Source organism: Diplotaxodon limnothrissa, linkage group LG4 (genome assembly GCF_057381915.1).
Source record: "Diplotaxodon limnothrissa isolate DT_005_m linkage group LG4, D_limnothrissa_male_GT1.1, whole genome shotgun sequence".
In the NCBI taxonomy this organism is placed as follows: Eukaryota; Metazoa; Chordata; class Actinopteri; order Cichliformes; family Cichlidae; genus Diplotaxodon; species Diplotaxodon limnothrissa.
Window position 1 is genome coordinate 14,706,357 of NC_140599.1, and position 121,896 is coordinate 14,828,252.

Below are 121,896 nucleotides of genomic sequence, written 5' to 3' on the forward strand. Positions count from 1 at the left end.
GTAGCAGTAGCTGAAGCCGCTAATCTCAGTTTGATCAATGAATCACACCTTCATTTAAAAATGCAGTAGGTGTTGGTGAGTGGGTGTGCTTGACATCGAACGGGTCTTTATCAAAGCTGATAAGCTGAAAACCAATGGCAGCCTTTGCAGTCCTTGAAAAACGCAGGTTAAGCGGTGAGGTCCTCTCAAATGCTGGTTCAGTTCTGTCTCTTATTCTTTGAGGACATTCACAAGGCTGCCTACCTATTCAGAAATGGAAAGCCCACATGGATTAAAACATCAAAGCGTACTCGGTGTTCTGTTGAACTGCACAAAGTTGCTGTGTTTCCTCGCTGTCGATACGTGTCTGGAATGCATTATGAGAGAGGGCGAGCTGGATTGTGGAAATAAAAATGAAATAAAAACACCAGAGCCGTTTTCATTCTGTGTTCTTTGTAAATCTTGGGGTGGTAAGAATCAGATAAATTAATAATGCCATAAGGTTTGGCTTGCTTTCTCCTCCTCTACTTCACCACCTCTTTCCTCGGGCTGCTTCTGCCCCTTGTGTGTACTTTTGACCGCTTCAATAATTCACATGAAAGTTTTAAAGCACAGTAGATGATCTCGAGAACATTAAGTCTGAGCAAAAGTGAAAAATAAATAAATAAATGATTGAAAGTTTCCCATATTTTCTTCTTTCATGTCTCCTCGTTTTGCACTACTGCGGGAAAGTCTTATGCTGAGTGGAAAAAGACAAACAGCCACAGTGTGAACACATTAGGCAAAAAAAATCATTATTTTGGCTGTGAAAATGTGAAATTAAAGAAAATAATGTGGCATTGTGGTTTGTGGCTTCTATCACATAACTGGAAAATTATTTATAGTATGGTTTTGTTACACTTTAGCTTTGAGGACAAGTGAAAATTCATATATTCACCCCCAAAAACTGATTGTTGTCATTAGAAAAAAAAACCCCACCCAGATTCTTCGTGTAAAGCTTATTGGAAGTTTTCTGAGAGCATAACCTCTGTAAAATACTTTAATCAGAAAGAACTTTTTTAAATGTACCTTTCATTCATCAACTCTGGACACAGTTTGGTGCAATAAAGACAGTTTTTTTTTATTGTGCAAGAGTGCTGCATAAATGAATATGTCAGTGTAGACAAGGACAGGAGTTTGTTCTTTGGCATTCAAACTTCAACTGCTGTACAAGATTAAAAAGAAAAGAAGGGAAAAAAGTTTAAAACATGTATGCACTTCATTTAGATATTATAAAGTTCATCTGAAGATTATGGTCAAATATAAGGATTTTTAAAAATATATATTTTTTAAAAAATAACTAAATATTAGTATATACTACCAGCGGGGATGTGGTTCTGCTCACCTGAATTGAAGGATTTTAAGGGTCCCCTCAGTTCCACTGAGACGTCTTCAATAGAGTCAGAGAATGAAGAGGATGAATCATCCACTATTGAGGGTGGGGTCACGGGGTGTTAAATAGCTCCTTGGTGTCTGGGTCCCTGTGGTGGATGATATTCACTATGAGTTTCTCATGTCTCTGGCTCTGTTTTGGGGAATCTTAGTTGATATGCTTCTGGAAGTTGGGGACAGTGACCCTAAATTAACAGACTGGGGTGGTGGTTCCCCTCTCCAAGAAGGTGGACCAAAGAGTGTTTCCTAATTATAGGTGTATCAAACTTCTCAGCTTCCCTGGGAAGGTCTATGCTAGAGTGCTAAAAAGGAAGAGTCAGCTGGACCAGTTCTTTATCCTCTTGAGGATATTAGTGGAAGAGTGGGAGTTTTGCCCAAACAGTCTACATGTGTTTTGTGGATTTGTACATTCAACTGCATCCCTCAAAGGGTACTTTGGGAGTGCCTTGGGAGCATGAGGTATCAAGCCCCTTGTTCCCTTGTGAGACATTGGTCCGAAATGTCAGCAACAAGTCAGACTCTTGCTCAATTGGTATTGGATTGTCCTTTCTCACTGGCTGGGTTCCTAATTATTATGGCCAGAATTTCTAGGCAAAGGTGAGGGGTTGAGGGTTCAATGGTTTCAGGATCTCGTTTCTGTTTTTAGTGAACGAGGTGGTTTTGTTGGTTTCATCAAGCCTTGAACTCCAGCTTGCACTGTGGTAGTTTGTGGCTGAGTGTGACGCAGATGAGAATTATCATCTCAAAGTCAGAGGCCATGTTTCCCATTTAGAAAAAGGTGGAGTCCAGGTTGTGAAATAGTATCTCAGGGTCTTGTTCACGAGTGAGGGGAGATTGAAGTGAGAGATTGACACAGACATTGGTGCGGCATCAGTAGTGATTCAGATGCTGTACCGATATGTTGTGGTGAGAGCAGAGCTGGGCATGAAACCAACGCTGTCCAATCTACATTCACTCTCACCTCTGTCCATAAGATCACAGATACATGAAGTGGCAGAAATGAGCTTGGAGCTTGGAAGGGTTGCTGGGCTAGACCTAGAAAGGAGAAGTAGAGCTACCCCATCACAGTTGAGATGGTTCCTGGGCGCCTCCAAATGAGGCATATGCCACCAGGAGGATGCCTCAGGGCGACTCCAGGACACTCTGGAAAGATTGCATCTCTCGGTTGGCTTGGAACACCGGGTTTCCCATCGTCATGGGATCTGGGAAAAGCTGGAGGTGGCCGAGGGGAGAGATGTCTGGTTGTCTCTGCTTAGACTGCTTCGCATGCTATCCAGCCCCGGATAAGAGGCAGAAGATAAGTGGATGAATGGATTCACATTTAGCATTTTCAGAAGTGTGATTATTTCTAATTAGCTTAGCACAAATACTGTTAACAGGAGAAAGCTGTCATGGTTAAAGTCATGAGATATAACTCACTGGGCCATAATGAAAATGCCTTTTCTGATTTACACTAAAAGATCTGGACAACTGTTGTTAGTCGTTACAGGAAAGATCATATTTCACTGTCAACAGGATACAGCATAAACTCCTGGGAACAAGAATGTTTGGATCTAATTTCATGGCACTCTAATAAGGGAAATTCAAAGTAGCCAACAAATCAACCTTGTCATGCCTCATTGTGTAACATACTGGTCTTATCAGTTATAACAACAGGCTATACACTTATTTTTAACTAGAGAAAATAATATAAATTGCCGGTGCTTTCATACAGTCCTGCCACTTCTTTTATCATCCACACAGATAAGGATTAATAAAACGCAGTATTAGCATGGCAACCTAAGTAACAGAATGTGCTTTTCAGCCAAACCCTTGCTGTGAAGAGTCAGAGCATCAATAACTGCCGAGAAGGAGCAGGGCACCAAAGTTTTTCTCAGCATTTTAGGTGCACCAGACGTTTAGCTTCTCATTTCTTTTGAGTGCGATATTCCTCTATCACTCATACATGTGGAAATAAATGGACCTGGATTGCAGTCTATCTTCGTGGATGAAATTGCTCCTACATTTGGTCCGTGTGTGCTGCGTGTCAGGATAATACTTCTCATATATTCCTACTGTGTACCAACTCTGCCTGCTGTCAAATTGACAAAAAGTGCCTCTGCTCACACTGCTGCTGATGGTGCAGATGAGAGCCTCGGGTTTTATTTCCTGGAGAGAGAAGGAGGGGAGGAGAGGGATGGAGAAATGGAAATTGGCATAAACATGAAAATATAAATAAACTGCAACCTCTGGGGTTCCACCATCCACCATCTCCTCCCCTCTGCATCTGCTTACACCTCCAGTGAACTTTGTTATTTATACTGTTACTATTATTATCAGGTTGTACCTCTGGCCTTACCCTGTTCCTTCAGTCCCTCTAAATGTACCTGGCAGCTGTTAAGGTCAGGGATGTTGGTCCGTTTGTTAAATCAGCTGCCTTTGCTGCTCTACCCCCCCTGCCTTTATCTCGACATCCTTGCTGCCTAAGGGATACTGTAATTAACAATCACTCTCTCTGCATGTCAAACATGAAGGAGAATGCCATTAGGGAGAATAACGTGTAATTGTCTTTGTAATGAGCTACAAGACTGCTGGACTATAAACAACTTGATAGGTTTCTTTTCATTTTACTGTTAAGTGTTTGATACTGTAAAGCATCACAGTAGCATCCTTGGTGCCAAGGAACAAGTCCTCTCCTTCACAGAGCTGTCTCTTAATATATGCCTTCACTTGACTCTGCACTGTGCAGAGCTGCACAATCAAATTTGCATGCACTTGTTTAGCCAGTCAGAACAAGCAGCCTCATTTTTCCCCTGGTGCCCATATGCCTACAAGCCTATGGAGTCAGTTGGAAGATCCATCTGTGCTGGGAGGTTAGTTAAAATGCACGCCTTTCAGTATTTGGTGTAATGGGTATCTGTGCACGAAGGACCGCTGCTCTGTACATTCTAGAAGTGTATTGCTGCCCTCCCTTAACAGCAGGAGGTTGCCATGAAAGCCTCAGGTTTCCTCCATTTGTGGACGTGACATGCAAAACTTCATGCATCACAGACTGCACTAGGTGGTGTAAAAATTTCTGCAGAAATATGGATATCGTGCAGCAAAGAAGGAAAAGGGTTATATATAAGATATTACCCCTTTTCCTTCATAGCTTCCAGCCATAGCTGCCAATAAGCACTGTCATGTCGTTTTTCAGGATATGTTATGCTTGTAATAAAAATCAAGTGCAGTAAAAACTTTGCAAAAACAATGTATTTTTTGAGTATATCCTGTAATGTTAATCACTGCTGTCATTAATGTCCTCAGAAAAAGTCCAGTCCATGTCTTGAAAGGAAAAATATGTTTTTGTTTAAGGTTATGATTTAAGGTAGTATTGTGCATTTCTGTATGTTCATTATTGCTATTATGTAGATGATACATCTTAGAGGTCAAATGCACTGCAACTTACAAAAACACCAGCAAATATAAAAATGTTGCAAAAACACACAAGACACAGCAGAAGTGTTTTTGAGGAGACAATAATGGAACGTAACACCTGTGGAAGTAACAAGTAAAATGCTAATAGCAAACAGGTATCTACAGTATTATAAGAATGATGCGAACAAAAACACACGTTACCTTGCACCCTTTTCTCCCACACTGAAGAATCCCGATCTTCTTCTCAGTGTGTCTCAGTCCTTCACATGTTTTGGTTTTTGTCACTTCCGCACCTGTTACATTAAATTACTGTTTCCCCAAAAACACTTCAGTTGTCTTTTGTAAGATTTTGTTTGGATTTTTTTTGTACTTCCATTGTGTTTTATTCAACTTCTACTATGTTTTTTTTTTCTATTTCTGTTTTCTTAAGCTGAAGTGCATTTGACCTCTCAAGGCCACCATACAAACACCTGTAAACTGAGTCGGCTGTGCAGTGATGTACATATATGATGCTACACTGACGTAATTTTAGACTGAATTAAAGTTTGCAAAATACAAAACTGGTTGAGCAGAATTTTTCACAGATATATCTCTTGCATATGCAGATTTCCATCTCGGAGGCAAGAAGTTTAGACCATCTTATAATGAGAGTGTCACTGATCAAACTGAATGTTAGAATATGGGATGACTGATACTGTCCCAAAGTGGTTTGGTGAAACTAAGTGGTCATAAATTTTGGATCCCAAGCATTAAACGCTTCAAATAATTGTTTTTTTACAGCATACACTTTCTCAAAACTTTTTGAGTTGCTAAGAAAACTCCAGAAAAGTTTAAATTTTATCCATGAACAGAATTAAAACAACCAACTTGTCACTCCATCTTTTAGGGGCCCTCTGAGGGTGCCAGAGGCCAATTAAACAGATGCCAAATCTCCTTTGCTCCAGGCCAGCTCTGTCCCGAGTACTCGCACATGCAGCTGTGACATAAATCCACTGCTGTTAACTCTGTGGTGACTTATTCAAACACATTTAAAATAGTTTTTACTGAAATATTGTTCAGTTCTCCTCTGCATTCATTTCGAATTTACATTTTCAATTCAGCATAAGATGAGATTAAATGTTTTGTTTGATGTAGATTTGGCTGTTTGTCCAAATTTAAATTTTTTCCACACCTCACAGCAGAAAAACGTATTACTTTGACAGCTTCCTTTACGACTATAATGGAATTTGTTTTCTTTCTATTCTTGATACTTTAACTGAAGGAAAAGTGTCTTTTTTGAGGGCCTTTTCTTTCTTTTCTACAAAACGAGGGCACTGCCAGTGCAGTAATTATGATCCAACTGATATTAAAGATATTACTGAGCTGATTCTACATTTCTTCCCCTTCTTATTTTCTGTTTTATCTGTTTTGCTTAATCTAGCAAATCAAATATAGCAAATGACTCTGAAGCAGAGACACCTCTGTTATAAATCATGTGAACACTCTTCATTAAAACATAATTAGTTTTCCTCAAGAAAGGCTTGTATAGTACACGCTAGTAAAAAAGAAAAGGAGAAATGTCTAGTATACTCGGGTTGTAATCAAAGAAAGTTAAAAAACCTCAAGTTTAATTATTGTTTTGAATCCTGCCCACTAAGGCCATAAAAGCTGCAGGATAAGAGAACCTTATACTGTCTTTGCACACGATAAGCAGTAAAGTCTCCTTAATGAATTCTGCTGCTGTATTTCCACTTGATAGGGTGTTGCATTCAAGGTCACTGAATGCACCGTGAAAAGAAGGCACTCTGATTTCTAATTTTTCTTTATTCTTCTTCTTCTTTTTCTCTTTCTGGGGTCCCCTATTTACAAGTTCATTCCTGACGTAAAGGAGAAAATTCATTTAGACTTGCTACGTGACACATTTTCAGCATTTTGTTCTACTGCCTTAATAACAGGTATAAAATCATGATTAAATTTTTAAAAAGTCACACACAAGAAACACACATGCAGTAAATGAGGTGGCTTTTCCCAATACGGAAGCTGTAAAATGTACAATTGTGCCCATGTGTTTGTGCTACAGCAAAGGCAATTGTCCAGTGAATATACAGCTAAGCGGGTATCGTGAGCCTCCCTCCTGTGTGCTCTACTTCCTTACTTTACCCAAATGGATTATTTCCAGTAGTGTATCTGCAGCAGACTCTTTCTGTCTGCTACATGTAAGAAAGCTCAATATCCCAATCTGAGTCTCCCAGCGGTGTCCAGAATTAATGTGTGAATGCAGCTCAGCTCTGTAAAACCCAGTGATGGAAAAACAAACTATAAAAGGCACCAATTGATCAAAGAATTAGAAGCTTGAAAAAACAAATATCTTATATTGCTTGATAAAATAGTAAGCTACTTATCCTACAGTACTCCACTGTAAAGCTTGGTGATGACCACAGGACTACCACAGGCTACTAAAATAGGGTATGTGGAAATATAAAAGCTTGTCATAATGGGAGAGCGCTGAAAATCCATTATCCTTCCACAATAAGCAGGAATAATTTATGATAACAGTTTCTGCTATATGTGAATTTTTACTGATGGGGTTCAGTGCAGGGTCAGCAGTGGTCCAGCTGCCCTGGATTTGGAGTGAGCCAAGGACAAACTTTAAAAGTTAGATGTTATTATATTATATTATTATTATTATTATATTACATTATTATAGTATTTAGATGTTAACATTTCCCACCAAATTCTGACCCAACTATCTGAAGGATCCAACAGAAATTGATACTGATCGGACCAAAGTTGCTTCAGTTTCCTGTTCTTAGCTAACAGCAGTGGCACCCAGTGTGGTCTTCTGCTGCTGTAACCGGTCTGCTCCAAGGTTTGATGTCCTCTGTGTCAGAGATGCTCTTCTGCATACCTTGATTACAACAAGTTATCGTTGCGTTCTTCTTCTTCTTCCACAGAGTATTTTTTGTCCTGCCTTCCTCCCTCACCCCCACCCGGTTTTGGCAGATGGCCGCCCCTCCCTGAGCTTGGTTCTGCTGGAGATTTCCTTCTATTAAAAGGGAGTTTTTTATTCCCACTGTCGCCAGGTGCTCGTTCATAGAGGGTCGTCTGATTGTTGGGGTTTTCTCTGTATTATTGTAGGGTCTTTACCTTACAATATAAAGTGCCTTGAAGCGACTGTTGTTATGATTTGGCAAATTGAACTGAATTGAATAGAACTGAACTGAACTCAATACTCATGATATGAAAGCAGTCTGGCCATTCTCTGACAGTAACAAGTTGTTTTCATGCAAAGAACTGCTGCTCACTGGATATTATCTCTTTTTCAATGTAAAAACTAGAGACTGTTTTGTGGGAAAATCCCAGTAGCCACATTCAAAGTCACTTAATAATAATAATGATGTATACTTTATTAATCCCCATGGGAAAATTCCTCTCTGTATTTAACCCATTCACTCAGTGAAGCAGTGGGCAGCCACTGGGCACCCGGGGAGCAGCATGTATGGACGGTACCTTGCTCAGGGGTATCTCAGGGTAGCTATACAGTGGATTCGAACTGCCGGCTTTCCGATTATGGGGCCACCACTCTACCTACTAAACTATCCATGCCCTCACCTTTAAATCACCTTTGTTCCCTGTTCTTATGCTCAGCTCGAATTTTGGCAGGTCATTTTGACCATGTCTACATGTCTAAATGGGATTTTCCACCACTTGTTGATAACAAGCAGTTGAAAAGGTGCAACAAATGTAGCGGCTTGTGAGTGTAACTGCTTCATTATAAAGATTCTCATGTATACACAATAAAATACACAGCCAATAATTAGGTTCAGTTGAATTTCAATTCATCAAGATGCTTTGTAACATAACATAATAATAATGGATACTTTATTGATCCCCATGGGGAAATTACTTGTTTTTCTCTGCATTTGACCCATTCACTCAGTGAAGCAGTGGGCAGCCCACTAAGCAGGCGCCCGGGGAGCAGTGTGTAGGGACGGTACCTTGCTCAGGGGTACCTCAGGGTAGCCGTTAAGTGGATTCGAACCGCCGACCTTCCGATCATGGGGCGACCACTTTACCTACTGAGCTATCCCTGCCCCTGACAGGGATAACATAGAGATTCTTCAACACTGGATTGGATTGAATTGGTAAGAAGAATGTTCCACTCGCACGGGGGGAAGAGCAGGAAGAGGTGCCAGGGGAAATGAGCAGCAAAGGATGGATGGGTCAATTTTTTTTTACATTGGAAAAGTTGAGACATTAGGAAACGTTACAGCATCACTGACATAGATGTACAGTAGCTACTATCCCCTCTACCGCAGACCTGAAGGTGATCCAAACGCGCTCTAGATTAGAGCGAGTCGGCCTGCATGGAGATGCAGCACATTACGCTCACTTTGTCTGAGACTGACAGCTTTCAAATCTGCTCCCGTCTGCTGAACTCTGCTGTCGGGTCACATTCCAACATGCAACAGGGATAACCTATTTACAGATTAATCCTTTTCTCATAAAACACATTTTTGTGTCACCCACAATCCGAACCATTTGGGAGGTTTGGGCTGTCTGTGCCATCCGTGCATAGCCGAGTGATGATATTGCACTTAACATGGTTTTGCAGTGACGCTTCCCTCAGCTGACATCCCGCCTGAATTACTTCTAATGATTAAATTTTACCGCAGCCTATCTTCTCTCCTCACTTGACCTGCTAAATAAAACAGCTGAGAGCTCAGTCCATTAATGTCGCTCAGGTACAGAAATATCTTGTGACAGTTCCACAAAATAGGCTTTGAAAATGTAATTTTTATTGAGGCACACCATTACCGTATTTGCTTTTGGTTTACAGCCACAATTTGTCTGATTGACCAAATGAGAAAGCATTCTTGGTTTTTTTATTGAATTTGTTTTTCTTTATTTAAAGCCATAATTTATTCAGCCATTTCCCCCCCACTAAGAGCTGTTTACCCTCAAATAGTTTCATTAGTGTCAGTGGAGAGCTTCAGGGTGAAAATGGTGTTCATGTGGAGTTCACAAAATCACAGTTTGGGGGTAAAAATGCGATCGTTTGTAATTTTTGAGCCAAATTAAACTCCAGTAAATATTACTCATGGAGTAATGAGGATTCTCATTTGTTTTTCTGGGTTTAGAAACTAATTCAGCAGCAGCTAATCGTTCTTTGTCTCATACATCAGAGGGCCTCTGAGCAACCGTTTGCTTTTTTTTTTAATAACAAATAGATCTATAAGTGAAAATTGGAGGGAAGCAGCCTACCAGAATTCCAAGTGACGGATACGTTTTGACAGTGTTATTGAGGGATATATTGTTTTCTGTTTTCTGGGACATTGGAGAATTTCATCTGGCAAGTATTGTGAGAGAATGATTAAAGGGAAGATACCCCTGAGAATTGCAGCAGTACACAATTTATGAATGCACCCAGAGGAAGACTGAGGGCACGTCTAAGGAGATTAAGAGGTCATGTGATGCACTCTTAATTGTTTTTTTTCTTTTTCTGATTGAAGTCAAACTTCTCTTTATCCACTCCCTGCTTTGAAACTTGAATGTAAATAAATTCACTCACGTAAATTATTTAATGCTTAATAACCTTGTACCAGCTTTACGTAGGCAGCTGGCAGAAGCAGTTGACACGACTACAACATCAAACAAATCTGAATGTCATCCTTTTTCCCCAAAGTGCTCCCCTCACATGGGCATCCAGTGAAATGTAGGACAGTGGTTTCCTCTGCTCGGCTTAAAGTAGTAGCAGTGATTCAGAGACTCAAATGACCTGTTGCACCCAAATAACATTATACAGGTTGGTCTATAACCTTTTAAACAATTACACACAGTGGACTTTAAATCACACAGATAAGACCTGATCAATGTGCAGACTTTCTGCTTTAATTCAAATTACAAACTGAAACAAATCAATGTTAATTTTTTTTAAAAAATTGCATTAACTGTTTTAAAATTACAGACATTTTTATACATTATCCATTATTTTCAGCCTGAGAAGTAACTGGGCAACTGGCTGAAAAGCAGTTTTATGATCAAGTGAAGCCTGTTTACTCATTAGGTCTTTATAAATTAAGAAGATAAAAGATCTGGAGTTGAATCCAAGTGTTGAACTTCCATTTCGTAGCGTTTCACTGCAATTTAAAATGTGATGCCCAAAAAGAGAATCACACAAGAGAGGGAGACCATCATTAGACTGGAGAACCGAAATAAACCAATCAGAGAGGTAGAAAAAGCTTGACCTTCAGAAGTGGTCAGATCAAGAATCTCAGACATTTAAATTATTTCCTTGGTTAGTTGTTTTCACTTAAAAACATCTAAAAGAACCTACATCTAAAAACGTTCTCTGATAAATAAAAAATAAAACAAAAAGAACTGAAGAGAAACGTATGAGAAGGAAACAGCTCATCAGTGTTATTTGGCCTTGGCATGAATAGCCGCCACAGGATGGACGACTAGTGTTTGGTGATAATGCGACTGATGGCAAGAGCGGCAGCATGAACTGTGACGTGTACGGCGCTGATCAAAACTGATCAGCAGAGTTCACAATAACCCAAAGCAAACTGCAAAATTCTTCAACTGCCAAGTCAGCTATGGGATCTTTACCCAGCAGTGCATGCTTTGCAGGTATTAAATACAAAACGTCTTGTCAGAGACACAAAAACAAGCAGCAGCTGAAGGTTGTGGGAAAGCTACGTTTACCTGCTAACTTATTCACAGGGGTTCGCCACAGCAGGTAGCTCTGCGTGTTTGTTTTAGCAGATTTTCATGCTGGAGACCCTTCCTGTCACGTCCCCAATTAAGGTACTGAAGTTAACTACACACTGAGATTAATGCAAACTATTTTATTGGTATCTTTTGGTACAGCGTTGTCTACATTATAGCAGCTCCTCGACTATTTTCTTACTCTATCTCTCAGTCTTACTCTCAGTGGTGCTATTTGATATTTTGTTACTGATATTCTAAACATTACTGTTATGTAACATCAATAATGAGTCCAAAATATCCAAATTAGAGGCTGCTACAAACTAGTTCTGGTAATGAAAAGTGGAAGGATTTATTTCAAGTACACTGATGCTTGCAGTCCTTTTCTCTCTAGTCTCAGTTGGGCTCTTTAATGACAATAAAGGGAAATTCAATATGCAGGTGACAGCAACTCTGAAAAAGTTACAGCCTCACTTTGAATTGTTCATCCTTTTAGCACTTTTATCTCGTTATAATGATTCTTGTGTAGGTGTATCTTCCTTGTTTACTTGTAACAAATTCAACTTTTAACCTCGGGGTTATTAACAACACATTCTCAGCTGCAGCACCGTGTAATGTTAGTGTAGGCAGAGGCTCTTCACATGGTGTTATGTATGCTGTCTGTTGGATGAAACTTTCACAGGTCTAAGTGTAGTATTTCACACTTTCCTGACATTGAATATAACATCCAGGTACTTAATGGCCAGAGGGAGAATTCAAATGAGGAAATGAAAAATGATGTTTGCATTCAGCTCAGCTCTGATGAGCAGAACTTTATTTTTATCACAGTATGTTGATATTTCGTGTTTGCCTTAATATAATTCTAGATTATCACATGCAGTTATTTTCTAACAGGTCTATACTGTACAGGTTTTGCCCTGAAATAGATTTCTCACAGGGTTCCTCGAGATTGAATTGTATTTACATTAAAATATATAAAAACCCTTATACTCACATTTTTCACGAGTTCAACATAGGACATGATACAACCACAAGGCACATAGGAAAAACACACTGTGCCCAACATTAATGCTGCACTAATTCCAGTAGCTTTTGTTACTGATAGCAAAGGTTGTGGCTGAGCGCTGTAGCCAACACATTTCAAAAGGTGCAAATTTAGCTTTGAAGACGAATGATCTCCGTTTCCAGGTTATATCATGCTTTTCACAGCTTCACTACCCCTCAGAGAGTAGTGGCGTCTTCCATGCAAACTACAGGCAAGCACAACAATCTGCTAGAAAGAGGTTTTTGCCACCTCTCTAGGCCTGTTTGATTCAGGCCTTGCTCACCTGACTGTACACTGTCACAGGTCCAAAATGGGATTAAAGCCACCTCAGCAGTGTTTGTTTGCAGCCTATTATCTCAGTAAACATTTACTAAGGAGAAAGTGAATATTTTTTCCTCAGAGGTGATGTGTTAGAAACAGGAAAGATGGGCAGCGTGAGGATTTGAGCAGGTCTGAAAAACTGTGGCCAAATTTTGATGGGACTGGGTCAGAGCATCTCCAAAAGAGCAGCTTTTGTTGACTGTTCCTGGTCTGCAGTGGTCAGTATCTATCAAAAGTGGTGCAAAGAATGAACAGTGGTTAACCAGCAACAGTCTCATGGGCGGTTTGTGATCAGATTCAACGACAAGCTCTTGTAGCTCAAATTAACTAAAAAGATCAATGTGGTTCTGATAGAAAGGAGTCAGAATAAATAGTGGAACACTTTTTGTTGTCTATGAGGCTGAAGAGCTACAGACCAGTCAGGGTGCCCGTGCTGACCCTTGTCCACAGCTGAAAGCATGGACACGGGAGCATCAGAACTGGACCACAGAGCAATGGAAGAAGGTGGATTGGTCTGATGAATCACATGTTCTTTTACATGCCCTGGATGGCCAGGTACGTGTGTGTCACTTACCTGGGCAAGTCCTGGTACTAGGATGCACTGTGGAAGAAGGAAATTCATCAAAGGCAGCGTGATGCCTTGGACAATGTAAACCTCGGGTTCTGCCATCCATGTGGACGGCACCTCCTAAGCATTGTGCAGACCACGTACACCCTTTCACAAATACAGTATCTCCTAATGGCTGTGGCCTCTTTCAGCCAAGTAATGTGCTTTTTAAATAGTCAAGATGTAGGGGTCGCTATCAGTGCTATTTTTTTAGCTCAGTTTCCTGAATCTCTTTGCTTTTTTTACATAATAATCTTATTTCGCGATTGAGAAGCTGCACAGTGAGGGGGGGAAACAAGAGGCAAGTAAACATTATGTGTATGCATCTGTGTTGAATACAGTTGAGGAAAACAGTGGCGCTGTTGCCATCAGCTAATACTTCAGGGCAGCTTTGTCATATGAATATTAATTATTCATCTTCATTACTATTAGTTTTGTGCGTGTGTGTGTGTGTGTGTGTGTGTGTGTGTGTGTGTGTGTGTGTGTGTGTGTGTGTGTGTGTTTATGAATTGCAATCCTAAGCCCTTCTGCCTTCCTGTATCGCAAAGTGCAGCGTCATAAATAAAACAGCATGTCTTCCATCAGGAGAAGTCCTCTTTACATTTACAAAAGACTACAATGATACAATAGCCTAGAAATGTGTTGCATGGCAGTTTTTCTCATCTACGTCATTCATCTGTATTCTTTTCCAATCATTTTTTACCTACTTTGTTCAAATTGTTTTACAGTTAATTTTTTTTCAAATAGTTAAACTAAAAAGTTTTTGTTTTTTTTCATCCAGCTGAGGATAAGAGAAACAAATGTCTCCTTTTGACTCCTTTACCTGAGATGTGCTTGTGTTATTGAGACAATTTATCACTGTCATCTATAAGTTACAAAAGACATCATACCGCATACGCCATGCATTTCTTCTGCCAGCCTTCCCGTCTTACTTTCTCACCTTTCCCCCCTTGGCTTGCAGTGAGCCGTTTATGACTCTACCAGCTTGCATGCGTATTTATTTGCAGGCGTCACATATTGACTGCATCAATAATTAGTCACTGTGAAGGCATTTGGGTCCTAATTACCAGCGGGGTGATCCATCAGATAGTCACGTGTATATTGCACATGCAAATGCAAGCATCTATGTATCACCCACCATACATGTCCACAATGTAAATGTCTCTTTCATCCATTTATCTGGTTGTAAATCAACATTTTATTGTAGGGTAGAAAATAACAAAAAACTAAAGAAACTTTTTATCCATAAATTACACAATTTAGGTGAGGAAGAAAACCTTTGCCAAATTGATCAAAGTGAAGAATGCATTGGCAAATGTGCTAACTGTGCTTCTTATGGGCGAAGGAAAAGTTTTTAATAAATTCTCATAAAACTTTGTAGGGGTGTAGAGTGTTAATGATCCATTAAAATTACATCCACGAGGGTCTTCAAGGTCAACTTTATGATTTATTGATCCAAAATTGACAAAAAAAAAAATCCTCATAACATAGAGACTCTGATTCTTACACTGTGCACTGTATATTATCAACATATAGAAAGTACCACACAAATGTTTACATTTGGCCTCAGACCTGTCCTTGAAGGTCAACAGAAGGTCAAAGCGATAAAAATGCTATATAGAGCTACTTAAAATGACAAGAGAATAGAAAGGAATAGACTTGAATAGTCCAATAGGTATTCAGACTAATCAGAACATGTTGGCAGGGGATACTTTTTGAGAATAGCTGATTATACTGTAACTGTCATGTACAGTAGCAGGTTATAAACTCGTGATCTAAAACTTTCTCCACTTCATATTTATTACTAAACATTTAAACAAACTTACCGTGCAATGAAATGAATGCTGCACTAAAAACCTCTTAAACATTTAAAAAACAAAGGAAACAAAATGAACGTATACAAAGTACATTACTATTCCCTTTAAAGTGAATACTGCCCACAGAGTGAGCATCCTTGGTGGAGGTTTGCGTTCTCTGAGTGCTTCGTGTTTCCCTGTGAATATCACATTTCTGCCAAAGGTTTGGAAGAGATGGCGGCCGTTCTGCTTCCATGCCAACAATTCACTGTATGTTCAAACGCTGTAAATAATTTACACAAAGCATTAACAGTGTGGCCAAGTGTTTGTGTAGCGCGTATGTTGGTAGATACATTTCTTGTGAGAGTGCAAAGCCATGATGCACAGCCTGTCTGCTGCCATTGATCCATAAAATTTCCTGTAGTACTGTTGTGTGTGTGTGTGTGTGTGTGTGTGTGTGTGTGTGTGTGTGTGTGTGTGTGTGTGTGTGTGTGTGTGTGTGTGTGTGTGTGTGTGTGTGTGTCTGCTTGCATGTTATTTACCAGTATGATTTTGTGTTTATTAACACAGTGGAGCATTTATCATCTTAAAATCTGCAGCGTGCTAAAGGTGTAATTTGTTTATCTCTGCATTCTCCGAGCATGCCTGTGTGCACGTGTGTGTGTTTATGTGCTGCACATGATGGATCATAAAATAAGCCTGATAGGGCTCGGTGCATTGGTGAGCACATTATTATGAGCTAGCCCTGGACTTTTATTGCCTGCCACACCTTTCAGTCCTACCGCAGCTCACTGTTGGTGTTTTATGGGTGTTACTCCCACACACCGAGAAGCAGAAGCAGCGTTAGTAGAAGGGTGGGAGAGAGGTTTTCTGGGCTAAGATGTAAATTATAGACTGTTGGCTGCGGTGAAGGTAATGCAACAGTCATGAAATATGCAACTGAAGACATAGAAGGGATAATGAGATTGGCACATGGGTAACATAGGATGTTATGGGTTTGACATCAGCTGACATTTCAAAAACAGGCCATCCTACATTAAGCAGAACGATCGGCGCTTTATTTTCAGACACGAGAAGCTGGTGAGAGCAAATATAATGATCCAGCAGAAATTAGCTGCTGAGACTGAGCGTTAATCATATTGTGCAAACTGGGGGGGTTTAATGATTTACTGCCTTGTTTGGTTCACCAAATCTAAATGCCTCTCAAATTCCATTTATCTGGAATTTTACAGTTGAGCATTTTCTCTTGGCCCAGGATGCAGGTAGTCTGACCCAGATACTTTTGCAGCTTGATTAATTATTTTGTCTCTGATCTTGGTCTAATTCTAGCTCAAGCATGTGTAGCAGCAGCAGCTTAAATTATGAGGGTTTTTTTTTAATGAGTCTCTGTTTGGCCCTATCAGGACCCGATGCCTAATTCAGCTCCTGCACCAAAACGCAGCAAGTTCCCACAGTCAAGCTGGTGTGTGTGAGATTATGGGATCAGCAGAAATTAGGGCGCTGCGGCTGCAGTGACTTTCAGCTGAAATGCGCCACCAGTGCTCGCTCGCAGAGACCCTGCACAGACACACTTGCTGTCATAATGACTGTCACACCTTCAAAAAGACCCTTTTTCTGTGTCAAAAGTTTACATTTGTGACCCTGTGCTGATTAAAATTCAATGAACTGGTGAGGTTACAAAATTAGTGTAGAGGATGTGTAAAAGGACGGTGCACGTGAACCATTGTTTCTAAAGTACTTAGCAATCGTCTGCATTATTGATATGGTTCATTAGGGTGAAATTAATTGTCTATTGGCAAGTCCAATCGCCCTGAGTTACCAATGCTGAGTTGTAGTACTGCTGATGGTGCAAAGTGGATGGTAACAGAATCTGTGCTGTCACTGTGAATGATGCCACGCCTCCGGTGATCAGGCACCACCTCAGTAAAGTTGATTTGCACCTTTAGGTTACACCTCGACACCTTGCAATCCTGCACACGCGCCACTTGGAGCAGATGCTTCACTTGTGCAGAGAAATAAATCATCAAGAATTAAATATGGACATTTGCTGTTTTTCCAAAGTCTAAAAAAGAAAAAGAAAAGACATTGATTTTGGACTCGCCACTATCAGTCTGCTTGTAAAGACTTTCTAAAAGAAAACACAGCGACAGTGCTGAGTCCTCACTCTAATCAGCAATGCCATCCATCTATCTCTATTTTTCTGTGTGCGCTCAACATCTGAGCGTGATTCCTGTGAGTAGGAAAAGATCAGAAATCAGTCACCAGAAAGGCATCCTGATGGGGAAAGGACTTACTGTAAGTAAATCTCGGCGCATAAAAGCCTCTGCTCACGCTGTCCACATTCTTGCACCATCTGAGTGTCGAATTGAGTGTCATTGAGTCTATAAAGAAAACAAAGTCCACACATAGTGAACTGCCGCGAGGTCCGAAGAAATCGTGTCAGCAGAATGTTGTATTAAATCAAAGTGAACAAAAAAAATGAACATTTTTATTTTTTCCGGTCTATGACTGATACAAATCTATATGAAGTGACTGTGCATCAGTGTGAGTGCACCGATGCAGTCTTTTTCAAAGTCAGTAATGCAGAACTGAATCAAATTTAGAAGCAAACAAATATTTTATTTAACTTCACTCTGATTTCGCTTTATTTTGCCTTGCTAAATTTTAAATAAAAAATATTATTGCACATAACTGTGATGTGTTTCTGGCAAATATGATGCAAAGCATCCCCTTCATATCACGCTGACATTCTAGCCTGTTATTGCAAAATCTAACCACTTGTCGTCCCATGTCAGCAGGAGTCACGGCAATCTCATTTTTAGCTGAAAGCTTTATCCAATTGACCGCTGTGTTCTCTCATGACCGGCTCATAAATCACACGTGACGCCTGTCACACGGTGCAGAGGTGCTGCTCGTGTTTGGTGATAGGTCCCACTTTCATCAAATATCATTGAAGGAGATAATCCCAGCTGTGGTGGAAGCGTATCTGCACTCTGTAATATGGGAAAGTTGCCATTTATGTCATCTCATCTTCCTTATGTGTGTTTGTCTTTGTGTTTGACTATCTCTCTGCCACCCTGTGTCAGTATCTGCGATGTCTGCCCACAACACTGTGACCTTCAACAGCAGAGTTTAATTTAACTTCTATTTGTCAAAATCATAAAAACTTTATTTAAAGAAAACATATTTGTAGTGTATTTCACAGTTAATGCCATAAATGGTTATTGATTTTTTTATTTATAGTATATTATTTTTGTTATTATATTATTAACTAGCCCACACTAAAAGATTTTTAGGGTTATGATTGTATTAAACGCTAATTGATATGCACTGGCATGAATGTTGTTCCTCTGAACTTATGCATGTACACTAAGATCCTAAAGAATACTCTTCTTTCCCAAATATTCTAACATCCAAAATTATGTGTGTCTTTTAAAAAAGGAGTAACTGTTAAACAGCAGCAAAAAATAAAAAGTTTTGAAAAATAGTTTTTCATTCAGACCTTTTAACTTAGTGTACGGATGGCCTTAAAGTTAACTTATCAACCATGAAATGCAATATGTGATTAGTTTGTGTCACTCCAAGAATCTCCCTCTGTCTCTCTTTTAGTTTCTTCTAATATCGGTCCTTTCCACTTTTCAGTTAATGCAAAAACCTGGCCAAACTAAATACACTGATAAAAACATTTTGCAAATAATATGTCCTTGTGTATTTGACCCCAATTGACAGCCTATAATGACATATGTACTTTATAATATCCCACTCAACCTTGACAGACAGGAAATTAAATTAATACTTGACTATTCTCGGGGACTTTTACTGTCATTGCCGTGATTATCTGCTCATACGCTGACTAAATCAACAGGAGAGGAGCTCTGACGATGAGTCCATTCAGAAACCGAATAAAAGCCCCGAAGGATTAAGACCTTGTAAGAGCTGCACGTGAGCACGAGGTAGATGGTCTATAATCCATTGAGAGAAAGAGAAAGGGATTGAAAAAGAACAAATTGGGGAGGAGGGGGAGGGGCATTTACGTCATGCGGCTGTGACTTTCCAACATGACATCTGGACTGGAGGATGGGAGACAGTGGTAAACTGAGCCATTCTTTCTACCTCAGCTTTCCAGCTCGGTGTGAATGACTGAACCTGAAGACAGAGTGTAGCCATGTGTAAAACACTGAGAACAGTAAATAAGAATTAGCATGTTCTGTGTAGCACAGATTGGATGTCAGCACAAAAGGAAAATTGTTATTGGTCCTTACATGGGAGTGAAATGAGCTTTAAAAACAGAAAGCCAAAACTTTCTTGATAAGGCTTGATTTTAATAAAGCAAACTTTTCGAAAGATGGACATTAGATGAGATTAGATTAGATGCAAAATGTTGTGAATCTAGTAAAACAAGCTATTAAATCCTTCATTCACTCACTAACAAGTCATGCTGGCTTTGTGAGGCTTAAGCACAGCTCTACTTTGAATTATCTGCATGAACATCAGCACGTGAACACTCTCAACATGCTGGAGGATAGTGAGATGAATGGTCTCTGTATACTTTTTTAAGCCTTTATTGGATAGATTGGCAGGAAACCAGGCAGAGAGAGAGAGGCAGACATGCAGCAGAGGGCTGCAGGTTGGACTCAAACCCAGGCCTACGACTCTCCGACCATACAGCATATGGTTGTCTGCTCACCCAATGAGCTGAACCAGCCTCTGTATAAGTTTAAAATGTTGGTATGTGCTGGAAAAAGTAAAAAAAAGTAAAGTAATTCTTAAAGTAATAACATTTTAAATGCCTAAATTTAGCTAAACAACAACAAAAAGATGAAAAGTGTTAATTAATTTAGTTGTTTTAATAGGGCAACACAATCCATTGACCAGTGTAAAAAGTTATAAATAGTCACAAAAAAAAGAGATAAATTTAAGAAATGGTCAAAATCACACTTTTGGTCTACCTAGTAGGAATACATAGACATCCAAACTTCACTCAAAAAAATATTTATGCCCAAAATGCTGACTTTAAGTATTTTGATTACATTTTTGAAATTTCCATGTAATTTTGTTACATAATTACACTGTAAAACATTAAGTGTATATAACTCTGGTCAATGAAATTTACTTTGACAGTACCAGTTTATACCCAGTAGATTATCCTTAATAATTAATTATTTAAATAAGTACACTTTGACTTTATATGGTTCATTTGATGTATATCAGTTGCCTTTGTCCAGTCAATATGGCAGTTACACCTGAAATCAGTGTGCAAACCTTGACACTTTTTATCGATACAAGAGCATTAAAACAGTCAGGTAAAACAAATAATGTAATTATTCTTAATTAGTGATCCTTTTCACATGCAAACAGTGTAAACTGCTTGACAGCAGAAAATAGGGAAATAAATAAGAAAATTAAATGCAGTAATAGCCAATATAAAAAAATAACACAAGACACAATAAAATAAAGTGGAATTCTTTTTTTTAAGACAATAAAGTGCAGTCAATACATTTCTCAGGCCTGTTTGTTTAAACAAGAACTCCATTTTAAAAGAGTCCACAGAGTCAGTTAAACATAGTTGTAGTGGCAAACTGTTAATAGACAATATATTGTATATAAGAGATGAATGCCAGTCAATGCTCCAGTGGCTGCGGTGACACTGCAAAATATTTAACTGACACATATCCATTTTTTTTATTCCCAACTCTTTGCTGAGTGCTGATATTATTCACATATGTACAGACAGACTGTCCAACAGCAATTGTTGTGCAAAGGCCACCCGCTGCCTTTACTGTCTAACAGAGAATAGCCACTCACAGGGTACAGAGGTTTAATTTGACTGGTCTCACTTACAAGGTAATCTCTTTATGAAAATCTGCACTGCTTCCAGCACAGCTGCCTGGAAGTCCTTTTTTCTGACCACCAGAAAAGGACTTCCACATTTAGAGAGGTCGCCTTACTATACTTCGTGACTCAGATTAAAAAATTTATTATTTTGTCAGTCTGTAAGAACAATTCCATCTGTAATCAAGGACAGTGTGGTAAGGCTTTTTGGAAGCATCCTCTTTTGGGAAAAACATCATAAGGTCAGTTTGACCACAAGGCCTCAGTGCTTCAAAGTGGGACTTGCTGCTTTTTAATATAGGAAATTTTCTTTTTGAAATGGGATACACGATGTTTAAAAACACATCACGTCGTCTGAGTTTTGCTGGCATAAATGTGAATCTCACTGTTGAATATTATTGAAGTCGATCTGCCTTGAGCCTCTTACTTATGAATAGCATCATTTCACAGGATGTCATCATCCTCTGACGGAATATAAGAAGTCGACATCAGGTAACATTTTCCCTAAAATTGTATCCAGCATTAACTAAATAGAATCTGTGATAGTTATGAATACAACATGCAGTATTTATGGAATGTCCATAGGTGAAAAGGTAGAGATTCTCCCCTGAGGAATTATTCTGAAATTGTCATTTTTCCCATGTGCATCTATTAAACCTTTAATCCCCACTCCGCTCAGCACCATCTGTCTTGTAGTCTCAGCCACTACTAGTGGCCTGCCCTCATTTTCTCAGCTTCTGTCTGTATCTTTCTGTGTTAGTGTCACATTCCAGATTATTGGCTAAAGAAGTCTGGGACAAGTTCAGTATTTTTAGTCTGTGTGTGTGTCCAAGTCTCCTGAGCTCAGGTCATGTTTTGAACCTGCTGAGCCCACAGCAGAAGAGTGCATACTTATCTCGCCATATAGGAGGTTCAGTAAATGTCAAACCTTCGGAGAGAAGTGCTGATAGGACACTCAAACAGGTAGCTCATTATTTCCTGCATAGGGTCTAATTAAAGAGCTATAGTATTTATCATATCATGGTCCACACTGTGGCTGGACAAAAAGGCCACATCGGGAACTAGTGGATGATCATTAAAAAGCAAAGCGTTGAAAAAAAAGGACAAAGAGTCACCCTCCCATTTATTGTTAATTCAATTCAATTTTATTTATATAGCACTAATCACAACATCAGTTTTGATGAGGTGCTTTATATTGTAAGGTAAAGACCCAACAATATTGCAAAGAAAACCTTGATAATCAAACGGCCCACTATGAGCAAGCATCTGGCAACAGTGGGAAGGGAAAACTCCCCCTTAACAGGAAGTGAGTTTTTCACTGATTCTTTGTCACCTATTCTATATCTAACCAAACATCTGAACAGTGGGAGCACATTATATAGGCTGATGTTTTGATGCTTTGTTCCTTTGTCTAAACCAAAGAGCAATGGTTGTCTTTGTATTTTTTTTTTTTGTTTGTTTGGGCACTTCAAGCATAAAAAGGCACCTAATTCAAGGGAACAGAACCACTTAGCAAAGAACCTATTTAAGATTGTGTATTTAAGCTCTTTGTTGCGAGCAGCCTGTTGCAAAAGAACATCATTTGTTCCCATTTCTGTAGTTGAATCTACTAAAAATGCCAAATATAACACAGTTTTACAGGCATAAATTGGTACTTTTGCTGTGTGCTGAATTACTTGAGAAATGGACTAAAATTTTCAGTTCCACTTGCTGTTTAATTAGTTTAAGGCACAAAAATATTGAGTTAATGGTAAAGTTAGCGAAAGATAATGGTTTGGGTAAAAACTGCCATTTCATTAAACTTATTAAGTGGACTGAAAAATTACTCTAAAAAGAATATAGCATGTTACAATGTGACGTGATGCCCAGTGTGACAGTTTGGGAATGAATCTGAGCTCTCCACATTGTATTCAAATGTCTCTTCAAACAAGCAAAAGTGACTATTTTTATGAATACAGCCTGAGGCCATGAGGTCTGCAAAGCAATAACACACAGTCAAACTCAGAAGAGTCTCTTTTGTCAGCAGGCTTTTAAATGCACATCAATCATCTCCCCAAAGAGTGTCAAATTAGCAGTTAGCGAAACAGGTGGCCTGCCAGCATATGCCAAGAAAATAGCAGGAGAGAGATTGAGGTCATGTTTGTTTAAAGCCTCAGGGGTTAAGTACCAGATGGATTTGATTTCTTTTTCCTGTGATTTAGTAGAGATGAGGGTTGCAATGTAATTAGAGCTGCTTGGAAGGTTTAAAAAAGGGCGATATTAAAATTGATATATTTTTTTTCTCCATTGACATTCATGCTCCCACCTTTAGGTGTCAGGAAATGTAATGAGTGAGAAACAGTGCTGTTGACTTCCTCCTGTAGTGTGAACATTATTAGCATAGCTCTGGATTATTATTACGAGCAAATGTCTGATGCTTTATGTGATTCAAAGAAAGCTGAATTATTCAGTAAATGTTCAGTAAAGAAGATGATTTTAGGAAAATGCAAATATTTAATTGATAGTTTTCAAGCATGTGCAAAGAAAATTTAAAAATAAATAATCTGATTGCAGAAGTTTGGCAGACAGCCTCTAAAGATTAATGGCAGCCTGACCATCATAGATGGATTGCTTTAAATTTGTACAGACATGCATGTTTTCTTTTTTTTCTTTTTTTCTTTTTTTTTTCTTTTTTGTGTCCCGTTTGGATCTTTAGCCATCAGAATTGTTGTCTTAAGGCCAAGAAAGATGCCAAGCGGATTTATTTTACCAAGTGGATCATCATGGCCTTGCCATATTGGTCCATTTGATTGACCTTTATTATAATTATGAATTTATTTTATTTTCAGTTGCTACAAACGGGACAGACATGACTGGGGGATAGGACAGGGAGAAAGAATGAAAGAAAGAGAGGGAGAGAAAGAAAACCAAAGGGGAGAAGAGACAGTAAGGGGGGAAGAAAGAAAAAAAAAACAAACAAAAAAAACACCTGGGTCACCTGTATGGAGAAAAAAAACAGAAGAGAAAGCAAACAACAAAGAGCAACATAATAAAAAAAACAGCACCATCACAATAAACTAGCTAGCAGTAGATATCAGTAGATACTAAATAATAAACGATATTGTGCAGCACGCAAGATAGACAGCGCACAATGTGCTTTGAGGCAGCAGCCAAGAAAGCTGTAGTCCGCGTCTGTGAATACCCGTGTGTACACCTGTGTGGATCAGCATGTTTGCATTCCAAAGGTTTCTCCATGTAATGATCTGCTAGAGGGTGTGGGGGGGCCACATCCCCGTCCTCCAGGGTATGAAGCAGGTATGGAGGAGATCAAAACTCCAGACATCCAGAGGCCCCCAGAACACAAGAGACCAAGGAAGACCAACAGAGGGGCAGCCGCGCCACTGTCCCAGTAAGAGCTGAGGAGAGTCCCAGATGAGGGCTCACTCAGCAGCCGCGGAGCAGAAGCCAGGGGGGGGTTGCAGTGACGCGCCCGTGAGCTCCGCCGGCAGCCAGCCGTGCCTGAGTGACCAAGCCCCAGGCCGAGAGGCCGGGGGCACCCCACCTCCGAAGTGGCCCGAGCGAGCCCCAGGCTCCAGGCCCCGATAAGCGGCCGCCAGGGAGTGAGCCGGTGTGTACTTGGACGCCCATCCCCAGACACAAAGAACCACCAACGCACCGACACCTGAGGGAGTCCGCCACTGGCAGGGGAAGTGGTGGTGGAAGACATGCATGTTTTCAACAGGTGTTTTCAGTCTGCCTTTACAGACATCTCCTTTTAAAGAGCTCACTGAATCCAAGCGTGGTGCTATAATAGGATGTTTCCATTGCAATAAATCAGTCTGTGAAATTCCCTCCTTTCTAAATATTTCAGAATCAGCTGTAAGTGATATTATGGCAAACTGGAAGTGTTTAGAAACCACAGCAACTCTATCACATAAAGTTACAAAGTTGCCTCACCAAATATTGTGATGTAAACATCACCAACTGTCTGCTGACTCAATAACTGCAGAGCTCCAAAACTCCACTGGCATTAACATCAGCACAAAAACTGTGTACCGAGAGCTTCATGACATGGGTTTCATGGCCCAGTACTTTTGTTTACCTGCAAAACTAAATAAATTTCTGAGCCCCTCCCGGATGGCCAAACTTCTCACCCTATCTCTAAGGCAGAGGCCAGCCACCCTTCGGAGGAAGCTCATTTCCGCCGCTTGTATCCGCGATCTCGTTCTTTCGGTCACTACTCACAGCTCATGGCCATAGGTGAGGGTAGGGACGTAGATCGACCGGTAAATTGAGAGCTTCGCTTTTACACTCAGCTCCCTCTTCACCACGACGGACCGGTGCAGCGTCCGCATCACTGCAGCCTCAGCATCAATCCGTCTGTCGATCTCCGGCTCCCTTCTCCCATCACTCGCGAACAAGACCCCGAGATACTTGAACTCCTCCACTTGGGGCAGGAACTCATCCCCGACCCGGAGTGGGCACTCCACCCTTTTCCGGCTGAGAACCATGGCCTCAGATTTGGAGGTGCTGATCCTCATTCCCGCTGCTTCACACTTGGCTGCGAACCGTTCCAGTGCGAGCTGGAGGCCCTCACCCGATGAAGCCAACAGAACCACATCATCCGTGAAAAGCAGAGATGAGATTCTGAGGCCACCGAAGTGAAAGCCCTCCACCACTTGCCTGCGCCTAGAAATCCTGTCCATAAAAATTATGAACAGAATCGGTGACAAAGGGCAGCCCTGGCGGAGCCCATCACCCACCGGGAAAGAGTCCAACTTATTGCCGGCAATGCGAACCAAGCTCTTGCAACGGTTGTACAGTGCTCGAATGGCCCGTAGCAATGGGCCAGACACCCCATACTCCTGCAGCACCTCCCACAGGACACCCCGAGGGACACGGTCGAATGCCTTCTCCAAGTCCACAAAACACATGTAGACTGGTTGGGCAAACTCCCATGCACCCTCAAATATCCTTGAGAGGATAAAGACACACTTACTGCTAATAAGTACATTAAGGATGTTGCTGTGTTGATGAACCTGTTCCAAAGCCGGAAAGAAAAGCATGAAAAACAGAGCTTTAAGATTTCCCTCACAGAACTGAAAATAATTATCAGCATAACGTATAGGCACCAGTGGTACTGGTACTACTTTTAAGTACTGGCACACTAATTGAAAAAGGGAATAGCCTACTGTAATAGACCAATTTTTAGTGTTTTGACATAAAGATGTGATGACACACTTTGCATACTGTAATATTTAATGTGCTGGATGCAAAGATAATGTCTGGAGGACACAGTATAATGGCATTCTGGCAGCCGAAAATCTCGTCTTCCTCTTTTTTCCAGTGTGTAAATTGGATTCAGTAATCGCCTCAGGCAGCAAATGAGATGATTTAGATAGTAATTTGTGGAAGACAACTTTGAGGTCAGCTGAGTCCACCAATTCATTTGCATTTAGTTCTGTTTTTCTCTCATCTTTTCAGTTGCACCAACCAAGAGTTTTCTCAGTCAGAATTCTCCTACCATCTGTCAGACTGTAATACCTACACTAAGATCCCGTTACAGAGTGTTCTCTTTGCCTCGCACCATTCAGTAGTGATTGCACTTCTAATTGTACTAATATGCAACCATTGCTTAGCCTCATTCAGCTACAGAATAAACTAAGCATCGAAGCCACATAATTTTGAGCCTTGAATACATTTTAATTTTGGAGGACACACATTTGTTCTCCGTTATAGTTAAGGGAGACAATAATGTACCGAGACAGCTCCAGAAGTGAGTAGCAAACATACCAAACATGTATTACATGAATCATGCAATTAGTACCTTGCATCTTTTTCTCAATCACAACATCGAGGACTCCTCTGCTTCTTTACCGCTCGATCTACGTCCCTACCCTCACCTAAGCCCAAAGACGATATAAGAGTGGCGGCTCACAACAGTTTGGTTTTTTTTTGTTTTTTTTGCTACATGGATCATTTTAGTTCAGCTGGGTGTCTTTCCTTTTGTTATATTTCTTTAAGAGTTCAAAATGTGTTAATTACATAAATAAAATGTATTTTTCTCTGTAGCACTTCATGGATTTCATAAGCAACACACTTAGTTGCTCTGTGGATTCTTTTTAACATTTCTGTTCAAATAAGCCTTTTTTGATCTACGTATTTTATATTCTTTACATTATTTACATTTGATCTTTCACATTGTGTATAATGTCTATTGATTGTATTTTTTATTTTAATATTTGTGTACAGCGCTTTGTGACTGCCTGTCTGTGAAAAGTGCTTGATAAATAAACTTTACTTACTTACTTACTTTAGTTGTTCACACAAAGCATAAAGAAAACACAGTGTTATCTTCATTTTAATATCAAAAAGTATTAACGGCTCCCAGTGTTTTCTTTTACGTGGAAACCGGGTCCAAGTGGCTCTTTGGGTGTTAAAGGTTGCTGACCCCTGGTCTATGTATTAGTATTATTCATATTATTCTTATCATTATTAGTTTTTTGTTTTGTTTTGTTTTGTTTTTTGCTTTTTTGTGGGGTTTGAGGGAATTAGAAAAAGGTGACTTTTGGAGGGTAGGAGTCAACTGCATTGCAGAGAGCGAAAAATATCCCAGCTACATCCTTCCTTGCTTTTACGGCAAAGGATCATTACCATTATGAGGCTGGATTTTTATTTGTCATTCTGTTTTGTTATTAAATTTAGCTATTGCATTATGCATGTGGGGGATATTACTGCAATTTGTATTAAATTGTTGAAGAGGGTGCCCTTGCTACAAAAGTGTTTCTGCCTTCAGTCATTCAGCCAGTGAACTATATCATCTCATGGTAGCTCGAGCCTTTGGCCTTAACATCACAGGACGTGTTCCCAGCATATGACTCCCTGCAGCGCTTTGTTCACAATTACCTTTAATGACTTTCAAGCCACCAGGCAGTTTCTCACAAACTCACATCCATTGTTGTAGTATCAGGCTAGTTTTCAGCTGAGCCAAAGCACCTGTGCTGCTGCTGTTGGTTCTTTATGATACAGAAGTTACACAGAATAATCGTGTTGGGCAGTCAGTTCTTCCACCACTTTAGCCCAGACTAAAATATCTTAACAATGGATGGAAATACATAACATTTTCTTCACTGTTCCAATAAGCTCAATCCTAACAGCGGCATCAATACACATGCCTTTGATTGTATTCATTGTTCTTGGTTAAAACCAATATACACTGATAATAACTTCTATTTTTTATTAAAATCATGTTACAGACAGTCACTGTATTTATGATAATACTGTAAAAAAAATATATAAAATATACAGCAACTCTGTGGTTGACAGTGGGTTTAATATAAGAGACACTGTCTTCATTTAATTATTTATAAAACACACTAAATATCTGTAATAATGCTGTGTGCTTGCTTTTATTTCCTTTGGTAGTTTGTGAATACCACTGCAGCATTGCAGGGATCTAGTGTGATCATTTGGTGTGATCAGTGGTGTAATCTGGCAAGAAGAAGAAGAAGAAGAATGTGTGATGATTATGTTTTGAGATCCATAACAAATAAAAACAATCATAAAAATAAAAATCTTTGAACTCCAGAGCCTTTTCAGTGACTTTGGTAAAAGAAATCTGTAAAGTTAAATCCTAATTGAAGGTTTTCTGTTATTATTTAGCTAATTTTCTTTGTGTGCAGTTGCTTTTGTTGCTGTTGGGATTGTTGTTACTAACCCCATGACGCCGGGGCTGAGTCTCCCAACCAACGAGCTATATTTATGATTCAACTGAACATGCATGTAGCTACACTAATCTCAAATTAACTGAACTGAGGAATAACATCAGATTTAACCACTTTCTCAATTTCTCATGTTTCAGCAGTTCCCAAATGAGAAAAAATTAAACACTTAAAATGGTATGTCATCATAAAAAAATAGCTTTTGCAGCTGTTTTTTTTTAATAGATATTAGTGGTATTCAATGACTTTTACAGAAAGGCAAGGAAAGGCCATTATTAGCTAAAAATGACACGTGGTGAAGGAAAATAAGAAAAAAACACCTGAGTAAAATCAAAAGTAAAAGTAATTAATCTGCAGAAATGTGTTCCCCATCAGTGTTAAATGCTTAATTATCATTGCTGCAGAAAAACTGACTTTATTTTTAACACTTTACATGCTGTTTAATGTCCAGCATCAGATTCTATATGGCGTATAGATAGATAGATAGATAGATAGATAGATAGATAGATAGATAGATAGATAGATAGATAGATAGATAGATAGATAGATAGATAGATAGATAGATAGACTTTTTTTCCTGTATTTTCACCAGTCTCTCCTGGATGTAATGTGCAACTAACCGTTACAAAACCCAAACTGGATAAGGTCAGACTGGTGAAATATGTGTGGCGCTATGGGAGTAGGCAGTAATGTACAAATATTAAAGCCGTCAGAAAGTTTTTGCATGAAACTCTCAGAAATAATTCAAAAAAGAGGTGCCGTGTGAAATTCTCTTGAGCACAGAGATCCAGGACCATCTTGGCGTCAGGCAGCAGTGCTAACCACTGACCTACAAAGTCATTCATATAAAACATTTTATGTTATTTTAGTAGTGAAGCAACCTGTGCCATCTGTAGCCCAGTCTGTTAATAGCTTGTTTAATTAGCCCCAATACTTGCTGTAATAATTGGACTTTAATCTTTTCCAGTGTCTTTCCTAAAGTAGTAAACCTAATAATCTACAACAACCTTTATTTATAGAGCACATTAAAAGCCTAGGCATACCAAAGTGCTTTACAGAAAAACAATAAAATAATACAGTTAAGAGCATTAATATCAAATATAATAAGAACAGCAGACAATGTTCACAGTAGAAAGCCACTAATAAAATGGACTGCAGCACATAGATTATAGCAGACCCAGTGCCGCATGATAGAGAACACCAAGAATGAAGGAATAGTAAAAAGTTAATGCAATAGGTCGCAGTTAACAGTCAGCATTTAACGGGTAGAAAAGGCAAGTTCAAAAAGATAAGTTTTAAGGCGTGCTTTAAAGGAAAAAATAGAATCAGACTCCCGAATGCCAATCGGGAGGCTGTTCCATAACTCAGGTGCAGCAAAGGCAAACGATCGATCGCCTCTAGATTTCAACCGAGATCTGGGCTGAACTAACAATAACTGCGAGGATGACCTTAAAACCCTGGCAGGGACATAAGGGTTTAAAAGTTCCTTAAGATAGGTTGGTGCAGTATTATTGATAATTTTAAAAGTAAGCAGCAAAATTTTAAATTGAATACGGTATTTGATAGGCAGCCAATGCAGCTCAGCAAGAACCGGAGTAATATGGTCAAACTTCTTGGTTTTAGTTAGAATACGTGCCGCAGCATTCTGAACTATCTGTAATCTATGTAGAAGGGTAGCATGGAGACCAGAATAGAGTGAGTTACAGTAATCTAGTCTTGACGTTACAAAAGCATGAATGAGCTTTTCTAAGTCATTATACGGGATATAGTGTCTGGCCCTGGAGATGAGACGAAGCTGATAAAAACTAGATCTGACAACAGCAGACACCTGTTTATCAAGTTTAAAGGAGCTGTCAAACAAGACACCCAGATTCCTGACAGTATCAGAGAAAGAACTAGTAAGAAAGCCAAAGGCATCTTGAAGTTTGGCGCGAAGGGCATTACTGCCAAAAATCATGATTTCAGTCTTTTTTTCATTGAGAATAAGAGTATTTGCCAACAGCCATTTCTTGACCTCACTCATGCACTCACGAAAGTTATTTAAAGATAAAGCGAGATCATCATGTAACTCAAAATAAATCTGGATGTCATCCGCATAATAGTGAAAAGCAATGTGGTATTTCTCAAAGATAGCGCTTAAAGGAAGCATATACAGTGAGAAAAGGGTCGGGCCTAACACAGAACCCTGGGGGACACCACAGCAAACAGGTACAGGGGAAGAGGAAGATGAGGCCAGATGTACGGAAGAAAGCCGATTGGAGAGGTAAGATTTGAACCAGTCCAAGGCAGTGCCCTTAATGCCAACAGAGTGCTCTAATCTTGCGACTAGGATGTTATGGTCAACCATATCAAATGCAGATGAAAGATCCAATAGAACTAAAACAGAAGGACGACCATTATCAGCCATAAGTAAAAGATCATTAAAAACACGAAGCAGCGCTGATTCAGTGCTATGATGTTGTTTAAAGGCTGATTGGAATTTATCATTTATATTATTCTCGTCCAGGTAGGTCTGCAGTTGAAGTAGAACCACCTTCTCAAGGATTTTAGCCAAGAAAGGAAGCTTGGAAATCGGTCTATAGTTGGCAAAATCACTATGATCCAGGTTATTTTTCTTTAAAACGGGTTGAATAAAAGCATGTTTAAGAACTGAAGGTACATAACCAGAAAGCAAGGAGAGGTTCAATATAGACAATAGACAGGGTCCAATTACATTAAAACAATCCTTGACTATACGAGATGGAAGAACATCATGTACACAATTAGTATTGTTTAGTTTCTCAGTTATACGCTTCAGAGTGGGAAGTGAAATTAATTCAAATTGATGTAAGGCAGCAGAACAGTCAGGATTAGACATACTGTCAGCCACCAAAGGAAGCGTAGATCTAAGAGATAAAACTTTATCTAGAAAGTAGTTTGAAAATTTTTCACAGAGACCTGGGGAGCACGAGAGTGGCATAGAGGGACGAGGATTCACCACTGAGTTAAAAATTTTAAATAGGATGCGAGGATTGTCACCATTAGAAGTAATAATCTTGGCGAAGAAGGCTGCTTTAGCCATTCTGGCAGCAGATTGGAATTTCGAGCGGCTAATACGTAAAATGTCATATGATGACTGGAGTCTATCATTCCTCCACCTCCTCTCATCGCGCCTGCACAAACGCCGTAGAACACGGACAGAGTCGTTTAACCAGCATTGCGAGTAGGTTCTGGGGCGTTTGTGTTTGATAGGTGCAATAGTGTTAAGAATCGAGGAACATGTAGTTAAAAAAGTATTGGTAAAATTCTCAAGTGTGTGTGGGATAAAACAGTCCGACAATCTAGTACTTGTCTCTGTCTATGCACAATTTTCTCTTAGTGTGGGACTGATATCTATCTGTGAATGTTAGGAAACAGCAGCATCTTAAAAATATCAGATTGCATTTCCAACCACATTATGTTCAATCCTAAATACAAAGTAGTTTCTTTTAACCACAATTTAACTTTTTAACATATTCACGATGAATAAGAAATGACTCGTACTTACGTGCCATTTTCTTTTCTCGCTTAATGCCATTCAGCCCTGAAGATATAAACCCAGAATCTATAATTGGGCTTATTGAGCCAGTGGGGGTTTCTGCATTTTGTTTTGAGTGAAGTGGAGTTGTGATTTCTGCTGGCACAGCACTACTGGAGGTGAAGAGCCATGATGTAGTCAAAGTCACCATCTATCCCAAGGACATGTTTAAAACTGGCCGCTTTCCCCAGACTACACTCCAAATTCCTTTTGCCCCACTAAGCATAAGGATGAATTTGCAGTGGTGTTTTCCAAGTGCTGTGTCAACCATTTGTGTGGCTTTAATTGGCTGTGTTTGAAAAAGAGAACTAAAAAAGGTATTTTTTTATTTTTTTAAGTAAAGCAATGGGAGACCTGCTTTATCGAGCTTTCATGGATCTGACTCTTTGGCCTTTGCTCTCATGTACCTAAAGCACTCTTTGAGGAGTCCCAAAGCTGCCTACACCCACATTTACAGGCACCTGAAACTCAAAGGCCTAGCTTAACCATGCCTGCAGTGTTGCATGACATAGAGCCGCAACAGTGGAGGGAGTTCTTCCCCCAGAGTGCTGAAGAAAGTTTAGATATTCTTGAACAGACTGTCTGTGCTCGTTGGAGCAGAAGAGTTACGTAATGTTGAGAGAACAAACTCTGATTGTGATGCACCTTTGATACCAGATAATAATTTCCTATGTCTTCATTTTCTTTTATCAGCTACTACATCAGTTTGAAATAATCCATAAACCTTTATCACTGATCGGGACAGCTTGGGCTTTTAGGAGCTTCTATGAGTCATCATATTTCTGAAGTATCACCACATTACGTGAAAAAGCTACATATGCAAACATGTGATTATTGCTACTATAAATTTGTGTATCTGCAAGTAATGCAGTGTGATGTACTATTACCATGCTCAAATTACCGTGTTCATGCTGACATTTAAAAGAAATGTTCCACTGTTATTAGGGAGGAAAAGGCGTTTTTGTTATCCTGTTGAGAGTTAGAGGAGAAGATCAATATCACTTTCTTGTCTTGCTGTTAAATATGAAATCTAAGCAGGCACATCACAAAGACTAAAAATGAAGAAAACAGAAGCCTGGCTCTGGCTTAGTAGAACATTTCTACAAGTACTTCTAGTAAAAGGAAGAAGAGAAAAAGTGTATAGAGTGTATTTTTCTTTTTTTGAGGAGATTTGCCTGGCATAGCTAGCTGGTTTCTCCCAGTTGAGTAAAGTTCAGAGAGAGGTTTGTGCATTTTGGGTTATGTATGTACCGCCTATTATTTATTATTTAGTAAAGGTGGTTTGATTTAGCTTTAAGTTTCTATTATTTTTGTCATGGTCCCTGTGCCTCACCAGCTGATTCTGTATTAGGCAACATGTTTTCTCTCTCTCTCTCTCTCTCTCTCTCTCTCCTGCCAGGGCGATGCTCATTATGGGCTCCCGCCCCTGGCCCACGCACCTGCTGCCGATCGGGATAATCACAAGGCCGATTTAAGACAGCAGCACTGTGTCACTCGTCGCTGGATCGTTGAGTTATCAGCGTCAGTCGCTCAGTAGATTGTAAATAAGGATCTGTGAGTTCGTTCCGTCTGTTCGCCTCTAACTATAATCTCTGTGTACAGATCTATCCCGGACCTTTCCCTGCCTGCCTGTCATCCCGTGGACGAGTGAGTGGATGGTGTTTCCCCAGTGTGGGGAGTGAAGAGAGAGAGCCTTTGGAGGACGTCAGATTCCCGTCTTTTCCCTCACATACCCCGGAACCCTGGACCCCCCTCCCCTCCCTCCAGCACTTTGTAAATAGCATCACCTGGTGTCGTTGTGTAAATAAAATCTGTAAATCCTGTAAGGAGTCCCGGTCTGCGCCTGAGTCCGTTAACTGAAACCTGACAGAACGATCCAGCCATCATGGACTCAGCAGGTCGGGACCCAGCCGCTCAGGACCCTGTCGCTCAGGCACTCATCGCTCAGGGAGCTGCTCTGGCTCGACATGAGCAAATGCTCGAGCGGCTCCACCACGAAATGGCGGCGCTTACGCAGGCGGTCGCTCGCTTAACACCTCTGGAGTGTGATCCCCGGCCGGCGGCTCCCGCCCCCCAGGAGCCTGCGCCTGCCGCTGCGAGCGCACCTCCGGCACCTCTGCCACCCTCGGACGGACCCCTGCCCACGCCGGAACCTTTTACGGGTGAGTCGGACAAGTGTGCTGGTTTTCTGGCTCAATGTACTCTTGTGTTCCGTGAGCAGCGGCGCTTCCATAACAACGACGGTGCCAAAATAACCTTTTTTGTCCAGTTGCTGCGGGACCGGGCTTTAAAGTGGGCTCAGGTCGTGCTTAGCTCGGATCCCGGGATTGCCTATGCTGATTTCCTGTCTAAATTCCAGACTGTGTTCAATAAAGGCTCAGGCGCTGAAGTCGCCGCGCTTCGTCTGCTGAACTACAAACAAGGGAAGCGGAGCATGTCTGACTATTCTATTGATTTTTGGATTTTGGCTGAAGAGACAGGCTGGGGCCCGGAGGCCTTACGGAGTGCACTGCTCAATAATGTTCGTGAAGAGGTGAAAGATGAACTCATTATGCGAGATCTCCCCGACTCTCTTACCGAGTTAATGGCTTTATGTATTAAGGTGGATGACCGGCTGCGAGCTCGTCGTCTGCCGCGGCACTACAATTCCCAGGAGGCCACGGGGCAGTGGAGGGCTGGCTCCACCTCGGAGCCCAGCTCTTCCCGGCAGGCAGAGAGCGCAGACGGAGGAGAGCAACCCATGCAGATTGGAGGCTCGCATCTCTCCGCCGCGGAACGCCAGCGCCGTATCTCTGCCGGTGAGTGCCTCTATTGCGGCCACAAGGGACATGTGGTCGCCTCTTGCCCATCTCGAGCAAAAGGTCGCGCCCACCAGTGACGGTAGGAGTGCTGGTGGGCGGTCTCAGCCAAGACAAATCTCCTCCACGGTTAATGCTGTCTGCCCAGCTCACGGTCAACACCAAAGGTCATGTTCTCTCCGTTTTGATAGATTCAGGGGCGGAACAGAATTTTATTGACTCTGAGTTAGCAGACCGCCTTCAGCTAGGGCAGGAACCTCTTCCCCACACTTCGCATTTCACTGCTTTGTCCGGCCAGCGCCTACCTGACATTACTCACGTCACTGAGCCCGTTATTCTTACTCTGTCTGGCAACCATACTGAGGAAATATGTTTTTTTGTGTTTAAGGCCACTCGGACGCCGCTCGTTCTCGGGCACCCCTGGCTTCGTCAACACAACCCGTGCTTAATTGGCATTACGGGGTGGGGAGAGGAATGCCATATGACCTGCCTTAAATCCGCCTCACCGCCTCACACACCAGCCTCCCTCGCCAAGTCGACCGCGCCCTCCGATTTTTCCGGAGTGCCCCCTGTTTATCATGATCTCGCCGAAGTGTTTCGCAAGGACCGGGCCCAGTCGTTGCCTCCTCACCGACCGTACGATTGCGCTATCGACTTACTCCCTGGCGCGCCATTGCCTACTAGCCGTCTCTACAGCATCTCTCTACCGGAGCGAGAGGCTATGGAGTCATACATCTCAGAGTCCCTCGCCGCCGGCTTGATCCGCGCATCCTCATCGCCCGTAGCAGCAGGGTTTTTCTTTGTCGAGAAAAAAGACAAGTCTCTCCGCCCGTGCATCGACTACCGTGGATTAAATAACATAACCATCAAAAACAAATATCCACTCCCACTTCTGACCTCTGCTTTTGAGCTGCTCCAGGGGGCGACAGTTTTCAGCAAATTGGACTTGAGGAGCGCATATCACTTAGTTCGGATCCGAGAGGGCGACGAGTGGAAGACCGCCTTCAATACTCACCTTGGACACTTTGAATACTTGGTTATGCCGTTCGGCCTCTCTAATGCTCCTGCAGTTTTTCAAGCACTCGTTAATGATGTTTTGAGGGATTTCATCAACAGGTTCGTCTTTGTCTACCTCGACGACATCCTGATCTTCTCCAAATCACTGTCAGAGCATGAGACCCACGTCAGACAGGTCCTGCAACGCCTGCTGGAAAATCGGTTGTTCGTAAAAGGTGAGAAATGTGTCTTCCACATGTCCACAGTTGCCTTCTTAGGCTACGTCATCGAGCAGGGAGACCTACGTCCTGACCCAGCTAAGGTGAAAGCCGTGGTGGAGTGGCCTGAACCCCCCAACCGACGGCAGCTGCAGCGGTTCCTCGGCTTCGCTAACTTCTATAGGAGGTTCATCCGGGACTATAGCAAGGTAGCTCTGCCTTTAACACAATTGACCTCTCCCAAGGTTCCTTTTCAGTGGAACGATGCTGCCCAATCAGCCTTCCTGGAGCTGAAAGAGCGATTCGCCTCAGCACCCATTCTGGACCAGCCACCCTCGGGTCCGCTTCATCCCTTACCCACGCCTACCAGACCATGGTCCCATGTTTCTCTGGATTTTGTGACCGGCCTCCCGCCATCTGCAGGTAATACGGTCATACTCACGATCATTGACCGCTTTTCTAAGGCGGCTCACTTTGTTGCTCTGCCCAAGCTGCCTACAGCATTGGAGACTGCTCGCCTGCTCACCACCCATGTCTTTCGCCTGCACGGCATTCCAGATGACATCGTGTCTGACCGGGGTCCTCAATTCACGTCCCGTGTGTGGAGGGAGTTCTGCACATCATTGGGATCTAAGGTCAGTCTCTCCTCTGGTTATCATCCGCAGAGCAATGGCCAGTCCGAACGGGCGAACCAGGAGTTGGAGGCGGCCCTGCGCTGCGTCGTCTCTTCCAACCAGGCCGTCTGGAGCGAGGAACTGCCCTGGATCGAGTACGCCCACAACAGCATGACCTCCTCCGCCACGGGCCGGTCCCCTTTCGAAGCTTCTCTGGGGTTCCAGCCACCTCTTTTTCCCTCCATCGAAGGCGAACACTCTGTGCCATCCGTCCGGGCGCATCTGCGTAGGTGTCGTCGGGTGTGGAAGGCCACCCGGGCTGCGTTGTTACGCACCAAGGACCGCAACAAACGCTTCGCTGACCGCCGCCGGTCCTCCGCTCCCGCCTATACTGTTGGGCAGAAGGTATGTCTTTCCACACGCTTCGTTCCCATCCGGGCGGAATCCAGGAAGCTCTCTCCTGCCTATATCGGCCCGTTCGAGATCTCGGCTTTGGTTAACCCTGTGTCTGTTAAGCTCAAGCTGCCTCGCAACATGAAGATACACGATGTCTTCCATGTGTCTCAGGTTAAACCTCTCCGGTCCAGTCCTCTGTGCCCGCCTTCCAGGCCCCCTCCTCCCCCCGGGCTCGTGGACGGTCTGCCGGCTTACTCGATCACCCGTATCATGGATTCTCGGCGGCGGGGGCGTGGCTTCCAGTACCTGGTGGATTGGGAGGGCTATGGCTTGGAGGTGCGGTCCTGGGTCCCTCGGGCGGCCATCCTGGACCGGCGCATGCTGCGGGCGTTCCATCGTCTGCATCCGGATAAGCCTGGTGGGTCGCCGGGGGGCTCCCGTTGAGGGGGGGGTACTGTCATGGTCCCTGTGCCTCACCAGCTGATTCTGTATTGGGCAACATGTTCTCTCTCTCTCTCTCTCTCCTGCCGGGGCGATGCTCATTATGGGCTCCCGCCCCTGGCCCACGCACCTGCTGCCGATCGGGATAATCACAAGGCCGATTTAAGACAGCAGCACTGTGTCACTCGTCGCTGGATCGTTGAGTTATCAGCGTCAGTCGCTCAGTAGATTGTAAATAAGGATCTGTGAGTTCGTTCCGTCTGTTCGCCTCTAACTATAATCTCTGTGTACAGATCTATCCCGGACCTTTCCCTGCCTGCCTGTCATCCCGTGGACGAGTGAGTGGATGGTGTTTCCCCAGTGTGGGGAGTGAAGAGAGAGAGCCTTTGGAGGACGTCAGATTCCCGTCTTTTCCCTCACATACCCCGGAACCCTGGACCCCCCTCCCCTCCCTCCAGCACTTTGTAAATAGCATCACCTGGTGTCGTTGTGTAAATAAAATCTGTAAATCCTGTAAGGAGTCCCGGTCTGCGCCTGAGTCCGTTAACTGAAACCTGACAATTTTTCCATCCAGTTTGTGAATCATGTTATGTTATTGCGCATTGTGCATAACTGCAGAAGAAAGAAGACATCAAGGGGAAGCCAGTGTTCCTTTTTTAATACAATTGTGTTCTTTGAGTGTCTTTCCACCTTCCCTATCTGTCCTCTTCCTACACCAAATCCCTTCAGGCCTTATATAACCACACTTTACCAAGCAGGCAGCATTCAGTAGTGTGTGCACATACACCTATTCCTATAGGATTGTTCCCATCAGCACTCCTTTCTGAGCTGGATTTGTAAGTTGGAGCTATTCTATTTTATACAGTTAAAATAGTACAGTCACATACTAAACATGGCCCAAAACTCAAATAATGAGATCAGAGTATTAACAGTTATTTGCTGCGAGCCACATGCTCAGTACATGACACTCAGTTGTTGTTTTTTTCATTCATAGCTCTGTGTGATGTCAATTTGAGCAATTATTCCTAATATGGTCATCTTTATGGTATTGTCAGTAGAGGTCCCACCCGCCTACTTTTCAAACCTAGTGTTTACAGAGGGGAAGCCAATCAGAAGAAAAGTGGTTTAAAGGGAGATTAAATGAGAGGCCAAGGCCCACTCAAGCCTCACCAGATAAACTGTGAATCACGCATGCCTATGACGGTAGAGTCAGACGTGTACACTACCAGTCAAAAGTTTGGGCACACCTTCTCATTCATTGTTTTTTTTTTAATTTTTACAACTTTCTACATTTTAGATCCAAACTGAAGACACCAAATATATGAAGCAAGATATGTGGAATTATGTGGCAAAGAAAAAAAATGATAAAGAACCCTAAATATGTCTTATATTTCAGATTCCTCAAAGTACCCTGCCTTTCTTTTGTTGGCGCTGCAAACCCTTGGCCTTCTCCCAATAAGCTTCATGATGATGTCTCTTGAAATCGTCAGGAATAGAATTCATATTATGGCAAGAACCAATCAGCTAAGTAAAGAGAAACGACAGCCCATCGTTACTTTAAGAACTGAAGCTCCGTCAGTCTGGAAAATTGCAAAAGCTTTGACTGTGTCCCCAAGTGCAGTCGCCAAAATCATCGAGCGCTACAACAAAACTGGCTCACGTGAGGACCGCCCAGGAAAGGAAGAGCAAGAGTCGCCTCTAAATTCATCCGAGTCACCAGGCTCAGAAATCGCAAGTTATCAGCACCTCAGATTAGAGTCCAGATAAATGCCAGTAGCAGACATATCTCTACATCAACTGTTCAGAGGAGACTGCGTGAATCAGCCCTTTATGGTCAAATTGCTGCTAAGAAACCACTACTAAGGCAAGATTTGTTTGGGCCAAGAAACACAAGGAATGGACATTAGACCAGTGGAAATCTGTGCTTTGGTCTGATGAGTCCAAATTTGAGATCTTTTGTTTCTACCTGCCGTGTCTTTGTGCGACACAGAAAAAGTGAACGAATGGTTTCTACATGCATGGTTCCCACTGTGAAGCATGGAGGAGGAGGTGTGATGGTGTTATTTGAGTTATTTCACACTCTTATAAGGCTGTGCCATGGAGAAGGGTACAGTAAGATGAGCAAAGACAGGAGAGCACTGGAGCTTTCCCCAGGGTTTGCACTCAAGAGACCAAAATCCCAGGATCATACCACATCATGACTCTCCTGCTTTCAAGGTAAAATTATTTAAAAAATGGAAAAGAAAAAAAAGACTGCAGTCTGACTGAAGCTCTGTCACCCCAAATGCAGCTTAAACTGTTATTTATATCAAATGCTTCACACGATTATGTCAGGAGGTGGATGTCACCTATGTCGAGGTGAATCTCTAATCTGCCACTCATTCTCTCTGCAAGTTGTCCCTGCAGGCTTAGTGGCAGGTTCAAGGCAAGAGGGATTTCAGCTGGGATGATCTGCTGATTTGTCCTAATATACCTCTGCAAAACACTTTTAATTTCTGCATGAAAAAATATTTATGAATCCACAACAACCTTTGACTTGATCTCATGTCATGACTTGGTAAAGTTTAAAGTCTTTGTAGCTGACAGCCAGGAAGGGAGTGGAGGATTCTTTTTTCCAACAGGGTGCTGACAAAAGTCACCAAAGCAGATGACACTAGTATGTCTGCATTCAATTCATAATGAAGGCGCTTTTCATAAGTAGTTACTGGTGGGTTTGATCTAGCAGGGGGAAGTGGGAGCACTCTCTTTCCCCACATATAACACCGCTGTTTTACACAAGGAAGCCAACTTGTGACTGATACAAAAAGAGAACAAAGACATGAAAGAAACAACAAAGTTTGGAAAGTCTGTGCATTTCATAAGACGGGAGTCCTGTCAGCGTCTCCCAGAGGAAGGTGTACGTCAGGGCGAGGCAGATTGTTGCCACTCTTCCTGTGGTTTGCTCCATGCTTCTCTGCACCGGACTGACGGGAAGCCCTGTCGAGGACGTGCAAGAACTCTCTGTTACCTTTTGGAAAACACACCTGAGCCAGAGCCAGCAGGGACAAGGCTACTGTCAGATGAGCAACACGCTTTTCATTTTAGATCCCGCTCTGAGTTGGGAGCGCACCAGATGAGGCGGTGGAACTGGAAAACTACTGTCCACCTCCATCTTTGTTTCACATCGAATCTCTCACTTCGCCACATACATTTTAAGTTTCGGATCAGAGCGGAAAAACCCGAGGCTGTTTACCAAATTTTCTCACACACTAAACTAAATCCTACTCTTCAAAGTAAAAGGGGAATTATCGTTCTGACAGCTCGCACCAGCAGCTTAGCTTGACTCTGTGCAGAGGTAGGTGAAATCTACCAAAGGGCCTCAGAACTCGGGAGACACTCTGAGGCGATGATGATATTACTCGGGTTGTTACATTGTAGACGTGTCATGACCCCATGAGCTCCCTGCAGGTTAAAAAAGAAATGCAGTAAGACCAAAAATTATATGACAGTTATCACAAAAAGAAAATGTGGGACATCATACAGCATTATATTGCACTATGATACCTAAATTTAAGATAAATCATTCAGTGAACAGATGTAACAAAGCTGACATAGAAGTTAACATTACTGAAATAAAACTACAACACACGATACATGCTTGTAAGTTTACACTATATTTTCTCAAGTTACAGTGTGTAACATCTCACCACTAGATGTCAATAAATTGCAGACTGAAATCAATTGAATTGTTTTTTGTTTTGTCTTTTGTTTTTGTTTTTTTGGGGGGAGGGGGGGTAATTCTTGGTCATACCATTATTTTAGGCTTATCAGCTGTCCATCAAAGTGCATTACTCAATGAACGTGTGGTTTCACAGTCAGACCCGTTTTTTTAAAAGCAAGTTGGCGCTCATCTCAAAGCTTTACACCAAGACTTCAAAAACAAATTGGTGATGACACAATCCGGTCGTTAAGTGATGACGTGACGAATCCTACTTCCAGGCCTAAAGTAGTCTGCGTTTAATATGGCTTTTGTGTTGTTAACATGTTTAATGTTATGTATTTTCTTCTATTTAATCTCAAAAAGCTCCTAAAACAGTCAGTGATCACTGTTGACCTCCCTCGGCTTTTATTACCGCTAATCATTTATTTAAGCTCAGTTTTTAAAACCTTAGGATGTAACTACAGCCCAGCCCATGCAGCAGTATATGAACGACCAACCCCGTATTGTGGATGGATTGTCTCAGTTGTTCTCCTGGCTGAAGTTTGGTCCTTTTACAGCATCCTGCCATGCGATTACATTTGTTCCTGACCACCGAGAACACTCACGTTAACTTTTATCGAGTGGAAAAAAAGTTAGCTTGTTTATATTATGCTAACATAGCTGTGTCGCTAGCGGTCACGTAGCACATCATTATATACCAGCTAGCCCAACTTCAGTAACCCTACAAACGTCACTGCTGTTTAGTTTTCTGTCTTCATTTATGTTGGAAGTGAAAACAGAGCTGTACGTTTTAATTTGTTTCCAAAACCCCGCAGTCAGGACATGCTATATTGTATTTAGATAGAAGCTAGCGAGCTAACTTCCTGCTAACTTCTAACTCCATTAAATGTCATAAATTCCATTTTCATGGATGCCTGGATGTTAAACTCAATTGTTACACCTGGTAGAGCAGAACGCTGATCATTTTATTAAAGATGAAAGACTTTAGACAGTTTTTCAACTCTCAGTAATGCCATAGTGATCGTTTGATATATGGACCTGCAGCGGAGTTTAGGCCCAGACATGGCTAGTGACATCAGACTTAACGACCAGATAGCTACATCCATCTCTTATACTGTTTATGCTCAGAACAGGAAAATGAGGCTACAGTTCGCATGGGGTCACCAAAATTGGACAGCAAAAGCTTGGAAAGACACTGCTGATCTGACAAGTCTTGATTTATGGCAGGCTCAGAATTTGGCATAAACACCATGAAAGCATGGATCCATGCTGCCTTGTCTCAAAAGTTCAGGCTGCTGGTGTGGGGGATATTTTCTTGGCACAACTGAACATTGTTTAAACACCACATTTTCTGCTTTTATAACCACAGTTATCCCACACTATCCCAACATGTTCATATCATCTCAATCTGGTTTCTTCAACATGACAATGAGTTCACCGTACTCAAATGCCCTCCACAGTCACCAGGTCTCAACCCAATAGAGCAGATTTGGGATGTGGTGGAACAGGAAACTCACATTATGGATGTGCAGCTGAGAAATCTGCAGCAACTGTTGGATGCTGTCATGTCAATATGAAGAAAAATCTCTGAGTAATGTTTCCAACACCTTGATGAATCTGTGCCATGAAGAATTAAGTCAGCTCTAAAGGCAAAAATGAGGTCCAATCTGGTACTATCAAACTGTACCTAACAAAGTGTCTGGTCACTGTATTTTGTTGTACTGGTCAGGTCTGCAGCAAAAGGCTTGCATTCAGTTAACAGGTGTTAGTGCAGGAAGTAGTATGCTCTTTTTTGTTGTAAAGTTTGATGTAATATCAAGTTATGATTAGAACGAACACTGTAGTTCGAGGCAGAAATGTTCAAACAGCATCTCCATTCATAGCATCCATAGTGTCAAATCAAAAGCTTCAGAAAAAGCTGCATAAAAAATAATACAAAACAAAAGAGAACTTGAGAGAGAAGTTCAAACCCCGGGCTACTCTTCCATCTCCACATGCAGTGCCAATTAGTGGGTTAGGAAAGTCCTGCATGCATTTCTGATGGAGTCTATTAGCATGTAAGGGGGTTATGGGATGTATAGTATATGTGCATTAGACCTGCAACAGGATTTAAACTCTGTTTTATAAATCATAACAAAAACGTTAGTTGCCTGCAGGTGATATTTAAAATGCCAATAACCATGACGTAGCAGTTTGCTTTATTTATAGTATTAATAGTGTCTTTTGTTATTTAGATATTGGGTTGAACTTACGTTGCCAAGCTCACAATCTGTTTCTACTCGAATCAAAGCTACAGAAGCTCTTCTCTGGTGCAGCTGACTTACAACACTAAAAATGCAATGTTGTAAGGATGTCTTACAATGCCTATGTGGGATATCAGTATTACAGCTGAACAAAGTAGTGCAGCTAAGATTTTTCAAGGCTCTGGAAACTCACAGCACCCCCTGTGGGCTGCCGATCCCCGTTCTTTGGAAGGAAAGCACTTATTATTAATAATTCAGGACAGGAGCCACTTTATTATCAGATGTGGTGCCTGGATCGTCCTCTTAGCGAGTGAGGCTGGTGCTCTAACCCTCAATCTTTGTTCTCTAAATGCTATTAGGCGGTGCAGCAGTAGAAAGAAAGAGCGAGCAGGTGTAAGTCACTTCCTTAATGGCCTCCATTGTCCACTGCTCAGCATAATTTTACTGTACACTCTGTATAAGAAGTCTCTATCCATGTGTCATGTAAAAGAAAAACCCTTTTATTGCATGTTGTTTAGAGTTGTTGGTTTCTACACTATAATTTTATTACAGCAGTTAAATTAATCAAAGTAATTTATGCAAACAGTCCATGTGTTCCCTAAAGAATAGATATATAGAGAGTATAAGTAATGACTTCAGGGTGTGTGTGTGTGTGTGTGTGTGTGTGTGTGTGTGTGTGTGTGTGTGTGTGTGTGTGTGTGTGTGATTTGTCATTCTTTGTATTTCATTCAGAGCTGAAAACAAAATCAACACAGCGCTCTGGGGGCGCTCAGATTTCTGAATGAAGGTCTTGATTTCTTCTCTCTCCGGCGTTGTTTTCACTTGTGATCATCAGAGTGAAATTGGTTGCATATCATGAATTATTCTTGTGATGAGCTCTGCTAAATGACAGTGTGATCAAAAGCCTCAGAAATCTGGACTGTCAGACCGAGAAGCGTTTAGAAAAATCCTTTCCCGACTACACACGATGCCTTTTTGCATTTCCGGTGCATCTTTGAGGGCATGTTACATGCTCCGTTAATCGATGCAAACATGGGACAGTCTCCTAAAGCAGGACACGGATGCACAAACACTCATATCAAAAGAGAAATTGCAGACATCCTTGCGGCACGATCTACCTCTGCCTCCTCCTGTGAAGTTCTCAGCAAAGAGTGGCCTGTTGTTCCTGCCTCTGCATTGCTTTGCATATGATTTCCCCTGAGTCATTCATGTATTTATCTTCATAGCACACAGCAGACATGAATATGGCGTGTTTAGCTGTTGCCATAATTACATCCAATAATTGAAACCTGAGAGATTATATGCTGTTGTTCTGCACTTTAATCACATTTGAGGCTCTAAGTCACCTGTGTGAACACGATTGCTGTGCTTTTTTCATTATGCTGAGTGTAAAAACTGTGCTGCTGTGGGCTAATGCCATCGGCCTGGCTTGTCCTCAGCCTTTCTGAGGCACTCTGAGTGGGAGGTTTGAGCCACGGGCCGCTCGTACAGTATCTCTTACAGTAATTACTGGCTTCACAGTTGGAGCTTTGTCCGCATTTAACATTTTTATCTCAAAAATATCTGTGTCACAGTGTCTGCTCTCAGTGGGAGGAATCTGCATGTATTTTCAGCTCATTCCAGTTTCTTTTTCTCGTGCCCCAGCATCACAAATAATAAGGAAATGTCCTTATCGCTCAGTGTCCATCTGAAAGTGACGCACAAGACTGCACAGCTGGTTTGCTGTGTTTATGAGCGATTGAGCCATTTTCTTCCAAACACGCTTTCAGCCTATTCACCGTCTGGGCCAGGCGTGCATTTCCAAACCATTAAGAAATACAGTGTGATAGAAAACTGCAGCCATTTCTTCTCACATGCTTCCTTCATATAATGACAGCCATCATTACTGTCCATGAAGCTGTACTCATTATTTGTTTGCTTTTGCTGAACAGCAGTTGTACTGGATTAATTAGAAGTAGCAGACTGCTGTAATTTTTCCTAAAGTGAATGTTTTCAGTTTGCATAAACACTAAAGGCATTTTTCCACTCACTCCCTCAATCACATGCCACCAGCAGCTCTGGCTGCCAGTGGGGAGTGTTTTTTAACTGTTGCAGGGCTGGGAGAAGCTGAATGAGCTTCTCCCTAAGCTTTCGCTGAAAATGCTTTTTAAGCCTGGTGAGAATTTGCATGAATGGCAAGACAGGTGCTTTGCAACACTTGAATATCCTTGCTTGCATACTAAAAAGGTGATTCAGTCATGCTTTTACCCTGTCGCTGGAAGCTGAAATTAGATCCACCCCAGATGTAACTGCCACACAGAGGATTTTACACAAACTCCTGCTGCTTTTTACCTTTGTTATTTGTTTGCGCTTTCCCCAGCAAATCGCCTTTGCTTTTATTTATTTTTTTCATTTACTTGCTAGATGTTGTATTAAAGGTGTTTTCTAGGAATGTACTCTTTCATTTTTAAAGTTATCCCCATGATGAATCGGGAGGCAAATGTCTGCTCAGCCTCATGTAAAGACCCTCTGACAGAATGACAACCAGACATCAGCTGACCTGTTTTTATTCCCACAGAGATGCACGCTTCGTCCAAATTTGGCAGACACGAGCACTTTTTTCTACACCTGCTTTCAATCTAACAGTCAACAGAACAATTTGGGGTTCAGTGTCTTGCTCGAGGACGCTTTGGCAGACTGGATTGAACAACCAACCATCAGGTTAACAGATGACCTGCGCTGCTATGAACTACAGCCACCCCACCGCAACCAGTTTTGTTTTGAGATCAGCTGATGACTTGGATCTTGAAGAATATCCCATTTCTTTGTCTAGAGCAACATTTGGGTTGCTTTCTCAATTTGCTTTGAGTCATTATCCATTTACGCTGTGAAGAGCTGCAACATTTGGCTGAGTCCATGCAGAGAGTATAGCCCTGTACACTTCACAATTCATCCTGCTGCTTCTATCAGCAGTCACATGATCAACAAACACTAGTGATCCAGTTGCACTGGCAACCATATATGCTGCATGACACTGCTTACGATTAGCAGATAATGTGTTACATTTTAAATAATGAGCTGTTTTTCCCCATCTCCATACTTTCCTGTTTAAAGTTCATGTTGGTTTCATCTGTTCAAATAGTTTTAACAAAACTGTTCAGGCTCTTTTAAATGTTTTAAGTCTAATCTGGATTTCCTGATCTTGAATGTAACCAGTGATTTGTTCTAAGTCCCTTTAGTGTTGCTGAGCTGGTGAGTGAATTCATCCTTTTAAATAATGAACCACCCACTAACTAATAATGAACTCGCTTCATTTACATGAACATCTCATTTGACCTCATGTTGCAAAGCTCCACTGAACAGCTATCAAATATTAAATTCAACACATTGAATTGAATCTGCTTCAGTTGCATCACCAGGTCATAAAACCACTTGTCACTCAAATATCCAATTTCAGCCTCTGAAAATGGGGGCTGTGTATAATAATGGCTGCAAAATCTGTTGAATTAAAGCTGAAAGTCTGACCTTCAATCACACCTTATCTATTTGATTTAAAATCAGCTTTTGTGGTTTCAGCTACAAAAACTACAAAAAATGTTTCCGGTTCCAAAGATTTAAGGACCTAACTGTATAAGTGCAGAGTGGTCTTCTCCTTAAATCAAACAATTAATTACACATCAAAAGTAGTGCAGATGCTTATGTGTGAATCATCTGTTAACTTTAACTGTTAACTTTTGAATACTCGGTGTTTTCTGCAGCCAAGAGAAATTTGTTGATTCGTTTCACATTTGACACATTCCTCTTCTGATTAAGCTGGAAAAAAAAAATTTGTGTATAAATCTTTATGTTTGAAGTATGTATTGAATTGAAAAACTTAATTCTATCTTCAGTTACATCAGCACACCTGTGGTGAAATTTAATAGTAATCCCCAAAAAACGAGATTGTTTTAGCTTCGTGCATTAACAATAGCAGCTACAGGTCTATGAATGTGTGCGTGTGGCTGAGATTAAAGAGTGCATCGGCCTGTGCGACACACAGCCACACAATCACAGAGAGTGTTGGATATATGAAAGGTAAGATGAAACCACAGTGATCGTGTGTGCATGTCAGGGGAGGGACAGCACGGAGGGAAGTGTCAGTGATTTAAAACAAGAGATTTTCTCTTTTTTGCGAGTTAATTGGAACCCGACACAGCACGTCGCTGCTTTTTTCTGCCTCCCTCCCGCATGGCTTCCTGTGCCATCAGGCCTCTTTGTGGAGACCAAATCTGAGCTGCACACAAAGTTCTTTGTGCTTTGCTCCAGTTGAAAGTCCCTGAGTGAAGGCTTTTCCCCGGAGCCCCAGAGGGAAGTCAGCGTGGGTTTTAACAGGGAGTATCTGAGAAAAAAAATTAGTTTTAGATTAGCCCAAATTTCTCTCATTTTCTATTCACTGCCATTATACCTACTTCTGCACAAGTGCTTCAAAAACCACAATGTCCAGTAAGTGTATTTACAACTGGAAATGCTGTTATTGTCCGGCTCATTAAAAAGCCAAATTGTTTCATACTACACTTGAAAAGCCTCCTAACGCCAGGACTTCGATTTCTGTTCAGGAGTAGATTTTGAGCTCAGGTCTGAAACCACATGCTGCTTGGTTTGGCTGAAGCTTCTTCAGACTCTGCATTTGTTTTGCATTGAGTCTCAGTGCAGAGATCACTGGATTTTAAATGAAACTAAAATTTAAGAAGTGTGAAAAGAGCAAGGGGGAATTCACTTTTGTAGATTTATTCAAATAGCGACTGGAGGAAAGCTAATAATACAGCACAGAAACTACTTTACTATGCTTATTTAAGCTTGCAAGAGTACTATTTTGGATTGGTTGACATAATTAGGTCTTATTCTGAGTTTATCCAGCCCAGTGACATGGGCAAAGGGCTTCAACTATGGGGCAGGGTGTGGAGCAGCGGGTTCAGAAGACAGTGACTGGGATGGCTGGTCAGCACACACCTGGCAGTGTGATTTCACCTTTCCTATTTCAGTAGACGCCCTGACCTATAGAGAGGTGTTAAGCTGTGAGCAGGAAACAGTGGTGGCGCGTCTTAGACACTGTGGACTGTGTGAATCATCACTCCTGAGGACATTTTGTAAATAAAAATAAATAAAACCGTCATCATCACAACTCTCTGCCTACAAACTACTACAATTATTTCAAAGCCAGTGGAATCCTGTGAATATACAGCAAGTGTTCTTTGGCACTGGTGAGATGGGACTCACTCCCAAATTGTAAAAATCGATGTTTCTAAAGAGTCCAGTGGAACAGGCTTTTTTATGTGTTTTATAAGTGCAGAGTTAACCTGGACTGTGGACCAGTCAGCAGCAAAGTCAGCAAACCAAACTCACCAAATGAAGACAAAGGGGAAACTATTGGAAAACCCCCAGTGCTACCCATCAGCCTCCTTATAGACACACCTGTGGTATCAATTTGAAAGTCGTACGTGACTTCCTTCTTGAGTTCTCAGGATTTTCAGATTCAAAGATTCAAACAGATGCAGCTATGGTATCAATTTGAAGCTCCTACTTCTTCTCATTTTCAATTTATCGCATTTGCCAGGGTGACCACAATAGTAAAAAGAAAACTAAGCAAGATTTAATCCACTACCACCTTTAAAACATCTGAATGCCAAGGTTGTCACCTGTGAAAGACGTCTCTCTGCATTCAATATTGCAGTGCTCGTGCTCGTACTGCTACAACACCTTTGTATCTGACAGAGAAGGAGTTATTTGTCACCCTCGGTTGAGAACCTGTTGATTTCTCACCATCTGGAAGTCAGTCAAGCAGGTAATAAAACCCCGGATGGACGTGAGCACTGGGCAAAAAATACTACACCAGGCAGTTTTGGAGTATCAACACACCACGAATGGTTGAATGTGGAAGCATCTTTATCATTCACATGTTGCCACTACTGCCGGGTGCAGCAAAGCAGTTATGGTTGGAGGCAGCGGGTTACTAAGAAAGATAAAGGTTAACGTCAGCAGGCTGGATGGGTCAAGTGATCGTGAGACGAATGGAATTTGTGATTTCCCTTCACTCCGGCGAAGTTCTTCTGCTTCAGAAAAAGTCCATGTCCCACATGCCACAGTTTTTGTCAATTATCAGCAACAAAAGAAAAGAGAAAAATCCAGGTTGGATTTTAATGACATAAATATCAGCATGATAACAATTTCTAACTAACGCCAATTCCCAAAAATGTGGAACATTAATTAATTGGATTTGGAAAAGTGTAAAAACAGAATGCAATGACTTTCAAATCTCATGAACACATATTGTATTCACTTTAGAACATTTGAAACATATCAACTGTTTATTTATATAGCGCCAAATCACAACAACATTCGCCTCGAGACGCTTTATATTGTACAGTAGATCGTACAATAATACATACAGAGGAAAAACCCAACAATCATATGACCCCCTATGAGCAAGCATTTTGGTGACAGTGGGAAGGAAAAACTCCCTTTTAACAGGAAGAAACCTCCGGCAGAACCAGGCTCAGGTTGGATAAAAGCAACAGCTGGAAAAGCATGAGCCTGTGCTTTGTTAGAAAGAGAAAGGTCAGGTGGAGGGTGGGCTGCAGAGAGGGGCGGCCATCTGCTGCGACCGGTTGGGGAGAGAGAAGGAAAACAGGATAAAGACATGCTGTGGAAGAGAGACAGAGATTAATAACAGATATGATTCAATGCAGAGAGGTCTGTTAATACATAGTGAGTGAGAAAGGTGACTGGAAAGGAAAAACTCAATGCATCATAGGAATCCCCCGGCAGCCTACGTCCGTTCCAGCATAACTAAGGGAGGATTCAGGGTCACCTGGTCCAGCCTTAACTATATGCTTTAGCAAAAAGGAAAGTTTTTAGCCTAATCTTGGAAGTAGAGATAGTGTCTGACTCCCGAATCCAAACTGGAAGCTGGTTCCACAGAAGAGGGGCCTGAAAACTGAAGGCTCTCCCTCCCATTCTACTTTTAAATACTCTAGGAACAACAAGTAGGCCTGCAGAGCGAGAGCGAAGTGCTCTAATAGGGTGATATGGTTCTACGAGGTCATTAAGATAAGATGGGGCCTGATTATATTAGACCAGGGCTGCCCAATCCCAGTCCTCGAGAGCTACTATCCTGCAGCTTTTAGATGCATCCCTACTCCAACACAGCTGAATCAAATGGTTTGATTACCTCTTCAGCATGCCATCATGTTTGGCAAAGGCCTGATAACAAGCCATTCATTTGATTCGGGTGTGTGGGAACAAGGATGCATCTAAAAGCTGCAGGACGGTAGCTCTCGAGGACCGGGATTGGGCACCCCTGTTTTAGACCTTGTATGTGAGGAGAAGTGACAAGAAAGTTGGGACAGGGCCAGACTGCAGATGATGAGATAGTCACAGTTTTTTGCAGAGTGGCAAATCTTTTCCCGTCTTTACTTCTGAGAAACTGCTTCTCTAAGATGCTTTTTATAACCCAATCGTGTTACTGACCTGTTGCCTATTAAAATTATTAGTTGCTGTTCTTCATTATTAGTTAACTGTTCTTCAAGCTGCTTTGTTTGTTTATTTAGAACCACTTACTTCCCTGCCCTTTTATTTTCTATATTCTGAATAAAATATGGGTTTATGAGATTTTAAAATCATTGGTAGCCGAACTTTTTTGGAATCTGGATTATGTTTGCTTTTGTTTATTTTCATTCTATAAATCAATTTTGTTCACCTTGACACCTAAAGTGCCTTTTTATCCCATGTTTGCCTGAACGCAACATTAACAGTCCAACCCCTACACTGACTGACTCGCAATGAAGCATACATCGGTGTTTGTATAAATAGCATTAGAAAGAGGAGACTCTCTGCAGCCCACCCTCCACCTGACCTTTCTCTTTCTAACAAAGCACAGGCTCACGCTTTTCCAGCTATTGCTTTTATCCAACCACTGAAATCAAAGGAATTCATTCCCATCTATTCAGGCTGATGTTCGCAGACAAAGGTAGGCAAGCCGGCCGACAGCTTCCTCGTGATTAGCAGAGCTGTTGCTATGGATACAGTTTTATTATATTTTTGTCAAATTATTTCTCTAATCATTCTCAGACAAAAATCCCCAGCATTCACTAAATACTTTGTGTGTTTGACTACTCTTAAAGCCCCAACAAGGTCACTTTGCACATAGCTTGTTCTCTCTCCTCTTTTTTTTTTTACAGCAAATGTTCCCGGCAGAATGGAAGTGAAAAGATGGAATGCATCATGTCTCACCAAAGTCACATCTGAATTTCTGAACGGCTGAAAAATAAAGTTATCAACAGATTATATAACATGTTTATACCCAAGTGCTGACACTGCCACGGCCTGAAGGATTCCTTTTGAATAAATAACGCTGTCATTAGTTTGTAGTGTTACTATCCTGGTCTGTTTACTAATTGTCTTTCACCTAAGAAAGGACATTAATGCTGCAGTAAAAATGTTTTTAACATGCTCTTCAATCTGTTTCCATGTGAGTACTCAGAGACCTTCACCTCCACTTAGCACTGTAAGCAGGCTCTGTCTTCAGAGGCCGATTACACTGACAGCCCCAACAGTTCATATGTTCACCTCTGACCTCTCGTCCATTCAGTTACGCCCTCCTTCCAGTTGGTGTTTCAACTTCTGATTGGCATCAGGCTTTATACTCACATTAATTGGATTTGGAAATGAAGCTTTTTTTTCTTTGTGCATATCAAAGATATCATGTGTATTCATTAGTAACATGTCTTTGTACCTGTGTGTGTTATTTGCTATATCCTGTTAAGCCTTTATAACGTGTCCTGAATACTGAGTTAAGGACATCCTGCACTTTTATACCCAGGTGATGAAATAGGAAGTAAAAGGGATGAAATGAAATAAATATTCTTTGCATAGGTATAGGAGAAATAGATGACTGCCAAATCAAATTTTATTCATGAGCGGTATCTCTTGAAGGATTGCACTGCAAAGGGCTTTGCCAAAGAAATGAGAAAAAATATCTATCTACATCAGAGATGGAGATCTGTAGTGGAGCCAGTAATAACTGCTCTATCACTGATGCCAAACTTGATATAAACAAAGCAGAGCATGGACGAGAAGAAGTGTGATAGATGTTCACGGCTATGAATTTTGAGAAGATGAAGAGTTTCATCTTCAGCAGCAACGGTGAGGAGGAAGGAGGGAGAGACTAGAGAGAACAGAGGAATAATGGTTTCAGGTGAGTCTCCTTGAGATCGGTTATTGGCACAGAGTAAGACAGAATAAGTGAAGTCAAGTTAAGGAAACATCCAAAGGGAAAGAGGTTCCCCAGCAGGAGACTGGAATAAGGAGTTGGTGGTCTCTCCAGGTGAGGAGAGAGAGCACGAGGAAGCATATGAAGGTAAATCCATCCATCCAATCATTTCACGCTTTGCATCTCCAAAGTTAGAGCTGAGAGCTGCAAACTCGTAATTCAAATTTCACTCATATTTATTCTTTTTATATATGTATACTACTTACAACCACAGTTCTGTGATAACACCCTTTCAAATCAGTGAATATAACCGATCAGTCGTGCCCTCTCCAGTCATACATTCACGAATTTGCACGCTTTGCACTTCTTGCAGTAAACGTGTTGGAAAACTCACACTTGTAGCTGACATCACTTTGAAATTAGGCTCCAAACTAAAGATGCCTCATCACTGCAGCGATGCTTACTGGACTTTCTCACCTACTCCATTTGAATCTCTGTTGGGAGGCTCTGAGACTGGTCAGAGAGGAGGCGAGGAAAAGAACTGCATTTATACAAACTCACAAAAGAGAAGAGAAGTCTGCTCCCATTAAACAAACCATTCAAAAGCAGCACACATCCTACAGTACCTCTGGAAAACATCCACTACACTGAATGCGTGGACAGCAGTGTGAAAGAGGTCCTCAAAAACCTGAGCTAATTAATTAGGTAAATTAATCTATGGGCGTTAGATACATAAAATTCAGATGAATATTGTAAAATTAATTTAGAAATCAACCCAGTTTGCTCCATGACACCTACTTGGTATAGTTTTCTTTTACTGTAATGAATGAATGGCTAAATCAGCATTAAGGTACAGAGGAAGACTCTGGTTTAGTGTGATTTAAAGTGTGATGTACTGATGTCCCTGAGTGACCGTGCTGTGGTTTAGAGTGGGCGCTAACAGTACTCTTTTACTGCCACCAGTGGGTCAGACTGGGTGAGAAGACACTGCAGCACAGTGATCTTTATGCTGGATAGCCAGTTAGCTAACACCATTTACCCAAAATGCTCATTCACTCTCATTTTTGCTGCTGCTCTGAATGATGAATGATAGATTTCTGGTGTCTGCATTGATTGATCCCAGTGTTAATGTACTGAAACAAATCTTTGAAGGAAACTTACCACGGCTCCAGGCGCTCTGTGGTTATGACTCCAGCATGGCGGACAGAGAACAGCGAGGAATGAGACCTTTTGGTCTTCTGCCTTCTAATTCACTGACCTCTCCTCCCGCTCCCTCCCTCAGTTTCAACACTTACATGGTTTTAAGTTTCAAATAAATCCTTCACATTTCAATTTCTACACATTACACCTACATTTTTAACCACTCTTGTACTACTCAGTAAGGTTTTAAAGTAATAAGTATAAAGCTATTTGGTGTCTAAAACCTTAGTGAAGGGGCTTTTTATTCATTCGGCCGATAGCTGGTGATTGACTGACTTTTGTTTTAGTGTCTTTTGCACAGGTGAGTCTATGTTATGAGAAATTTCTTAACCTTTGGGGGGTTCTTAACTGCATAAAAGTGGTGAGAATGTCGTCCCGGACGTGAGAACTGCTTCTAAGCCATCAGGAAAAACTGTAAAATGGTAGATCTTTGCACATAACATAGAATTCCATGGAAAACATTCACACATTGAGAACTGAGAGGGGGAAAAAGGTGTTTTGCTTGTTTTTACATCAGATACTCAAAGGTTTGCACTGAGGTTTACAGTACATCTGTAACGAGTGAATGTATTATCCATCCTGGTCTGTAAGCAAATAGGTTAGAAGTTTATACACTGTATCATAAACCATGCAAACATTCACATTTGTTTCAGGACAGATAACCTGTAAAATACAGTAACGTGACATTTATTTCAAGCTAATTGTGTTCCTCCCAAATGAGACCCATTGTTCTGCAGACTTTGTTGGCCAGCGCCAACAAAGTCTGGGAGTTGCATAATGCTCGATGCTAACTCACTGTAATGAATTCCTCGCTACTTTACTTTTGCTTTTCACCAACTGCTTCTCTCCTGTGTCCTGGTATTTTTTAAATAGGCTGTTATTGATGTGTACTAAGGAAATAAGCAAAAGTGTCAAGGCCTGTGCGTTGCACATGCATTATTAAACAGATCACCCTATTAAACTCCGAACAGGCAGTCAGCATGTTTCCTTTAACGTCACATATTAGAAGTAAGCTCAAAAAACGGCATCTTTATGAGCCCTGATGGTTATTACTTCTTTCAAGTGGAAAGCTGAACTAAAATAAAATAAAACAGCAAATGAATAATATGATAAAATATAGTGAGCGAGGACCTCTGACCAGAATCAGTGCTTCACACATTAATTAAGACATTTCACACAAATGTGTAAAAAAGTGCTGACATCCAAAAGAGAAAACATCAACTTAACACTTTTTACCCCTCAGCTGTAAAAGGCTGATGGGGTATTCACGTCATCCTGACGTACGAGTGGATGGGGAACATGGACACCCGAGTTTGTGAATGCAGTACCTCGAGAACGAAATGGATTTTGAAATTCGGACCATAGGTGCCTCTACTGGCTGAGGGTGGCACTAGGCACTGCCAGTATTTTTATTCAGTGCATATATTATAATGCATACATTCTTGGGTATGTGGCGGGTTACCATGTTTATTACTTATCTATTCAAAATGTGTGCATGTGTACATACACGCTAATACAGACAGACTGATAGACACAGTAGATACAGTAGACGGCAGCACATCAATTCATTTAGGCATGCAGACACGCTAAAGCTCAAACTGAACATCAGAATGGGGAAGAAAGGGGATTTAAGTGACTTTGAACATGACATGGTTTTATTAGTCTGCTCTGAGTGTTTCAGAAACTGCTGTTCTACTGGGATTTCCCCATTCATCAACCCATCCATCCATTTTCTTCCACTTTTGTCCCAGTGTGGGAGTCTGTCGCAGGAGTAACACCCCAGTATACCTGCCGCAATGGTTGCTTTGCTCACCACCGCAACCTCATTTAAAAGACACTTGTATTTATACCCACCGTTAGAGTGCAGGAAGCCGCTGCAGTATTCTCCTGAGCAATATGTGTCACCATTCAGTCACATAAGTGCTGCTATAGGAGGAGGAGAAGTCAGAACTGGAAGCCAAGGCTTTTAGAGTGTTTTGGTTTTTGCAAACTTTTCTCCCTCTGTATATCTGTATGTCTCTGATCTTCTGTACTGGAATATCATTCAAATGGTGGTAAAAACAGACATGATCGTACGCTTGTGTCTTCAACCCAGGTGCGGCGGCCACAGTGTATCCGCCAGTTTGCAAAAGTCAAGAGGCGCACGACCGGCCGACGTGCCACACACAATGTGAAATCAAAATCTGTGCAAGACACCTGCCACACGGAGACTTTGCCACACAAAGGCCCCATAACACAGAGATAGACAACTACTACACATTCACCAGACTCGATAATTTTGCATCTTTGGGATGTGGTGTATGTGCAGCTGACAAATCTGCAGCAGTGCAGATTTTCTTTTTTTAATTAAAGGTATTTGCTGGAGATTTAACCCTTTCAAAAACCTTGGAACTGCCACATCCGCATGTTTGTGGAGTACTATGAAGGCTTTACTATTACATATGTGAGTTTCTACAGTCATGGATGTAAACTTGGCTGTTGGGTGAGGCCATATTTATTGTGACACTTTTAACAGTCAACAACATTTCAGTATTCCTCTTGTTTTGCATTTCGGGGAGCACTTTAGAAAGCCCTCTGTTGCTCTGAGTCAGTTTGTATTTGAGCGGGTGGAGTGAAGCAGGTCTCTCCCTCCCCTCACACACACACACACACGCACACACACACCCACACACATTTACACTTTCTATAACTCTAAATGATTCCTGAGCAGAGCTGGAGGAGCCTGAGCAATCAGAGCTTTTGATTACTCAGAGAAACTGGTCTTTTGTCTCTATCTCATGAATGAACATAATGCTCATACTGATTATCAGTGAGCTCTCCCAAATGCCCTCTGCTGCATGTAGGGACCACGGGGTATTAATGAGCTAAATACTGAGGTTAAACGGTTTCTTTAATCAGAACCATTATGATTAACTGAGGTAGAGATCCTCTCTCAGGGGCTGATAAAGTCACTCCAGTGACTGATGCGAGCAACACATAACATCAGGTCCAGTTGTGCATGCTTGTGTGTGTGCGTGTGTGTGTGTGGCTGATGTGTTTTTTGCTTGGAACAGCTGCAGTCCAAACTGAATTTCCAAAGATTGGATTTATAAACACTTCTAAGACTGGAGCACTAAGCAAAGGCGGCGAGAGGGATCGTGAGGCTCCTCGCCGCCTTTGCTCGTCATCACTATGCAGAGTCCTCCTGACTTTAGTGTGTCCGCAATTTAGTTCAATGATAGCCAGCATCCATGATATATGAAAACCACAGGTAACACACTCGTCTCTAGAGAGAGAGCTGTGAGAGGTTATCCACCGTTATTTGAGTTTCTTCCTGCTTTTTCTTGTCTGATTCTCTAGGGCTTTAAAAATGTTTGTTAGATATCACTGATTTTATTATATTCAAGGCAAGTGCCCTACCTTTAGGCATGCTTATGAAAAATTTACCAGAGCTGAGGTAATCTGAACATAATAGCAAGTGTAAACACAACGAACTGTCAACTGGATGTGATTATGCTGATGATATATAATGAAATAATAATATAAAAACTGTTTAAAATGGGCTGGGATGCTTGGTAGCTGAGGCTGAAGGCTATAATATAAATGCAAAGTGCATTTTTGTCCTTTCTGGTGTTATGCACAACTTTAATTTACAAAAACACCGGAACAAAATCGACAAACTGGACAAGGAAAATGTCCAAATTGTTAGAAAGAAAGCAAAATGTGGTGAAGCATTAGCTGTAGTCGCAGGCTGTTGAAGCTTCAGAGGTATCTCAATCAAAAAGCAATTATTTTTGAGGCCAAAATGTAAAAAAAGAAAAAGAAAAAAAGGAGTGGCTTGGTTAGGGGCCAACTTTCATTTTAATATTTTGATGTCTATACATGGTTGTGGCCCTCTCTCTGCTTCACCAGGATCAGCAGCAGAACAACACCCCTGTGGTTTCACTGCTTAAGGACACTACAGCGGGGTGGATCTAAAGTGAGCTTATAAACAACCTAAGAGGACTGGGAGAAAGGGGGGAATAAGGCTCGTGTTCAAACCAGCAGGAGAACGCAGGAAGTCTTGGATCCAGGTTTTCATCGGGAGTTAGCCCACAGCAGAGAACAGCAGCCCCCTGTGGAGATTCAGATGGAGCTGTCTCCAGACTGCATACCTCGGATATGTAGTGCTGTATCGGAGAAGCGGACTGGCTGTGCTGTGATGCACAAGCCCATAAAAGCTCACTGTTAATGTTGTGCAGTACGGAACAGTGAGCATGACTTTTCTCCGTGTCCCCTCTGCTTCGTTGTCCTACTGTAAACCCGCTGCTGTACCAGGGCCTGGAGCATTGTCTGATTCTTCCCCAGCAACCCTGAGAGAGTTGATGCAGAGAGCCTGTCACAGTCAAGCTTCACAGATCATTTATTATTAATTCAGCAACTATGAGGTGGGTGGAGTGAGCAGGACAAAAAGCCACAGAGAGAGGGTAGAAGGCAATTGTTAGGCCTGTTTAGCCAAAAAAATATAAATGGATGTGAGAAGATTTATTGCAAAGACACCAGCAAGAATTTTATAAAGCTATCTAAATAAATAAGTGTATCCTTTTAACAGACAGCTGCTGAAAGGAAGATGGAGGTGAGCTTGGGCATGAGGTTGTGTAGAGAACAGGTAGCCTCAAAGCTTTGCCTTGTAGCTACACGCTTCCTGCCTCCTGCAGGCTGTTGTGCCACAGGCAGAAACATCTCCATGTCATAGCTCATCAGCTGTGTTCCCAGTCTCAGATCAGCCTGCCCACTATGTGGTGCAGAAGTTCTCTGGGGTTTTTTCTGCCTGCACTCTGTCAAAACACACCATGCCAGTGAGGAGAAAACGGGAAGTAGCTCTGTGAAGTCAACATGGTCAGGGGCAAAGTCGGGCAGTAAGATCTAAAAACAAAGACAAAGACGGATGGATATCTTTTTTTATACAGTATAGTATATTATATAAATTTTTCTGTTCCGCTTTTTTAAATATATGCTCCTCAAAGAATTAAAGAAACACTTTGAAAACACATCAGATCTCAATGGGGGAACAAAATAATTCTGATATCTATACTGATATGTGTTAGGAATGCTTGCCACGTCACTTGAGGGAACTAAGAATGATCCGCCTACAGAGTGCTGAATTCAAAGACATTCCTAAAATCAACGTGAAAAAATGATGTTGTGAGCTAGTCCACTTTGGCAAAATTTCATCGCAGGAACTCAAAATGGTACTCAGGAGTTTGCATGGCCCCCTATGCATCTTCTCCCAGAGATGAACTAGGCCAGACAGTCTGAGGTGCCTCAACGTCTCAGTGGTGTTCTATTGGATTTAAGTCAGGCGAGCATGGGTCCCAGTCACCGGTATCAATTCCTTCATCATCATCTGGGAACTGCCTGCATACTTTCGCCTCATGAAGCTGGGCACTGTCATCCATGAGGGGAACCCAGGACACACTGCAACAGCGTAGGGTCTGATAACAAGTCCAGGTATTTCATCCTGACACCCAGTCATGGTTTCAATGTCTAGCCTTTAGAGGTCAGTGTGTCCCTCCATGGAAATGCCTCCCTAGATCTTCTTTTGATTATTTGGTTAGAGACATTCACACCAGTGTCCTGCTAAAGATCATTTTGTAGCTCTGGCAGTGCTCATCCCGTTCCTTCTTGTACAAAGGAGCAGATACTGTTGAGTTAAGGACCTTCAACAGCCCTTTCCAGCTCTCCTAGAGTAACTACCTGTCTCCTGGGACCTCCCCTATGCTCTTGCGACTGTGCTGGGAGACAAGGCAAACTTTCTGGCAATGGCATGTAATGTCATGAGTCCAGGTTTTCTAGCCAAATGCAAAAGTAGTGAAAAAACCGTCAGAAAAAATGTCAGTTTCCTCCACCTGTAAAACTATGTCTTTTTAAGACAGGGGTGTCAAACTCCAGGCCTCAAGGGCCAGTGTCCTGCAGGTTTTAGATGTGTCCTTGATCCAACACGGCTGATTTAAATGGCTAAATTACCTCCTCAACATGTCATGAAGTTCTCCACAGGCCTGGTAATGAACTAATCATTTGATTCCGGTGTGTTGACCCAAGGTGAGATCTAAAACCTGCAGGACACCGGCCCTCAAGGCCTGGAGTTCAACACCTGTGTTGTAGTGACTCCCTCTGCTACTTAACTGACCAGATCAATATCCCAGAAGTTAAACTGACTTGATGCTTTACTCTAACTAAAATGTTCCTTTAATTTTTTGAGCAGTATATCTGAAGCCGATTAAAATCAGGGCCTGCAGATTCTTTTCTTCAGAAGTGAAACCAATTTTCATATTTTGCTGTAGAGTGATTTACAATCCAGCAGCATTCCCCACAGGCCTACATAAACCAGAAGTCGACACTAGCTTTTTTTTGTTACTCATCTTCCCATTTCTCATTCTCTTTAGAGCAACATGTGTTATGGTGTAATTTACAGCAGGAACTCATTATCTTCATCACGCTCAGTCTGAAACGCTTTGGAAAAACAAAAATCCCTTTCTGCGCACACACATAAAGCCCTCTGTGATCCATCATTGTTTTTCACATGGATAAATATTCTTTGGTGAAGGCAATGCTGTTTGTGTTTAAAGTGAGATGTAAACATTTATTTCAATACCATACAGTGCCACTTCATTTCCTTTCTCAATATGCTCGATGCAGCACACAAAACATGCATCTGAAGTATAAATCAACCTAATGAAAATAGACTGGATATGTATTTTTAAGAATTTGGGTAACTGATTATAAACTGGAACATACGGGGCAAAGTGTGTGCTGTAACTACTTTTAATTGTGTGTTTAGCTTTATTTGTTTTGGTGAGAGCTTAGTTCACATTCCCAGGAAGTCTGACTCAAAAGTGCATCCCAAGGGTTGGAGGGTGTCAGGTTCAGTAACCTGAGGATCTCATTTCGCTTTTATGCAGATGATGCGGTTGGAATGCTGCCCCTCCCTGAGCCTGGCTCTGATAGAGATTTCTTCCTATTGAAAGGAAGTTTTTCCTTCCCACTGTGGGAATTGTTAAGTTTTTCTCCTATTATTGTAGGGCTGTGTTACATTGAATTGAACTGAATTGAATTGAATTGAATTGAATTGAATTGAATATGGTAACCCAAATGCTAACCCAGGCCCCAGAAACGCTGATTACAACGCTGTGTGTTTATTTCAATTATTTTATCTTGGGGTCAAAATGACCCTGATTGGGTTCATTATATAAATTCAATACACATAAGGTTTACTTCACATTACAAGAAAATTAAGTAATACCAGAGTCACAGAATAGTAAGTTAGTTGTTAAGTAATAACATGGATGGTACTCAGGCTAAAAGCTGAAAGTTACATTAAATAAGAGTTTAGTTTGTCATTTTACAAAATACGCAAATTAATTGCAAGTTTGCAGTAATAAAAATCATTGCATTTTAAGATTAGCATTAATTAGATAAGTGATAATGCTGTGAAAATAATAAAGTTTTGCTATAATTATTATTTTTGCAATGTGAGTAAAATATTCTTGGAGTCCCCGGGGAACACAGGTGGTAGTCTGTGTACATTGAATAAATGAAATGCAAGCACTATAAATCCCAGAGCAAAGACATCAATCACACCCTAAACCTGGACCCATAAATAGCTCAGTGGTACTGCCGCCATCAGTCACTCTTTTCAAACCAGCACACTCATTAAAGAAATAAAAACACAGTAAACACATGCAGGCAGAAGCTGACGCGGCAATTTCCCAGAAAATCACAGTTGTTTGGTTGCTGTTAGTGATGTGTAGATGGCTGCTTTTTCAGACAGGCATCTTAAAGCAGAAAAAACAACTAAAATGTAAAGAAAACAAACATCAACTTACATGTATTGAATCCCTGCAGTGAGCACCATGATTTCCGTACACCGCGAGATTTAGCTCGATGTTGTCAGGCAGTTTGTTCTCTGCATGTTCCACCAGGTTGGGCTATTCTCTACTATGCCCTATGGTGAAGTCTTGTGATGATTGCAGGTATATCTACTGCTGAGTGATGGGCATGCATGTTTGCATCATCATCCATAAATTATTACAAACCAGTTGTCCACTACTTTCAGAGTGAGTCATATTAGATATACATTTTAGAATTTAAAAGAAAATGCCAGCACTTTGAGCCAAAACTGCAAGTTAATGTTATTAATGTTATGCATAATGCTAGAATTATGTCTATCACATTTAAGAAGGATTGAATTGAAGGACAGAATGGACTTTGTTAGGCCAGCAGAACAACATAATCAGTTTCCCCTGTTTTGAATGCTCCAAACCAATAAGTCTCTTATTTAAATGATGATTAATAAGAACAGTATGGTAGATGCTAATGGACCTGCTTCCAAATGCTGCATTGCGTAGTTATGTCGGTTGCAACTGAGCCTAATACAGCAGTAGAGGGTCTTCTTTTGTTCTGCTACACGTGGACAAATAAATAACCTGAATAGAAACTTTACGTGCAGAATTCAGGGTTTGCCCGATTAACGGCATTTTATTAGACGAGAAGCCTGTGCTGAAATATCAGGAGGGTTATAAAGGTTAGCCTGCCTCTGCACCAGTGAGGGCTAAAATATCTGTTGTTATGATGGGGTGAAAAAAAATGAATGGTACTGTGGAGATGGAGATAAAGCTGGGGGGATGCGCCGAGTTTTGAATCACCTTTTTTTTCCTGTTATTCTTCAGCACCTCATAGTGGTCAAAGGTAACGACTGCAAGATGATCCACATCTCATAATGAAAACTGTTCTTTAAGTACAAATGCAATAACCCTGAGATATTTGCACACCAAACAGTCACATTACCATTGCAGTCTGCGACTTAATGCACTTCAAATATTGCCTGTGAAACTGTATCACTCTGTTACTGAGAGAAACCCCACAGCCCAAGGCTTTTTAATTGATGGGGACAGCTGCACCATTTGTTAACAGATGAATACTTTTATCCACCTGACAGAACAGCAGAAGAACTGATCAATATCCAGAGTTGTAGCCATATTCAATTAATATCACATCATATTTTCTTATGTGTCGTATTTATCCCCGAATTACTAATTTGATGATGAACTTCTTATATAAATCGTTACTGTGTGCTCTGCTGCTAAAAATCTTCATCTCTGAGTTTTAAGCTGAGGTTACTGAGCACTGGATCGAGGATGAGTTATAAAGTGGCACGTCATGTTGTCAAAACACTGTCTGTTTAAGAGATTCGGTTTGTTCCCACAGTTAAAAAAAAAAACAGCACATGACATTAATAATGAAAGAAAAAGCCGCAAGGTAAGGGGGCAAGAGAAGCAAAACATGGCCTTTAGGTTCTTGCATAATTTTTGATGAGCTTTTTGTTTTAGTTGGACTATCCAACAGAGACGCAATGCTTTCTCACTTCCTCACACAAAAAATTTCATTAAATTATTTTTACAATAAACAAACTGATAAGATGAGGAACACCCTGTCAACACCACCACTCGTCTCTGCCAGAATGTCTGTCATATGTTCCTCCTGAAGCTGTGTGTTATTAATCTTACGATAGTGAAACACCTTTACCAGAATGTCCTCTGGACCACTCAGCCTGCTGCTGCTCCAGATTCATACTTCTGTGAGAACCCACCCCACCGATACAGGATATTTTATAAACTGATTTTCACTTTTCTCTCTTTTTTCTTTTCTCCTTTTCAGATAAAGGACAGTGACTCAAGCATTCTGTTTAATAAATAGTAGTTTGTACAACTTTTACCATTACAACAATTAAGGTTACCCAGCTCTATTCGAAAAGTACGCTATTTTTACATCACATATCAAAAAGAGCTACTTTTTTGCAGGAAGTGGATATTGTTCTGTGCACTCTTGCCCCTTGATATTTTAAACTCCTCAGCAAGACTCATTGAAGGTATTTTTAGTCACAGATGACGCTGGGTAGTCTTTGACATCGTGCTGTGCTTGAATAGACATCACAAATTTTTAACAGCTTTCAAACAGCAGGAATTTGAATAACACTCATAGTGTCTTCCTTTTTTTTACTTCTTGTGCCAAATTCTTTGGTTCCTCGCCAGGTGGATACAGAAGCAGTCACAACCGCAAAAAAATAAACTACAATAATAATAGTAATAAATGAATAATAATAATAATAATAGCTAATTACAATGAAGTGTTTATGAAAATAAATATTAATTTGTGTAAATTTTGGCCCAATTTTCAGCAAAATAGACTCTGATGCTAAATATAATTTAGGGCATTGCTGCTTTGTGATTCAAATGTATTAAGTTACTATGCTAACTGGCATGTGGCTAACATGTGGCAAACACAAAAGTAGCATTGATAGTACTTAGCAAGAAAGCTAAAATGAATAGGTCACAAGACCTCAAACTCTTCCACTAAACTCAAATGTCATTGTTTGTTGAGGAAATATTGTTAATTCAGAATAAAACTCGTGTTCTAAACGAGGTGTACTACAGCTAACAGTGCTTGACCACTGAAATCTAAAAAATAGTCAAGGACTACAATCTCATTGGCAACAGTAGGCTATTTCCTCAGGAAGCTAGCTTGGCTACAGATTTTTTTTAAATATGTTTCTGTAATTTTGTAGGCACATCTGTGGCCCAATGACAAAGACTGGAACTTGACAAACTGAGAGAGGAGCATTTACTCATCTTTCAGTGCACGTACGTTACAGATAAACCTGTACTCTTTGATAAAATACCGATGGGTGTCAAGCACGCTAGTCAAGCTGCTTGTGACTCAGTTTTCATGCTGAAGGGCATAAAATCTTGCAGATCATCAAGAATGAGATTTCGTACCAGATTGGTCAGGGGCCGGATTAACAATGACCACCAGATGCTGTTGTCCAACAGGATCCCGGTGGAAAAAAGAGAATTGAAATGGGGAAGGCATGTTAGGAGGCAGTGGGAGAGAAGGGCTGGAGTGACAGAGGAGGATGCAGGGTGAGATGGAGGGGCACCCCTGCAGGAAGGAGCTAAAAGAGAAGAAGAAGACTCCGGCTAATGCATATTGGAGACTGCCCTCTGTTCCAAGATGAGTTTGGTTTCTGGGACTTGACAGTCCAGCAGAAGCAATGGCATTCAAGTGATAGTCAGTCATTAGACAAGTTTTTTTACGCAACAATGGAAAGACCAGTTTTATTGAAGAAGGCTGTTTTAGCTTATTATCGTTTTTTTCTTGCAGTACTCCACATTTCCCCCAATGTTCTGCCCTTCAGTAATGTCTTTTAGGATGACAGAATTTGCGGTATGTAAAATGTTGAGTAATCCACTGACGAACATTGACGTATCCCTGAAAAAGGACATGATTATTCTCGAGCAGGTTACAGCCATAGCCCTCAATCATCGATTCTGTGCTCAAGAAGGTGACCCCCAAGAGATCTTTCCAGCAGTGGACGTCCCAGTAAATTCGTGCAATGCTCAGAGAAACTGCAAAACCCCCAAGATTTACATATCAGACTTTCAGTTCATGATAGTACAATTAGAAAAAGACAGAACAAGTGTGACTTTTCTGTAAGTATTGGCAGAAGAAGCCTCTTCTCTCCAAAAAGAACATGGCAGCACAGCTTACGTTTACAAAGTTCCACCTCCAAACGATTTCTGGACATCTGCCTTTTGGACAGATGAGACCAAAGTGAACATGTTTGGTGCACAGTATCGTGTTCGAAACAAATGATTTGATGTGATTAATCACATTACCCTGTGATATGTGCATGATTGCCCCATAGTAACCTTACAGTCAGCTTTTTACTCAGTGATCCATCACTAATAAGGCTTTTTTCTTCATGCACGCCTCGTGTTTTGACACGTCTCAGCGGAATATGAAGAACTGAACCATAATACTGTTCATCACACGGTGACCTCGGTAGCCACGGCAACCACAGCATCAGTGGTGACCACATTTGCATGTAACATTGATACCACTGACAATGGGGAATGAAGATAGGACCCAAAATTGAACACAAGAGGATTATTTGTTCATGCAACCGCGGTCTTTGTGCTGACCCTCCAATCTGGAAACTGTGGACACGGTGTATGAAATCTGGATAGGAAGAGAAGTGTTTGACTGTGTGAATTGGTCATTTTTGTTTGTACCATTACAGAGCCTATTTCAGGCAGTCAGAATAGGAAACTTCAGAAAGATCTGGCTGTGATCTACTTCACTGTTATGAAGAAAAACCAAACATGTGCTGCTAAGGCCAAAAATGAGTTATCAGATGCACAAAATTAAAATAACGCTCCTTTAAGAAAATATCTCACTGACTGAATCAAAATATCTGAATTAGTCTCACTGGGCTTTAAGCTATCAGTTTCCCAGTATAAAGTCAGCATGATTTCAGATTGCAACAGTGTGAGAAGGTGAAAGAAGATGAAATCCTGAAGCCACCAAAGTGAACACCTTCCACCACCTGTCTATACATCGACAGGTGGTGTCTATGCCTACACAGGTGGTGGTCCAAAAAGGCTGTCTAAAAAAATATGAACAGAATTGGTGACAAAGGGCAACCCTGGCAGAGTCTGCCACCCACCAGTAAAGAGTCCAACTTATAGCCAGCAATACAGACTAGATTGTAATTAAGAGAAAAATGGGCTAAATAATTGATTTATTATGAAGCATTAAAGCAGTGCTATAAAATGTAGGAATTACATAACTGCTGCCCCACTCGGGATGTAGGTACTTGTTGTTTTCTGGGACGTATGGCTGGATGTTCTGTTGTGGTTGCTGACCCACTCCTTTGGTGGGCCTCTTCCATGTTGGGGAGGGGGGACTCTGCTGGGTAGTGCCTGGAGCCATGGGACCTTGATCTCGACTCACAATGGGGTGGCCGACCTCCAGCAGAGTCCATCAGCCCATCAGCTCTGGTCCTCTGAGACTCCTGCCCTTTAGCAACTGGCACCTTATCTAGGGCCTTCCTCCTTCTCCTGCTGGGATGGGCGAGCAGATATCGCTAAGATGTGTGGCCTCAGGTCTTCAGGACTCTTGGGGCTGCAGATGGTCCAGGAGATCTGGGCCATCTCTGTCTGCCTCTGCTTCCCACGTCTTCTCACCATCATTTTCAAGTACTTCTCAAGTACTGGCAGACACATACACACTCACACTCCACACTCTGTTTCTGTCTCTCACACTCATACTAAAACACACCTCACAAGAAGATTATTGATTTATGTACCTGAGCATTTTCAAATTTTTGCGTTCCAGGTACTGAATGTTTGTTCTTCTTACAGGTGCTTTCAGATCATTCTGATTCTGATTGCAAAAGCTGCCAGACGGGACAGGATTTTTTAAAAGTGTGTTTCTCTTTCATTTTTTCACATTCAAAGACATCCAGATGTGTATTTTTCCAGCTGTAAAGAGGTGTTTCTCATCAGCTGAGCGGGGTCCTTAAATTCTTCAGTTGTCTGGTTTGGAGTACATTCGGTCTTCACTGCTGTTTGCACATCAGTGATTCCAGATTGAAGCACTAGAGGGCAGACTTCAGGCGGCAGCGCTGCGTGGAAACTCAGTGCCATCTGGCTGTGATCCGCTTGAATGTGAGAGAGGCTTTCACTGTTGCCTCCACATCAGGAGATATCAGTTTCATTTTCCATTATTTAAGATTTAATTGGTATGATATAACATGAACCTTTTTGAAGGCCTCCATACAGCTGATATGTTTTTTCAGGTCAGTCATCTTATTAACACTGTGGGAAGTTATGCAAATGCCCAAGGCTTTGTTGATAGCACAGCAGAAACAAAGCATGCAGACTACAGCATTCATATTTGTTGGAATAAGCTGCTGATTAATTTTTTACTCCAGGAATAAAATTATAATCATATTTTCAGCATTGGGACTGTAGTGTCAGTTCTCCTCTCTCTCCCTTCAACAGACTCTGATTACAAAACATTGGGCAAAAATCCATCTAAGCAGAGATTCCCAGAGCTCCCTCACTGCCTCCTACAGCTTTTCTGGGCAGGACACCGAGGCATTCCCAAGTGATACAATATGGTATGAAAAATAATATTTCACACAAGGTATCACTTCACAGTGCCGATGTTCCAAGCTTTTGTTCAAATTCAAGTTGAAAGCTGATAATATCAACTTAATTTATTACTTTGTACATCAAATGATATTTCTCTCTGAAACTTGAACTTAAACCTTTTATAGGGGCTGTATCACACTGTTTTGTCATATTATTTGTTAGACAATTCAGTTAATTCGGATAATTAAAAAGAACTAAACAAGGTTTAGACGTCCAGTAACCAGAGGGGAGGCCAAGCACACAGTTTACCACTACACCCAGTTAACTGTTACTGACTGTTATCCAAGTGAATGACTGTTTGTTTGTTTAGTGTCCCTTCTGAAGGGAGGGAGTATGTAACTGGTTCAGTTTGTTTGTTTGTCCATCTGTCTGTGGGTTAGGTCCCTGAGTCCACAGTTTTCAAGATATCATTTTGAATTTTTTTCTGATGGTAGATGCCAATAACAGCTCGAGCTGATTTAATTTAGGAGAAAATCAGGTAAAGATCAAGGTCACATCAAAACTGAAAATCAGTTAAACTTTTATAACTCACACTATTTGGTTGGGAAGTCTTTGACCTTGACCTTCATTGTTAAAGGTCAAAGTTGACCTTGAAGAAAATTTTCAAGAAACCATACTGAGTACTCTGTTACATGAAAAGGGACGGAGAGAACTGTAAAACACACTTTATATATTTTTAATACGACACCCTGTGACATAACAATGACACCATAACAGGCTAACCTCATCATACTGTAAAAAGCATTAGAAACTGTCAGAGTTCTAGTATAGCCTTTGCCCTTCGAGTGCATGCTTACCAGGCTGTAAACATGTTTTCTGAGAGCTTATAAAGATTGACTCATTTTTCTTAAGTGGTCACAAGAGAAACTCATGCTTTTGATTCTTCCTGCTTTGCGTAATTTTTACGCGCAACAATAACTGAGGAAATGACAAGTATGGTAACTAATATCAAATGTCACGCTGTCAATCCTTTTAAATAATCTGGATAAATTAAAGTAAAATGGCAGTTTATTAGAAACGTAGACAAACACAAATCCAGTGATTCCAGACGGGGCTCTATCAAGTAAATCGAAATATGATTAATGAATGTCTAGTCACATCAGCACATTTTAAACACATTAATGTGCACATAAGAATACTTGAGGACAAAACTCAGGGGATTCAGAGGTTAATTCTATCTGAAGAACAACAGCGCACGCTGTCTTTACTGTTCTTCGACATGGTTGTCATTAATTAAATCATGCTAAAAAGAAGCCATCATGTCTGTGTTTTCTACACCCCAGACCTTTGAAGGATGTGAGAAGACTAAAAAATTGCTTCTTCCTGTTGAATTTTTCTCGTCATCATAACAAAAGACAGGGCAAAGTAAATGGTACAGATCCTGAGGAAGTAGCAAGCCACTTCCTGTTCAGTCAAGCGTGCCCGATAAGACATGGAACAGCCCTTCAGCACCACTGCCTTCTGTTCACTCCACCTCTCCCTAAGTAAAAAGTCCTCCCTGGTCTGGTTGTGACTGCCCTTTCTGGCCTCTGTCCTTGCAGATGTATTGTAGTCTTTCAGCGGTAAACCACCTTCACCCAGGATGGGCTGCAGACCCCCCGGCTTGCTGTTTCTGACTAGCCTGCTACACATCTGTAAGAACCCAGACTGAGGATGAAGGATGTTACTATATTATAAACAAAATCTCCTGATTTTCACCTGATTTTTTTTTTCTTCCACTCTGTGTGACTTACAGGGCATTGTGCTGGAGGACAGGGGTGTAAGTATAACTGCATTACACACCTGATCTTATAATAACTAGTGCAGACTCCCCGGTGTAGTAGCAGTTACAGTCCTTTCTATATTTAACAAAAAAGCTGTTTTCACACAAAAAGAAATTGATTTGTCACAGGCGATGCTGGGCCATGTTTTAATCACCTTCAATTTGAATAATATGACATTTGAAAGCTTTCAGAAGGCAATACAACTAGGTGCCTATAAAGTTGCCACGATCTTAGAAGACCACCTTTCCTCTGAAATAAAGAAATAACACCCGTGTTTAAAAAATGTAATTCGATTCTGGTGTCTCTGAAGCGTCCTTATTAAAGTGGCACCTTGTTGATTTAGACTTTGAAAGCGCTGGGTCATCATCATTCAAAGCTAGGCTCAGGGTTTGTTATTTACAGCACTTCACATCCCAGAATCCAGATTAACAGCAATTGGCTACCGTGAGGATGTGGAGTGATTGTTTCCACTTCCACTGTGCTGTTGTCGTGGAGGGAAAGCAGAAGTTTGAATGAATCCACATGGTTTTCCAAGGGGATGTAGAGGGTCGGCACTGTTTACTGAGGTGCTTTCCTTCCTCCATCAGTTCCTCTGTGCACCCGACTGATGAGCAGGAAGCACCTTTCCATAGTCTTAACCTGGCGCTTGTGCTGCTGTTTAGGTCTTTTTTTTATGTTTGTTGATTATTTCTTTCCCCTTCATCTTCTGTTTCTGTGTCTGTGTGTGATATTTGTGGACTACAGCATACACCATAGATACTGTTCGCCTCACAATCGAACCCAGGAACGCAGTTCAGACCGGGACAGCAGTGAGGCTACGCTGCCAGGTCAGCGTCAGTCACAGCAACATCCCTAACCTGATACACAGTTTCCAGCTCACACGGGACGATGTTCCTATCTACACCAACAACGCCACGGAAGACACGGTCGAGTATAAGATCAACCCAGCCAGAGCTGCCGACTCTGGAAATTATGAATGTCGAGTCTCAGTCAAGAACAAGGCCAAAGCCAGCAACAGCCAGAAACTGGATGTGAAAGGTACAGTTACATTTACAAGTAAAGGTCTGGAGATTATTCTAAGTGTGACATTTGCATTTGGAAACTGTTTTTGTAAAGCCACAAAATGCAATCAAAGGAGCTCTCAGCACAAACAAAGCTTATCATCTTTTCTTTGCACAAAATGTATTCATCAAGGAGAATCAGAGCAGAAGGAACGCCTAAATTATCAGTTTTTCAGCGTGAACAAAAAAAAAGTGTGCAATCGTGGATGATCTCAGAATTTTTTCTGTGTTAAAAACAAATAGCCTGCAGCGGCGGAGCCAATCAGCTTATCTCAGCATAATCACGCTTTTAAAGTTTACTGAAGACAAAATTGAAAAGAAGGAAGGAAACCACAACAAGAGGAGGCAGCTGCAGTAAAGGCCAACTCCTAAGAAGGAAGCCCATTTCAGGCGGGAGCTGCCTGTCCAGTGTCCAATTACATTTGAGCCCTTAAAAACTGGCAGCTGTTTAGGGAAACTGTCGCACTTTCTACACATTTTATATGAAATGAGTTCAACATCTGAATCTTGATTGTTTGATGTCACACATATCCAATATTTTGTCTAAAATTGAGCAAATTTTCTAATATTTCTGGATCTAACTACATATGCACTATATTATTATATATATTATTTGAACTATAATATGAAAGCAATATGAATAGTAGGTTCACATCTGTAGTAATGTGGTTGTTTTGCTTTGCTTATTTTTTATGACTATAAATAATAAGATATATACTCCAAAAATATTTTGCGGCCCCAGACTTTTTTCAGTTTGTCACCAAATTTGTGAGCTACAATCACACACTGGCTAATGAATGTCTTCCCTCAATTGTATTTTGGCAGTAGAGCTTCTCACGTCCAAGTGCATGTCTCGTACCCCCTTTTCTTCCTGCCTGGCAGCTCCATCTTCAACATCCCTTGTCCTCCTCTGCAGATGCTCAAGCCTTTGCAGCCTTTCTTCGCTAACTTTGTCCAACATTTGGAGAAACTAATATACTTAATATACCTGAATGTGCTTTTCAGGCTTGCAGACCCCGACCCTGCATTTGACTACTTCATCGCCCTATGAGAACGAGGAGTTTAAAGCCACCTGCAGTGCTCCAGAGGAGAAAGGACCCCTTATTTTCCAGTTTTACCAGAGCTTTAAGACCGGATCCCCTGAGGTCATAAAGCAGCTGTCACAGGGGGGCAACTCATCAACGGCTACACTGAGACTGAGTCACATCGGAAACTGTATCCTCTACTGTGACTATGAAATCCGCTTGGTTTCCGGGAACCAAAAGTCTAACAGTAGCAAAAAGGTTGAACTCATAGTCAAAGGTGAGTCGATCGAATGTTGTTATGTCACAATGAAAAGCTCTGAGTGCCTATGGAGGAGTGTGTCTGACTATTCTGGATTTTGTCTTGTAGCACTCCACATCGCCCCCATCATAAATATACTTCCCTCCAATAGTCTCTCTGAGGGTGATATAATTGAAGTGGTCTGCAGAGTTGTCAATCCTCCGAGCAACACTGAAGTGTTCTTGACAAAAGACAAAGTGATCCTCAAGCAGGTCAGAGCTGCAGCCCTGAGTCATAAATTCACTGTACGAGAGGATGACTCTGGAGAGCTTGTGTGCAAAGCAGAGTGGGGCAGCGTGCAGAAAGAAACCTCGCGAAGAATCACAGTCAGATGTAAGCATCAATTACTCTGAATTTTTCAAACATGGCATCATTTTTTTTCATCTTATCAAATTAAATCGAATCAAAAATAATATATATGCACACATAAAGATTGTATGAATCCTTAATTTTTGCTCTCTAATCCCAACAGCGCTGTTTTCAAAGCCACAGCTGACTGTGGAGCCCACAGACATAGTTGAAGGAGAGCCCTTCAAATTGACCTGCTCTGTTAGCATTCTTGATTCCAGTAACATCAACAATGAAACCATGCAGTACTCCATCTTCAAAGATAACACTGAAGTCGCAAATACTGCCACGTATATGACTGTGGCACAACTTTCTGCAAGTGGCAACTACACCTGTAATGCCACGTCTGATTCTCTGACACGCACTATTGTGAAGGAGAGCCAAAAACATTTCGTCAAGGTCAAAGGTGAGTTTAATCCAACCGAAGTTTTGCTGTTGTCACAATAAAGATGTGGGACATGTTTCACTTTGTTAGCCATGCACGTAATGTGTCAGCCTGTTGGTCCGTTTATTCTGTTGGTTTAGGCTTAAGTGTTACATTCAACATCTATTTAGAAGAAATTTGGAGACATTTCTGAAAATTCTGTGAAAAAAAAAATGGATTCACTCCTCTGATGACACCATTAGCCATTTTCGCACAGAGGTGCATCTAGGAATGCAAACACCTGACTCAGTCAGATCACACTGACTGACCTTTTCTTAAACCAAACTGAGTATCATCTGTAGAGAGAACGTGCGGGAATCAGACCCTGTCCTGATCTATGCAACAGGTGAGAAACCTCCTCCTAAAATAGTGCACAGTTCAGTGTGTGCAGAGTATGAAAACAACTATCAGGTCTATTTTTGTATTGAAGAAAAAGGTCATGAGATTCCCATCATCCTCAACTGTACTTTGTGTTTTGTTTCAGATCACACTTGTTAACACACTATACGGTGATGGGGAACTAGCATAAGAGGATGAGCGTATTGGCATTTACCTGGAAGCCTTACAGTGCAGCATCAGAGTTCCCAGCATGGCTGTAGACTCACAGTCTGGTTTAATGCTATCTTATTCTCCATTCCCAGTTCCTGTTTCAGAGCCTGTGCTGTCTGTGGTGGGAGGTACGCTGTTTCTGGGAAAGCCCTTCCAGTTGAGTTGTTACAGTCAGAGAGGCACTCTGCCCATCAACTACACCCTGTATCAACCTAGTAAACCAACCGACATAAAAGTTGTGAGCAAGCGCGGTGAAAAGGCTATCTTCAACCTCACATCCATCACCCAAATATCGGACATAAAAAACATTCTTTGCCATGTAAGAAACAGTCGACTAAAGCCTCCCAAGGTGGGAACAGGAGAGCAACTACTAAAATCGTCCGACATCATAGGTTTGTTGGACTGATGACCATGAAATGAATAAAACTGATATAAAACATGTTGAACCCAAGTCTAACACGTTTTTTTTTTTTTCCTCTGTGAAGAACCTGTGTCAAAACCACACTTGACCACTGAGCCCAGGATGGAGGACATCTCTGAGGGTTACAACATGACTCTTGTCTGCTCTGTTCAGAGAGGTAGTTTTCCCATTAACTTTACCTGGTACAGTCTGGGAAAAGGTTTCCTTGATTCTAAGACCTCCAGGAAACTGAAAGAATCTCACAGCATCAGCAATGTCAAAGGAGATCATGCTGGAGGATACTTCTGTGAGTGCACAAACCCAGCTGCAGAGCCCAAGCAAAGTGCCATCATCATAATTGGAGGTGTGTGTTTTATCTTCAGTTAAATGTGTGTGTGGGGGGGTTAACATCAGCTGGACTTTAAAGATATGTGATGTTGAAAAGTGAGGACATTCATGCTATTATGAGTGCGCTCGCTTCCTCCTGCATTATCAACAAGCAACCAATTCGAAGCAATAAAATTGTCGTTCTTCACAACCACTGACAGATTTTGAAGTTAACAGTATGGTTGTTTTTAATTAATATATATTCCTCTCTATTAAAATAAGTCTTTTATTAACATGTTTTCAATTAAATTAAATGCATTTTATTTATATAGTGCCAAATCTTAATTGTCACCTCACGACGCTTTATATTGCAAGGTATTGTAAGGTAACTCCTCTACAATAATACGGAGAAAAGCGCAACAATCAGACGATCCGTGGTCAGCAAGCAATAGTGGGAAGGAAAAACTCATCTGCTTAGTTAGGGGTGAGGAAGACAGGACACAAGACATGCTGTGGAAAGATTAGGAATGACTAGTGAAAAGAGGTAAGTAAAGAAGAAACATGGTGTCATTGGGAAACCCCCAGCAGACTAAGCCTATTGGAGTGTAGCAAAGACAATAAACTCATTTTTTTTTCTGAATTCAGAAGCAGGAAATTAGAAGTCATCTGGAACTTTATATGCATAAGATTTTCCTTCAGTTTTACTAATTGGAGTGTGTTATCTGGTTTCAGTAGATAGAGTTGGGTATCATCTGTATACCAATGAAAATGCATGCTGTGCCTTTAATAGTACTGTCTAAAGAAAGCCTGTATAATGTCATTAGAATTACAGGCCTAACAGGACAAGCATGGAGATGAGTCCACTATCCGAGGCCATAAAAAGATCATTCTTAACTTTCTCCAGCGTTCTTTACTTTCCTTCTTGTTATTGTGGAAACAATGCACCGTCATTCAATTCAATGTTATTTATATAGGGCCAAATCACAACAACAGTTGCCTCAGTAGTTTTTTAATGTCTCCAATTGTATTTCAGCTGTACATGCTATCGTTGTTTTGACACTGAATACTGTGTTAGCTGTTTATGGATACAGTTTGCTATGAAATACTTAAGAAATCTAAAATAGCTGCTGGAATTTCTATTCATTTACACTAAGAGTAGCCTAAGAACTTATTGTACAAAGTTCTCAGGCTACTCTTAAATTCATCTTAATTTCTTCTTCATGTTATCAAGTGGTAAATAATAATCTAAATATATCTAAGAAATAACTACAACGTTTGAACATATGAAGTCAAAAATAATAAATAAATGCTTAAATTATTTTCATTGGGGATAAAATGAGTTGCAGTGCTATGCAAGTCTTGAGCCACCTCTCATTTCTTTATGTTTTGCAAGGAAATGGGAAATAGGTTCAATTATTTCCAAAAGATGTGCAAACATATATGCAAATACATAATGTAAGGCAAAAGCAGAAGCAAAAGGAAATTTCCCACGCGTGGGACTAATAAAGGTTATCTTATCGTATCTTTTTGAAATACATTCAAAGCTTAGGGCGTCCGGGATCATTGTCATGCTGAAAAACAGAGCTGTTTCCAGTCAGAGGCTGTTCACACTGCATTACATGGTGGATCAAAATGTTTTCTGTGTTCATAATTTCATCAGTTTTAGTCCCAGTATTATTGATCCCCAACACCACTGGCTAAAATGCAACCCCGACACCATCATAGATCCTTCACTGTATTTTACAGATAGCTGTAGACAGTCACTGTGGCTTTCCTCAGCCGTTTTTCACTGTTTCCCTTCCTTGAGAATGGGAAGCAGGGAGTCACCCTTCCACTTAAATCATTTCTGATGAGGCTTCAGTAAGCAGTAGATGAGTTAACTGAAGCCTCATCAGAAATTTCAGATTTTTTTCTGTTTCTTAAAGACATGAATTTCAGATACTGTTCTTCTGCTGTGCTCCAATTGTCCAGTTTCCTAATTTTTTAAGGATAGGGTGCTAAACTTCACATCTGATATGAATATATAAATAAATAAATTGATTATGCACCTGTACATGCACTCATGTGTGACATTTAAACAACTTTAAGCCAAAATGAGGTTTTGTGAGTCCATTTTATTGCTGTGTTTTGTAACTAAGTAATGACTTTAGTCACATGTATTCTGCAGTGAAGATGGCTGGCTGGAAGAAAGGTCTTATTGCAGTCTTTTGCCTCCTCTTCGTAATGGCCATCATCCTCTTTCTTTTCTACAAAAAGCGTCTCCCCAAATTAAAGAAAAGACGCACCGGCACCCTATCAGTGTAAGTAGCATTTCTCGTGTTCTTATCAGTATGTTAAAGGTTAGTTACCAGAGTATGGTTCCCATACATCCTCCTGTTGAACATACTTTGTGTTCACTTTGTTTTAGGAAGGCAGCCAGCACCAAAGTAGAGCGAATGAGCCTCACCCAGGCAGAGGTCAACAAAGCCGCAAATGGTACAGCTCCTTATGCTGATGCAGTTTCATTTAGCACCAAAACACAGTCTTCTCAAGGCGCTTTATTTTGTAAAGTAATAACTATACAATAATATAGAGAAAACACCAAGAATCCTAACATAAAATTATCCTAAATATATATTAAACATGTGTTGTCTTGACTGATTTTGATGTTAAAGCAGGAGAATGTATCAGTTACATCACTGAGATCTGTGCCATGTTTATTCTCCCTGTGCAGCAACTCCAGGCATGATGGGGAAAAGTATTTGGAGTGAACATGTATCAGGCTCGGGTATGTAAAGTACTTATTTATTGGTAGCAACTCATGAAATCTCATGAAGATTCAAAGTCAACAATACTTTAATTCAAAAGGTTTGTTTCCCGTCACATAAATCTAAAGTTTGTCCAGTAAGTGTGCTCTTCTGGGCTTTTTTGTCTCTTTTTAATGAGGAAACATCTCACCCGGTGAGACAGAATGATTAATCAATGTGTTTCTGATTTCTTTTAGAGAAAAACTGAGATCATTGGCACAAAAAAATAAGTTATACCACGTCAGCTACTCAGACATTGTTGACTTTTCTCTCTTAATGCTGTTTTTGAAAAAGAAAATAGCAAAAGAACATATCTTTGTCATTAAATATCATGTCATACTATTTTTTTAAATAAAAATAATGAAATATTCCAATATGCAAGTAATTTAAGTTTGCTCATTTCACTGTGTTGCAGAGTCTGATGACAACTGTAGTACAAACACTCTAGAAAAGCCAGAAATTCAGTACAAAGAGGATCAGCTGCGACAGGCAGATCCCAGCAGAGGTGAAAGATTATTTCTGAATTTTAATAAGTTGTAATTTGACTTTTTAAAGCTCAGTCTAAAATATTATATCTGTTCCATGTCAGTTCCGGTGAAACAGGGCACAGACACAGTACACGGTGAAGTACGCAACTCCCAGCAAGGTACGACTAACATCCTGCTCCTCACACAGACCCCTTTTCTACTACACGGTGAGAGAAATCAGGTCATTAGATTAAGAAAAAAAACGCTAGCAACAGGAAACAGGATCAACCCCAACTGTAAACATCTGCATTGTTACTGAAAGAATGTACCATTAAAACAGAAGGGCCAGTCCCTAGGTGTCCACTTCCTGCTTTCGTCAAAGAGCACTTCCTGTTGTTGCAACAGACTCATACAATGCTTGCATCTGTTAAGGCTAAGTAAGCAAAGTGCTTGATTGTTTGAAATTTATTGTCCATTGTTCAGTTCGGCTCCTAATAATATAATATTACTTAATGAGTGATACAGCACAATTCAGCTCAGTTTTATTTATACACCACCACATCCTAAGTTAAGTCATCTCAGGGCACTTTACATAATCCGAGTTAAGAACTTAATGTATTATATGGAGAAAGCAAATGATCTGGAGTGAAGGGTTTTTGTGCATGTGTCTCAGGAAGCAGCTTGTCTAAAAAGACATGAGCTTATGAGAATGATCAGTATGAATGTGTCGGATGTGATAAGCTGCCTGTTTCCTGGGAATAGAGAGCTGTTCATGGGAGTGCTGGAAACTAAAACAGCCCTCATTTAATCCTCACACACCTTTTGTTTCCTGAGCTTGTCCTCTGGCTTTGTTTTTGCAGGTGTTCAAGAGCTGGCTGATGCTGTAAGTGTGAACACGTCATGCACATACACATACTACCAAGAGCTGCACGCACACACACACTCATGACTGTATTGTGCCTTTGCTCCGAGAAACATCTCACAGACAGAAACTGTACAATAAGTGGAAACCCAGTGGAGACACTTTTTATTGTTTGTAGAAAGGTAACTTAAAGGGTTGCATTTCATGTAATATAAAATTTGCAGGAAAAAATCATCTAATGTAGCTGAGTAAAAGGCTCCAAATTTGCTCATCACATTGAGTTAACTCATTAGGAGGAGTAATATGATAGCAGCTCTCAAACCTCCTCCATCCTTCTGGAGGAGCTCTCCAGAGTTTGTAGAAACAATCCTGATGAATGTCTCATGTTATCGCTGTATCAACTGAGAAATAATAATCTTAATAAGTAAAATCACTAAACAGTACCGCACGTACAGTCAGCATTTAACTCAGTGAGCCAATGAAAATAATCGTTCATACAACCTTCGTGTTTCAACAGGCATCTGTGGAATATGCAGAACTGAATCATGATACCAATCACCAAAGCGACCCCAGTGACCACGGTTACCACAGTGACCCCAGTAACCATGGTTACCACATCGCCAATGATGACCAGCCAAATGACAATAGTGTTAGCATTAACTGCGCTAACAACGAGGAATGAAACCCTGACCAGATACCACTTTGTTTACCAATATTTGTTCCCGTATTTATCCAGCTTGTTCATGTGGCTCAGTCTTTGTGCTCATATGTTTTTTATCATGCTTTGGAAAAACAATCCACACTGTACATGTACTTGCTTTGTCCTTGTTGGCTAAATACATGGTTTTGTTAAATAAGTCTCTCTATTTTTGTCAATTTTTTTAATGAAAGAAGAAAACACATTCAGATGTGCGTCTTTTGAACTGTAAAGAGGTGTTTCTCATCAGCTGAGCAGGGTCCTTGAACTCTTCAGTTGTCTGGTTTGGAGTACATTCGGTCTTCACTGCTGTTTGCACATCAGTGATTCCAGATTGAAGCACTAGAGGGCAGACTTCAGGCGGCAGCGCTGCGTGGAAACTCAGTGCCATCTGGCTGTGATCCGCTTGAATGTGAGAGAGGCTTTCACTGTTGCCTCCACATCAGGAGATATCAGTTTCATTTTCCATTATCTAAGATTTAATTGGAATGATATAACATGAATCTATTCAAGGTCTCCATACAGCTGATATGTTTTTTTAGGTCAGTCATCTTATTAACACTGTGGGAAGTTATGCAAATGCCCAAGGCTTTGTTAAGAGCACAGCAGAAACAAAGCATGCATGCAGTATGCATTGCGGTGTTTGGACTCTAGTATTTGGAATAAGCTGTTAATTTATTTTTCACTCCTGGAAGAAAATAATGAGAGTCAATATCACTTTTGGAGCTTTTGTTTCAGCTTTTGAAAGCGCAAACAAATTTATTAAAAACAGAAAAAGGAGAAACATTAAAAAAGTTTATATTTATTTAATCATAATTTACTGTGATTTGGGATGGTATTAATAAATGCCATGATTAATTCATTACTTCATACCTGACACGATGGCTCTGCAAACAGATTAAACTCAGTATGTTATGTTCCTCCTTGTTTTCTGTTATCAAGCCTGTTACAATGGTAGTTGCTCTTGTTAAACACGGCCAAAGTTTCAAATAAGGAGGTCAGTGTATGTTCAAGTAATCCCTTTATTCTAGAGCTCAGGCTTCAGGCTGCCAATCAAAAGAAAGCTGGATTACAGGAAGGGTCAACAGAGCTAAAACACCTTCCCGTGAGGCACGATCTGATATCCTCGTGTTGGTGTTGTTCCCAGATCATCATACTAAATGTTGTTCCAGGATCAACATTGCAAGTGACCAATCAGAATGTTGTGACGTCATACTTTTGCGACTTCGGGAAAAACCGGCGTAAAACAAAAAACTGTACTTAAGCTGCGAGAAACCGCCTCTGTCCGCCGATCAACGGACCCTGACCCTGACCCTAACCGTAACCCTTTAATAAACAGTAAGCAGAATTGATATTGTCCTTGCAACATTGGAATTTCATAAATGCACGAATGGCTTGGTGCGCAAAAGAATAACGTCACAACAATGTGATTGGTCACTTGCAATGTTGAACCTGGAACAACATTTTCATGATGGTCTGGGAACAACACCAACACGAGGATATCAGATCATCCTTGTGTTTTGTGGAAGCCACGATGTTACTCCACCACATAAAATGTGTTTATAGATAATCCTGAAATGATCAATAACAGACATCTGTGAATTATTAATTAAACATGAACTTAATATTAAATCCAAAACAAAAACTCACCAGTAAAAGTGCCTGCTATAAATAGGATGTTTACTAGGATCTTAAAACCGAGACAGCTATAGATCTATGACTTCTGTCATGGATGACAAAAGTTCCCTCTCCTCATTTTCACGCGTGGCATACGTTGGGTTCGCTTCGTTTGCTGCAACTCCTGTCGACAGTCTGGATTATGAGGCTCTGCTGTTCAACGCGAGGTTTTTAGGAACACCACACAGCAGATGCGGGAATCTGTTACACAAACTAAGCTAACGCTAAAAGCTTGCCACCAACTCAAACAATCTTTAATAACCATCCATCTGAAACTTGCATGTCTACGACTGTGATCAATAAAAAATAAAAAACTCTAAAATCTCCTCCTCCATCACTTCAAAATTTGCTTATTGCTTCATGCATGTGTGCATATGTGACACCAGGGTGATTCTGCAAGGTCCTCTGAGGCAAATAGAAATGTCTTCAAGCTCCGAGGTGCCAAAATGAAAGCCCACCTCTGCTCTGAGGATAGAGCAGTGCCTCAGTGAACCTGTGGTTTATTAATCAAGTTACTTAACCAGGAGGCTGAGCTTGACATGGGGGAACAGTGTATTCTGAGCCGCAGCGATCACGCACTCTGGAACTGATACTGTGTTACATTAATATCAGAAGTGTAAGTTATACAGTATCATTAGAAATAAACTGGAGCTACTTTTGGCTGCTAGCTTATTCACAAGGTGTCACCCCAGCGGGTAGCTCGGCATGTTTGATTTGGCAGTTTTTGTGCCCTTCCTGAAGCAACCCCCAAAGGGATTCGTGTCTCCTCCTCCTCTCAATTCATTTGTATTTATTTAGAGCTCAAGTCACCTTAAGGCAGACCCTATAATAATAGAGAGAAACCACAACAATCAAATAACCGTCTTTGAGCAAGCACTTGGTAGCAGTGGGAAAGAAAAACGCCCTTTTAACAGGAAGAAACCTTCAGTAGAAACAGACTCAGGGAAGGGCGGTCATCCAACATGACTGAGTTAAGCAAACGTGTAAACCACTACAGTATGGAGCCTCACAGCTGCTGGAATTTAATCAACAGCAGACAGAGAACTTGACTTGTTTTTCGATACGTGAAAAGGCAAAACAGCAAAGTCACCATTACCCACTTGAACCTGAGCATGTGCTAGAAGACAGTGTGCAAATGCTTGGAGTGAATTCCTGCCGCTCATTTCAGTCACTGTACACTTTGCCCAAGGATGGTCCTGCTCTGCCTTCAGATCCTAAACTGTATCAGGGGCAGCCTGAGGATTTACTACTGCTCCTAAAGTTATGACCTGTGAGCCCAATCGGTAACCTGACTGACCTTTTGGACTCCTATTAGAAGGAGGCATGTCGCACCACCCCCAGGGAGTACAGTACAACAGTCACATGATCCAGACTTAGGGTGGACATTATGTGGCGAATAAGGAAAGGGGCTTGGCTATATGCATACATATGTCTGGAGTGATGGATTAGTCTAGCAGGCCCAGTACAGTCTTCTGTCTACTTTCTCTGTGCTGCACGTACGCTGTTTGTGTCTCAGCCACGTAACCTGATCCAGCCCCCTCGTGTATCTGGAGCACAACTCTTGAACTGCCATTGGCTGCTGTGCTAATATTAGCATATTGCCCCCTGTGAAATGCATTCTGGGAATATCCTGTCTTTTCCTTGGCCTTATGGAGCCAGTGCTGTTTCTGGTCTTCAGATGAAGCAGTGAGGTCATCGTGTAGACCGCCGCTTCCTTCTTCCTGCAAAGGATCCCCAGCCATGGTGTAATTATTCTAAATGTGGCATATTGTCACTGTCTGATAAAGTTAAAAGGTAACTAAAAAAAGGAGTATCCCTACCAGCAATCTTATTTCTTGTCACCCTTGCAATCAGTAGTTAATATCACTCCCAAAAACGTTGGGTAAATTTCATATACGTTTATAGGTTTACTTTTTCAGCTATAGTTCACATTCAGTAGGTATATGGAAGTGTATGGAAGTGTGTGGTTGAGCATATGTTTGACTCTATGTCCACTTCTCTAATGTATGTTGGATTTACCTTTGATCATAAGTTTGATCATTACTTAACTACTTTGGTGTAGTATGAATGGGGATGGGGATGGAGTCGATATTGGTTGGAAAAACTGCAATTCATGACAATCCACTTAAAAGTTAAAAATCTGTGCACTCCTTCACATTTCCCAAAGCTGGACTGGAGTCTTTGCCAGGCTTATTCTGGCCCCCATGCCTTAAGTTTGACACCCCTGTAATAAACAAAGTTAAAAAATAATCAGCATTCTTTCAAAAAGTCTATAGACACTGATATAAAATTTCTATTGTGAATCTGTTTATTTATTGTCACAATAACGGAGTCAGAGTAGCGACAGCTATAACAGTTAAAGCATCAGATGTTGTTAAGAAGTGCCTCATTCATTGTGCTTTTACAAAAATTATTATTTACTCTTTGCCTTTTTTTTTGTTCTGCATGCTCAGTAGTCGAGCATTTTTGGGTGAAGTGATGCATTTGTTGTGATTTTAAAGACCTTCACTGATATATGCAGATATATAGAAAGAGATCATTTTTACATAGTGGCAGTAATGCACTCTTAAACAGCGTTATAAAGCAAGGATGGTTATGCAATTGCAAAAACTAAACACCTCTGTCCTTTTTAAGCTTCCTCTTAAATGACCTCGAGGTTACTTTTAGTAAAACCACAGCTAATTTAAACACACTTAGTGCTTCTGGAGAAGAGCTTTATATGAGATGAGAGAATGGCAAAATAATGTCTTTATATAATGTGCATTTGCAGTTTCCTGATTGGAAATAATCAAAGCTCAAAGGCTGCAAGCTAAAGGCATGTGTGGAAGACTGATTCTCCATTGTCCTTCGTATGGCGAGTAAAGGTTACATTCAGTGAGTCCACCTGTTTGATGCCCTCCATCCTTAATAATTTAAGCTCTCCCAAATCCAGGAAATTAATTCTTCATAACCTTGAGCAACCTGGTCAGAAAAAGCAGAGGTTCACCGGACTGACGTCTTCTTAGCTGACCGTTTCCACTTTTAAACACGCAGACTCATTATGCAATCGTGCATCAAAGAATTACACACATGTATGGAGATTTTTTAACCTCTGACCTCCTTTTCCATGAATGCAGGCTTCAGCTAAGGTAACCCTATCCTCTCACAAACTGCTCCCGCTTCCATCTGTTCTCGGTCTGATCCCTCAGACTCTCTCTGTGCCCTGGACAGCTGCAGTGCCATTTTGCGGGGAAGCATTCTTCACACAATGTCAGCAACAGCATCCCTCACTGACGTAGCAGCTTCATAATCAGATGCGTTATCCTTGATTCGGATGACATGCTGACTGCTTTTCTAAGCAGACCGTGGATTCTCTCCTGAGACTGTTTTCACAGCTCCATTAGAAGCCTTTAAATTTTGGGCTACAAGGGAAACATAAGTGTTTTTGTGGGCACATGCACAGTCAGTAGGAAACTTCTCTTAGCTTTGCTAACATTTGAACAACGGATAAGCTTTTGCATGCATGTACTATGCTATGTGCAACTGATGCCACTTTGTTAGGTACACCTTTTCAGCTGGACATTAAACACAAAGATCTAATCAACCAATCATATGGCACCAACAAAGTGGAAGTGAGAACTGCTGTTCAGCCAATAGCAACTCAAATAATCAGAACACCATATTCCAAGGTATGCGAATACCTTTGACTCTGACTATGTCCACTTATGCCCAAGTGTATTTTTTTGGCACACTTGGGCATAATTTGATCACCACAGCCTACGTGAGTATTGTTGCTGCATTTTTGAGCACCAGTAAGATGTGGCGGGACGAGAGATGCCCAGCTGACAAATCAGCAGCCACCGTGTCCTGCTATCATGTAAATATGGACCAGAATCTCTGAGGAATGTTTCCAGCACCTTGATCAAAAGGAGGTCCAACACAGTGCTAGCAGGGTGTTAATACAGTTAGTGTACACAGAGTGTAGTGCTCAATCACACACACTGATAGCACCTGTTATGTTTAGGTCTAAATTATATTCGTGGTATTAATGAATGTGTTAAAAGTATGTTAAACTGCATAATGCACAGATGAACTGCACAGAGCTCTGATAAAATGGCCCTGATAACACAGCTTCAGCTGATCTGTGCTGTTTTTATCGATTAAATACAAAAAGACACAATTCATTGATTCAGTTACTGTAATGAAAAGAGCAGTATGTGGAATAGCACACTGAATTTCGGGTTAGGTGTGTCCTCTGATAAAATTAAAAAAGATTTTATATTGTGCACATCTACTTTTTATTATATATGTTATTGCTGTGAAACCTGCAATGCTATTAGCTTAAAAACAACATTATATTATTATTAAAAAATCAGTCTGTAGTAATGAATATGGACCATTTCTCATGGAAACCATGAGCTCATGACTGGAGGGCTTCAGCAACTAAGAGTCCAGAGGAATGGGAGCCACGACGGTCGCGCCATGTATGCAGGGCCAGATGGCAGTTGGTCTCATTTTCAACAGCAAATGGCTCAATTTAGTTTTGCTTGGCTCATGTAATCTGCTCACGAGACTCTGTGTGAATATGTTTATGAATTCTTTTTGATCTCGTCAGCATTCATGTTAATGTGTGCTGCTCAATAAAATAAACCTTTACTTAGAAACATTGGTATTTAGTCCCTCTGTGTTGGTTTACTTTAAGATGCTTTGAAAGAACTTTGTTTGCTTGATTTTATTTTTGTCTTTATTTTTTTCATTTCAACCTAATAAGCTTCAGACAAAAATATCACAATGAATAGAAGTTATGGTTATGTCACCCCAGAGGCACTGACTGACTTTGCTTTTGACTGAAAAGAAGAGGGTAAACGGGCATGTGATGCACTCCCAGAGAACGTACACAAGGCATGATCAAAAAGTCCCAGGAATTGGCCTCTAAACATCTAAAACTTTACTCCAATATAGATTTGGCCCATCTTTCCACCTAATAGCATCTTCTCATCCACCTCTGGACCATTGTCAGCATTGCTGCTATAATTAAATCAATCCCAGGAAGTCCTTTCATGCCCCCTTGCACTTGTGTTACTCCAATAGCCACTGGATTGCCTCCAGTGCATCACAGCAGTGATTTTCATTTTTGGGAAGCAGACAAAGTTGCAGAGAGTGTAGTCTGCAGTTTTTCATTTTTAAAGGTCAGTTCTCAGTATTTCCAATGTGCAAACTTATAGTTTGTGGACCTCTCTGAGCAAAAGCAAAGATATTAACAATAAGCTGCTGTGCAAACAACCTAAATTCAGAACAGCTGGGATGCTTGCAAAATGGAAAACAAAAAGGAAACCAGAATGCAGTGATATACAAATATCATGAACCCACAACAGAAGACATAAAACATGTCAAATGTTTAAATGATATTACTGGGTATGAAAGAAAGTATCTTATAGAGGCTGATTATCTCAGACGATGGGCACAAGTTCACCAATTGCAAAAACTGTTCATAAATTATGGAACAATTAAAAAATAATGTTTCTCAATGTAAAATTTCAAGGACTTTTAATGCTTCATCATCTGCAGTAGAGTTGCTACTTTTTGGTGCTATATAGTTAAATTAAACTGTGAATGAAATAACTTAAATAATATTTTGGATTAAATTGAAGTTCATAATATCATCAAAAGACTCCGAGAATCTGGAGAAATCTCTGTGAACAAAGGACAAGGCTAAAAAGCAATGTTGGATGTCTTAAAGCTTCAGTTTGTTTGTAGGCTTTTATTATTGTGGATTTGTGATGTGCTTTTCTGTATTTGTGTCATACTAAACATCTAGAAACCATAATGTGTTTGTTTTTCTTATGTTGACACTAGATATCACTAACTCACGCAGTTCAAGCAAGCAGGATTTGGTGTATTTTGCTGGAGCTTCTCACTTTGACTTTCCCAAGATCCACCTCCACAGCACTCTTTTCACTAAATGACAAAGGATTACTGCATCCTGATTTAGATTACAGCTCCTTTTTTTCAGCCCACCGCGCGTGCCGTAACCGGATACTTCTCAGACCGAGTGAGTATTTCTCATTGGGCCTGTGGAGATCCAGACAGACACTAATCCCTGCAGCGCTTACCATCCAGCGATCCAGGTCTGTAACATACCAACTGACCCTGTTGTCACCCATGGCACTGCATATGTCTTGCACAGCAGGCTGATTTATGAGAAAAGGATTTTAGTATTTAGTATTTATTTATTTATTTTCATTGTCAAGAACAATGAAATTGCGTTTGGGGCTTCCATACAACCCAAAAAAAAGAAGAAAATAATAAATACCCCTTAAAACCCAAGTGTACATATTTAACCCAGTGTGACTCCAATGCAATAAGACAATCCTTAGCAATAATGTTCGTAGAAATTCAGACAAAGACCTGAGAAACATGACAAAATACAACAATGCAACCCATTCAATATTATTGTACTGTGAGATATGATATCAGATATGATAGTTATCTATTTAAGAAAGAGGGGGGGGGGGGGGGGGGCAGGAGGGGGAAGAGAATAAAGATATGATGCACCAATGCAGACCAGTTCATTGCTATTAAGAAGTTGGATATGGTTATTGTCCGTGAGAGGGGGGCAGAGAGTTCAGGAGCCTCACAGCCTGTGGATACAGGCTGTTGGCCAGTCTGGATGTTCTGGCCTGTATAGACTTGTACCTTCTCCCTGAGGGCAGCAGATGGAAAATGTGGCGCGCAGGGTGATGTTGGTCCCGCAGGATACTGTGCACCCTCCTCAGACAGCGAGTGGGGAAGATATTACTGATCTCTGGCAGACTTGTTCCAATAATTCTGCCAGCTTCTTTCACCACCCGCTGGAGTGCTTGCTGATCGGCCTTGGTGCAGCTGGGGAACCACACTAGAAATCCATACGTCAGAACGCTGCTGATGGCACAGTTGTAGAAGTTCAACATCAGAGATCTGGGAATGTGTGCGCTCCGCAGTCTCCTCAGGTAGTAGAGGCGCTGTTGGGCCTTCCGTACAACTGAGGTGATATGGTTGCCCCAGGACAGGTCCTCGGTCACAGTTACCCCCAAGAATTTAAAACTGCTCACCCTCTCCACCGCCTCACTGCCAATGAAGAGAGGCAGATGGTTGTTATGACCCCTCTTCCGGAAATCTACAATGATCTCCTTGGTCTTTTTGGTGTTTAAGACCAAGTTATTGTCGTGGCACCATGACTCTAGTTGTTGCACCTCTGTCCTATAGTTTGTCTCATCATTGTTGGATATAAGTCCGAGCACTGTAGTGTCATCTGCAAACTTAACAATGAGATTGGACGCGCAGGAGGAAATACAGTCATGGGTGAAGAGAGTGTATAGCAGAGGGCTCAGAACACACCCCTGAGGGGCACCAGTGTTGACCACAAGGGTGGAAGAGGTGTTCTTACCCACTCTGACACTCTGTCTACGGTTAGTGAGGAAGTCCACAATCCAGTTGCACAGAGAGGAGTTAAGTCCCAGTTGGTGGAGTTTGGGACGGAGTTTGTATGGCCGGATGGTATTAAAAGCCGAGCTGTAGTCTACAAAGAGGAGCCGTGCATAGGTGTTCCTGTGTTCCAAGTGCTTCAGTAATGTGTGCAGCACTGTGGCGATCGCATCCTCGGTTGACCGGTTCTCCCTGTATGCAAACTGGTGCGAGTCCAGGGATGGTGGAAAAGCAGCTCTGATGTGTTTAATGACCAGTCTCTCCAGGCATTTGGCGGGAATGGGGGTGAGTGCCACAGGTCTGAAATCGTTCAGACATGTGACATTTGACTGTTTTGGGATGGGAACGATGGTTGCTGCTTTGAAACAGGATGGTACCAGTGAACAGGACAACGAGGTGTTATATATAGAGGTGAAGACGTCCGCCAGGTCCGTTTACAGCCAAATAAGAGGAGCAGACAACTAAATTTGGCTTGAGCTATGATTATTCAGTCAGAATTATCAAAATAAAACTTAATGTGACTTACTTGTGTTACACTGACCTTTCTAAACTGCACTGTTTATGAGGGTGGCAGCCCGCATTCATAACATGCTATACACAGTCAGGACGCTTCACAGCTCTTATTTTTAGACATCACATCCAACCTGCCACTTACCTGCATCACGTGAGGCGGAGGAGTGTGGAGGCGCGCGTAGCTGGCGGTCTTTGCGGCATGTATTGGCCAACTCTTGAAGAAAAACAATAACATGGTTTCGACTTTAGAAACTTCAGCTTTTCGATGTGGTTGTGTGCGCAGTGTGATTTAGGTCATTTTCTTTTTTTATTTAATGCCAAATTTTTATTAAGTAAAATCTGGAACATTGTCTTTTCATTGTTTAAATGTCAGAAGGCTGCTGCTTGTAATTCAACAAATTCAATGACAAATGAAAGTTAATTCATTGAGACTGGAAGGTAAAGCCATACAATGTGCTTTCCCTTTTCAATTTTATTTTAATAATAGGAAGCGACTATTACATCACAAAAAAACAAAGCCACGTGTTGGGATCGATGAGCTCAGGGGCTTCCGACCACATTTACAGTACAACACCACAGAGGGAGTTGAAAAACAATGCAAATACCATTACCTCCACCAAGGAGGTCATGGGTTTTCTGTATACACAATGGCTCGAAGAATTTTGAAAGAATTCTAATTCAACTTTGTAAGGCTGTTACAGCAGGGTCACGGCAGCAATGTATTAGAAATTTGTTTTACATCAACAGAGGTCCTCAAGGTCAACTTAATGATTTATCGGTCAAAAATTGTGAAAAAGCAGTAGAACTTAGAACCTATGATTTTTACAAGTGTGGTTTGTATTGTCAACATAATGAATAGAAAGTTACATTTGACTTCTGACCTCAAGGTCAGATAGAGACAAACTTTCATAGATTGTCTTTTTATAAAAAGTCGTATTCATAATAGAATAGAATAGAATAGAATAGAATAGAATAGAATATGTCTTCTTTAAAACTATGTTTAAAATTCTGCTGCCTTTCTATTGGCAGCTTTTAGGCAAGAATACTGGTATATGGAGATTCTAAATATAACATCATAGTTTGCATCCAAGTATCATGTCATGTTTGACCTCTGACCTCACATCTGCCTTTCTTTTAAATCCAAAATGTGTTACATCTTTAAAGGTAACATTTTCAGAAAGAATGCAAAGCAGACAATGAGCTGCTTTGGTGTAATATTATATAATAACTCAACTTATTTATGTCCAGTGTCCTATTTTCCATTACCTACTCCTACACAATGTTTGTCCAATCAGATGTTGATATACTACAAACTTCTTAAATTATGCCCAAAAAGAACAAAGAAAACAAAAAATATATATTTAAAATTAATTACTGTTCCCAGTGAATGAGCTTTCTGCCTTGGCAGAGGTCTGATTTCTTTTAGTAGATCATTTTAGGTCACAATTCCTGCACAACCTCCCTGAACCAAGGGAACGTCACTTATTTTATTTTACTGCATATTATTTATAGGGACTAAGAGGTTCTACTAGGGAGGGGGCAACCTCATATAAATTTTGCCACCGAACTAAAAAGACAAGAAGATAAGAATAGTCTGTTTCCCATCAGTCTTGTGGAAAGTGTTTACCACTTTCCATTCTCCTGAATGTTTTCAGCTCTGACTTGTTGGTAATTTGACAGATCATAACATGAACTCTAAAGAGCAGGTAGGCGATGGAAAGGCGGCCTGACTCTATGTATAGCAAGAAGTCATAAAGTGTGAAACCTCACTCTGACATTTGGTGCCTGTTTTTTCTGGTGAGAACACTGCCGCATAGCAAGAGCAGGAGAAGCTGGAAGGGGCATCATTATTGTTCAGGGACACCCTTGAACCCCCCGCCCCCCTAGTGCCATAAGAGACGGTGAAACCTGGCAGCTGGCACATTCAGATACTAACGGGTGTTTGAAGTTTCTTTGTTTTTGTGCGCACACACACACGCACACTTTAGATATCAGTAGGAAGAAGAAAGAAGTGATGAATAACATGATTATTACACAACTGATTATTACCTCCTCCAGTTGTGTACAACCTCAATGGAAAGATTTTTTAAAGACTGTTCCTAAATATTGTGTGATGTTCTAATAACATGTTTTCTATATTTAGCCACTTTAAAGCATTTCTGATGGTGTGTGAAAATGAAAAACTGAATTATACACAGTGTAAAAATGGCAAAAATATGAAGCCCAAACATTCAAGCGTGTGCAACTTGAATGGCCGACCTTGGAAAATCAAAATCCTGAGGATGGCATCCATCAGCTCGTTCCTCTGTTACACTGGCAGCATCTGTGAAATGCCCAAGTCTCACTTCCAAAGGTTTTGTGAACCAGTTATAACCAGCTCTGCCCCACTTAGAAATCTGGACAGCTGGGCCCACTACCACAGCATTCCACCACCATTTTACACATACAGTATGCATTTGACTCCACGGTGTGAGCCTGCTGGTCCACATTTAAACATCCTGCTTACAGTCTGAATTCGTGGGTTTTTACGTGCTTCCAGTTGAGGGAGCTTTTCTGGTTGACACTTTTTAGCAGATGTTTTGTTGTAAATAGCTGCATTTCTTTTAACCTTGTGACTTTTTAGTGACATTTGCGGGAAGAGGTTACATATCATTTGCCTCCTCAGCTGGTCATGGCTACACGCCCACATGCGACCTCTTCAGAAGATGGTTTATCTAGTCTGGGTGCAAAGGGCAAGCACGAGGTGTCCTTTAGGTCAATGGGTAATATGAGAAAGAACAAGGGCACACAAAGTAAAAACACTATTTTTAATGACTCTAGTATACCTACAATTACACTGCACCATAAGATATAATTTAAGCAGACAGATCGACTGCATGATTGGGAAATCACACGTGCCACTGAGGTCCAGTCTTCTTCCTCGGGGCAATATTTACCAATCATGTTTACCATAGTTTCGATGTTTACGAGGGAACATTTAAGTCTCGGGTGAGGAGAACATTTTGGTTGTCAACATTTTTTATGATCCCTTGGTGAGTGCAGTGTCAGTGGCCATGTGACCACACAGTGGGAGGAGGCGCGCAAGGGCCACTCATTTGTAAGCTGAAGTCACTGGATATTGGACCTTGAAATAGCACTACAGAGGATATAAAAGGATCCTCTCCTGCTTGCTCCCAAAAGAGCGCAGCCTTGTGCAACAGCAAATAATACTGTGCAACGGCTAAATTGTAATTTGGGCAAGAGAAATGAGCATCTGGTGAGAAAAAGGATGACCACACAAGCGAAAAGAAGTGGATGTGGACAGAGCAGAACGAAGTAAAGGATTTGACAAGTGCTCGCAGGAGCTACTCTGGCTATAAAGTAAAAGGATAAAGGACATTTGGGGACAAATAGGACATAGAGCAAAGGATACTGGTCTTTTTACTGGATTGTTGCATTCCCTTGGATTTCTCACTTCCCTCCTCCTGATCTAAAAGACTAGAGGGAGACAAGCTGCAACCATTGCAGGCATGAAGTACAGCTACCGTGTGCCGGCGTCTACGTACGCACGCAGCTCACAGTACACACCAACTTACCACACTACCACCCAGTACACCCCCTCATATTACACACCGCCACCGTACACATCTTCATACACGTCCGCATCAAAGTACAAACCGACACAGTACAGCACCACATATTACACCCCGTCACACCACACGTCCACTTACAAGCCTGCGTCAGCATACGTCCCTTCATACAGCAAAGGGTCACGGTACAGCTCAACATGTGGCACACAAGCACAGGAAAAGCCTGCACCTGTAATTCCTGTCACACCTGCCAAGAGGACAGTGCACTTCCCCAATGACATCATCTTCCAGGATATTGTTAGACGGGGAGATCTGGAGCAGATTGGTCGGTTCATGAGAGCAAGGAAAGTTCGTGTGGATACAGTTTTCCACTCAGGTGAGCAATATCTCCACAGCTTTGATTTTCTGTTTTTTATCTGCAGGTACTCACATCCAAAGTTTCTTAAAACATATGTATATATATATATATATATATATATATATATATATATATATATATATATATATATATATATATATATATATATATATATATATATATATATATATATATTATTGTTGTTGGTAAAAGCAGTACTAGCTTCACTAATGACTGAGAGCTTTGATGTTAAACATTGTGCTAACCGCATTGGCTGTAAGGGAACTGATTATTACTGCACTGTGCAGGTATGGCAGCACTGCATGAAGCTGTGCTAACGGGGAACCTGGAGGTGGTGAAGCTGCTGGTCAAATATGGCGCCGATGTCCATCAGAGAGACGAGGACGGCTGGACGCCGCTCCACATGGCCTGCAGTGACGGCTACCCAGAAATTGCCAGGTAACGTGTGACTTTTTAACCAAAAGTGTACACTGATGTAAATATAGAGAAGCTGGAGGGTTATTAGAAGGGAAAAAAAGAAGCGGTTACTCTCTTGCCACTAGGGGACGCCACAGCCCATAGCTCAGCATGTTTGATTCGACAGAGCTTTAGATCCCCTTTCTGATGCAAGCACAAAGGGGACTTGTCTCTCCAGCTGGAATCGAACCAGCAACCTTTCGCTTGCCAAGGAAATGTGTTAACCATTGCACCTGTAGTATATACAAATGTGCTACAAAAATAAACTCTGCAGACAAAACCTATTTTTACATGACCCATGTAGTTTGCATGTGACAGCTGATGCTGGCATAAACAAGCAGCACCCACATGAAAAAGTGACATCACCATCATACCATCATCATCACAGTGCACACCATTCAGCATGAAAGAAGCATCAGATTAGCTGAAGTGGAGAACATTTCTGGGAAGGGAATTAACAGAGATTCACCACTACAACTTTGAAACTTGACTCTATATTCAAATGTTACAAATCTAAAATCTATTTAAAAAATTAGATGCACTAATGATTAATGATGGCATGTATTCATGCACTTTTGTAATATGTTTAAATATCAATATGTACTTCATTTTCTACTCAGATATCTGCTATCAATGGGCGCCAGCACAGAGGCAGAGAATGAAAATGGAGAGAAACCCGCAGACCTCATCGACCCAGAGTGCAAAGACCTCGCCAAACTGTTTGAGACTGGCTGCGTCTGATTGGATACCGGGCGGGTCCAAAGGAAAGCAAACAAAGATTACAGAAAGAAGAAGATGAGGAGCCGGAGCAGAACATATCCACCACAGCTCACTTCACGACCGATCCCGTAAAGCAAGATTGTGTTTGCTAGTTTCAAAACTGTAGTACAAACACCTGCAGGTGTATTATTGTAAATTATTGCCTCAAAGTGATACTCCAGTAAGCTTTTTTTCCCCCTGGTGGTTATTTTTATTTAATTTCATTATATTTGACTTTATTTTTATGTGTATATTTGTCATACTACCAGTTTCAGCACTATGGCGTAACATGGAACGTGGAAGCAAAACATGTTTTTTGTCACGTATAGTCTAACTGTCTGGAGAAATGTTTGACTTTCAGGATTATTTCAGTTTGGGTTATTTATCTGATGTGTTAGTGTTAGGCAGTTTTTACATTGCTGGATGAACTCTGAAAATTGTGTCTCATAGAAAGAGTTTCTTTACTGCTGGGCAGTAAGAGGATCATAAAAATGGATACTGATACTTTAGTATCAGTCAATCATCAATCAAAAAGAAAAAAAATCACCAAATCGCAAGCTTGTACAAGCTTTGTAACCCTGCAGTGTTTCCCCTAATGCATTACTTTCATTTATTTAGGTATAAGAATATAAATGCCAGCAGTGTAAATCTTATTATGTTTTTGCTCAGTTATTATTTTTGTATATTTTCATAAATAAAGAAGCCTTTTATTAATTTGACTGACTTTCTGTTGTGGTCTCTCTAAGGAAAATGAAACTACATTTCAAGAACTACAAAGTTCATAGAGTTATTCGTGCCATCACTAGTAAAGTACTTCAATCACTGGCATTTTCTAGAAAGCTACTATCTGGTATTTAACTAACTCACAACCTTGTGACGCAAGGGTTAAAATACGCTTGAGGATTTGTTTGTTTGTTTGTTTGTTTGTTTGTTTGTTTGTTTGTTTGTTTGTTTACACTTTTACAGTGACTCAGAGGAACACTTGGTTTCTTAAATGAAGAGCAACCACTTGGTTGACCGGGCAATCCATCTGTTGAAAGGCTGCAGGGGCCTGGACCAGCACTTGTGTTTTATTTCTCCGCTCTCTCTGCTCTGTGCTGTGGATAATGAGTGCTAAAAATAAATAAATAAAATAGCCTATAATAATATTAATAGTAATAATTACCTGCAACAAACCAACATCTTTTTTGTTTGTTTGTTTGTTTGTTTGCTTGTTGTTTGCTTGCTTTTCCTGTTTTTTTATTTGCCTGAGTCACCTGGTTTGGACGGATCACTTCCGTTTGTTTTCCCGGAAATGTTTGGTTGGCATTGGCAACGTTTTAGCCAGCTCTAACGCCATACAGCCACGTCCGGAGGAGTGTTTATACACGGGTTTGTTGAATATCCTATCTCTCGTTCAGTGTGCATCTGGAAATACACTATTGCGCTGATGTTTGTTTTTTCTAATACCTATCCTGCGCTAGTGAAATGAATGAAATTGTAGCTGTTACGAGCTAACGTTACGACAAGACAATGAAACTCAGCAGTCAGCTAACTACATGCTAAATTCTCGTGTCGAAAAATATGTTATTTGCCCCCACAGACATAACTGCTGGGGCACGCGTATCTCTAAAATACAAACTGGTTTAGATACAATGGTTTTTAATGGCAGTGGAAGGCTAAAACGCTGGGTTTCGGTTTGTAAGCCGATGCTAACACTGCTGAAGCTACTGGACTCAAAACGTAAACAATGGCTCCTTGTTTAGCTAACGTCAATATTTCTCATTTTCAAACTCCTGCCTGACATTAGCTTTACTACAACTAGTTAATCTCAGCAACAATGATTTACTCGTTATATCTCTAATGTCACCGGAACTCATCGGATGACTGACTATGTTTTAAGAGCGTTAAGCTAGCTAACACCACTAACCAGAATTACTACCATCTACACAGTTAGCTTAAAAGTAACCAATGCTGAAAAAAGTATTTCTGAGGTCATGTGGGAATTAATTACCCAGTCGCTGTTATTTACTGGCAGGACTGAGCTGAGGACTTCTGGACGTTTGTTTATACTTATATTCCACTCACCACAGAGGAGCGAGGAGCAAGTACAGACTCCAAACAGAATGACCAGGTTTGACCAAAGACAAGCACTTAAACACCCGTGATCACATTTAATTAGTGCTTTTGCGGTAGCTTTAGTTTAGAGTAAAAGATGAATTGACTGTGTGCTGTGGTGCTAATTTGAACGTTTCCATGTTTTTTGAAGCTCATCAGCTCCCAGGATGGTGAACAGTTACAAGAGAACTTCAAGCCCCAGATCCCCTACTAACAGTGGGGAGCTCTTCACCCCGGCACATGAAGAAAATGTGCGCTTTATACACGACAGTAAGTATGCCTGTCTAACAATGATGTGCCAAACTCTCTTCATGAAAACATTCAGGATTTTAAATGCAGCTCCTTGAAAACTAAAACTGAATTGCCTGTCAAATGAATTTAATTCTGAAAAGGAAGATTCTTTCAGAACCTAAGACACATTCAGGTTGAGTTAAAATGGTTACTTTTCAGTTAACTATAAACTGTGCAACTATAACAGTAGATTATTATTTATCATATACTTAATAGGGTAACAAATAGCAAGTTGGTTACACAAGACATTAAATTAAACAGCCTCTAAATCATGAAAGCTGATTATATTAAAAATGAAACAGCATTTTGATCATTTTTTGTTAAATGTTTGTCTCTACAAAGCAAAGGACACTTATTACGAGCAGTATTTGTAACTGGTTAGTCTGTATTCATTGTTGTCAAAGCTGGTCATTTAAATTCCATGGTTTAGTATTATTCATCAGAAGTTGCCAGGTCTCTTTGAGGCCTACAAACCCATCGTCTGTCTTGCAGAACATCAGTATCTTTGTGTGCCACTGCCACCTATAGATCAGCACAGTAATGTGGAATGACAGCCATTTTTAAGTCTTGATCTGCCTATCCACATGCAATAAACAAAACGGGATCCAGCTGGCAGCCTGTCCACTATTTCTGTGGCTACACAAAGAGAAGGACTATGAGAGTTAAGCCAATGCATATGCTACAAAGACACACTTGAGTGTAGTCCTCAAAACACACACTGTGCATGCTGATCGGGATAAGGAACCACTGAAGACTTCTCCAAAAAGAGAGACACACACAAAACACACAAAGAAAACAGATCAAAAAGCATAGAGGAGAAACACAAACAGTGGAAATTTTTATTCTGCTTGAAAGGAATTCTTCGTCTATTGTGACCTGTTTGCTGTGCACCAGATCTCTGACAGATCTGTGACCAAGATTAGCATGCATGCCCTTGGACATAACAATAAATGCCTACATGACACTTATAAGCTGTATTGTACCATTAAACGGACACTCTTAAGGTTGTGCACACACTAAAGAAATTCTTGCAGTGTGCTTTTTACCCAGCTGTCCAGTCACAGTCATGCCAATCATGGTGCAGGGGCTGAATGGTTGAGCCCTTGGTATTTGTGTTTGCACCAGATGACAACGCAAGATTGCCACAATTTATGCAATAATACAAAATCAGTGTTTGGAGGATTTGTTTACTATTCATCTGCAGGCACCTGCCAGCATATTTTATGTCACAGCAAACAAGGAAAACTCTGTGGGTCTCTAATGCCCTTCAAGTCTGAGAAAAGGCTTGAATAGAATAGAATAGAATAGAATAGAATAGAATAGAATAGCCCTTTATTATCATTGTACATGTACAATGAAATTATAGGTGCTCCACGCCAACTGTACAGGAGTAAAATAAAATGGTAAGACAACAGGAATGTAGCTCCTCATCCTTTGTTAGTGAACACAGACCACAGTTGAAATTCAGTGATTACTTCCAAAACATTGTTAAAAGGACTTTAGTGATGATGGTTTAAGATGGCAAAAATTCATTTTCCACGCTCCGACACTGAAGCACTTTAAAAGGTCTGGAAATAATGCTTTGCAAGTTAGAAAATGCCAGCACACAGCTCAGATGCATCGTTAAGTAAAACGTATTCGTCTTTGCTTATTTCGCAGCCTGGCAGTGCGTGCTCAGAGACATAAGATCAACGCAAAATAGTGACCGGAATGACCGTGGACCACAGGAGTATGTCGAGAAGAACCCAAATCCTAACTTACATTGTAAGTTCCAGCAAATATTTATTTTTCTGTCACACTAAAAGATGAAATCGGTAAAGGACGTGCCGGTTAACTACTCGTTTCCTTTTCGTTCTTGCAGCTTTCACGCCAGTGGACCTGAGTGACCTCAAAAAACGCAACACACAAGACTCCAAGAAGTCCTAGTCTTTCTCTTAATGATCCCATTGCTTTTTTTTTTTTCTCCCATACATTATCCTTGAGAACTTTTCCTCCGTCAGCCCTCTTGTCAGCCAGAAAGTTATCGTTGTTGGTCAGTCTAACACAGAATGCAAATCTAATTTCTAAACTCTGGACCATAGAAAAGCTTCTCTTCCTTCGCCCTCAAGACTGACTAAAAAGAAAAAGTTGGATTTCTCTCAGTTCCTGTTTTTTTTTCCAGTCGCATTCGATATGTGGACGAGACCGATGCAAAGATTCATCCAAAATTTGCCGACTTTGTACCTCAGCTTTTCTTTGTCTCCACAGGACGCAAAAGACTTCAGTCTTAAACGCGACGCTACAACTACTACTAATATGACATGGGAGGAAAATATGAAAGGGCTGACTTCTTATTTGTAGTTTTATTTTGTTTATCATTAATTAAGCAAGTGTAGAAGTAATTGAACATTCACACACACACTTTATGGGCGAGTTTTGAAAGCCAAAACAGAGTGTAAACAAAGCCAACATTTTTATTATACATTTTCTTGCCCTTGGTCGGACTTTATTAAGTAGAGGGCCTCCCCAAGTATTGATAAATCCCCCCCATTCCCCTCTTCTTTCCCAAAGCCTTGAAACAAAATGTTGAATAAAAAGACTTTTACAGTACTTGTAGTTTTACTTACTCTACATAAATACATCACTGTATTTTTATCACATTAGAATTCTAGTTATGTATTGGTCATGAGTTGTAATTTAGTTTTTGATCCAGTTTATTTTCAGCTAGTTTCCAGAGTTGTTGCTCAAAAATGTTCAGATAGCCTTTGTTTTCACCAGTATTGGTATTATTTTAATTGTTTTTCTTTTTAATTATTATAGTATTTTATTATTTTTCAGATCCAATATTTAAAAAGTCAGCAATTTAGATGTATCCCTTTGCAAGGCACTTTACGCACAGTCAACGTGTAGGGTGGAGCAGATGATACTCCAAAGGTAAAGACAACCAGGCTTGACCTTGTTGGGTGATCTTACTATGAAATCATACATATATGACCATTTTAGAGGTCTGATATTTCTCAAAACCTCCTTTTTAAGGCAGTCTTATACACTTTAATGACAAAAGTTCACTCAACCTTCCAGATCGCTGAATCCTTACATCACCAAGTGCAATGCAAAGCGTCAGATTCAGTGGTGCAAAGCTCGCCACCACTGGACTCTAGAGCAGTCGAGACGTGTTCTCTGGAGTGATGAGCCACGCTTTACTATCTGGGCCCTGTTTCAGGAAGCCGGTTTAGAAAACTCAGAGTGAAAAACGATACTCAGGGTTGAGTAACCCCGAACTGTCCAACTCAGAATATTCGGTTTCAGAAAGGCTGATAACAAGTAGTTCAATCAACGCGGAGTTGCTTTAACCCCAAGTGAAGCGCGCGCACGAGGATACATAAAGCCCTGATAAGCGGAGCACAGATTAAGCGAGTCACCATGGAGACGGAGGGAAAGAAGGCGCGGTCAATGTATTTTACAGCGCTTGAGGCCGAAATTCTGATGGCAGCATATGCCGATAACATGCAAATTCCGCGGAAAAAAGTAACACAGCCTCAGCTGCGAAAGAAAGGAAGCATGCATGGCAAAACATAGCCGACAGAGTCAATGCGTGAGTGTTAATTTAAACATTGATCTAGGGATTTCCACCCATTTAACACGTTATTTTATCATATGTTATTTTATTTGTTATTTTATACATTTTATTTTGTGATGTGATGTGAGCGCAGGTGCAACCCAACAGGCCCCAAACGTTCCTGGCAGCAAGTAAAAATGAAATATAAAAATATAGTCCAAACAGGTAAGGTGTAATTGTATTATGAGTCATAGTGCTTGGTCTGTTTGTCCTATGTAAATCAATTGCAGTTAGAGGCTACATTAATTTTCTTTCTGTAAGCACTTATTGAAATTATCTGAGCACATTACAAGTACATATTTGCGTACTCTGTATGCTCAAATGTGGCCCGTTATAGCCAACAGAAAAAAAGCGGAGGCCCGAAAAACAGGTGGGGGTCCTCCACCACCACCACTCACAGAGGCTGAGCAGTTGGCCCTCAGCCAAAACAGTGGGCGCCCTGTGGCCGAAGGCATCTCTGCGGGGACATCCTCTGAGTCAATAACCCCGCAAGACACAAGTGCCTACATAAGGGGTAAATTCAAAATAATACATGATGTGCATACATCCTTTCTTCACAGTCACCTTTGCAGTGCGACTCATTCATTTGATAAACTCTTTACCATAATGGATTATTTTGTAGTGAAGTTATTTTCCTACTGATTTTGCCTTCCCTCAGTCTTGGTTGTCTTTGAGAGCATAATGACAATGAAGTGTAAGGTGATTGGTATGTTTGTTAATTGCCATTTGGTCCCTTGTAAGTTATAAGTGACCTGTATAAACCTCATATTCTATCAGTTGATGGTGGTGGTGTACTGCATCTGGTGCAGCCTCCTGTTGAGCCAGACCAACATGCAGTTGTGAGTAATACTCCACAGATTATATGAGTTTACAGTAGAACAGCAATGTTGTTTATTTCTTTACTACAGGAAAATAATGAAGAAACATTGACAGCTGTTACAGAGGAGGAAGCAACAGAGACACTTTATGAGGTTTACATCTTTTAATACTTTGTGTACAGGAAATACAGGCGACCAATAAAGCCAGTTGAACAAAAAACCTGTTTATTCTTCTTTCAACATGTTGAGGTGATGGGTCAAAAGAAATGATTGTGACATATGGTGTCTCTGACTGCTCTTCCATCTTGTATGTCCGTGGGAGGGTCAGGATGTTCATGGTTTGGATCACTGCTGATGTTTGGTTCAGAAGGACAGTGTTCTCCTCTAATTGTGGCAATGTTGTGAAGAATCACACATGCCACAATAATGTCACATGCCCTTTCTGGGGTGACCCTGAGTCTTTGCAGGCACTGGAACCGGGCCTTAAGCATTCCGATAGTCATTTCAATTCTGGCTCTTGTCCTGCAATTAGCCAGATTATATCGCTGCTGTGGGCCCGGTTCAGGGTCAGGGTAAGGGGTAAGCAAATAGGGTAAACATGGATACCCCCTATCACCAAGCAAGTAGCCAGTGAACTCTCCTAAGACAGAAGGATACACTTCAGTTCAAATGTCCCTGAAGCAATTGGTCTTTATATATTTTAAAGTATTCTCAACTCACCATGTCCAAATTTTGTGCTCAGTGTACATTCACGGAATATTTGTGAGTCATGGACAGAGCCTGGCCACTTGGCTTCCACATTTGTGATAATGTTGGCAGCATCACATATGATCTTCACAGTGCAGAGAACACAAATTAGCATCCATTACTATAATGAAATAATTTGTTAGTTTGAAATGCTACAGGTTACTATGTACCTGCACATTAATGCTGTGGAAGGATTTCCTGTTCACATAGTCTCCTTCATTTACTGAAGGAGCAATGATTGGAATGTGAGTGCCATCTATACAGCCAATCACGCCTGGGAACCCTGAAAATAAATGTAGAATTTAAGTAGTTCAAGTATCACCACATCATGAATTAAGTTTTGGTCACCTTGATACCTGCAATTTTGTGGAATCCCTCTTTGATAAATCTTGTGGGTCTATGACCGGGGAACACCACACACGAGTACAGGAGACGTTTCAGTGCAACTGTAACATTCCTGACTGCCCGACAGACGGTAGCCTTGGAAACGTGCTCAGCGTCACCAATATTATACAGAAAGCTCCCGTTTGCAAAAAACCGAAGTGCAATACAAATAATATGTAATGGACTGAGCGCATGTCCGCGATGTGTCACATGCGTAATATATGGCCTGAGGATGTTATCCAAATAAATTATAGATTGTGCTGAAAAACGGTAACGTTCACACAGACAATCATCAGGAAATGATAAAATGTCCAAACGCGCTCTGATCACTCTCTCCCGGCGGAGAGCTCTGCGGAGAATTTGGGCTTCACGATCTACTGGCTCTTCAAGGAAGTGGCACGCCATGTCCGACACTTCCTACTGTCAGGTTTCCGACAAAGGGGCGGAGACAGTCAGGGTTAGTTGTAGTAAACCTGCTAGGGGGCAGGTTAGCTTCACGGAGTGTGTCGTCATAGTGACTCACTCAGGCTTCAGCTGAACTCGCTTTGTGAAACCGAAAAACCAGAGTTTTCGTTAACTCAGGGTATACTTACTCAGTTTTTCCACTAAACCGGCTTCCTGAAACAGGGCCCTGGTAATCCAATTGGCAAGTCTGGGTTTGGGAGTTGCCAGGACAACAGTACTTATCTGCTGCATTGTACCAGATGTGAAGTTTGGTAGACGGGGGATTAAGGTGTGGAGCTGATTTTCAGTAGCTGGGCTCGGCCCCTTAGTTCCAGTGAAAGAACTGTTGCTTCAGCATACCAAGACATTTTGGGCAACAATTCGGAGATGGCCCCTTCCCGTTTCAACTTGACCACAAAGAAAAATCCATAAAGGCATGGATGAGTGAGAGCTTGACTATCCTGCACAGAGTCCTGACCTCAACCCAACAGAACATCTTTGGCATGAATTAGATTAGACTGCAAGACAGGACTTCTCATCCAACCTGACAAATGTGCTTTGGGAAGAATGGTCCAAAATTCCCATAAACACTCCTAAACCTTGTGGAAAGTCTTCCCAGAAGAGTTGGAGCTGTTCTAGCTGCAACGGGTGGGCAGACATCATATTAAACCCTCCGAATTAAAATTGGGATGTCACTCAAGTTCACATGTGTGTTAAGACAGACGAGCAATATAGTGTATATATAATAGTACTGGGGTGGCTGTAGCTCAGGAGGTGGATCAGAAGATTGTTGGCTTGATTCCTGGGTGCTCCAGTCTGAACCCAGAGTTGTTTTCTGATACATCCATTGAAGTGTAAATGTGTGTCAGTGTTTGATAGAAAGCCCTTAGGAGTTAGATAAAGCATAGAAATGAATGGGTGAATGAGGGATGTTGTACAAAGTGCTTTGAGTGCTCAACTAGGGTAGAAAAGCACTATATAAGAACCAGTCCATTATCATTTATATAACACCTACAGGAGCTTTTTTAACATCTCATTATATACTGATCCATTTTGCAGCTTAATTATTTGCAGCTGTTTGTTTAATTTAGTGCAGTAGATAATTCGATCTTGTTGATTAATTTAACATAGCTAAGTGCTTTAAATCTCCAAACATACAGGTTGGATCAAATGGTGATTCTAAACTGGCTGTAGTCAAAAGGGTGTAAATGGTTATTTGTGTTTCTGTGTTACCCTGTGCATGGTGTACCCCACCCCTTGCCCACTTTCAGCTCTGCCTGACCTTGAACTGGATGTGTGGTTAAAAATATCGATGGATATATAGGTGATAGATAACTGTGTCTGAACTGACAGATTGTGCCAGCAAGGGATAACTAAGCCAAGGGTAAAAATGTCTTTAATAATTTATTGAATTGGACTGGATGAATGCAGGCATTGTTAAAATATCCAAACCTAGTTGTGAGTGTGGTAATCTCAACCTGCACAGCTCTGTGTAGCTGCAGCTGTTATCACACCATCAGTGCCTAAAAATTGGATACCATATGACTCAATGCATTTTCTATTTCTAAATGCGGAAAAAATCTGAAATTGATCCAGAGGGTAAAAAAGCTGTTTACTAAGCTCTAAAAAAGCAATCTTGGAAAATTATGCTTTTATTCAAAGCGCTGTATTAAAGATTGTTATCCACACAGTTGGACTTTGATGAATTATTTCTTTGAACTGTTCTTTTTCCACAGTGGAATGATTGTACACCATACATCATTAATGACTTGAGAAAAAAAAAAACACCATTTGGGCGCACAAGTTTGAATTTATGTATGCAGAAGTATACATGCAGGCTCACCCCACAATTTAGCAAGTTGCACCTTGATAACACACTTTTGTTAGCCATAAACATTTTTGGCATAATTCTAAGTGGACATTTGACCAGTCTTATGGGCAGAATTTGCAAAGGTCACTTAAATTGCTTGATTTCCTGGCACTTAGGTTTAAGTGTAGTCCACAGATTTTCAGTAGGGTTGAAGTGGGGCTTTGGGAAGGCCATTGAAGCAGCTTTATGTTTATCCATGCCAAAACCAGTTGTTGAAACACCAAATGTGTCCAGGTTTCAACCACTTAGCCACTGACTTTATGTGAAGTGAGGTGATTTGGAGGTGGTCCTACTTCTTCGTTATTCCAAACACTTTGTGCAATGTAACTGTCAGCAGGCAGTGTCTGGTTTAGGTGCAGTTTGGACAATTGTGGGGTGTATATCTATAGTTTAGCCAGTGCTTTACAATCATTCCACACTGGAAAACGTCAGTTCACAGAAATCATTAAAAGCCAAAAAATTACCATGACGATCGGTTATGGCCACAAATATGTACATATTTATTCAAACTGACTAACAGTGGTACATTTTCTTTATTTTTCGTTTGTTTTTATTTCAGTTATTTTATACACACATAGCTGTAGTAGTTTGTGTACTGAAGACTTTCAACTACAACTCAAAATAATGAAATTTACAGTGAAAACGGTAAATTTATTTAATATTTAGATTATTTGAATAATTGTAGATTTAGTGTTTCGGACGATACTGTTAATTGTTTACCGATACTCATCTGGGGAGCAAAACAATAGCAATTCCCTGTTGGTAACTTTGTACTAAAGTCTGATTGGACAGAAAGCTGTTACTACGCGTTGACGTATATCTACGTATGATACGCGACGAAACTGTTTTTCTTTATTGAGCAAAGGTCTGCTCATTGTGTTTTGTCGTCGGGGAGAGAGAGGAAAGAGCAGGCAGAGGGACCATTGAAGTCTAGGGCTTTACTTTTTTTTAACTATTTCATTAACAGTTTAGCATTATTGGGGCAGCATAATGACCGATAAAATGGATATGTCTCTAGACGACATTATCAAGCAGAACAGGCAGCAGAGAGGTGGAGTCCGGGGCGGCAGAGGTCGAGGCCGCGGAGGCGCAGGCGGCCGTGGAGGAGGAGGCCCCGGGCGTCTCGGAATCAGCGGTGGAGGATTTGGAGGCCGAGGCGGCGGATCCGGCCCGATGAGGAATCGACAGATCCCGAAACGCGCTAGAGGCAGACCAACGCCTTACAGCAGGGTATGAGAAAGTTAAAGGAAAAGCCTTCGACAAAGCTGAAAATGCCTGGTTAACGTCGTTCTGTAGCTAATCCCCTAGCCAGCTTGCTAGTCAAGCGAATAAAATGATTGCTAGCCGCCGAGTTTTCCCTTCGGAGGAGAGCTCTATAATTGGCGGCTAAGCATTAATGGAAGTTGTATGCATATTGTGTCCCCTCTCCTACAATCCGTATGTGTTACATCCTTTTTCAAGAGGAGCCCTTTTTGGAGAGAGCAGTTGTGTTAGCCGTGTTGGCTAACTAGCTAAAGTTGGATCGTAAAGGCCGAAGCGGCGCCATTTTGAATCAAGCACCTTAATTTAGAGCTAGTCGTCCAAGGTCCATATCGGTGCTTTTCCACCTCTTGTGTCAAATTGATGGTGAAAGGAAATCTCATCAACGACAAAGTCTACCCGCACGCTACTATCGTGGGAGCAAAATCCTTCCTTTTTTTTTTTTTTTTTTTTTGGTCAAGTCCCAGCGCAGCGACCAGACGGCCTTTTGTTCGGGAGTGGCTGACGCTCTTCTCAGCAAGGCCCATTTTGGTGGCTATTCAACCGGTGTGGCTGTTGCTGTTTGGATGGATCAGTGGACTTTAAACCTCCTCTCTGATAGTTTTCATGTTAAGGCAAATCATCACTCCTTAATTGTGAATGAATATCTAAACAAAGCCCCAGTCAAAATGGCGTGTCTCAAAATGGACGCTCAGATAATCCACGCTCATTGATGGGGGGATAGCTGGGCCCCCTTTCAGTTTGTTTACATCCCCTTCCCCACTCATCCTATGGACATTTCCCCCTTCATGAAAGCCCTTTTCGTGGCTTGGTAAAGAACTCTTGGGCGGGCCTGGAAAACATGGTGCAACGCTGGAGGCAACGCTGCTTCAGACGGCGACCCCCTGTGTCCCTGAGGATCATGTCTGGAGGGCCTCTGGTGGAGGTGCAGCTGGCAAGAAAACAGTGGGCAATTTTTGTAGCTAGCATGGGAGGTTGTTTGGGTTTAAACATAGAGATTATGGGTGGGAGTGGGCTATAATAAAATCAGTTGGCTCCATTTGAACTTGGTCATTGAAAAGACATGTACTTTAAAAAAAAAAAGAAAGAAAATGTATCCAAAGTGTATGCATGTACAGGTTGTATACAAGACATCCCCTTGCCTTTTAATTATTCTATATATATTAAGTTGTCTTGTGTATGTCCTTATATGTCTGAAGTGATTCACTTGCTTGTAGTGATTGGGGTGGGCAGGGAATAGTGGGGATCCTCTTGGGGGACCTGAGCACCCTGGCCATTTTGGAAGTGGAGCCCCTGCTTGCCCCAACACCCAGCCGTGTGGACTCTGTGAATAGCAGAGGCAAGGGGATCCTGAAGTCAGCAGGTGCGTTCTCTTTCGTCTGTTGCAGCCTAAACAGCTTCCAGATAAGTGGCAGCACGACATGTTCGACAACGGCTTCAGCGGCTTCAATGGTGCTGCTGGAGGTGGAGGAGGAGCTGGCGTGGAAACTGGAGGGAAGCTCCTCGTGTCCAATCTCGACTTTGGGGTCTCAGATGCAGATATTCAGGTATTCTAAGTTGTTTGTGATTCTTGGCCTGGGTTGGTGTGTTTAACAGTCTGGATCAAGAGGGACCAATTGTTTTGGGCGTGTGTTTTTTTAGGAACTTTTTGCTGAGTTTGGAACTCTGAAAAAGGCCGCAGTTCATTACGACCGATCAGGAAGAAGCCTGGGAACTGCCGATGTCCACTTTGAAAGGAGGGCAGATGCGCTCAAGGCCATGAAGCAATACAACGGCATCCCACTGGATGGTAAGTCTTACGTTCTTTGACCTGCCAGTATAAACAGTTTCTTAAAGTTCGCTGCTTCTGTAAAGATTTTGAGGTTCATGGTGTTTGTGTTTTTAGGGCGGCCTATGAACATTCAGCTCGTCACATCACAGATCGACACACAGAGACGGCCAATGCAGGGGTACGTTAATATTTCTTTTTGTTTGGGGGGGGGCAGCAAATGCATTTGATGACTCGATGTGTAAAGGCTCCTTTATCTTCAGTCTGAACAGAGGCGGCGGAGGAGGCATGATGAACAGAAGTCGTGGTGGTGGCGGCTTTGGAGGCATGCAGAGAGGCCGTGGAGGGCGTGGTGCAGGTGGCCCTAGAGGACGAGGACGAGGCGGCCGTGGCGGTAGTAGCAAGCAGCAGCTGTCAGCAGAGGAGCTCGATGCCCAGTTAGATGCCTACAATGCCAGGGTATGTCTACCTGAAACTTTTAAATATGATTTCTTCTGAGTAACGGATTGTCCATTTTCTCACATGTCTAATTAACTCTTGGTTTGTTTTCTCAGATGGACACCAGCTAAGAACGTAAAAACAAGCTCCTGAGGGTCGTCGTCCCTTCCTGTCTGCACAGAAGGGTGGCTGTTACAAATGTGCAGATTATTTTACACTTGGTTGTCTTCTAATGTGATTGAAAATATTGCCCCACCTCTTGTTTTAAATGCTCCAAAGTGTTTTTTACCAGTTTTGTTTGTGATTTTTTTTTTTTTTTTTTTTTTTTTTTTTTTTTTTTTTTTTCCCCCCCTCCTCTCTCTTCTGGTGGAAAAAAATGGTTTCAACTGTAGGTTATGGAACTGGGTTTCCCCAGTTTGTTCTTCTACCCTGTAGTTAAACAATTGTAATAAAAACCTGCAGTGCAAATTAACCACATTAAATGTCCCTTTGTTTGGGTTTTGTTTTTCTTTGTTTTTTTGTTTTTTCTGGTCATATGTCTACTTGTGCACTATAGTTCACTATAAAATGTATTATTTCACCTGTAGCGTATCAGGATTAAAGACCTGTATTTGCTGACGTTTCTGTATTTTGGAATAAACATTTGCATTGTTTTGGAAACTTGCAACAACTGTAAAATACAGATTTGCCATTTAAATGGAAAAATAAAAGGAGTGGCCTAGAACTTGGGTTTCGAAAACCTTTGCTAACTAGCAGATGGAGGACTGGATTAATTGTAATGCACGCATTAGTTGTAGGCCCAACGTGCTCTATTTGCTGCAGAAAATGATACTGTTGAAGTACAGCCACTAGATGGCACCCTGCTCTGCTATATACCTTTAAGTTTTCAGTATGTGCTCGTCACCACGCCTTTTGCAAGCACACAGGCGTGTATTAAATCTCAAGTCTGTAAAGAGGCTTATGTGCTGTGCTACAGATGTGATCAAGTGACTAAAAACCAAAGAGGGCGTGAAGTGAACGTAGTGTAAAAACAGCCACAAAAGGTAACTACATCTGCATGCCCACGCGTGTCGAAGCGCATATTTCCCGGAAGCGTTGCGGGGCAAAAAGTGTGAAACGTTCAGAAGAACAGTTTCCGGTTGGCTTTCAAGGTAATACGTGGAAATCATCTGATCTTATCTGCGCGACTTTTATATAAACGTTTTATCCTGTTCTATTATCATTATTATTATTATTGTTCTCATATAGCAGCGTAGTACGATTTATAGGTAAAAGTGACAATTCGATGCTAGCTTCACACTTCAGTGTGAAGTATAGGTTATGCATTCAGAAAACATAAATAGTCTACCCATAATACAAATAACGTTACATATATAGTTTATGAGTTACTGATGGACTGAAATGTAGTTTTGCAGTTTATTTGAACTCATATAAAAAATAAACAATAGCAATTCATACACGATTAATTAAAATGCACTGTCACACAAGTATAAAGATACTAAAACTAGAAGTCCCCACTCAGTAAAAATACTATTCTAAATTGTACTTAACATTAAGTTATTTGAACCACATACAAAGAAAATTCATAGTCGAGCTTAAAAAATACTTTGTTGTGGATATTTTCTATTTTTAAAATGTATTGTATCTATACTGCGTGCAGCTGGGGCTACGTTTTTAAAAATGTGTTTTTTTTGTCGCCCTTTATTTTGAAGGTGGCATACCGGACATTGTGCCCGTCAGCGGCACCGGGCTCAGATTTTCCTCTGCCGCTTCACTGCACTCCCATTCACAGGAGACGTTTCCAGCCAACCACAAGTAAAACGGTAAGAGTAGATAAAACACCCACTTAAGTCTTCTTATAATGTATTTTATTCTGTTAAATGTGCGTTAATATACGTCCTTAAGCTGCTCCGGCAAATTTCTATCGATTACTTGCTAAGAAAAAAGGAAAAAAAAACGGCTAACTTACCGCTTGAACCTGAATTCTAGAAAAAATGTTTACCAAATAATCGCTTACTGTAGTTAAGGAACTACTTTTTAATAGCATGTTATACTCCCGTAGTTGCACTAATGTCGTTTTCTTAAAATTACAGCGAAGTCACTGTAAGGTTGTTCGAAGCCGTCGGTTAGTTGTGAATTTCCGGGTGTTGAACCCGATCTGAGCTGAGAGGGTTGGGGCTATTAAGTAACGAAATGTCACCCGTTGCTGTTAAAAGCACACACATAAAGTGATTGCACTGACCAGTAAAGTAGGGGATTTGTTCAAATTAGTAGTTTAGTCTGCTTTAACACATTCTTCGTGATCATGTCCTTTATATGAGGAACATTTTTCAGCCACTTCCTGGAACTCATCTGTCTTTTAATTTGAATTAGCTTACACTTGAAGCAGCCACCATTTTGGCTTTTTTTGTTTTTTACTTGCAAACAATTAATCAGAGCACGTCGATCAAATCTGCCAAGATCGAGTAACTTCTTGAGCACTTTGGGTGTGATAGTTAAGCTGTGTGCTTTTGGCTGAATGGCTGGCAAGTGATTTCTCAGCGTGATCACACAAACCGTGAAGCCTCCCTTTCCTTCCTGTATATGTGTGTGCATGATAAGTAGAGGATTTTTTGGCCCCTTCTTTTCTTATAGAAGGTCGAGAACCTTCTGTTTAATCAACTTCTGCCGTGAATTGTTCACTTGCTTCACCTCATATTTAAAATGTTGCGAGCTTCCAGTGGCGGGCGGATGTGTCTTGCAGCAGTTTATTTCCTCTGGTGTGAGGAGAGGCCTACAGAGGTTTAGAAAAGAAAGGAGAAAGACCCATTTAGGGTCGGTACTTAACATTTTTGGTGTGCTTTCCTGACACTGCTATAATCTTCAAACATGTTCCAGCAACTCACAGTGAAGAGTGCAAGGGTCAAAACCACAGGCCTGAACTGCAAAAATGGCTGGAGCATATTTCTATGAACTGACAAAGTAAAGTTGATGATGCATTTGCCCTTCTCAGTTTACATAACAAAAGAGATTTTAACCAAATCATTGTTTTTCTCCATGTGCCACACTTTTCTAGTGGACTTTCTTAGCCAGCGTAGCAGCGCAAAGCCCTGACCTTTCAGCGTGGCTGGCGCCTTGGCTCTCCCATTCACGCTTAGCTTCCTGCTGCTGTTCGAAGGGATTTCTCACCGGCTATTTTTAAAGCTTCCTATTTATCCTGGGCCGCCTTGGGGATGAAGACATGTTTTGCTTTTCTGTTCTCTCACAGCCACTCCTGTTCTTTCTGCTGCTCATTGACCATGGATTTAAACCCTTTCTGTGACATTTTAGTCTTTTATTCATTAGTACATGTTAAACCGATTTACCAGTGTCCCTGCATACTCCTCCACTCCTTATCTCATTGCATTTCTGTTTTTATCCTACCCACTTGTCTATATTTGTTAGGGTTGGGTTCCTCTGGATTGCATCAGCTCTACAGCACTTCCTCAAAGATTTGGCATGTTAGCACTGCCCCTACAACTTGATTGAACCTATCATGTTTTTTTTCTTCTTTTTTTAGAGGCTTCAGGAGCAGGCCTTCTAGCATTTCTATCATTAAAAAAATGCTTAGCTTGGATTAAGTTAGGCCCCCAGGTTAGCTTGAAGAAGATGAGTTGTGCAGTGCTGTGGTTAGCGCGTTAAAGGATATGAATCATCAAGCCCGCCTGAAAAAGGAAGCTTGCAGTAATTTCTTGACAGACAAAATGGTTCAGTTGCTGCCTGAGGTGCAAGGCTTCCTTATTTGAAGACATGTGCTGCGGGCTTAATCAGTTTCATCAAACATGGGGGCTCTGCATTACTCAGATGCACAGCAGAAAGGTATTTTCATGTGGTGTGTGGTGCAGGTCTTAATTCATGCCACCAAAGCGCTGCTCTTTGCAGTCATTGTGCTAAGTGCACAATTTTCTACTGAGATAAATAAAAAAAAAAAGCTTAAAATGACAGCAAGATAACAGCGGAACGATATAATAGTTACATTATCTGATACATGTGAAATATTCTCGATCTGTATGCATGAAAAAAAAAATGTTGAACTACAGAGACGGTGGATACAGGATGTGGTCTTACAGCAGCACCCCTTTCCATTACAGTCATTGCAGGGTAGTTCATTTCGAATCAAATCCCAATCTGCTGATTTGATGATTAGGATTTTTGTGGCGCACCCAAATCAGAGAAGTCACCGCTAAAGCAAAGTGCAACTGTAGAGAGATTGTGTAGGTAAAATTGAACGACTCCAAAGGGCTTATGTGCACTGAGAGCTGCATGAAAGAGCAAGAACACAGAGAGCTGAGAGGATCAAAGCATCACTTTCTAGAATAGAGTTAAGGCCAGGAGCTAAATGTCACCTCATAAAGGTCTAGTAAAGCGCTGTTCATGTCCTGTTCTTGTCTCTGAGGTAAACGTGTGCTTTATTCCATGAAACAAATTCAGACTGTAAGTTATCAGCGATAATACTTCCACTTTTTGATTTATCAGTAAAGCAGGCTTCCCATATTGGTTTACTTTGTCCTGCACCTGGCTGCTGTATGTGCCTAATCACTGGAAAACCTGGCTAATAAAAAGTATTCTTAACAAATATGAGTTGTTGCTGAACCTGCGTGCATTCAGGGTTTTCCAGTTTGCAGCTCTCTTTTGCCTTTACTCCAGCCTGTGATATGCTGTTTGTTGTCCCCCTCCCCCCTCCGCTCCATTGCCCTTTGCCTGCAGTGAAGAACCTGAACAGCAGCATCTATTGCATTACCAGTGGCTCTAAACGGAGCTCATAAGATTACATCAAATCTTCCACGGCCAGAGGGCTGGACTGTGAGGGATGGTAACTGGCTTATCCAGGTAGCCTCAGGGGTAAACCTCTACATTAACCTGTTGTTGTCGTGATAGTTTATGCTGGATCTTCAGACACCTTAAAGCAGATAATAAATGAGCGATCAACCTTTGAGTGCAGACAGTGAGATGGACCCTAAAATGTGTGTGTAAGCCCTTTGGCTTTCTTTGAACGGCATCAGTAAATGTTTGATTCTCTACAGAGGAAACTATTATGTCCTCTTTTTTTTTTCTTTTTTTTGTTCCTGCTTTCTGCAAATTATTTCTAAGCAATTTTATTGCTACATATGCTTTGTGTAGTCACAGTCCTTTTAACAGATGCTCCAAAGGCTTGTAGCACACTTGTTGACCTTTTATATCTATAGGCATACCTTTGAAGTGCTCACTCCTGAGACTAAATAAGGCTAAAACTGTCTTGGACATCAAAATGATATACCTACACAGCCTACAAATTGAATAGAATACGTGATTGTATTTAGAGTCGCATCTATTGAGACTTTGTTGTTGCAGTTGCTGGGATTCATTTGGGTTTTGTCTTTTACTTCCTCATGTTTTCTCAGGATTACAGTTTGTTGTTAGAAGTCTGTAGCTCTAATCCCATATTTAGGATTGGTTAGGTGATGCCAGCACCAACCACATTATGCCAATATGCTCAAACAGCAAATCAAAATAAATGCCAACAACAACTAAAGAAAATGCTTTGTGAACCCTGACTTTCCATGATCTAAAAACCCAGGTTAAATCTAAGTAATTTTAGTAGATTAAACTCATAACCATGTTTTATTATTTTTTTATATATATATTAGATATTCTATAAATATATAATAAATGTTACATTTTAATTTTTAAATAATGCCGTTCATGGTGCTTAATGAAAGTAAACCAGGGAAATACAGAATACATCACTTCTAATCTCTATTTACTATCGAAATAATGCTCAGTATTTTAGTAGAGAATAAAAAGTTGACTTTAACTTTGATTTAAAAACTCTATAAAATTTGTTTTCTAGTATTTCTGTCCAGGGGATGTGGCATATGAAAGAATAACTTTTTTTTATTCACCTCATTAATGGTTAAAAGTAGATATTCAATAACAACAATATGCAACCTGAAAGATGAGGACAAACACAAGAACCACAAGTTTGCTTTCATTGTATGGATGTTTCAGTAATATAATATCTAGTTCATTACCCTTATGAACACTCACACACATATATTAATGACACCTGTAGCTCTTGTGTCATCCCACAGGGATTACCTGGTGCCTCCTTAACCTCAATAACTTGCCACAGTCACTAATGTTTCAGCAGGAGAGCTTCGTGGTGCGTCACCAGCGACACTTCCACACAAACACTTTCCTCTCCTGGCCCCGAATGCCTTGTGATCCATAATCCCACCTTTTCTTATTGCTCAGCAGTGTTGCTAGGGAGCAAGACTAATCTCAAGCCTCAACTCCTGCCAAGCCTGGTATGTTTGTAAATTTGTGCTGCTTAGTCCAGCCAAGCGGCGAGATTATCACCTGTAAGGAGAAAGTAGCACAGGTGAAGGTTGGGACACTGAAAAGGAGAAGTCCAGCAGCACATCCCAGTGTGGGTTTACACGATCTCATGACCTCTGTGTTGATTCCCAGCAGGCAGAACAATGACGGGGCCTTTTCCTGTCAGCTCAGTATGTAGCTGCTTAGCCACAAGCCACATGGATTGAGCGAGGGGGGGGAAAGGGCTCTCTTTAAAAATATGCTGAATCAACAATTTCACACTTGATTAAGATGGTAGCTTGAAGTGATGTGGCTGTCTGCCACACTTAGAACAGCCGTATCTATAATTTCTTGGTGCTTATGTTGGTAAATGTGGCTCGATGCACTGGAATAACTTCATCAGATGCCCTGCAGTTTTACAGTTCAGAAATGACTGCCTGCATTTATTATGGTGATTGTATTTCACGTCAGTCTAGTCATTACCAGGCTTAGTATCATTAGAGACAAATTTGGAAACTGTTTCTTTGTGCACCATAATCATGTTTTTCTGGGAAAATGTTATCCAATCGTACACTGTATACAAAAGATGGACACACTGGCGTCCGTTTTCCAAGCATGAAAATGGAAGCAGGAAGTGTCTTAACCCTGCATGCTTACTTGTGCCAGCAATGCCATAATGCAAACCTGCTTTTCATGTGTTCTTAGTAAAGCTTCTTTATATAGAGCTCACAAAGCGCTGTACAACAATTAAAGCAATTAAACCATGTTCTGATTTTATGACCTGTCTTGATGATTTTATGATCTCAGTCTAGTTTTAGCTCTGGTTGAATAGAATAGAATCATTTTGTTGTATTTCGGCCCCCATTGGAGTCAAAAAAGGAGAGTAAAGCTTGGCGCGTCTCCGTTGCGATGTAAAAATTTGCGGTTTCAAAATGCCAACGGTGTAGAAGCTCAGTTCAAGGTTTGCTTTGTGACTTACCTAGTGGTTTAGAATCACTAACTGAATAGTATATAGTTATTAGATTCAGCCATACTTTCATCTTGGAGGTGAGGTACTGATCCAGTCAAAAAATAATAATTTTTATACACTAACAGCTGAGATTTAGGACAGAGAAGTTTTGACTTGAGATTTTCAGAATAGTTTCCAGTAGAGAAACATGCCAGTTCTCTGTGACTGAGCACTTCCTGCTGTGTGACAGTTTGGTATGCTGCAGTCACAATGCTGCTCGCTGCACAGCCGTCACAAGGAGTGCATTGAAAGTCGAGAAGAGGAAGCGAGAAAAACAACCTGTGCCTTGAAGAATGATATGACACATCACTGTGATATCTGGTCTGATTTTCTTCTCCGTCTCTTTCTCCCTGTCTTTTTGACCAGGAAACACTCACACAGCTGACAGGCCAAACCAGCAAGCTATTGGGATAAGAGGAATTTGTGCTTTTATGGGAGCATAGAGGCCCAATTTGGGGAAAACAAAAAAAACAAACTGTGCTGCATTCTCAGTTCCTGCTTGGCTAATGCCCAACTGTATATGGAGGCAAAATAGAGCAGAGCAGAGGGTTAGGCGGATCAACAAACCAGTTTTGTTTTTTTCAACACTGTTCATTTGCTGAGTGTGATTTGCTGCAATGGGTGAGGTTGTGTCAGCTGTATTCTGCTGCTGAGGGTAACAACCTGTACTGAGCAGGTGAAACTGGCCTCGTAAGCTGTCGCCACTTAAGGGTTGTTTGTCTGGTGGGTTCTTGTGCGTTTGCTTTATCCGCATTTGTTAGCTCGCCTGTACCCGTTCATTGTGTCATTACCTCCCGGGTTAACCTGATTTGCAACAGTACAAAAGAAAAAGAAGCTGAGGTGTTAGTCACTGCCTGCATCTTTGTAGCATGTGTAACTAAGAGTTTAAAGGAGAAGAAGTTGGTGCTCTAATCTTCCTCTTTCAGTTTAATGCAATACTGCACATTTTTGCACAGTTTAAAACAGTGATACGTGTGGCCCGTGTTGATGCATGGTTAAATTCAGCGCAGTACAGGAAGTTCTTTCAACATGCAAACACGCAGGATGAGACATTTGAGGGTGTAGCTGCTCGCTAGCTAGGAGGAATGTTCTGTTCATGGCAAGACAGGGCAACACCTGCAGATTAATAAATAATTGTCGCTGACCAGAAAGAGCTTTCTGCTGTGTTGCCTCATTATTTGACAGTAAGTAGTGTCACTTCTTCTAATTTTGTTAGAAGTTTAGAGTTGCTTTGAGATTCGCCTCAAAGGGCAAAGTGCATGAAAGCTGGTCTTTGTGTTTCCGTTGCAGGTCTCTGCCTTCTTGCTTTCTATGTGTGATAAATCAACTGCTTCAAGTCGATAAAGCACTGTATGACTGCGACTGTGGTTTGCACTGTACGTGAGGCTTCAGTGGTCGATAAGAGTAGAAAAGTGCTATCAGTTTGTTGATGACTGCAGGTTCTGTTCTCATCTTGTTGTGCTTGCAGAACAGACCTCACGCAAGTGTTACACAGTACCATCATCCAGCTGCATGTGTTGAACAGCACTGTGCAGGCTTTGCCCAGCATTTGTGCACCAGATGTTATAAATTGCATAACTAGAGCAGGTTTGTTGTCCAAGGTCTCATTGTGTTACTGTGCTGTTGCCTGCTCAGAATCACTGGCAATTAGCAGTAAGAGTGGTTGTGAGAGCACAGCTGGGTGTAAACGGCCACGCGCGCATTGCTGTTTTTTACTTGCTGTTGAGCCGGAGAGACTAGGACAGCATGGAGCTCAGATAACCATCAGCTTCTTAGACCACCAACCTCTGCTGTATGTCATCGCTGCGACATCAGGGAAACTGGCTGGTCCGCCAAGTAGACTGCGAGGGTTAGAGTGTCACTTGTCTTGGCTCGTGTCTGCTAGGGTGTGTGCATATGTGCAAGTCTGTGTTGAGGTGTTGAATAAACAAAGGGGCTTTGGAAGTGGCTGGGCTCTTGTCAAAATAATGTGAAAGTTGCCCGCAAGGCACAAAACTGGTCTTTGGTTTATTTCAATATAGCTGACCTGTTGCCAGCTGCCTGTTAATGAAGAAAATAGTGCACACGAGCTCTGTGGATTGTTCCTCTTGTCACTCTGTTTGAACAGGGAAGTTGCTCTGAAGTGAAAGTTTTTGCAGAGCAGATGCCATTACTTTGTCTTTCAGCATGTGAACTATTAAAGCAGTAGAATAGGCTGTTTCTTCCTACATGACCTGCAGCTTTAGAGTGCTGCGCCCAGGTCAAAGTTTGTTATCCCTCAGGATAATGAATCCCAGCAGCTGGAAGTCTTAAACAGCCCGTCGCTACTTTGCTTCGTAGCAAGAGTGAAAAGGAGAAGCAGTCTGTGGTGCGAACCTCTGTTGGTCAAAGTGTATTACTCTACTTTCCTGTCATCTAACCCTTCCTCTCTCTTCTGTCAATGTTTCCTGCTGCAATTAGCACACCATGGCAGAGCACGAGCCCACACCAGAGGAGCTGGCAGCGATCGCAGCAGCCAATGATGAGAGCGACTCTTCTGTCAACTACAAACCCCCCGCCCAGAAGAGCTTGAAGGAGATCCAGGAGCTGGACCAAGATGACGAGAGCCTGCGCAAGTACAAGGAGGCGCTGCTGGGAAACGCAGCTGCTGTAGTCGTTGGTGTGTTGATGTTAATTAACATACGTCAATAAGCTTAAATACGCGTTGATTTCAAGAAGAGTTGGAGTGTTTTTTCTTGTGGATTTAGCTTGTGCCTTTTTTAAATTTATGATTAAAACCTGTGTAGTGACGACATGACAAAAGTATGTTAAAGTCATTCTTTAATAAACCTGCCAACGTTGTTGCTCAACATGTTTGTCCTACCAATAGCACGGCGTATCACAAGGCCAGGAATTTGTTGTGGAAACAGTTAGAATATTGAAAACTGAGCTGATGAGTCAGAAACTAGTCATTAACAGCTCAGACAGACTCTTTCCTGTATTTTTGCCATTGAGTTATATTCTCAGCAAAGAAATCTGTTTAAAAATATACAGATTTACTGTCATACAGCATGCTGGTACTGTTGATCTGAAATCTTTGTTAGTTAAAAGGCTTTAAATTACTAATTTTAGCACAGTATTCATGAAAGTAGAGCAACTCCACGTGTGCAAAGTAAAGCAAATCCTTTCCGGAGTACAATTTCAGTTCAAGAGCTTGAAAAGCAGAGATTGTTATGGCGTTTCTAACTCTCCAGATACGAGCGTTTAATGTTTTAGACAAATTTCACTGAAATTAAATGCAACGTAGAGTGAGTGTTCGAGTAGTTATATACACACAAATGGATGTGTGTGTACGTAACACCTCCCCTGAGCATTTTTGTTGTTTTATTCAAACTAATGAGATGTTCTGTCTCCTGCTATACTGTGACGATGTTTTTAATTGCGTGACTTCTTCTTCTTGTCTTAGATCCCACTGTCCCCAACGTCCAGGTGACGAAGATGGTTCTGGTGTGCGATACGGCTCCAAACAATCTGGTCCTCGATCTGACTGGTAAGTAGAGCAGGTGTGTCCGTGCCGATTTTAGTTTAGAAACTAGAAATCTAAAATAAGTGAGCAGAAGTGAGGCTGGCATACAAGTCTCATTGGTGTGTGTGTGTGTGTGTGTGTGTGTGTGTGTGTGTGTGTGTGTGTGTGTGTGTGTGTGTGTGTGTGTGTGTGTGTGGGTGGTGGGGGTCATAGGCCTGCTGGGTCATTAGTTCACTAATCGGTGTCGACTTGATTCCTATGTGTCCGCGTTAATGAGCCATTTCCTGAAACTTCAGCCCCCTCCAGCAGAGCAGAGGCTCACTTGTGACATTGTTCCCCCTGGTGGTCATATATATATATATATATATATATATATATATATTTATTTATTTATTTATTTATTTATTTATTGTCAAAGTGGAAAGAATCTGACTCTTCTGTCCCTGCTGTGTTGCTTTCTGCCAGGGGACCTGGAAGGCTTCAGGAAGAACCCGTTTCCGATGAAGGAGGGAGTTGAGTACAGAATAAAGATCTGCTTCAAGGTGAGAGTCTGGTGTTTGTCACACTCGCCACTGCGCTCTGTTTACGTCGCAGTGTTGTTGTTACAGCACTGCTGGAGATGTAACTGCAGTCTGCAGAGCACTATCATTATCGTCAGAGGCTTTTCAGAGGAATTTAACTCTTGTTGCCTTCTGCAGGTCAACAAAGAGATCGTGTCAGGCCTGAAGTACATGCAGCAAACTTTCAGGAAAGGAGTTAAAGGTGAGCCTGCTCAAATCATCTCACTCTGCTGTTTTTTTGTTTTTGTTTTTTTATAAAGCTGTACTGATTTTCCTAAACCTTGCCTCTCATACATGGTCACCATACAGTAATTATTAAAAAACAATGAAACTAAAACTATAACCATTTTCATATGATAAAAATCCATGCTGGAGCTAAACTGACTTAAAAACAAAAGGCAAAACAAAATAAAAACTAGTGAGTCTGCCTCTTGATCCTAAAGTTCTCCTTTTTCTTTCCCTCTGTGATGTGCAGTTGACAAGTCTGATTACATGGTGGGCAGCTACGGCCCCAGACCAAGCGAGGAGTACGAGTTCCTCACCACAATGGAGGAAGCCCCAAAAGGGATGCTGGCCCGCGGCACCTACCATATCAAGTCCAAGTTCACCGATGACGACAAAAACGATCACCTGTCTTGGGAATGGAGCCTCGCTATCAAGAAGGATTGGAAGGACTGATTTTTTTGATTTTTTTTCCCCCCTTCCCACACTCGCTCGCTGGTCCACCAATGTCTTCCTCTGCTTTGTTTCCGCTTTTCTTTTTTTCTTGCCATCATTCCCACCTCCCCCTGGATATTGGATTGTTTCAGTCTTTTGCTCTCTCCGTCCATCAGCTTGCTCACTCCTCTCCTGCGGTTCCATCTATTTTCCTTTTCTTCTAAATTCCAATCACTTCATCATTCCTCCCATAGCAACGCTGATTGATTTTTGTTTGCACCAGCCTTTATTACAAGAATGACATCTTAAAAAAAACCCGGAGAAAGTAAATGGTGTTCATTATCCAGATTTTTGGTTACAGTTTGTTTATAAAAAAGGAAAAAAAAAAAAAAAAAGCATCTGTTAACAAGCAAATTTGATTCCTATCACTTTTTTCCTTCCTTTCTTTTCTCTCTTTTTCACATTGTTTTGTACGATTACCACGATCTGCCTTGGAAAGAATTGTACAGGAAGCTAAAGTGCTGCGTGCACACGATCGCTGTACGGTCACTGAGCAGTAATTGCTGGACACAAATCTTGGACACAGCCCGCCTAAAGCCTTTGAGCAGATTATTTGTAGTTGGGTCTTGTTAAATTATTTGGAATTCAGGCCACTTCTTTTTTCCAGATAGTCGAACAGCCAGCAAATTCTGCTGAGAGAAGAGGGAAAGCAGTTACCTCTAACCCCCTTGCATTCCCTCGCTTTAGCTGTGGCTGTTTGTTCTTTTTTTTTATTTTTTTCCTGATCAGGGTATTTTGGCAGGTTTTATTTTGTTTTTTAGCAGCCGCGTGGCCTTAACAAGTAAATAAAAAAAAAAAAAAAAATAGACAGCCTAGTTGAGCCAGTTGCCTTCTTACTATTAAATATTATATTTGCCAGACCATCGTGTGAGCCTGTTTTAACAGATTTTGTATTACATTGACAGGGAATCAGGACTGAGGACATGCTAGTCTCCTTGTTTCAGGGTGTCAATCATATCAGCTTTATTCGCCAACACCTTCATTTCAGTACTTTGTAGGTTTCTTCAAATCTAATAAATGAACTCTAAATCTAAGAGTCCGGGTTGTACTAATGGCTTTATATCACCCAGTCTCCTCTTATGTTCCTGAGGACATCAATTCTAGCGCGTTACCTCAGTTCCCTATTGAACCGAACACCGCAGAAAACTGTTAAACCGCTCACCTCGTATTGCTCAAGTTAAAGATTACCACTGCTGACTGTGCCTCCAGACTCTCCCGACCGGCCACGCGCCGCCTCTGCTGACTCGACAGAGCTCAGAATCGTCTATAATTGACTTATGAACCAGAATAGAGACGCGAGTCCTTTAACCAGACACTGATGGTTAACACATCCTGCCATATGAAAGTGTTTTTCCTTTTTTTTTTTTTTTTTTTTTAAAATACACTCCATAAGTATCCGAGTGAAGCCCGTCAAGCTTCGTTCAGCTCTCGTGCCGTGGACTGATGTTTTTCCTCTGTGGGTTGAGTGAGACTCGATGTGTGCTATTTGTATTACCCTACAGTTTACTGATCTGTGTTCACATTAAAGTGTTCAGACTGGGTGTGTGTGTGTGTATGTGTGTGTTGTGTTTTATTCAGGGTTATTACCAAACAAACTTCCTTCATGAGCACTTTTGCAACTATTAGCAAAACAAAGAAGCACTCAGAGCTCAAACCTCTGCCAAGAAACTCGCTCTCTGGGCAGTATTTACTTGAAAGGTAATAGTGCTGCATTTTGTATATATTCACTTTGTTCTTTGTAAATGTACTTTAAGAGGTTTGTAGTGCAGTAAAAACAAGTGCCTAGGGCAGGCTTTTGTAATTACTGACATCATCCTGAGAATAATTACTAATTATTTATGTGGATTCATTATTTGTCTTGACAGTACTTTCTTTAAGAATCTAACAGATGTTGGGCTCAAGCTGAAAGAGAGGCAGATGTAAAATGCCAAAGTGAGGTCATAGGTCAAACGAGACATATTTGTATACAAATTGTGTTATTTAGAGTCCCTGTTTACCAGTATCATTCCTAAATGTTAGCAGTACAGTGGGGCAAAAAAGTATTTAGTCAGCCACCGATTGTGCAAGTTCCCCCACTTAAAATGATGACAGAG

The 121,896-nt window shown here is 41.1% G+C and overlaps 5 protein-coding genes across 7 annotated transcripts; all 5 read left to right on the plus strand.

Moving 5' to 3' along the window:
- Positions 1-69,691: 69,691 nt before the first annotated feature.
- pecam1a (platelet and endothelial cell adhesion molecule 1a) lies at positions 69,692-79,342 on the plus strand. Its single transcript, XM_085352248.1, has 15 exons — positions 69,692-69,834; positions 69,936-69,959; positions 70,708-71,001; positions 72,030-72,326; positions 72,417-72,680; positions 72,820-73,101; positions 73,761-74,060; positions 74,154-74,432; positions 76,563-76,695; positions 76,803-76,870; positions 77,109-77,162; positions 77,597-77,686; positions 77,771-77,827; positions 78,509-78,531; positions 79,028-79,342. Exons 1-15 carry the CDS (start codon positions 69,783-69,785, stop codon positions 79,190-79,192), a joined length of 2,382 nt encoding a protein of 793 aa, XP_085208374.1. The 5' UTR covers positions 69,692-69,782; the 3' UTR covers positions 79,193-79,342.
- A 12,683-nt stretch (positions 79,343-92,025) lies between these two features.
- Positions 92,026-94,702, plus strand: ppp1r27a (protein phosphatase 1, regulatory subunit 27a). The gene is made up of 3 exons (XM_085352249.1): positions 92,026-92,785; positions 93,076-93,226; positions 93,865-94,702. Exons 1-3 carry the CDS (start codon positions 92,350-92,352, stop codon positions 93,983-93,985), a joined length of 708 nt encoding a protein of 235 aa, XP_085208375.1. The 5' UTR covers positions 92,026-92,349; the 3' UTR covers positions 93,986-94,702.
- Positions 94,703-95,311: 609 nt separating this feature from the next.
- On the plus strand, positions 95,312-98,961 carry mcrip1 (MAPK regulated corepressor interacting protein 1). 2 transcript variants are annotated; one of them, XM_085352250.1, is made up of 5 exons: positions 95,312-95,374; positions 96,021-96,116; positions 96,252-96,370; positions 98,051-98,155; positions 98,253-98,961. In XM_085352250.1, exons 2-5 carry the CDS (start codon positions 96,109-96,111, stop codon positions 98,315-98,317), a joined length of 297 nt encoding a protein of 98 aa, XP_085208376.1. In that variant the 5' UTR covers positions 95,312-95,374; positions 96,021-96,108; the 3' UTR covers positions 98,318-98,961. The 2 variants fall into 2 exon arrangements, with proteins under 2 accessions (XP_085208376.1, XP_085208377.1); XM_085352251.1 differs by lacking the exon at positions 95,312-95,374 and adding an exon at positions 95,658-95,725.
- A 6,165-nt stretch (positions 98,962-105,126) lies between these two features.
- alyref (Aly/REF export factor) lies at positions 105,127-108,020 on the plus strand. The gene is made up of 6 exons (XM_085352252.1): positions 105,127-105,482; positions 106,901-107,059; positions 107,154-107,301; positions 107,398-107,461; positions 107,544-107,739; positions 107,835-108,020. The coding sequence occupies exons 1-6, from the start codon at positions 105,243-105,245 to the stop codon at positions 107,847-107,849; spliced, it is 822 nt and encodes a 273-aa protein (XP_085208378.1). The 5' UTR covers positions 105,127-105,242; the 3' UTR covers positions 107,850-108,020.
- Positions 108,021-109,475: 1,455 nt separating this feature from the next.
- Positions 109,476-121,197, plus strand: arhgdia (Rho GDP dissociation inhibitor (GDI) alpha). 2 transcript variants are annotated; one of them, XM_085352255.1, is made up of 6 exons: positions 109,476-109,541; positions 117,482-117,680; positions 118,467-118,550; positions 118,992-119,068; positions 119,225-119,288; positions 119,562-121,197. In XM_085352255.1, exons 2-6 carry the CDS (start codon positions 117,488-117,490, stop codon positions 119,762-119,764), a joined length of 621 nt encoding a protein of 206 aa, XP_085208381.1. In that variant the 5' UTR covers positions 109,476-109,541; positions 117,482-117,487; the 3' UTR covers positions 119,765-121,197. The 2 variants fall into 2 exon arrangements, with proteins under 2 accessions (XP_085208381.1, XP_085208379.1); XM_085352253.1 differs by lacking the exon at positions 109,476-109,541 and adding an exon at positions 116,144-116,226.
- Positions 121,198-121,896: the final 699 nt, after the last annotated feature.

Coding starts and splice junctions, on each gene's coding strand:
- pecam1a (XM_085352248.1), top strand. CDS start 69,783: ATGGGCTGCAGACCCCCCGGCTTGCTGTTTCTGACTAGCCTGCTACAC. Junction 73,102..73,760: donor ACATTTCGTCAAGGTCAAAG/GTGAGTTTAATC, acceptor CTCCATTCCCAG/TTCCTGTTTCAGAGCCTGTG. Junction 74,433..76,562: donor TGCCATCATCATAATTGGAG/GTGTGTGTTTTA, acceptor TGTATTCTGCAG/TGAAGATGGCTGGCTGGAAG.
- ppp1r27a (XM_085352249.1), top strand. CDS start 92,350: ATGAAGTACAGCTACCGTGTGCCGGCGTCTACGTACGCACGCAGCTCA. Junction 92,786..93,075: donor GGATACAGTTTTCCACTCAG/GTGAGCAATATC, acceptor TGCACTGTGCAG/GTATGGCAGCACTGCATGAA. Junction 93,227..93,864: donor GGCTACCCAGAAATTGCCAG/GTAACGTGTGAC, acceptor TTTTCTACTCAG/ATATCTGCTATCAATGGGCG.
- mcrip1 (XM_085352250.1), top strand. Junction 96,371..98,050: donor TGTGCGCTTTATACACGACA/GTAAGTATGCCT, acceptor CTTATTTCGCAG/CCTGGCAGTGCGTGCTCAGA. Junction 98,156..98,252: donor CCCAAATCCTAACTTACATT/GTAAGTTCCAGC, acceptor TCGTTCTTGCAG/CTTTCACGCCAGTGGACCTG.
- alyref (XM_085352252.1), top strand. CDS start 105,243: ATGACCGATAAAATGGATATGTCTCTAGACGACATTATCAAGCAGAAC. Junction 105,483..106,900: donor GACCAACGCCTTACAGCAGG/GTATGAGAAAGT, acceptor CGTCTGTTGCAG/CCTAAACAGCTTCCAGATAA. Junction 107,302..107,397: donor CAACGGCATCCCACTGGATG/GTAAGTCTTACG, acceptor TTGTGTTTTTAG/GGCGGCCTATGAACATTCAG.
- arhgdia (XM_085352255.1), top strand. CDS start 117,488: ATGGCAGAGCACGAGCCCACACCAGAGGAGCTGGCAGCGATCGCAGCA. Junction 118,551..118,991: donor TCTGGTCCTCGATCTGACTG/GTAAGTAGAGCA, acceptor GCTTTCTGCCAG/GGGACCTGGAAGGCTTCAGG. Junction 119,289..119,561: donor TTTCAGGAAAGGAGTTAAAG/GTGAGCCTGCTC, acceptor TGTGATGTGCAG/TTGACAAGTCTGATTACATG.